Source organism: Oncorhynchus gorbuscha, linkage group LG14, assembly GCF_021184085.1.
Source record: "Oncorhynchus gorbuscha isolate QuinsamMale2020 ecotype Even-year linkage group LG14, OgorEven_v1.0, whole genome shotgun sequence".
Lineage (NCBI taxonomy): Eukaryota > Metazoa > Chordata > Actinopteri > Salmoniformes > Salmonidae > Oncorhynchus > Oncorhynchus gorbuscha.
The window spans coordinates 5,167,707-5,286,222 of NC_060186.1; the positions used below are offsets into that span (position 1 = coordinate 5,167,707).

Here is a 118,516-nt window from a genome sequence, read left to right on the forward strand (position 1 = left end):
AACACCGGAATTTACAGTTGATTTGTCAGAGGACAAACCATTCACAGAGACAAACTGATATCTTTCCGACAGATAAGATCTAAACCAGGCCAGAACTTGTCCGTGTAGACCAATTTGGGTTTCCAATCTCTCCAAAAGAATGTGGTAGAATATAGAATAATAGTGAAGACATCAAAACTATGAAATAACACATGGAATCATGTAATAACCAAAGAAGTGTTATATTTGAGATTCTTCAAATTAGCCACCCTTTGCCCAGCTTTGCACACTCTTGGCATTCTCTCAACCAGCTTCACCTGGAAATACGTGTCTACAGTGATACGGATATCACTTATTATTTGTATCTATATTGCGCATTGATGTGAATCACACTGCTGATATCTCATTTAGCTATTTGCGCCATACTGAGTGTGGTTGTTGTGGACGGCTGAGTGTGTATTTGAACTCAATAATGGTTGAATTCAAGAAGTTTAAGCTGACTATCAATCATTTGTGAACAGCCATTGTTTTTGAAACCAGTGGACAGCCAGTCAAAATGCCCTCTTGCAACAGCTGCATAGTGTGGATACCTGTCAAGGGGAAAGTCATCTAAAAGTAACAGAATGTAATCAGATTACGTTACTGAGTTTGGTTTATGCAAAAGTTACGTTACTGATTACAATTTTGGACAGGTAACTAGTAACTGTAATGGATTACATTTAGAAAGTAACCTACCCAACCCTGCCTCCACACCATCACACCCCCTCCTCCATGCTTCACGGTGGGAACCACACATGCAGAGATCATTCGTTTACCTACTCTGCGTCTCACAAAGACACACAGCAGTTGGAACCAAAAATCTCAAATTTGGACTCATCAGACCAAATTACAGATTTCCACCAGTTTAATGTCGATTGCTTATGTTTCTTGGCCGAAGCAAGTCCCTTCTTATTATTGGTGTCTTTTAGTAGTGGTTTCTTTGCAGAAATTTGACCATGAAGGCCTGATTCACGCACTCTCTGCTGAACAGTTGATGTTGAGATGTGTCTGTTACTTGAACTATGTGAAGCATTTATTTGGGCTACAATTTCTGAGGCTGGTAACTGTAATGAACTTATTCTCTGTAGCAGAGGTAACTGTAATGAAATTATCCTCTGCAGCAGAAGTAACTCTAATGAATTTATCCTCTGCAGCAGAGGTAACTCTAATGAACTTATCCTCTGCAGCAGAAGTAACTCTAATGAACTTATCCTCTGCAGCAGAGGTAACTCTAATGAACTTATCCTCTGCAGCAGAGGTAACTCTAATGAACTTATCCTCTGCAGCAGAGGTAACTAATGAACTTATCCTCTGCAGCAGAGGTAAATGTAATGAACTTATCCTCTGCAGCAGAGGTAACTCTAATGAACTTATCCTCTGCAGCAGAAGTAACTCTAATGAACTTATCCTCTGCAGCAGAGGTAACTGTAATGAACTTATCCTCTGCAGCAGAGGTAACTCTAATGAACTTATCCTCTGCAGCAGAGGTAACTCTAATGAACTTATCCTCTGCAGCAGAGGTAACTCTATGAACTTAGTCAAAAGAATCTCAAATATAAGATATATTTTGATTTGTTTAACACTGTTTTGGTTACTACATGATTCCATATGTGTTATTTCATAGTTTTGATGTCTTCACTATTATTCTACATTGTAGAAAATAGTAAAAATAAAGAAACCTTGAATGAGTGGGTGTGTCCAAACGTTTGACTGGTACTGTATGTCCACTGCGTCGAGCATGATCCTAACAATAATCCCCACTTTGTATTTCTGACCATTTGTTTTCAACATACTGGTGGGTGTGTGTGTGTGTGTGTGTGTGTGTGTGTGTGTGTGTGTGTGTGTGTGTGTGTGTGTGTGTGTGTGTGTGTGTGTGTGTGTGTGTGTGTGTGTGTGTGTGTGTGTGTGTGTGTGTGTGTGTGTGTGTGTGTGTGTGTGTGAGAGATAGAGGGTTTGTGTGTGTTACATACTGTACCCTCATTCAACCTTTCAAATGTAGCTATGACAACAGGGACACATGATATGGAGCTGCTAGTGTGCAAATAGGTGTGATGTTCTAGTGTGTGTATATGTGCGTGTGTGTGTTTTGATTCTGTTCAAATATATTTGGAGTGTGTGTACAAGTCTTTAGTCGCCAGATGATGACTCAACTGCTAGAGAAACCACTGGACCATTCATCTGCAGCTGGCTGCATTCATCACAGCCCTTCATGATCAGTGAGGATTACCACTCACTCTACTGGCAGAAGTCCTCTGTGTGTGTGTGTATGTGTGCAGCGCGTGTCCATTCTCCCATTCTGTGTCCTAGAAGGGAAGTGTAATCTCTCTTGGGGAAAGTGGATGGTGTCAGCACCATGCTCGGCTGTGCCTGTAACATAGTATTTATAGAGGATGAGGAACCAACACTCCTGCTGTACCTAATGGCTATATCCTATGGTGTCACACAGTAAGGTGCCACACCAAATGGCACCCTACTCTCTATATAGTGCACTACTTTTGACCAGGGCCCTATGGGCTCAAGGGCTTTGGTCATAAGTTGTGCACTTTCTAGGGAATGGGTCATTTGGGAGGCAGCCCAGGAAGCAAGTGCTCCAATGGTAGAGGGGTATGAGATTCCCTGTGCCCCAGTGACTCAGATGCTGTTACTATAATTCTTGGGACCGAGGAAGAGAAAGTTGCAAAATAGCAGGGTACAGTTTAGACTTGTGGGTCTCTCTTCCTCCTTTGGCATGCGTTAGGTCAGTGTCTAAAATAAGTTCTGGACGTCAAAGTCTGCCAGAGACAGCAAGCAGGCCTAGGCAACTCGGTGGCTGTTTTCAGCTTGAGCAAATGAAGTTGATCTGCCCATGAGAACGAACCTGGGTTGACTATGTAATATAATATGAACTGTTATTGTTGTGGTCAAATTTTTATGACGTCATCGGAAATGTCTCCACTCTTTGTGCAACATGAGCCAATGCTAAGGATATAGGAGGACAGTCTTAGACCTGGGACAAAACAAATATAACATACTTTCAAATACTTGAGGTGTGCTTGATTTACTTTACCCAGTACAATAGACCCAATGGAGTAGCCTCTAAAACAGTGCAAAGCTATATCAAGCACGTCCATTTGACTGATGTAGTTGAAGCATGCAGGTCTGTTGTACAGCTACAACAGTTATTGTTGTGGTCAGATGTTTATGCCAGTGGATATGGCTCTACTCCATGCCAATGCTGAAGAGATATAATGAATTGTCAGGAGATGGGATGTATGGACAGACACATCAACTGACAATGTCCTAATATGGATGCCGTACCCACCAGCACAGGTCCAGGTGTTGTTATTCTCCTGTAATTATGGCTGCATACAGTTTACTTTAGGCACTATTCTTTGTGTTCGGTTATAGAGTTACATTGATTGCAAAGTCTGCTCCCTCAGGACATTAGATTCTGCTGTCCTTCAGAATATCCCATTGAAGGTTCCTTCGAGTTCAAAGAGGCCCTCTTGCCATGCCAAATTACGCACTATTATTTCCTCAAAGAGAATTCAGAAACAGATCCCACATCTTATTAACGTGGTAGAGTTATCTATGTTATATGGAGCTTTCACTTTTCCGTCTAATTTAGCTGTGAAGTTTCTTGGTCGATTCCCTCTAATTGTGGCTTTAGGTTTTTTCTAACACCATGGGCAGTAAAAAAATATCCTTGGTTATGATGTTATTATTTTATGTTAGGAGACAGCTTTTTCATATGGGCAATGGAGATATTGCATTAAAGACGATAAAAGAGTTTCACTGCTGGCACATAGAAGAGATGTTTTTGAGAATGTACAAGTCACATTGGAATATATATATATATATATTGACCCTTTGCTAGGCCACATGCCAGAGACGGACTGGCCATAGAGCAACTCTGGCAAATGTCAAATAGGCTGGTTGAAATTGTTTGGTCTGGGGACCTAGGGGAAAATGGTCTGGTTGGGGACCTCAAGGGAAAATGGTCTGGTGTGGGGACCTCAAGGGAACAAATGGTCTGGTGTGGGGACCTCAAGGGAACAAATGGTCTGGTGAGGGGACCTCAGGGGAAAAATGACCTCAATGGTCTGGTGTGGGGCTCAAGGGAAAATGGTCTGGTGTGGGGACCTTAAGGGGAAAATGGTCTGGTGTGGGGACCTCAAGGGAACAAATGGTCTGGTGTGGGGACCTTAAGGGGAAAATGGTCTGGTGTGGGGACCTCAAGGGAACAAATGGTCTGGTGTGGGGACCTTAAGGGGAAAATGGTCTGGTGTGGGGACCTCAAGGGAACAAATGGTCTGGTGTGGGGACCTCAAGGGAACAAATGGTCTGGTGTGGGGACCTCAAGGGAACAAATGGTCTGGTGTGGGGACCTCAAGGGAACAAATGGTCTGGTGTGGGGACCTCAAGGGAACAAATGGTCTGGTGTGGGGACCTCAAGGGAACAAATGGTCTGGTGTGGGGACCTCAAGGGAACAAATGGTCTGGTGTGGGGACCTCAAGGGGAAAATGGTCTGGTGTGGGGACCTCAAGGGAAAAATGGTCTGGTGTGGGGACCTCAAGGGGAAAATGGTCTGGTGTGGGGACCTCAAGGGGAAAATGGTCTGGTGTGGGGACCTCAAGGGGAAAATGGTCTGGTGTGTTAGACAGGCCACGGTTGTTTTCTGCTCCCAGTCCACCCCTGGAACATGAGTAATAATTCAACACTTTAAATGGCAGAATGCTTTTAGAATGTAGAGTCACATGGCAAAACTGTCTCATGGACACATTACAAGAGAAAATAGGCCGAGCCATGTAGACAATACAGCAGTGCTGCCAGTCTAAACCCCTTCTGACCTTAATCTTCCATGTTCAATACTTCTCATCTCTAATAAAAACGAAATCGGATGACTTCACACAGCACTGATTGGCAGGAAATCCTGTTTGAAGGGGGAAATCAGAGTTTGGATACCGAAACATACTGTAATCCGTTTAGATACACAGCCCAGATATGGATTTCAGATTTATTTTTTTTTTTTACATGTTATCTAGAGATTTAATTATGAAACAAAAGTGAAAGTGCTTCAGTTGGTGCTTCTGGTGCTGCTGGTGCTTTATTAGGCCTAGATATTAGGCCTAGATGGTGAACAACATCCTGCCTCAATTCATGTGTTGTGTGTTCACTGTGTTCTTGGGCTGAGCTCATAGTAGGCCTTCTTCATTTCTAACAAGCTCCTGAGATGCAGGCATGCCTCGTAATAGAATGGTTGATGATACTGTACATCATCATACCTAATGGATTCTAGAAACATCCTCACTCTTTTGAGACAGCGGTTGATCTCTGCCAGGTATCCATGGTGACGGATTTGATCTTTTAATTGCTGGATTGCCTCCTTACACATTTGGTTGAGTTCCAAATGGTACCCTTTTCTCTTGGCATGTATAGTGCTTTACTTTGGACCAGGGCCCATAGGAGTCAAAAGTAGTAGACTACTGTCATGTTTTGTCTTAGATTGTCTTGTCATTTTGCTTTTCCTTCTGTTCGTTTTCCCCCTGCTGGTCTTTTTAGGTTTGTTCCCCTTTTTCTCTCTCCCTTCCTCTCTCTCTTCTCTCTATCGTTCCGTTCCTGCTCCCAGCTGTTCCTATTCCCCTAATCAATCATTTAGTCTTCCCACACCTGTTCCCTATCTTTTTCCCTGATTAGAGTCCCTATTTCTCCCCTTGTTTTCCGTTCCTGCCCTGTCGGATCCTTGTCTATTGTTCACCGTGCTGTGTCTGTGTATCGCCCTGTCGTGTCGTGTTTCCCTCAGATGCTGCGTGGTGAGCAGGTGTCTGAGTCTGCTTTAGTGCCTTCCCGAGGCAACCTGCAGTTCATGATCGAGTCTCCAGTCTGTTCTCGTCATTACGAGTGGAATTATGCTTTATGATTGTAGATTTACTTTACTGGATTAAAGATTCTGTTTTCGCCAAGTTGCTTTTGGGTCCTCATTCACCTGCATAACAGAAGGATCCGACCAAGAATGGACCCAGCGACTATGGATTCTCTCTACTCTCGAGTTCCAGGGAGCATGCTCGGCAGACACGAGCAGGAATTGTCATGCTCGGCATGCCGTTGAGACCCTGGCCGCTCAGGTCTCCGACCTCTCAGGACAGTATCAGAGTCTTACGTCTCGTGCCACCAGCTACTTCCGGGTCTTCCGAGCCTCCGGAACCTAGGGTTAATAACCCACCATGTTATTCTGGGCAGCCCAAGTGCCGCTCCTTTCTCACCCAGTGTGATTAGTGTTCTCTCTCCAACCCAACACATACTAAAGAGAGAGCTCGGATTGCCTACGTCATATCACTCCTTACTGGTCGGGCTCGGCAGTGGGGCACAGCTATCTGGGAGGCAAGCGCTGAGTGTACTAACAATTATCTGAACTTTAAAGAGGAGATGATAAGGGTTTTTGATCGTTCAGTTTTTGGGAAAGAAGCTTCCTGGTCCCTGTCTTCCCTATGTCAGGGTAATCGATCCATAACGGATTACTCTATAGAGTTTGCACTCTTGCTGCCTCCAGTAACTGGAAGAGCAGGCGTTCTCGCTCGTTTTCTGGAGGGACTCCACGCTAAGGTTAAGGATGAGATTCTCTCTCGGGAGGTTCCATCCAGCGTGGATTCTTTGATTGAACTCGCTATTCGCATTGAAAGACGGGTAGATCTTCGTCACCGAGCTCATAGAAGAGAGCTCGCGTTAACTGTGTCCCCCTCTCCCCTACACTACCATCTTTCCCCACTGACTCAGGTGTTGAGCCCATGCAGCTGGGGGTATCGCATCTCGACTAAGGAGAGGGAACGGAGAATCACCAACCGCCTCTGTCTCTATTGCGGTTCCGCTGGTCATTTTGTCATTTCATGTCCAGTTAAAGGCCAGAGCTCATCAGTAAGCGGAGGGCGACTGATAAGCGCTACTAGACGGTCCTCTCCGTCAAGTACCTGTACTACCTTACCGGTCCATCTACGCTGGACCGGATCGGCAGCTTCCTGCAGTGCATTAATAGACTCTGGGGCGGAGGGCTGTTTTATGGATGAAGCCTGGGCTCGGGAACATGACATTCCTCTCAGACAGTTAGGGAGCCCACGGTCATGTTTGCCTTGGATGGTAGTCCTCTCCCCAGTATATTATATGAAACACTACCTTTAACCCTCACTGTATCTGGTAACCATAGTGAGACCATTTCTTTTTGATTTTTTGTTCACCTTTTACACCTGTTGTTTTGGGTCATCCCTGGCTAGTGTGTCATAATCCTTCTTTTGATTGGTCTAGTAATTCTATCCTTTCCTGGAACGTTTCTTGTCATGTGAAGTGTTTAATGTCTGCTATTTCTCCTGTTTGTTCTGTCCCCTCTTCTCAGGAGGAACCTGGTGATTTGACAGGAGTGCCGGAGGAGTATCATGGTCTGCGCACGGTCTTCAGTCGGTCCAGAACCAACTCCCTTCCTCCTCACCGGTCGTATGATTGTTGTCCTGATCTCTTCAAGAAGCGTTTTGCATCCGCTCCTATCAAATGTTGCACCTGACGTCACTAAACCGTTTATTGTTGAGGTTGTCTGCGTCGGGGGTGGGCGTGGGAGCCATTCTGTCCCAGCGCTCCGATACTGACGATGGGGTCCACCCTTGTGCGTATTTTTCTCATCGCCTGTCACCGTCGGAACGTAACTATGATGTGGCTAACCACAGAACTGCTCGCCATCCGTTTAGCCCTAGGCAAATGGCGACAGTGGTTGGAGGGGGCGACCGTTCCTTTTGTCGTTTGGACTGACCAAGAGAACCTTGAGTACATCTGTTCTGCCAACGACTGAATGCGCGTCATGCTCGTTGGGCGTTGTTTTTCGCTCGTTTCGAATCGTTATTTCTTATTGCCCGGGTACTAAGAACACCAAGCCTCATGCTTTATCCCGTCTCTTTAGTTCTTCTGTGGCTTCTACCGATCCCGAGGGATCCTTCCTGTTGGGCGTGTTGTCGGGTTGACTGTCTGGGGAATTGAGAGACAGGTTAAGCAAGCACTCACGCACAACCCGCTTGCCCTAGTAACCTTCTTTTCGTTCCTGTTTCTACTGTCTGGCTGTTCTTCAGTGGGCTCACTCTGCCAAGTTAGCTGGCCATCCCGGCGTTCGGGGACGCTTGCTTCTATTCGCCAGCGGTTTTGGTGGCCTACTCAGGAGCGTGACACGCGCCGTTTCGTGGCTGCGTGTTCGGACTGCGCGCAGAAGAAGTCTGGTAATTTTTTTCTGCTTCTGCTCCTGGTCTTGCTGGGTCTCAGTCTGTTCCCTGCCATCGCATCTCTCCTGTTCTTGTTCCTGCCCTTGCTGTGTCTCAGTCTGTCCCTAGTTGTTACTCTCCTGGCCTGTTTGGTCCTGTTTGCTCTAAAGCTTTCAGTTCTCTACCCGTGTCTCATTTTTTTTTTGAAACAAAGAGTAGTACCCTAGTTTCCCTTTTTTCGTTTTTCCGTTACGGTCCTGAGGAGAGGAGTTGGGTTCTTTCTCGGGACGTGCTGGACCGTTTGTGATCTATGATTTCCTCCGTTGCCGCCAGTGTTCCTCCTCGAGAGCGCCAGGAGGCGCTCGGTGAGTGGGGGTACTGTCATGTTTTGTCTTAGATTGTCTTGTCATTTTGCTTTTCCTTCTGTTCGTTTTCCCCCTGCTGGTCTTTTAGGTTCGTTCCCCTTTTTCTCTCTCCCTTCCTCTCTCTCTTCTCTCTATCGTTCCGTTCCTGCTCCCAGCTGTTCCTATTCCCCTAATCAATCATTTAGTCTTCCCACACCTGTTCCCTATCTTTTTCCCTGATTAGAGTCCCTATTTCTCCCCTTGTTTTCCGTTCCTGCCCTGTCGGATCCTTGTCTATTGTTCACCGTGCTGTGTCTGTGTATCGCCCTGTCGTGTCGTGTTTCCCTCAGATGCTGCGTGGTGAGCTATAGGTGTCTGAGTCTGCTACGTTCAAGTGCCTTCCCGAGGCAACCTGCAGTTCATGATCGAGTCTCCAGTCTGTTCTCGTCATTACGAGTGGAATTATGCTTTATGATTGTAGATTTACTTTACTGGATTAAAGATTCTGTTTTCGCCAAGTTGCTTTTGGGTCCTCATTCACCTGCATAACAACTACAATATAGAGTGAATAGGACGCCATTTGAGATGCACCATTTGGAAACCCCTCTCTGATGTAGAATGTAATATGCTAAGGGACCCTATTCATCAACTGAGATTCAAGGATAAATCAAATCCATCCTTTCAAAAATGTACTTGACACAACAATGAATGCAGTGTTAAACGCAATTACATAATAACTCATATGTTTGGACTTAACCCGTTATTGAATATAAGAATGCCTTGTAGATGATTGCTATTATTTTGGACAAGAAAAATTAAATACAAAAAATATAATTTTGTCCAAAAGACTAGTACCCACTGAAGCGGTCCTGGGCCCCCCCTGGGTGCATGTTTTAGTTGTGCCCTACTGTAGCACTACACAGCTGATTCAAATGATCAAAGCTTGATGATGAGTTGGTTGAATCAGCTGTGTAGTGCCAGGGGGAAAATCTAAAATGTGCAACCAGGGTGGAGGGGGGATCAGTAGCGATTGTTTGACAGCTGTGAATGGCACCTTTGCAAGGTAAAGTAGTGTCATTAATCAGGTCCTGTAATTCCTTTAGGTTTAAGTACTACATAGAGATGCTAACAGACTGTAAAGCAGGGTCATTTTCCTTTCCTTCATCGACTAAACAGATCGCCTGGGCATAGAGTTGACTGTTAAAACCAGTCATTACTTAGCTCTTTAAATCATCCTCCAGCTAGACTAGAAATGTAAAAGCAGTAGACCGATGGTCGGCAGCCTTATCACGAGGCAAACCAACGTTTTGCTGAGCTACACTACTCATTGACTCAAACCCAATAAGGGTTATTTGTATCAACTTTCTATAGTGCTTGAGGATATGAAATACTCCCATCTCGCTGCCTTTGCTTTTTAAATGACTACAATTTGAATAGTGGAAGTGCACAAAGATGGCCGGTTTGACGTCATCTAGCACTCTGAACGCTGCCATTATGGCCGATTTGCCAAGATGGCCGATGTGACGGCATCTAGCACTCTGAACGCTGCCATTATTCTACCACACACCTTCACTCAATGCTTTGTTTGCTAACATCAGCAGTTGAATTTAATCCATGTATCTTAGTTTGGGATTTTGTGCCGCAGAACAAAAACGATAAGATGCACATTGTACAGATGTAGGATCTGAATTTGATCTATATTGTCACAGCAAAAATAATCCTGCAGCAACAGGATTTGAACATTTATTCCATAAGGTTGTTTGATCGGTGGTTATGCTATTAGCTGGCCAAAAGTAGGCTACATGAAAGCGCAATTATGTTAATATAACCGTGTGTTAAACAGGTTTTCAGTAAATTTATGTAAATCACAAAGCTCATCTGCATTTCCTGCGAGGCAGAAAACTTCTCAGCAACAAAAGAGTGATCAAATTAAGACCCTACACCTGTATGTGCATGATACATTGTACTGTGGCACGTGCATGGGTGCTAAATGCCTTTGTGCAAGACTTAGTATTCTTCAAGGCCAACTAAGCTTTGCCTCTCTTCAGTAGGAAATATGGAATTCAGCGGTGCCACAATCCATGCAGTTGCCATGGAAATTGCAACACTCAAAGGTTGCTGAGAAGCCTTTGTTTTATTAAATGTCTAGTAAAAAATTACAAAGAAACAAGTGGGCGTCTGGCAGGAAGGATGTTGGATTGGATTTAGATTTATTCACAGTGCAGGTGTCAAGGCATTTACTAATGAAGACAAATGGCTCCGAGTTGATGTTTGGTTAGAAGTTGTGGTTAAACACATTGGGTATGGTAGCTAGACGGATAAAAACATATTATTACTTTACCCACAAATCAGTGCCCTGTTTTCTATGGACAAAATCAACTCCATTCACAAGTTGACTTACATTGGCTGTGGTCAATTATCACTAGAAAATCTGTAGCAGTGCAAGTATGTAATTACAGATCCCAATTACCATGGAGTATTGTTTTACAAGTATTGTTGTTACAACACTGTACTTTAAAATGTAATCACACTGTAAGGACAAAGTCATGTAAATTGTTACCTAAATGACCGTTTCTGAATTAGGCTAGTATGTTCACTGTACATTTGTTTGTGTATGATGTCATCTATATGATGCATATGATGTCATCTATACTGTATTATGGATATTATGTCATCTATATGATGGATATGATGTCATTAACAGTGCATTCTGACGAGGAGGAGTAGTAGGAAGGATCGGAGGACCAATGCGCAGCGTGGTAAGTGTTCATGATATTTATTATAACTCAGAACACTAAAGAATAAAACAACAAAGAGAATGAAATGAAACGGAAACAGTTCTGTCTGATGCAGACACAAAACAGAAAATAATCACCCACGAAACACAGGTGGGAAAAGGCTACCTAAGTATGATTCTCAATCAGAGACAACTAACAACACCTGCCTCTGATTGAGAACCATACCAGGCCAAACACAGAAATATCAAATCATAGAAAACGCACATAGACTGCCCACCCCAACTCACGCCCTGACCATACTAAAACAAATACAAAACAAAGGAACTAAGGTCAGAACATGACACCCTCATAAATCTACACACAATAGCCCATAATGACAAAGTGAAAAAAATGTTTTTTAGAAATGGTAGCAAATTTATTAAAAAATAAAAAACAGAAAATCCTTATTTACAAAAGTATTCAGACCCTTTGCTATGAGACTCGAAATTGAGCTCAGGTGCATCCTGTTCACATTGATCATCCTTGAGATGTTTCTACAACTTGGATAATCATCTCTGCAGCACTACACCAATCAGGCCTTTATGGTAGAGTGGCCAAACGGAAGCCACTCCTCAGGAAAAGGCACATGACAGCCCCCTTGGAGTTTGCCATCTAGGGAAAGGTACCAAAACATTTCTGCAGCATTGGAGGTCCCCAAGAACACAGTGGCCTCCATCATTCTTAAATGGAAGAAGTTTGGAACCACCAAGACTCCTAGATCTGGCCGCCTGCCTTACTGTGCAATCGGGGGAGAAGGGCCCTCGCCAGGGAGATGACCAAGAACCCGATGTTCACTCTGACAGAGCTCCAGATTTCCTCTGTGGAGATGGGAGAACCTTCCAGAAGGACAATAATCTTTGCAGTACTCCACCAATCAGGCATTTATGGTAGAGTGGCCAGACCGAAGCTACTCCTCAGGAAAAGGCACATGGCAGCCCGCTTGGCGTTTGCCAAAAGGCACCGAAAGGACTCTCAGGCCATTAAAAACAAGATTCCCTGGTCTGATGAAACCAAGATTGAACTCTTTGGCCTGAATTACATCATGTCTGGAGGAAACCTGGCATGAACGGTGCAAAGTACAGAGAGATCCTTAATCAAAACCTGCTCCAGAGCACTCAGGATCTCAGACTGGGGCGAAGGTTAACCTTCCAACCGGACAACGACCCTAAGCACACAGCCAAGACAATGCAGGTGTGGCTTCGGGACAAGTCTCTGAATGTCCTTGAGTGGCCCAGCCAGAGCCCGGACTTGAAGCCCAATCGAACATCTCTGGAGAGACCTGAAAATATCTGTGCAGGGATGCTCCCCATCCAACCTGACAGACCTTGAAAGGATCTGCAGAGAAGAATGGGAAGAACTCCCCAAATACAGGTGTGCCAACCTTATAGCGTCATACCCAAGAAGACTTGAGGCTGTAATCACTGCCAAAGGTGCTAAGTACTGAGTAAAGGGTCTGAATAGTTATCTGATGTGATATTTCCGTTTTTTATTTTGTAATTATGGGGTATTGTGTGTAGATTGATGTGGGGAAAAATTATTTAATCAATTTTAGAAAAAGGCTGTAAAGTAACAAAATGTGGAACAAGTCAAGGGGTCTGAATACTTTCCGAATGCACTGTATAGGATGTGTATGATGTCATATATGTGTATGATGTCATCTATGTGATGTGTATGATGCCTTCTATGTAATTTGTATGATGTCATCAATGTAATGTGTATGATGCCTTCTATGTAATTTGTATGATGTCATCTATGCAGAGTTTGGGTATGAAGATCAAAACCACTCCTTATGGTGTAGAGTTCCCGCCAACCCATCCAAATCAATATGAATTATTAAACATCCTTTCATTCAAGCACATTTCTAAATATACATGCATGAATCTCTCACATAAATCATGAATGAATCTGATGTGCTCATTGGCGTAATAATACAAACAATCCTGAGCCAAGAATGGCTGAGAACTGAATCCATGAAAGTGTTTACGCCTCAGTCGGAGGATCATTCTAACGGAGAAAGGTTTATGAAAAAGGAGGGCCATATCCGTGGATGTGTCCCAAATGGCACCTTATTCCCTTTATAGAGCACTACCCATAGGACTCTGTTCAAAAGCAGTGCACTATATAGGGAATAGGGTGTCATTTGGGATGCAGTCCCTGTCTCAGAGTCATCCATTAATAAAACATGCAAGGCAAGCTTGAGAATGAGAGTTCAGAGCTGCGCTGCGTGGGGCAAAGGAGGGACACCAGCTAACTCATTAGGCCTGCCCGACTCTCTGCATATCCTGAAAAGGAGGGACACCAGCTAACTCATTAGGCCTGCCCGACTCTCTGCATATCCTGAAAAGGAGGGACACCAGCTAACTCATTAGGCCTGCCCGACTCTCTGCATATCCTGAAAAGGAGGGACACCAGCTAACTCATTAGGCCTGCCCGACTCTCTGCATATCCTGAAAAGGAGGGACACCAGCTAACTCATTAGGCCTGCCCGACTCTCTGCATATCCTGAAAAGGAGGGACACCAGCTAACTCATTAGGCCTGCCCGACTCTCTGCATATCCTGAAAAGGAGGGACACCAGCTAACTCATTAGCATATCCTGAAAAGGAGGGACACCAGCTAACTCATTAGTGGCCTGCCCGACTCTCTGCATATCCTGAAAAGGAGGGACACCAGCTAACCATTAGGCCTGCCCGACTCTCTGCATATCCTGAAAAGGAGGGACACCAGCTAACTCATTAGGCCTGCCCGACTCTCTGCATATCCTGAAAAGGAGGGACACCAGCTAACTCATTAGGCCTGCCCGACTCTCTGCATATCCTGAAAAGGAGGGACACCAGCTAACTCATTAGGCCTGCCCGACTCTCTGCATATCCTGAAAAGGAGGGACACCAGCTAACTCATTAGGCCTGCCCGACTCTCTGCATATCCTGAAAAGGAGGGACACCAGCTAACTCATTAGGCCTGCCCGACTCTCTGCATATCCTGAAAAGGAGGGACACCAGCTAACTCATTAGGCCTGCCCGACTCTCTGCATATCCTGAAAAGGAGGGACACCAGCTAACTCATTAGGCCTGCCCGACTCTCTGCATATCCTGAAAAGGAGGGACACCAGCTAACTCATTAGGCCTGCCCGACTCTCTGCATATCCTGAAAAGGAGGGACACCAGCTAACTCATTAGGCCTGCCCGACTCTCTGCATATCCTGAAAAGGAGGGACACCAGCTAACTCATTAGGCCTGCCCGACTCTCTGCATATCCTGAAAAGGAGGGACACCAGCTAACTCATTAGGCCTGCCCGACTCTCTGCATATCCTGAAAAGGAGGGACACCAGCTAACTCATTAGGCCTGCCCGACTCTCTGCATATCCTGAAAAGGAGGGACACCAGCTAACTCATTAGGCCTGCCCGACTCTCTGCATATCCTGAAAAGGAGGGACACCAGCTAACTCATTAGGCCTGCCCGACTCTCTGCATATCCTGAAAAGGAGGGACACCAGCTAACTCATTAGGCCTGCCCGACTCTCTGCATATCCTGAAAAGGAGGGACACCAGCTAACTCATTAGGCCTGCCCGACTCTCTGCATATCCTGAACGAAAATGGAAAACACCAACTTGATACAGTATATTTAGGATATATATTAAATGTATCTATAAATGGCTCACCCTGTATGGTCAATGACTAGAAATGCATTTATTTATATGCAGGCAAAATATACATTTCAGTGGTTTACGTGGGATATAGACTCATTGATGTATAACTGGCTAACACTGCATGCATGGTAAATGACTAGTCATTTATTCATCTACAATACGTACGGGAAGCTTCCTTCCGGAGAGTATTGATTGGATAAATATGACCATAATAATCAATGTCGTCCACTCCATGCCTTCTTGAAGAAAAAGAAGGTTTTAGTAAAAGACGTGTATGCTTTGGTTTGGATGGGTATCATATGATAATCCACATAGTACCGCAATGAGCAGTAACAATACATCCTTATTGGTTGAAGTATGGTGAATTTGCCCCAAGGCGCTGAATCCCACTAATGATTAAGGTTAGGATTGGGGAAGGGGAAGCTGAATCCCACTAATGATTAAGGTTAGGATTGGGGAAGGGGAAGCTGAATCCCACTAATGATTAAGGTTAGGATTGGGGAAGGGGAAGCTGAATCCCACTAATGATTAAGGTTAGGATTGGGGAAGGGGAAGCTGAATCCCACTAATGATTAAGGTTAGGATTGGGGAAGGGGAAGCTGAATCCCACTAATGATTAAGGTTAGGATTGGGGAAGGGGAAGCTGATCCCCACTAATGATTAAGGTTAGGATTGGGGAAGGGGAAGCTGATCCCCACTAATGATTAAGGTTAGGATTGGGGAAGGGGAAGCTGATCCCCACTAATGATTAAGGTTAGGATTGGGGAAGGGGAAGCTGATCCCCACTAATGATTAAGGTTAGGATTGGGGAAGGGGAAGCCGATCCCCACTAATGATTAAGGTTAGGATTGGGGAAGGGGAAGCTGATCCCCCACTAATGATTAAGGTTAGGATTGGGGAAGGGGAAGCTGATCCCCACTAATGATTAAGGTTAGGATTGGGGAAGGGGAAGCTGATCCCCACTAATGATTAAGGTTAGGATTGGGGAAGGGGAAGCTGATCTTAGAGCTTTACAATACGTACGGGAAGCTTCCTTCCGGAGAGTATTGATTGGATAAATATGACCATAATAATCAATGTCGTCCACTCCATGCCTGCTTGTTTTCAATGGTCCTGTGTGGTGTGGAATATATTTCCATCCTGCAGAGATGACTCCACTGTTGAAAAGTAAAGAAACACAGTCTATTTTAGCTTTCCCTCTTCAAATAATCCTCAGAGTAAACCACCATAAACTTGGGGTGTGTCCACCTTATTTAAACAGATGAGAGCGTTGGTAATGAATGAGGTCTCACCAAGTGGGCGGGAGAGTAGGCATCCGTATCAAAACACCAAGCCTATGTTCTCAATGGTCCCACATTCCCTAAGTAGTGCAGTACTTTCAACCAGGCCTGAAATCCCCCCTGCTCTCTCGCCTGTGTCCAGTAGGGTTGATGCATCACAATGCCCTGTTGATTTTTAATTAACTCAGCCTGCAATGGAACGAGCCGCACATCCAAACCCGGAGCACAATGCATCTCTCCCCGCCTCATCATAGCAAGGATGATGCAATTCATGCAATTTTATGATCCACTGAATGCAATTACTGGGCTGTCCCCTTACATGCTATATGTCTCTACTTGTGATAAATGTACTCTGCTGACTTTGATCTGGTCTATTCCTCACAGGATAACACATTATAGAGGATGCCTGTGATGAATATGGAAATATACAGTATATTATTTTTAATTTGACCTTTATTTAACTAGGCAAGTCAGTTAAGAACAAATTCTTATTTTCAATGACAGCCTAGGAACAGTGGGTTAACTGCCTGTTCAGGGGCAGAACGACAGATTTGTACCTTGTCAGCTCTGGGATTCGAACTTGCAGCCTTTCGGTTACTAGTCCAAAGCTTTAACCACTAGGCTACCCTGCCGGCAGGGTTCCCCAACTGGCAGCTGCGGGTGTTTTTATTTGGCCTCCCCAAGTTTTCTGAGCAAAAAATACCAGGAAGTTAGGTTTGCCAGCCAATGCTCCCTAGCATTAGCACAGTTACTGGAAGTCTATGGGTATTTGCTAGCATGCTAGTAGATACCCATAGACTTCCAGTCATTGCACTAACACAAGTTAACATCGGCTCAAGAAACTACCTCTAACGTCCTTCATACTGGACACAGAGACATAAAAATGGTATCCACATGTTTATCTGACTGTGGGGAAGTAAATAAAGGGCCTCATTGCCAAAATCGCAAAGTATCACTTTAATAATGAATTTGAAATGAAAAATGATCCACAGTATACAGCATTGGGGAAATCCATACTCCCTGCCATACAAATACACTGTGGCCATGCAGTCTCTATCCCTACTGTAAGGGTGTTGGCTGCTCATCAGTCCTGAGTTGTTGCCCCGGAAACACAGTTAGGAGGTTGCCACCGCATTTATCTAGTCCTCCTACATTATCTAGTCCTCCTTCATTATCTAGTCCTCCTACATTATCTAGTCCTCCTACATTATCTAGTCCTCCTACATTATCTAGTCCTCCTACATTATTTAGTAATTCTACTTGACCTAGTCCTCCTTCATTATCTAGTCCTCCTACATTATCTAGTCCTCCTACATTATCTAGTCCTCCTACATTATCTAGTCCTCCTACATTATTTAGTAATTCTACTTGACCTAGTCCTCCTTCATTATCTAGTCCTCCTACATTATCTAGTCCTCCTACATTATTTAGTAATTCTACTTGACCTAGTCCTCCTTCATTATCTAGTCCTCCTACATTATCTAGTCCTCCTACATTATCTAGTCCTCCTACATTATCTAGTCCTCCTACATTATTTAGTAATTCTACTTGACCTAGTCCTCCTTCATTATCTAGTCCTCCTACATTATCTAGTCCTCCTACATTATCTAGTCCTCCTACATTATCTAGTCCTCCTACATTATTTAGTCATTCTACTTGACCTAGTCCTCCTTCATTATCTAGTCCTCCTACATTATCTAGTCCTCCTACATTATTTAGTCATTCTACTTGACCTAGTCCTCCTTCATCACCTAGTCCTCCTACATTATTTAGTCATTCTACTTGACCTAGTCCTCCTTCATCACCTAGTCCTCCTACTTTATTTAGTCATTCTACATGACCTAGTCCTCCTTCATTATCTAGTCCTCCTACATTATCTAGTCCTCCTACATTATCTAGTCCGCCTACATTATCTAGTCCCCCTACATTGTCTAGTCCTCCTTCATTATCTAGTCCTCCTACATTATCTAGTCCTCCTGCATTTTATAGTCCTCCTACATTATCCAGTCCTCCTAGGAGGAGGAGGAGGAGGTACTTTCACACAATTTAAGGTGTGACCCAATTTGAAATAGCAGGGTGAGGGAGAGAGGGCCACCTCCTCCCACTGTGTCCTTCCCCAACCCCCTCACTCTGGATAAATAAACACTGGAACTGAGCTACTGGCTGGGACCACGAAGGGAGAAGGGGGAGGAGGAGTGAGAAGCGGGGAAGGAGGAGTAAGGGGAGGACAGGGATGAGGAGAGAGGAGAGGGGAGGGGAGGAGGAGTGAAGGGAGGTGGGGGGGAGGAGGAGTAAGGAGAGGGGGAGGAGGAGTGAGGAGAGGGGGAGGAGGAGTAAGGTGAGGGGGGGAGGAGGAGTGAGGAGAGGGGGAGGAGGGTGGGGAGGAGGAGTGAGGGGAAGAGTGAAGGGAGGAGGGGGAGGAGGAGTGAGAAGCGGGGAAGGAGGAGTAAGGGGAGGACAGGGATGGGAGAGGAGAGGGGGAGGAGGAGGAAGGGAGGTGGGGGAGGAGGAGTAAGGGAGGGGGAGGAGGAGTGAGGAGAGGGGGAGGAGGAGTAAGGGGAGGACAGGGATGAGGAGAGAGGAGAGAGGGGAGGGGGAGGAGGAGTGAAGGGAGGTGGGGGAGGAGGAGTAAGGAGAGGGGGAGGAGGAGTGAGGAGAGGGGGGGGAGGAGTAAGGGGAGGAAAGGGATGAGGAGAGAGGAGAGGGGGAGGAGTAAGGGGAGGACAGGGATGAGGAGAGAGGAGAGGGGGAGGAGGAGTGAATGGAGGTGGGGGAGGAGGAGTGAAGGGAGGAGGAGGAGGGGGAGGGGAGGAGGAGTGAGGGGAAGAGGAAGGGAGGAGGGGAGGAGGAGGAGAAGGGGAAGGAGGAGTAAGGGGAGGACAGGGATGAGGAGAGAGGAGAGGGGGAGGAGGAGTGAAGGGAGGGGGGGGAGGAGTAAGGAGAGGGGGAGGAGGAGTGAGGAGGGGGGGAGGAGGAGTAAGGGGAGGACAGGGATGAGGAGAGAGGAGAGGGGGAGGGGGAGGAGGAGTGAAGGGAGGTGGGGGAGGAGGAGTAAGGGAGGGGGAGGAGGAGTGAGGGGGGGGAGGAGTAAGGGGAGGACAGGGATGAGGAGAGAGGGGGGGGGAGGAGGAGTGAATGGAGGTGGGGGAGGAGGAGTGAAGGGAGGAGGAGGAGGGGTGAGGGGAGGAGGAGTGAGGGGAAGAGTGAAGGGAGGAGGGGGAGGAGGAGTGAGAAGCGGGGAAGGAGGGTAAGGGGAGGACAGGGATGAGGAGAGAGGAGAGGGGGAGGAGGAGTGAAGGGAGGTGGGGGGGGAGGAGTAAGGAGAGGGGGAGGAGGAGTGAGGAGAGGGGGAGGAGGAGTAAGGGGAGGACAGGGATGAGGAGAGAGGAGAGGGGGAGGGGGAGGAGGAGTGAAGGGAGGTGGGGGAGGAGGAGTAAGGAGGGGGGGAGGAGGAGTGAGGAGGGGGGAGGAGTAAGGGGAGGACAGGGATGAGGAGAGAGGAGAGGGGGAGGAGTAAGGGGAGGACAGGGATGAGGAGAGAGGAGAGGGGGAGGAGGAGTGAATGGAGGTGGGGGAGGAGGAGTAAGGAGAGGGGGAGGAGGAGGAGTGAGAGAGGGGGAGGAGGAGGAAGGGAGGAGGAGGAGGGGGAGGGGAGGGGGAGTGAGGGGGAGGAGTGAAGGGAGGAGGGGGAGGAGGAGTGAAGGGAGGAGGAGGAGTAAAGGGAGGAGGAGTGGGGGAGGAGGAGTGAAGGGAGGAGGAGTGAGGGGAGGAGGAGTGAGGAGAGGAGGGGGAGGAGAAGTGAAGGGAGGAGGAGTATAAGGAGGAGAGTGAAGAGAGGGTGGAGAGTGAGGAGCGGGAGGAGAGGAAGGTAGTAGTGAAGGAGTAATAGAGGAAGCTGACCCGTCCACCTGGGAAGCAGCAGGGTCCGAGAGAGGGGAGAGGAAGAGGGGGGGGGGGAGGGGGAGAGGATGGAGAAGGTGGAGAGGGGGAGGAAGAGAGGGGGAGAGGACGGAGAAGGTGGAGAGGGGGAGGAAGAGAGGGGGAGAGGAGGGGAAGGTGGAGAGGGGGAGGAAGAGAGGGGGAGAGGACGGAGAAGGTGGAGAGGGGGAGGAAGAGAGGGGGAGAGGACGGAGAAGGTGGAAAGGGGGAGGAAGAGAGGGGGAGAGGACGGAGAAGGTGGAGAGGGGGGAGGAAGAGAGGGGGGAGGAAGAGAGGGGGAGAGGACGGTGCGGTGGGGCAGCTGTCTCTACAGAAGCACTCTCTTGTTCCCACCCGTATAAGGTCTCAGTTCCTGGCAAGGCTGTTTGGTTGGCGTGGGTGGAGGGATCGGGTAACCAGGTGAGGTGAGTGGGTGCTGGTCTGTGTGTTAGGGGCTCACAGTTTTTATCTACAGCCATTAGATTAGACCGCTTCCAAGTGGTGCAGTGGTCTAAGCAATGCATGTCATGCAAGAGGCCTCACTCAATCCCTGGTTCGAATCCAGGCTGAATCACATCCGTCCGTGATTGGGAGTCAGATAGGGCGGCGCACAATTGGCCCATCGTCGTCCAGGGTAGGCCGTCATTTTAAATAAGAATTTGTTCTTAAATGACTTGCCTAGTTGGGTCAGGAGAGGGGTCAGAGCATCAGGTTACAGCGGAGGCTGTATTCTTTACTTTAAGTTAGCTTGAAGAGGTTGGCGTGGAGGGCGTACTCGGCTTACCAGGTGAGGGGCTGTTAAAGGAGGTAGTGTGTTCGCAGGTGCTATCTCTCCCTAAGCAGCCCTACTGTGAGTCAGGGGAAGAAGGTAGGACACAGGAGTGTGCATCTCAAATGGCACGCTATGAGCACTGGTCAAAAGCAGTGCACTGTAGGGAATAGGATGCCATTTGGGACGTGCCCACAGAGAGGGGTAAAATGAGGGCATTGAGTGAGAAGAGATTATGTTCATAAAAACAGAAGGGAAACTAGATAGCCAAAATGCCATTAAAGGGACATTGAGAGATTCCTGTAAACTGGTATTGAGTGATAGGGAAGGAAGTAGGTGACAGACATTAAGCTGAAGTCAGTTTATATTTGACTCTTAAAGCTGTAATATGTAACTTTTTGGGTGACCCAACCAAATGTATAGATCTGTCATTCTCATTGAAAGCAAGTCTAAGGAGCGGTAGATATGTTCTATGTGTGCTATTTCTATGCTTCCCATTCTTTTACTTTCAGTTTTGTAAACCAGCTTCAAACAGCTGAAAATACTATATTTCTGCTTACGGAAAATATATTTCACAACGGTTTAGATGGTACAATGATTCTCTATGTTACAAATGGCACCCTATTCCCCTCACTAGGGCTCTGGTCAAAAGTAGTGCACCTTAGAGGGAATATGTTGGTGCCATGTCAGACACAGGCACTGTCTGAGCTGCAGCTCTCTGCTTCTTGTGTTTACACAGCAGCTGAACAGGAGACCACAGCAGCTCAACAGGAGACCACAGCAGCTCAACAGGAGACCACAGCAGCTCAACAGGACACCACAGCAGCTCAACAGGACACCACAGCAGCTCAACAGGAGACCACAGCAGCTCAACAGGAGACCACAGCAGCTCAACAGGAGACCACAGCAGCTCAACAGGACACCACAGCAGCTCAACAGGACACCACAGCAGCTCAACAGGAGACCACAGCAGCTCAACAGGAGACCACAGCAGCTCAACAGGAGACCACAGCAGCTCAACAGGAGACCACAGCAGCTCAACAGGACACCACAGCAGCTGAACAGGAGACCACAGCAGCTCAACAGGAGACCACAGCAGCTCAACAGGAGACCACAGCAGCTCAACAGGAGACCACAGCAGCTCAACAGGAGACCACAGCAGCTCAACGGGTGTCGTGGAATTATTGTAATCAGAAGGAGAGACTTTTACATTTCCTCAAAACAAGTAACTTTATTATGTAATTACTGCAGTAATGGAGCTGGTTGGTAACCACCCCTGGAGACCACAGCAGTAAACACAAGAAGCAGAGAGCTGCAGCTCAGACAGTAATGGAGCTGGTTGGTAACCACCCCTGGAGGTGATCACAGAACTCAATGAGTGGATTTGAGCCACAGCATTTTATAGCAAAGTCCATCCCCCTGGATGTTCATAACAAACAGCAGATGTATGGAATGGGTCACAAGTTTACTAATAATTCACAGCAAACAGTATCTGCTGTAAATACTGCCCTCATTGTGTAGAAACCAGGGTCTAGCCCTGAGCCATCTCTCCCTGGTACCTTATAGAACAGAAACATTAACTCATGCTATGGAATACGATCTCTTTAGGTTTATCACCCAAAGACATCATATATCTTCTGTCAGTGTTAAATCTCCCAGAGGCCCATCTTCAGTAGAACACACAGATATGAGTGTTCTAACAACCCCTTATTCTGTTGCATAAAATAACCACCACATGCAATTACAGTATTATAACATAATCTTGCAATTTTGCTCTGCACAGGAGACTACAGCAGGTTGACAGGAAGCTACACAGCAGGTCAACAGGAAGCTACACAGCAGATCAACAGACCACAGCAGCTCAACAGGAAGCTACACAGCAGCTCAACAGGAAGCTACACAGCAGCTCAACAGGAGACTACAGCAGCTCAACAGGAGACTACAGCAGCTCAACAGGAGACTACACAGCAGATCAACAGGAGACTACAGCAGCTCAACAGGAGACTACAGCAGCTCAACAGGAAGCTACACAGCAGATCAACAGGAGACAACAGCAGCTTAACAGGAAGCTACACAGCAGATCAACAGGAAGTTACACAGCAGGTCAACAGGAAGCTACACAGCAGATCAACAGGAGACAACAGCAGCTAAACAGGAAGCTACACAGCAGATCAACAGGAGACAACAGCAGCTAAACAGGAAGCTACACAGCAGATCATCAGGACACCACAGCAGCTCAACAGGAGACCACAGCTGCTCAACTGGAGACCACAGCTGCTCAACTGGAGACCACATAATCTCAACAGGAGACCACAGCAGAACCAGGGGGTTCTGGCGATCAACATGGCTCCACCAAATACTCCACCAGCGTGTCTAAGTGTTTCTGCCTGTGTATGCATGTGCCTGTGTGTGTCTGAGTCAGTCTGTGTGTGTGTGTGTGTGTGTGTGTGTGTGTGTGCCTGTGTGTGTGTGCCTGTCTATGTCTGTGGTGGGGGAGTAGGATAACGTGCTGTGTCAACACACAGACACACACACGCACACGCACACGCACACCAACCAGACAGCCGGGGTAGAAGAATAAACACAGACACACCCTCAGGAAAACCGCCCCCTCACATCCTCATCCTCCTCCCAGATCGTGTGTCACGCTCCCCGTTCGTTGCCCTGGGTGAGGACAGAATAACTAACAGACCAAGGGTTTTGTTGTAGCTAAGACTAGCTACTGTGAAATGTGTTTTGATAGGGCCTGTGGGCAATCTGGGCATCTACAGTGAAACGTAGCCGTGGGTGGGGGAGGCATTGGAATAACATTGTTACTGCTGTCCGGTAACACTGGGCGTGCATCCCAAATGGAACTCTATTCCCATTTATACTGCATTACTTCGGGCTTTGGTCAAAAGTAGTGCACTTGATAGGAAGTAGGGTGCTATTTGGGGCGTAGCACTGGATTAGGATACCGTTAAGAAGTAGGAAAGGTTATGCTGCTGCTACTGTTTATTTTGGTGAAAGGAGAAGTCTGAGGGGAATATGAGAAAGCAGGCAGAAAGGGTGTATTCTGTAGTACATGTGAAAACTACTATAAATCTACTATAAATCTACTATAAATCTACTATAAATCTTTCCTGCACCACTATATCAAAACATGCCATCAAATGTACTTGTCTCTTTAGTTTTTCCACTGCGTCTCTTTCATTTCGTTGTAGACATACATCATGAAGTCACATGCTCTTTAACATCCTCAAGTAGAAGTGCGGAGGGGGAATGGGGGCCATGTATGAGACAGGGTCCCCCTGCCCCTCCCTGGGAGTGTAGACAGGACCTCCCCCCTCCATCCATTGTGGACCTCCCCCACACCTTCATTGTGGCCTGGTAGTCTCTCTCTCTCTCTCTCTCTCTCTCTCTCTCTCTCTCTCTCTCTCTCTCTCTCTCTCTCTCTCTCTCTCTCTCTCTCTCGCTCTCTCCTCTCTCTCTCTCTCTCTCCTCTCTCTCTCCTCTCTCTCTCTCTCTCACACACACACACACACACACACAAAAAATGAATCTTAATCTGGGAAACTGTCTGTTGATGTTTGCTTTCCATTTGGTCTCTTTGAGGAGAAGCAGTCTGATGGGTTGAAGAATTTGGTCACTGTCTACAGGAAGTTTAAATATTACACGTGAGCTGTAGCTCAGAGCATCAGAGGTTAATCTAACTCTGTAACTGCAGAGAGTAAGAGAAAGATTCAACACTCTGTTTAGCTGGTCATACCAGAAAATGGACAGTATGTTGACAGTATGAGCTTTGTCAAGAATCAAACCTTTGTACCTGAATACAGCAGCACCAAGCTACAAGTCTAACATGTAGTGCAGGCAAATTCAAATCTGGACCTGGAAGCCACAGTTCCACTGCTGATTTTCATTGCTCCCTTCTAATCAAGGACTCATTTAGACCTGGGACACCAGGTGGGTGCCATTCATTATCAGGTAGAACAGGTAAAACAACCAGGCTGGAAAACCAGCAGTACTCCGGACCTCCAGGCTCAGATTGGAACATGCCTGCTGAAGTGTATCGAGTTAATGCTAGAAATAGTTAGCATTAGGAATAGTTCCTGAGGGAAATAGTTAGCATTAGGAATAGTTCCTGAGGGAAATAGTTAGCATTAGGAATAGTTCCTGAGGGAAATAGCTAGCATTAGGAATAGTTCCTGAGGGAAATAGTTAGCATTAGGAATAGTTCCTGAGGGAAATAGCTAGCATTAGGAATAGTTCCTGAGGGAAATAGTTAGCATTAGGAATAGTTCCTGAGGGAAATAGTTAGCATTAGGAATAGTTCCTGAGGGAAATAGCTAGCATTAGGAATAGTTCCTGAGGGAAATAGCTAGCATTAGGAATAGTTCCTGAGGGAAATAGCTAGCATTAGGAATAGTTCCTGAGGGAAATAGCTAGCATTAGGAATAGTTCCTGAGGGAAATAGCTAGCATTAGGAATAGTTCCTGAGGGAAATAGCTAGCATTAGGAATAGTTCCTGAGGGAAATAGCTAGCATTAGGAATAGTTCCTGAGGGAAATAGCTAGCATTAGGAATAGTTCCTGAGGGAAATAGTTAGTATTAGTAGTGGTACCTGAGGGAAATAGTTGGCATTAGTAGTGGTACCTGAGGGAAATAGTTGGCAGACAAGCTGTGGGCTTGTTATGGTAGCTTCAAAGCCTCAAAGCCAGACTATAAAGAATGGAAGGTGGCTGCAGTTCGGTCCAAAGTACAATGTGACTGGTATGTCTCTCAGGGTGTTCGACACGAAGGCAAGGCACTCATTCAGGATACATTGGCTGAGTCAGAGCTCATTTACTCACTGTATCCACACATTTTGTAATTAACAACCTTGGTTACATCAAATGTGACTGATAATGACTTAATTGAACCTGAACTGGCAGTTTAGGGTATGTCTAATTGCGTTTTGGGAAATGTAATGTGTGTTAAGTTCCACTACGCCTTACGGTAAGTGGCCCCGATGGGTTAAGATTATTTGCGTTTGGCTCGGTTTACCAGTCTAAATAGGTGTTTTGTGTGCATGTAGATAGGAGAATAAAAAGAGGTTGCTCTCAGGCAGAGTGAAGGGAAATGAACACATTACAACAGTAATGTTAATGTTGATAGCAATAGTGTTGATAGTTAGTATTATTGATTTACATTTACATTTAAGTCATTTAGCAGACGCTCTTATCCAGAGCGACTTACAAATTGGTGCATTCACCTTATGACATCCAGTGGAACAGTCACTTTAAAATAGTGCATCTAAATCTTAAGGGGGGGGTGAGAGGGATTACTTATCCTATCCTAGGTATTCCTTAAAGAGGTGGGGTTTCAGGTGTCTCCGGAAGGTGGTGATTGACTCCGCTGTCCTGGCTAGCTATTGATGTTGATGATTTTCTTGTTCATAATGACTAGTCACTGATATTCTTAATCTCGTCTCTCCCATCGTCCTATGTGTTCCTGAGGTTGATAATAGTCTGAACAGGCACACTATTCCCTAACTGGCACACTCTTCCACACTATTCCCCTATAGGAAATAGGGTGCCATTTTGTATACAATTATAGTGTGTAAACCATTCTGTAGCTTGTCCTAGGGGCAAGGGTGGTCCCAACTAGCATGGTACAAACCATCCTGATCTCCTGAGCTGTAGAGAAATAGAATGTAAGATCGAGAGATCAGGATGGTTTGGACGAGGCGAACAAATTCAAAGTCACCTATGGATTTCATATAGGATTTGTTATTGGTCTCTTAATCTCAATTCTCAGCCACAAATTGAGCAAATACATTCAAGATCGAGTCTGAACCCAAGTGCAAAACTTTACATTTTAGTAAACACTTTCATTCAGAGCAATTTACAGGAGCGATTAGGGCACATTGACAGATTTTTCACCCAGTCGGCTTGAGGATTCGAACCAGGCAACTTTCGTTTATTGGCTCAACACTCTTAACTGCTAGGCTACCTGCCACCCTGAATTTATGTAGGGTTTATGTTTCACTGATACACTCTCCTTTTGGGAGAATAACATGACTGTGGAGATGGAGCGCCGGAGGCTAATGATATGTGTTGACAGATTGTGCTGTCTATCGCTCCTGTGTCATTTTCATATCATCTGGAGGAAGACGCCTTAGTGGTTCGGAAGAGGGTGACCGGATTAGAATTCCATGCAGCTCTGAGAGTGTCTCCACATAATTATTCCACATAAAGGGAGAACAGCACTTTAATTGAAGGCCCATGAAAGCGACAGCCTGTGGGGCTGAGTCTGATAAGCTACAGAGTTAACTCAAGGAAGAGAGTAATGCCCCCCACTGTTTCCCCTCCAGGCCCATGAATATTCCCAACACAGCTGAACCTGTCCCCTATGTCCTGCCCTCCGCCCAGCATGTCGGGCCGCTGGCCGTTAGCCTCTCTGCAGGCCGCTGGCCGTTAGCCTCTCTGCAGGCCGCTGGCCGTAGCCTCTCTGCAGGCCGCTGGCCGTTAGCCTCTCTGCAGGCCGCTGGCCGTTAGCCTCTCTGCAGGCCGCTGGCCGTTAGCCGTTAGCCTCTCTGCAGGCCGCTGGCCGTTAGCCGTTAGCCTCTCTGCAGGCCGCTGGCCGTTAGCCTCTATGCAGGCCGCTGGCCGTTAGCCTCTCTGCAGGCCGCTGGCCGTTAGCCTCTCTGCAGGCCGCTGGCCGTTAGCCTCTCTGCAGGCCGCTGGCCGTTAGCCTCTCTGCCCTCTAGTTTAATTAGCCGCTAATGGCAGTTGACAGAACATCACTAATCAACGGTGATGGTAAAGCCCTGATGGAGAGATCTTTGTCCCGCCCCCTATCCCCCCCCCCCCCCCCCCCCCACACACACACACACACACACTTCCTCCCCCCACCACCCTCCATTCTACCAGCGGTGTGACACGAGGGAAGCTGTCATTAGCGTTAGTGCATGTCTCCCTGGTGAAGAGGACCTTTGGGCCTCCCCTCTGGCTGAGAGCTTGTGCAGCGCATGCTAGCATCACAACAGCAACACAAATTAATTACAGGGCCAAACAAATCATTGATCCACCCCCCCTCTCCTCCAGGACGAGTATGCATAGCTACACTTTTATTTCCATGCTATGAAATCAATATGCCTATACACAGAGTTATATGTTTGGGTTATTCTCTTTCACTATTCACATTACATTACTGCATTAGTGTAGCATTAGCATGGTGGATATTTTGTGGGCAGAGACCAGGGAGCTGTCAGTGCAGAGTCTAACAAACCCCAGCTTTGTTTTCATTGGCCACTGAGAAGAGTCCTCGGATATATGTGTGTAATTCTGTATGTTTGCTCACAGCAAAATAAAAGGTAACTTCCCTCTTACAATACGGAAGGATCAGTGGCTTGGGATGAGGTTTTACTGACCTCACTGAAATCCAGGTTGGGAAACAGATGTTTCTTTGTGTTTGTTTGCCGGTTGTATTATACAAACAAACTGAATGAACTGTGGTTTACAATGTCACAATAGACCTGACATGATGCTATGTCACTGGAAGAGTTGACTGTACACAAAGCAATGTTAAACTATTTGAATCTACTGTTTTCCACATTTTCTATTTCCCTCCTAAATCTGCTGGATAGACAGAATTATGTGTTGGACAAATTGCTAATTGCACAATCACTTTTGAAGTTGCACTCTGGAGCTCTGGAGACCAATGCAATTCTAGCACAAAACCTTTGGAGAATAGGGTACAACTATGCGACTCAGCGGAACCTGGTCCTAGGGCCTTCCGAAAATAGCCATTTACATTCACGTTGTTTCCGTATTACAAAGTAATAAAAGCTGATCAACTGAATTTCTCAATTTTAATTGCCACTTGAATGGGAATTTATGCCTGCAGGACCTCTGAGCCAGTGTCCCTATGGAGAGGGTGACATTGAGGGAGGCTGGAATATGGACTACAGTATCCACTACAGTACCCACTACATTACCCAATAGAGTACCCGCTACAGTATCAACCACAGTACCCAATAGAGTACATGCTACAGTACCCGCTAGAGTAACCACTATAGTACCCGCTACAGTACCCGCTACAGTACCCAATAGAGTACCTGCTAGAGTACCCACTACAGTACCCGCTACAGTACCTGCTACAATACCCAATAGAGTACCCACTACAGTACCCAATAGAGCACCCACTACAGTACCCAATAGAGTACCCGCTACAGTACCCACCGCAGTACCTGCTACAGTACTCAATAGAGTACCCACTACAGTACCCACTACAGTGCCCACTACAGTACCCACTACAGTACCCAATAGAGTACCCGCTACAGTACCCAATAGAGTACACACTACAGTACCCGCGACAGTACCCACTACAGTACCCAATAGGTTACCCGCTACAGTACCCAATAGAGTACCCGCTACAGTACCCAATAGAGTACCCGCTACAGTACCCAATAGAGTACCGGCTATAGTACCCAATAGAGTACACGCTACAGTACCCGCTTCAGTACCCGCTACAGTACCCACTACAGTACCCAATAGATTACCCGTTACAGTACCCACTACAGTACCCAATAGAGTACCTGCTACAGTACCCACTACAGTACCCGCTGGCAGAATCATGTTGTGGGGGTGCTTCGCTGCAGTAGGGAATGCTGCACTTCACAAAATATATGGTGTCATGAGGAAGGAAAATTATGTGGATATATTGAAGCAACCTCTCAAGACATCAGTCAGGAAGTTAAAGCTTGGTCGCAAATGGGTCTTCCAAATGGACAATGACCCCAAGCATACTTCCAAAGTTGTGGCAAAATGGCTTAAGGACAACAAAGTCAAGGTATTGGAGTGGCCATCACAAAGCCATGACCTCAATCCTATAGAAAATATGTGGGCAGAACTGAAAAAGCGTGTGCGAGCAAGGAGGCCTACAAACCTGACTCAGTTACACCAGCTCTGTCAGGAGGAATGGGCCAAAATTCACCCAACTTATTAAGGGAAGCTTGTGGAAGGCTACTCGAAACGTTTGACCCAAGTGAAACAATTTAAAGGCAATGCTACCAAATACTAATTGAGTGTATGTAAACTTCTGACCCACTGGGAACGTGATGAATGAAGTAAAAGCTGAAATAACTAATTCTCTCTACTATTATTCTGATATTTCACATTCTTAAAATAAAGTGGTGATCCTAACTGACCTAAGACAGGGAATCTTTACTCGGATTAAATGTCAGGAATTGTGAAAAACTGAGTTTAAATGTATTTGGCTGAGGTGTTCCGACTTCAACTGCACATGCAGACTCCATGGTGTTGCTGCAGTACCCCTCAATTCAACTCATAATAACACACATCTCTTACGTACTTATCTTATCTGCGTTCACAATGACCCATTGGTAGCTATTTTGAGTCCAAACGTCTTCAGAAATGAAATGTATCAAAGACTGTTATTTGAGTACCAAAGAGAGGAATAATATCTGCTCATTTTCAGACAAGACAGGACTTTGTACTCCCTGGTACATGCCCCCAGCACACAAGACAAAACAATGTTCTCTTATTGAGATGTAAGACAACAGCTGGACTTTAGCCAGAACACGAAAACAGCAATTCAAAGGATTTCGGCCCAAATGGCACCCTATTCTCTATATAGTGCACTACTTTTGACCAGGACCCATAGGGCTTTGATCAAAAGTTGTGCACTATGTAGGGAATAGGGTGCCATTTGGAAAACAAGTCAACTTTTACACAGAGCTCTAGAGACAACTGCTAGGGGCTTTTCTGACTCATTTTGAATTCGCAACGACAAGAGGACTAATTTCATCTCCACTCACAGTTGCCCTTGAGACTTCAACACGTTGAGGCAATTTCAGAGGATGAATACTGGTTGGGTTGAGGCCTCTTATTCCATCAGCTGCCTCTGATGACATAGGAGTCAATCAGTCAAAATGTAATATTCAAAAAAATGTGATCCTCTGTATCCTTTTCCTCCCTATCTAATTGTAACTAATTGTAATCGCTTGTCTGATTGTCACACAGCTGCCTGATGTAATCAGAAAAACTTTAAAATCACAGTATGTGTTTGTGGGATTTTACATAGTGTCCCATTTTTAATTACAAGTAAAAAATTGATATATATTTTTAAACTAATTTCTGCATTCAAGGTCTCCACCGTCAACAACAACAGCACTTCACACTTCTGCATCCTGGCTGGCTGCATGGCCGATGTGCAGAGCGGAGCTGTCATCTGATTTTTAATTGCCGCCATCGTGGCAATAATCAGATATTTTTGGAATGCATCCATGCAAAGCCTCTGCTCGCAAAGAGTGCCAGAGATAATTTAGATCCTAGTGACAATCAGCCACTGACTCAGGCCATTCCCTCATTATAAGTGGATGAGGTGGATAGTCTCTCTGAGTTTTCTCGTCCTCACTGATGATCATAAGATTTGGAAAGAGAGAGAGAGAGAACCCCAGTCAGGAACTAACCATTAGTGTGGTGCTCCGATTAGCTGCCATTGATTGTACATCCAGCCATCTCTGATCACTCAATCGATGGCAATGTAATGCAGTTCATGTTGGTATTGGACAACTGTGTAAGGGCAGGGGAACATCCAGTAGAGCTCAGTGTTAATGAGGTTGATATGCAGTTCATGTTGGTATTGGACAACTGTGGTGCAGTTCATGTTGGTATTGGACAACTGTGTAAGGGCAGGGGAACATCCAGTAGAGCTCAGTGTTAATGAGGTTGATATGCAGTTCATGTTGGCATTGGACAACTGTGTAAGGGGAACATCCAGTAGAGCTCAGTGTTAATGAGGTTGATATGCAGTTCATGTTGGTATTGGACAACTGTGTAAGGGCAGGGGAACATCCAGTAGAGCTCAGTGTTAATGAGGTTGATATGCAGTTCATGTTGGTATTGGACAACTGTGTAAGGGCAGGGGAACATCCAGTAGAGCTCAGTGTTAATGAGGTTGATATGCAGTTCATGTTGGTATTGGACAACTGTGTAAGGGCAGGGGAACATCCAGTAAAGCTCAGTGTTAATGAGGTTGATATGCAGTTCATGTTGGTATTGGACAACTGTGTAAGGACAGGGGAACATCCAGTAGAGCTCAGTGTTAATGAGGTTGATATGCAGTTCATGTTGGTATTGGACAACTTGTAAGGGCAGGGAACATCCAGTAGAGCTCAGTGTTAATGAGGTTGATATGCAGTCATGTTGGTATTGGACAACTGTGTAAGGACAGGAGAACATGTAAAGTCAGTGTTAATGAGGTTGATATGCAGTTCATGTTGGTATTGGACAATAAGGGCACACATGCAAAGTGTTAATGAGGTTGATATGTGTCAGTGTTAATGAGGTTGATATGCAGTTCATGTTGGTACAGTTGTACAGGCAGTGTGTGTATGTGTATGTCTGTGCTTATGTGTGAGTGTGTCCTGGCGTGTGTGTGTTTACATGCACACATGCAAGTGGGTGTGTGTGTGTGTGTGGCATAGGCTGGCACTGTAGAGGGAAAAGGTCAGAGACTGCAGTGAGTTTGGCATCTAGAAGAGAGGACACCATAAGAGAGAGGAATATAGGGACACATCACAGTGGCCTCCGTTGACATTGAGAGCCATGTACTCCAGGACTGCTCCCCAAATGGCACCTGATTCCCTACATAGTGCACTACTTTTAACCAGGGCCCATGCACCGTAAAGGGAATAGGGTTCCATTTGGGACAGAACCATGTGCTCCAGATATGCAGTGTAAATACACTGAATCAGTGTAGTGGCTGAATGCTAGCGACGCGGTGGGTAAACTCCACAACAGGGGGAAAGTGACGTTGAAATACAGAGCCACAACATCATGCCTGAAAAAATGTATTGCATTTCCCCTCGGCTTATTTCCATATATATTACAATTCAATGATAGAATACCATGTCCTCAGAGCTTCATACCCACCATCCGGGTGGTGGTGAATACAGGTCAAGATGACATATATTACAGGTGAATTAATCATTTTATGCCTGCTATCTTATAGTGGATTATGGTTAGGATAAAATGAGTAGTCTGAGGCTCTGTGAAGTTTCCCCAAGGAACAGATCTAGGACCAATCCTCAATCCTAACTTTAATTTGGGGCGGCAGGGTAGCCTAGTGGTTAGAGCGTTGGACTAGTAACCAAAAGGTTGCAAGTTCAAATCCTCAAATCTGTCATTCTGCCCCTGAACAGGCAGTTAACCCACTGTTCCTAGGCAGTCATTGAAAATAAGAATTTGTTCTTAACAGACTTGCCTAGTTAAATAAAGGTTAAAAAAATACATTTAAAAACGAAATCATTAGTGGGGGAAATGCAAAACTGACCCATGAACCATCTAGGGGCAAATTCACCCTACACCACTATTGAAAATGCATTGTAATCTGTAGCCCTGCTGTTTAACAAGGAAGTAGACATGTTCAAGATGAAATTACCCACATGACCTCAGTTGCCTTTAGGGCCATTTTGAGATTCTAGATAACCTTTTCTATTGATCTGGACTTACTGCTGTGAAATCAATACTTTATGTTATGCCCCTGTGAGCATGTGGGTTGGTAGGAAGGGAGAGAAAGAGCCAGAGAGAAGAGGGGGATGGAAAGAGAGCTAGAGAGAAGAGGGGGATGGAAAGAGAGCTAGAGAGAAGAGGGGGATGGAAAGAGAGAGCTAGAGAGAAGAGGGGGATGGAAAGAGGGCTAGAGAGAAGAGGGGGATGGAAAGAGGGCTAGAGAGAAGAGGGGGATGGAAAGAGAGCTAGAGAGAAGAGGGGGATGGAAAGAGAGAGCTAGAGAGAAGGGGGAACGAGTAAGCTAGGGAGACCTACTAGATTTCAATCAGTATGTATGTTTTCAGGTCGTTCTGACCCAGCATGCATCTGAATGACCAATCTACCATGTGCACCCTACATGGTGCTCAACCCAATGGCCATGCTTTTTTATGAAGATAACAGAGTATTTCTCACAGATTTATTTGTCATAGAAAAGAACATTATCCAAAATGATTCACATGTACAGCGACAGTGGGGTATTCATGTAGGAGTTCTCAAGTATGTAGCCAACAAATCACTGCACAATCACATCAAATGAAGCAGCTGGGGACGAGAAATGGTTAGAAAACTAAAAACATGCAAATCCTTCCAAAGTAGATACACAGATACGTTTCATATGTCAGGGGAGAGAAGGATGACTGCACCTCCCCCTCCCCCTCGTCGCCTCCCCTCCCCCTCGTCCGCCCCCTCGCCCCCCCTCCCCCGTCGCCCCCTCCCCCTCCCCCTCGTCGCCTCCCCCTCCCCTCGTCGCCCCCCCCTCCCCTCGTCGCCTCCCCCTCCTCCCCCTCTCGCCTCCCCTCCCCTCGTCCCTCCCCCTCCCCTCGTCGCCCCTCCTCCTACAGAAGTGCTTCACAAATCATCTCTAATGTGTACAGGGTGACAACCATTCCGACTGTAGGGTGAATTGCCAAATGTGACATAACACTCTATGTATACATACATAACCAATAACAACACCATTGCCCGCCCCATGCCCACCCCTATGTCCTAATAGATGCCCAGCTTGTCCCAGAAGTCACAGATATGGTCCCTGGTGCCCACCTGGGCATGGGAGCGGACAGTGAAGTTCATGACCAACCAAGAGCTGGTGTCAGAGTAGCGGGGCCAGGCCGGCAGGCGCTGCTGTCTACAGAAGCCGCTCTGTTGCATCCGTGAGGCCGGGTCCCCGGTGTGGGCGAATGTCCCCCAGTAACACAACATCCGATTGGACAGCAGCCTCTCGGGTGGGGCCAGCGTGAAGTTAGCCATGGAGGCAGTGTTGAAGAGGAAGGGCAGCTCAGCACCGTGACACACGTGCTCGTAGCAGAAGGACAGACCGGACCACACACTGTGGTCCGATATCACATGGTCGAAGACGTACATCCACACGGCGCTGCCCACTTTGGTGCCTGCCCGGGCTGTCTTGCGGGAGGGGCAAAGGAAGACGTAGTCTGTCACAATCTGGAGGTAAGTAGAGAGGTCATTGAGTTCAATAGAATCTGGTTTAAACAGAGGTCATTGAGGTCAATACAATCTGGGAGTAAACAGAGAGGTCATTGAGGTCGATGCAATCTGGGGGTAAACAGAGAGTTCGTTGAGTTCAACAAAGAGAAAAGAGTCCCTAGTGTGTGTGCTACAGAACTGCCGCTCAAAGCCTTTTGTCTCGCTTGTTACCTGGAAACTATACTCAGGAAAACACTCAGTGCAGCCGCCTACGCGGCACAGAATCATCTAGAACACCTGTACCCCTCAGTGTCCTCAAAGGATTTACACTGAACAAAAATATAAAATACAACAATTTCAAAGATTTTACTGAGTTGCAGTTCATAAGGAAATCAGTCAATTGAAATAGATTCGTTAGGCCCTAATCTATGGATTTCACAGGAATGGGAATAAAGATATGCATTTGTTGGTCAGATACCTCCCCTTCGCTTGCTCAACAGCTCACTTCATCTCCCCAGTTCACTTTCTCTCCCGCCCTCTTCCCCTTTACCTCTCCTTCTCCCCCTCCCAGGCTGAGCCATGTGGCCTCAGTGCAATAGCTGACATTTGTCATGACCCTCCCCTCCCCTGGGACCTGTCCTTTAGGAAAGGGGGGGGGGGTCCTTCCTCCTATTCTGCTCCTCTTCACTGGGCACACAGACAGTGAACTGTCGAATACTAAACAGGTATGGGAGTGTCACCTCCTGCCCCTCTCAGCACACTCATCTCTCACTTTAGATTCAAAACCTCCACAGAAGGTACCTGAGGCTATTTACCATCCGAGCTCTGTTTCACATTTTGGATGTGGACTTGGAAATGAGAGCGTTTCCCTCACTACAGTGAATGCATGTATTCTACTGATGCAGTTTATGTATTCATTGTCTGTTGTTGTCTCTAGTGTGGTTGGTGTCAGTTTATCCTGTAATCCACACTGAACATCATCTAGCCTGAGCTGGTAGTGAAATAGCCTGGGCTGCATACTGAATATGGCTCGGATGTCAACTCTCTGGCTGACTGGGTGAAGTTGCCCCTAGACACTGATCTTTGGTCAGTTTTGCATTTCCCCCAATACTGGTTAAGGTTAGGATGGGGGGGAAGGGAAGCTGATCCTAGATCTGTAGCTTGGGGAAACTGATTGGGTAGTCTTCCTCTGTGTCTCTTATTTCCTAAAGATCTGCTTCCACTGTGTGGTATACATCTCAAAGAGACAATGGCACTCTGCTCCAGACAGCACCACTAATGATTCTGAGGAGGATGGCCATGGGAGGAGCCTAAACAGAAATTAGTATTTTAGCACCCTCTGCTGGTAATAATGTGGAGTTGCACTATGAAGAACCAAACTATCAGATGTAACCCATCTCTACACAGATTGAAATCAGAAAATGTAAAGCGTTTACCTCTAAAATAATTCAGGCAGTTAGAAACCTAGCTCTCTGGGTTATTGTGATTGGTTAATCAAAAAAAAGAATCGGAACCTAACTAATACAAATTTGGTAGCCTATAATTATAATGATTAAGTCAGTCCTTATTTTTTTGATGAATTGGACAGATCATTCCCACAGAGAATTGAGTAAGAGATTTCCAGCATGGGGAGTAGGGTGAAGGTACCGCTAGAGTAAACACTTATCTTGGGTCAGTTTAGCATTTTTTTGTAGGTTAGGATTGGGGGAGGGGGAGCTGATCCTAGGTCTGTACCTACTGAAACCTTCTCCCCAGAGCTCAACAAGGCTCATCTAGATACGGTGAGACGAAGCGAGGAGATGGGCAGATGTGTCCTCATCACGCTCCGAGGTCTCTCTCTACAGTCCACTGGCTGCAGACGTGACAGTCTAGCCCTTACAACCACTGATCTGGAGCCTGACAATGAACATTGCCAAAACTTTTGTTGACTTTAATGTAAAACATTACTTTTTGGGATGATTAATTGATGTCCTTTTTACATTCGATTAGTCTTTTTTTAATCTAACATGTTTGCATGGACAACACTGATTTTCTCCCTGGCTACGCCCCAATGATCTCGTCTTCCTGATGTCTGGAGCCGTTCACTACTCATTTAAAAGCATTGGATTGGTGTAGGCATGGGCTGGAGTTTCCATACCAGTCATTTCCTGCCAAATCCATTAAGGGAAGTGAACAAGTGCACACTTGGAGAAAGGAGAGATTATTGGGACGCACCCTTTGTGAAAGTCATATTTTACCTGAGCCAGCATGTCCCGTCGGTCAATGTCCTTGTACAGGGGCAGGTACTTGTGTAGGATCCTGAGGGCGTGCTGTTTGAAGATGGCCGCGGTGTAGACGGTGCACTCCACCGCAGACACAGGCTTGGTGAAGACCCCGTACACAAATATCACCCCCTCCTCTGAAGTGGTCCCTGCAAGGTTGTTGTACGTCAACAGCATGCCTTCAAAATGTTGGTCCAAACATTCTGGTATAATCTGGGTTGTGTTCATTAGGCACCAAACAGAAGCAATCGGGATGAAACAGGGAGGGAGGGACCATTTACATTTTCTATAGAATGTTTTAAACATTTGCGAGCCCTAATGAACACAACCCTGGTATGAATATAACCATGGATCCTGTAGAAGGGAAGGACACAGAACACATCAGGGACGAAGAATCTCTCCTACAGATGTGTTATGTCGAGTGGCCAGCTGAGAGGGAACCAGTTGCACTTCACCATCTCACATTCAACTACTCAGTCTAATGAAGTCACACCCTTAGCCAGCTTAGCCAAAGCACAGGCATTGACTTGGGGAGCCAATGCAACTCTTCAGGTCTCTGGCAATGGTTACTCGTCATCACACATGCACCGAACCATCTCTGTAACCTTAAGTGTGTAACAGATGTCTTCACTAGTACAGAGTACCTACTTTTAATATACTGTAAGTTGCTCTTTGAGTGTCCTGAAAGACATTTGCCAAATTACATGTATTATTAAGTGTTATGGGGCCAGCCGTTAAAAGCTGTTCTGGTTAAATGTGAGTGTATTCCAAGTGGTCCATACCAAGGAGGACTGGTTTCTCCTTCTGCCAGTGGCCCTTCTGGAAGGCAGTCACAGCCTGCTCCTTGATCAGCTCTCCATCCACATAGGGCCCCCAGATCTCAAAGATCTCCAGGAACCTGAAGGGATTCACCACTTTGGAACCTGAGACAGAGAGAGAAGAGGAAGAAAGAGAGAGTCAGAGAGAACAACAATTAGCTACTTACCAAAATACACCCTGCAAATATACATAAAATGACTCCACTCAAAATGCTAAACAACTAGCTCTGTAATTAAACACACTTAAGCAACTCTGAGATGTTGATTTGGTCATGAATAAGGGCCAACTTAGATAGGTAGAGGGTCAACATTTGTTGTGTCCCAAATTGTTCCTTACTTTGACCCAAGCCCTATGGGGACAGGGGTCCATTTGGGTCACAACTCGGTCTAAAAACGGTCAGTCAGAGACAGACAGATAGACAGAGACACAGAAGTAGACTGGTCTCCTACTTGACTTCATCTCGGCAGCGAGGACAGCCTGAGGACTGAGGGACAGCAGGCACACGAGGTCACTCACAGAGCAGTTGGCCTGTCTGGCAAAGTCCCTCCCCAGCTTCAGGGCATCATGTCTGGAACAAAGAAAACAGACCACAGATAGTCTCTTTCTGCTCAATGGGAACATTAGGTAGTGCCACATCTCTTCCAGGAGAGTAAGGACAGCTGGTGAAGGAATGACTGTTTTACTAGGACATGGACTGGAACTTAAAAAGGTACCTCGTCTTCTTGGATGCATTAGCATGTCTAAACTGTAACCCTGAGGGGAGAAATAACATTGAATTTAATGGATTGAATTCAATTTTATTGAATTAATCCCATTTATTCCCTGTAGCTTGTCAGGCCATATAACAAAACACTTATCAGGAAGGTCGGCGATTCACTTTTGTAGTCAATTTCACATATGGCAAGGATTACTCATTCAAAATGTGGGAAGGATAAGTTGATCTATATAGATGAAGCAAAGTGAGGGTCTCCTTCTTTAAACCTGAAATCCTGAATGGTGAAACCGCCACGTCTGTTTGGGATATTATAACAACGAAGAAGTTACTGGAAACAATGAACACTGTATTTTTCACTTTGCCATCATCACACGTGCGATAGAACAGTAGAATACGTACTGACATTTATTTTGTTGCGTTGCACGACGCTCAGCTTCGTCAACAAAAACAACCGCGGCAGTGGGGCGGACAGTGGCACCGTTTCCACTACGGCAGATTTCATCTTTTAAGGAGTTAGCGATCAAAACCACCAGCTGAGTCATGTGTACATTCGGCCAACGGAAGGAAACGGACTGAAACAGGAAGATAAATGTGGATCTGTCCAATGAGAAATGCTTGTTTTTGCTGCAGTGTGCCCTAATGAACACTACCCAGATGTTAGGAGTTAGAGGTCACCGACCTGGTCTTGAGAGGGATGGAGAAGGGTAGGCTCTGGAACACAGCCTGTTTGAACAGGGGCTTACTGCTCTGGACCATCAGATGGAGGCTCACTGACTGGGCTCCTGCACTCTCCCCAAATATGGTCACCTGTTTAGGATGTTAATGAGCCATAATCAGGTTTGTGTTGTATATCCACAGACAGACAATAACAACGTACACAAACACATAATCCTGATGGTTTTATGCCTCATTTAGATATAACGCAGGATGATAAAGCTGTTTCTCTTTGTTTGATGGAGTTGGGATACAGAACTGAAATGCTTTCAACATCACTTTTACTGAAACAACTAGCGTGTGATACTAGCTGTTTCTCTTTCTGCATGATCCAACGAATGTGTTTGTGTTGGGTCTGCAGTAGGACACAACTAGGGCTTTTTTTATTGAAAGTTCCTGGGATTTTGCAACTCTGCAGCATAGCCCAATCTCCAGACAGCATCTTTCCCCACTCGATAACCTGCAACTCTACTCTGCAGCATAGCCCCATCTCCAGACAGCATCTTTCCCCACTCGATAACCTGCAACTCTACTCTGCAGCATAGCCCCATCTCCAGACAGCATCTTTCCCCACTCGATAACCTGCAACCCCACTCTGCAGCATAGCCCCATCTCCAGACAGCATCTTTCCCCACTCGATAACCACTCAGAGAAATGTCATCAGGGCTGGAGGAGCTCTTCGCTGTGCCTCACAGAGGCTGTTATTCTCCCAGTGGTGTGGCCTCACTACAAATCAGTCACGACAGCACCACGGGATATATAGAGGTCATTCAACAACAACCACTGCTGAAATACAACCAACAAGGTATTTCTATACATGGTCAGAATGTGAATATCTAGGTCAGTGTATCTGGAGTTTCCTGACCAGAGTTGGGATCAATTTCATTTCACTTCAGTCCATTCAGGAAGTAGACAGAAATTCAAATTCACTGTTCAATGACAACAATTGGAATTTAAATGTACATTTACTTCCCGAATTGACTGAATTTAAATGGAATTGACCCCAACCCTGCACCTGAGCCCCAACCCTGCACCTGAGCCCCAACCCTGCACCTGAGCCCCAACCCTGCACCTGACCCCCAACCCTGCACCTGACCCCCAACCCTGCACCTGACCCCCAACCCTGCACAAAAAGAAGTGACCCCCAACTCTACACCTGATCCCAAACTCTGGACAAAAAAGAAGTGACCCCCAACTCTGCACCAAAACAAAAAGAGGAGTTTAAGTCCGTTGAGATTATCAAGGACTTGAGGTGGTGGAAGAAAATCAGATGTCATTTTGTCTGACTGTGTGACTGTGGATCATTAGGTGTTAAATAGATAAAAAAACAGACATAAACAGGCAGGGACTACGTGGGCTAGTCTAAGAAACACTCAAATTCGTTTTCCATTGCGAAACCTTTGTAAATATTTTCCCTTGCCTGCTCTAATGAACACAACCCAGGATAAGGTGTACGTGCTTGCCTTGCTGGGGTCGCCTCCGAACAGAGCAATGTTTTGTTGAACCCAGAGAAGAGCAACCTGCTGATCCAGGATCCCATAATTCCCAGTTGCTGAGGTTTTGGGGTCTTTTCCCGAGACGAGGAAACCAAACGCCCCTGCAATGATACAGCAAGTTCCTTGGACCATGAAAAACTATACACAAAACAACACACTTCTTAGAGGAGACTGGTGGGCAGAGATATAGGAGGACTGGCTAATCATAACATCTGAAGTGGAATTGATGGAACGGATTCAAACACATCAACACATGGCGTTTTGATATGGTTCTATTTATGCCATTCCAGCCATTACAATTAACCCATCCTCCCATCTCTGCCCTCTAGCCTCGTCTGACAGCCACAAAGATAATTGCATTTTCTCAATGGTCTCACATACCCACATTGATCAGGCCACCACAGGGTCGCAACTCGCTACACCCACCAAATGGTATTTATTGAGGAGAGGATGGTAGAAGTCCACTTGAGAAAAGTATATTACATATACAGCAAGCGAAATCAGACAAGCTCTCTGTTCAGAAATGTTTGAAATCACCATCCTAGTTTTGGGACTGTGTAGGATAATGTAATCAGCAAACACACTAATGAATCACAAGCTCTCTGTTCAGAAATGTTTGAAATCACCATCATAGTTTTGGGACTGTGTAGGATAATGTAATCAGCAAACACACTAATGAATCATAAGGTCTCTGGACGGTCTCTGCCCTGTTCCAGGTCTCTTATGAAAAAAACGATTTGATCTCATGAAAACTAGCCTGGATAACTAGATAAAGGTTGTATAGTGAAGAGGTGTAGGGTGACGTTCCCTTGAAATACGGACCCTGGTCAGTTTGGCATTTTCCCCACTAATGGTTAAGGTTAGGTTTAGGGAAACTGATCCTCGATATGTACCTAGAGAAACTCCACCCTGGAGCTAAAGAACACCTGTCTTACCTAGCCGATACGCCATGCTCACCACCACAGTGTGAGTGAAGTTACTGATGAACCTCCCATCGTACAGGGGCTTGGAGGCTGAGCCAGCAATGAAATCTCCCCCGTGGATCCACACCATCACTGGCAGGGTTGTCAGTAAAGGGGAACTGAAGTTCACATCCAGAGGTACAAATATGTTGAGGTAGAGGCAGTTCTCACTCACCTATGGGAAGACATTTCATTTCAGAAACCAAATATTCACATTTCAGACACCAAATATTCACATTTCAGACACCATTTCACACGCCAAATAAAATACTCACATTATTGATGATTCAAAGACATTCCTGGATGTTATCGGGAGATTATTCAGGACTTTGTTAATTTCATGTTTCACTGGCAACACATGACATACACATACATTGTGCTAAATCATAACATAATTATCGAGCCCAACTGTGTTAGTCCCCTACCTTCTGAGGGCACTTGTCAGATATGGGGCCACTGCAGCCTTGCATACACGCGTTCCTTGGGTACGTGGCATCGTGGACCCCCGGCCACGGGGTGACCGGTCTGGGGGGGCTTCCAGCGGTGCGTGGCCACAGGTGGGTCCGCGTACGGGATCCCATAAAATATGTGGGACTTTTCCACTGTGAGTCCCTTGATCAACCCATTGTTGGTCAACACTATGGGGCCATAGTCAGGAATATCAGGGATGGTCGTCCCGGTGTTGAGTGTATTCTGGATGACTGGTTCCTCATCAGTCCAGATGGGAATGGAATCCTCTGGATCTCCAAGCTCCTCCAGTGAGTTTGTTTCAAAGCGAAGGTCTCTGTTGATAGCCAGAGGCTGATCCCTGACCAGTAGTCCAGAGGAAGAAATCCTTCTAATAAACTCTGTAAGGTCGATCTCATTCTCAAACATTGCCTCCTCTGCAAAAGACAGCGCAAAGACCAGTGAGCAAAGCAGCAAGAAACAGTGACAGCTCTCCATCTTTCCTGAATGAATTATTAGAAAGTATTAGCCAGGGTCTCTCAGTCAGGTCAGATCATTCTCCAGTTGCGTCCTAGCTGGGGCAGAAAATTGAAGCCTAAACTCCTACACAGATGAATAAGGGGGAAATGCTTATTCCTTTTCAGGCTTTCCTTTCATACCATATTTGGTAAGGAGAGGAAGTCCAGTGGCAGGTCAGAGGGACTATATCAATCAAGACAAAGACAAAGAGAGTAGGCGTTCCCTAACAGAAATATGCAAATGAACACTAATATGCACCAATAATATATTTCTAGTTCGCACTTGGCTCTGCCCACCTGCTTGATTGAGTGTTCACAGTGTGAAAATGATTCCCATGTAAAAGCCCCATGTGAACGATCTTGGGTTTAACAATAAGAATCTTTGGTTCTTACAGTGGCCTGTGTGGATACTCGTGACACTAATTTGGCCAATTGGAGAATCATGGACAGTTCTCAGACAGAACTTCCCTTGTCAGACAACTGTGGATTAGGACTCATGACTGATATACTTGGGATAGCCAGGACCATGTGATGCACTTCCAGTAATGGGAGGCAGGTGGTCTTTGCTTTACCTAACGAGATAATAGGTTCCCATGATGTGAAGCTCAGCTCATTCTTGGGTGGTCACAATATTGCTCTGTGTGACGTTTCCCCTAGATACAGATCTAGGATCAGATTCCCCTCCCCCCAATCCATGTCTGTCACATTAGTTAAACATCATAATATATGATATTGTGCAAACAATTTGTGATCAAACCTGCACCAAGACAGTGGGCCCAATCAGATTGACCTGCACCTGTTAGTCATTATTAGTCGATGACGTCAGGTCAGTCGTTTGTTTTCGTCAACTCAATCACGCTTACTCTTACCTGAGTGAAAAATAACAGCCGCAAGAAACATGTAGGCTAAACATATACTTAATTTCGTTCTTGTATTATTAATTTAATGGTGAATTAAGGTGGCCATGATTATTGATAAAGAACACCGACTTTCCTTTTGCAGGACCTGTTTCGCGTTTCCATGTATATTGTTCATTCTTGTACCTCACACGATATCTCTCGGTAAGTAGCCTTTATACTGCGTGGCTATGCTGTTTCCACATCAATTATGAGTTACACACAAACATATATTTAGGTTCATTTCCTCCCGGGACGCGGGGTTTGGTTGATTTTTCATGAGTTAGTTGTGGCATGTAACGTTAGATTCTTACAATCTGCAGGAAGCTGCAGTAGTTTTACTTTCTCCATATGTTGGAAAATCAGCAACAATTCCTTGTTTGGCAGGTAAATAAGTCCAGTATTTCATAAACACATAATCATGCCAAACTTCTGAACCATGCACTTGGCACTAACTTACACCTATGTGTCTTGTTCACTTTGATTCTCTACAGTTGGCCAGAAGGCCATTTATGGTTGAACACCACCAAATTGAAATCCATTTGGAGTGAGGACACATTTTCATCTTTGACAGTTGCCACTACTGTGGAACACAAATTGACTCTTCATTATGGTGTCATGGTTCGGAAGTGGATATTCTCCATCTTCCCAGGTAAGTATAGGTCTTCCACACTTCCACTCATTGACTTTATTGAAGTACAAACACTGTCCTGTATCCATTGATCTAAACAAATTAGGCAATATTTTAGTTCTGGGATTCTGAGATTACCATTGGTGTTCATTAGATACAGTATATATATATTTTTTTCTTCACTTGAAGGTTCACATTCCATTGAGTTCAGAAGTATACATAAACCTGACCAACAGCCCATCAATAGCACTCTGGTGGGTAGACCTGTAATATAAGTGATGACATTCTCCTCTTATCTGGTGTCACCATAATGTCCCTTTTGAATGAAAGATTCATGTTTGTCCATTCTCATGTTATTGCTCTTAGGAAGCCCTGGAGTTGTTCTCCACCAATGAGGTGTTTGCGTGTGAAAACAGCACTCTGTACCTCTATCAGGACCCAAACTTCATCCTCATGCTTGGTAACGTTGTTACGTCTTTGTTCGAGAGAGAGGGGGACCGAGAGAGTCACAAAGGGAGAGGGATAAATAAATGGAGGGAGGGAGATGGAAGGAGAGAGATGAAGGTAGGTAGATGGAAACAGATGGATTGTCAGAAAGGCAGACAGACATGAGACTCAAGGGAGTGAGAGCAAAAGTGAAATCAAGATGGAGACAGAATTCGGGTGATCTGGGAATCTGCCCACTATACCACTGGTGTGCAGGTCATAAATGTAGTCATCACTCCCATCTCTCCTAGGTCACACTGTGCGCTACCCCTTGAAGCTGGAGTCCAGGAGTACCTCCATGTTATTGGTGTCCTGGAAAGAGAAGATGCAGCCCCCGGCTGCCCCTGTCCCCGTCCACTCTGTGTCCCTATACCACTCTGAGATGAAGGCCTACGCTGCCCTTAGTGTGGACAGTACCCACTCTAACCACTACCGCTTCACAGCCCTGGAATCCTGCAGTTCCTATGCTGCCTGTGTGGAGGTGGCAGGCAGCCACTCGCTTACCTGTCTCTCCACTATCACAGGTACAGTTGGGGTGTATTCATTAGTGCATAATGTAGCAAAACTAATACACTAGTTCCTAGTGAATACACTCTTGGTAGCTCTAGTCGTTGTCACCCTGTGTAATCGCACCAATCTTAGAGGTTCAAACTCTTATTTACAGGCCTTTTTGATGATATAAAAGAATAAAGTATAGATTTTTGAGGAATATAACTTATGTCCTGTCCCATGAGCTCGGTACTGATATGAGCAGCACTGTGTTGTATTGATATTTATGAAGTAATTACTTTGTTACATATTGCTGTATAATTGCTATTCATATCCAGACCCAGAAGTCCCCAGACATTTCCAGGTGACGACGTGGAACAGCAGCAGTGTCACAGTGTCCTGGGACTGTCCCGACAACCGCAAGTTCTCCTTCTTCCTTGTCACGGTCCTCTACCTCAATGGCACCAACCATGTCCTGGAGGAGAGGTCCTTCAGGCACACACTGGACACCTTTGTGTTCTCTCAATCTGACCTGCCGCCCTGTAGCAGGGTGAAGTTTGGCCTGCAGACGGTGTGCCAGGCGGGCACGGAGGCTCGCCACAGCAGAATGGTCCTCATCAAAGGGAATACTGGTAAGATCCACCGAGTTGATGCTATGCTAGGCTGTGTGTCAATAGCCTTAAGTTTCATCCCCTCGTCTCCTTCCCTTTTATATGCGCAAATCTGAGGTAGGACGGGGTGTTCTGAGGAGGTAGGACGGGGTGTTCTGAGGAGGTAGGACGGGGTGTTCTGAGGTAGGACGGGGTGTTCTGAGGTAGGACGGGGTGTTCTGAGGTAGGACGGGGTGTTCTGAGGTAGGACGGGGTGTTCTGAGGAGGTAGGACGGGGTGTTCTGAGGAGGTAGGACGGGGTGTTCTGAGGAGGTAGGGGGTGTTCTGAGGAGGTAGGACGGGGTGTTCTGAGGAGGTAGGGGGTGTTCTGAGGAGGTAGGACGGGGTGTTCTGAGGAGGTAGGACGGGGTGTTCTGAGGAGGTAGGAGGGGGTGTTCTGAGGAGGTAGGACGGGGTGTTCTGAGGAGGTAGGACGGGGTGTTCTGAGGAGGTAGGACGGGGTGTTCTGAGGAGGTAGGACGGGGTGTTCTGAGGAGGTAGGACGGGGTGTTCTGAGGAGGTAGGACGGGGTGTTCTGAGGAGGTAGGACGGGGTGTTCTGAGGAGGTAGGACGGGGTGTTCTGAGGAGGTAGGACGGGGTGTTCTGAGGTAGGGACGGGGTGGAGGTAGGACGGGGTGTTCTGAGGAGGTAGGACGGGGTGTTCGGACGGGGTGTTCTGAGGAGGTAGGACGGGGTGTTCTGAGGAGGTAGGACGGGGTGTTCTGAGGAGGTAGGACGGGGTGTTCTGAGGAGGTAGGACGGGGTGTTCTGAGGAGGTAGGACGGGGTGTTCTGAGGAGGTAGGACGGGGTGTTCTGAGGAGGTAGGACGGGGTGTTCTGAGGAGGTAGGGGGTGTTCTGAGGAGGTAGGACGGGGTGTTCTGAGGAGGTAGGACGGGGGTGTTCTGAGGAGGTAGGACGGGGTGTTCTGAGGAGGTAGGACGGGGTGTTCTGTAGGACGGGGTGGAGGTAGGACGGGGTGTTCTGACGGGGTGTTCTGAGGTAGGACGGGGTGTTCTGAGGAGGTAGGGGTGTTCTGAGGAGGTAGGACGGGGTGTTCTGAGGGGTGTTCTGAGGAGGTAGGACGGGGTGTTCTGAGGAGGTAGGACGGGGTGTTCTGAGGAGGTAGGACGGGGTGTTCGGGGTGTTCTGAGGAGGTAGGACGGGGTGTTCTGAGGAGGTAGGACGGGGTGTTCTGAGGGGGTGTTCTGAGGAGGTAGGACGGGGTGTTCTGAGGAGGGAGGACGGGGTGTTCTGAGGAGGTAGGACGGGGTGTTCTGAGGAGGTAGGACGGGGTGTTTTCACCTATTCTAACAGAGTTCTCTGATCACTGCAAATGAGTGGAAGGAGAAAAGAGGAAATTACTTCTATTGACATGCAGCCAAAGTAAACCCATAACATCTGTTCATCCAAATGAGTGGAAGGAGAAAAAGGCACTGTTTTTAAACCCATAACATCTGTTCATCCAAGGCACTGTTTTTACACAGTCTTGAATTGCCTTTCTCCTACTTTGCTTACTATCGGCCCTCTCTTTAGTCCACTCAGAAATCAAGAACCTGTGGCAGACCTCCTCGGGGCCGGACAACTACACCCTGAGCTGGGTGGTGAGGAACACTTCTTCTATCTCCATGTTCAGGATCTACCACCAGGGGGTGCTCCACTACACCACCCTGCTCACCAGCCACACGGTGGCCAGCCTTCTGCCCTGCAGCCAGTACTTGGCTAGAGTAGAGGCACTGTGTGGGGACAGCGTGGTCATGAGCGCCAAGACCGTACTCGCTCGCACAGGTAAACTGGCGCCAAACTGGGCTCATGTTGAGCGGTTGCGTGATCGATGTTTGGGCAGCTCATGTCTATTTTTGACTAGGTTAGAGATTAATTTAGGGGGGATTGAATGGATAAAATGAATAACGATAACCTGATGATTTAATCAGCTTGATTTGTGATTAAATAAAGTGCGATCACATGCTTTTATGTACATGCTTTTGTTCCAATCCAACACCTGATTCAAGTGATTGATGATGAGTTCAGTAGACCGTATGTATGGCAGCAGTACTGGGCTGGAACACAAACCTGCCCACCCTGTAGAGACTACAGGACCAGTATTTAATACCACTACAGTATTGCAGACCTGTATCTGCTATGTTGGGCGGGTCTTTGCTTTCTCCTCTCTGCTCAGGGGTGATGTTTCCCCTAGGTACAGATCTAGGATCACATTCCCTTCCCCCAATAATTTTTTTTGTGTGAATTTTTACTCTTTCTCCCCAATTTCGTGGTATCCAATTGTTTTTTTAGTAGCTACTATCTTGGGTCAACTGCACCCTACCCCATTCTTCTCTTTCCTAGGACCCAGAGGTGTTTCAGAACTGCGCTACCGTCCTGAGGACTCTACAGCGCTGTGGATTGGTGGGACCGGACAGGGCGTGGCCTTTCAGTACCAGCTGTCTTATGACAATGGCTCGATCATCCAGCAAGGCCGGCTGATGGAGCCTTTTCTCCCCCTCCTGGGGCTCATTGAGGGTGCGCTCTATGCCCTGGACGTATGGGAAGAGTGTGACGGCGAGTGGAGCGCCGAACCGGCCCTGGTGTGTTTCGATGGAGTCAACGTTTCCGTCAACGCCCTCGTGCTGCCGGTGGCGTCCACCCTGAGGCCGAATGAAGACCAAGGTTGGTGTCATCTGGGCTGTGTTCAGTAGGGCACAACGTTGTGGAATTAGCATATATACAGTACCACTCAAAGGTTGGGACACACCTACTCATTCAAGGGTTTTTCTTTATTTTTACAATTTTCTACATTGTAGAATAATAAAGACATCAAAACTATGAAATGACACATGGAATTATGTAGTAACCAAAAAGTGTTAAACAAAATATATTTTCTATTCTTCAATGTAGCCACCCTTTGCCTTAATGACAGCTTTGCACTCTTTGCATTCTCTCAACCAACTTCATGAGGTAGTCACATTGGAATGCTTTTCCAACAGTCTTCATACATATGCTGAGCACTTGTTGGCTGCTTTTCCTTCACTCTGCGGTCCAATTATCCCAAACCACCTAATTTGGGTTATGGTCAGTGATTGTGGACCCAGGTCATCTGATGCAGCACTCCACCACGCTCCTTCTTGGTCAAATAGCCCTTATGTAGGTGTTTTGGGTCATTGCCCTGTTGAAAAACAAATGATAGTCCCACTAAGCGCAAACCAGATGGCTACCACAGCATTCTGCAGTGATACACCTTCCCATGCTGGTTAAGTGTGCCTTGAATTCTAAATAAATAAATAAGTGTCACCAGCAAAGCACCATCACACCACCTACATGCTTCACCTAGTCTGCCTCTCACAAAGACACGGCGGTTGGAACCAAAAATCTTGGATTTGGACTCATCAGAAGCAAGGACAGATTTGCACCAGTTTAATGTCCATTGCTTGTGTTTCTTGGCCCATGCAAGTCTCTTCTTATTATTGGTGTCCTTTAGTAGTGGTTTCTTTGTAGCAATTCAACCATGAAGGCATGATTCACGCAATCTCCTCTGAACAGTTGATGTCTGTTACTTGAACTCTGAAGCATTTATTTGGGATGCAATTTCTGAGGCTGGTAACTATAATGAACTTATCCTCTGCAGCAGAGAACTCTAGGTATTCCTCTCCTGTGGCGGTCCTCGTGAGAGCTAGTTTCATCATAGCACTTGACGGTTTTTGCGACTGCACTTGAAGAAACTTTCAAAGTTCTTCACATTTTCTGTAATGATTGACCTTCATGTCTTAAAGTAATGATGTGCTGTCATTTGAGCTGTTCTTGACATAGTATGGACTTGGTCTTTTACCAAATAGGGCTGTCTATACCAACCCTACACTGTCACGACACAAATGATTGGCTCAAACGCATTAAGAAATTTCACTTAAGGCACACCTGTTAATTGATATGCATTCCAGGTGACAACTTCATGAAGCTGGTTGAGAGAATGCCAATAGTGTGTAAAGCTGTCAAGGCAAAGGGTGGCTACTTTGAATAATCTCAAATATATGTTGACATGTTTAACACTTGTTTGGTTACTACATGATTCCAGATGTGTTATTTCATAGTTCTGATGTCATCACTATTATAAAATGTAGAAAATAGTAAAAATAAAGAATAACCCTTGAATGAGTAGGTGTGTCCAAACCTTTGACTGGTATTGTATAGGCATGTGCAAACGTGCCTCTGCGTAGAGTAAGGAAGCACATAATCTCTATTCACGTCATTTTGATCGCGTGTTCATGACGTTTGTCTACTGAACGTACGCCAGATGTTTATATTGTGGGGTGGGTTTAGGAGGGGTAGAAATGGATGTTTATATTGTGGGGTGGGTTTAGGAGAGGTAGAAATGGATGTTTATATTGTGGGGTGGGTTTAGGAGAGGTAGAAATGGATGTTTATATTGTGGGGTGGGTTTAGGAGAGGTAGAAATGGATGTTTATATTGTTGGGTGGGTTTAGGAGAGGTAGAAATGGATGTTTATATTGTTGGGTGGGTTTAGGAGAGGTAGAAATGGATGTTTATATTGTTGGGTGGGTTTAGCAGAGGAAGAAATGGATGTTTATATTGTTGGGTGGGTTTAGGAGAGGTAGAAATGGATGTTTATATTGTTGGGTGGGTTTAGGAGAGGTAGAAATTGATGTGGCAGGAACATATTTGCTTTTCTACATGCACTTGATATGATCAGTTGAAGCGTTTTCTTTAAACGAGTGCTTTGTTGTCTTCTCGTGCATTTTTATGCTATTACTTATGAAATTAAACTGCTTTGGCTTATATACTCAGACATTCCATATACACAATTTTTATGGCTTTGTTTCGCTGTAGGGTTGATGTTTTGTTTTCTCAGTTCTAGCCTTTATTGTGCCTTGGTTAATGGTGTTGGACCCAAAGACTGAGCCCTGGGCTGAGCTGAAGCGCATCTACGAAAAACTAGTGAGTGTCTTTGGGCACCAAATGGAATAAAACTGACTGAAACCGAGAGGGACTACTTGGACTTGACAAACGTTAATTTAAATTTTTTGTAATATGTTGAAGTTTTCTGTCGTGTGGTCTTATGAACAGTACCCTGGCCTCCCTCTCACTGACATTTACTCATGCCCATAGCTGGAGGAGCTTTTAAAAGAGTACCCAATTAAGACCAGGGTGGAGTTGGTTGCATTCAAGGAGCTGGAAGGCGAATCCAAAACTAAGATTACCTTTCAAGGCTTTGACGCTTCCATAACCGACGTAGACTTACCGCTACCACCTGCCGAGCAGCTGGACCATATCCAGTCCCTCCAGCCGCCCAATATCACAGTCAAGGACGGGATCATCTACTGGGATGGTAAGAGAACCACCAACAGCATCACATGGAGTATTGTCACATTTCTTTTAACATTTCATGTCTTTTAAACTTGTGTGATGCGTTCAAACTATTAGTCTTGCTTACCTAGGCGGTTACTTGTCCCAAATGTGGGGTTTGTAATGTTGCTTGGCACACTATCACTGAAATAATGGAACCTCTGTGCATTACACAGAATGCTGCTGCTGTTTTTTTATGGTCCATGGTCAGCTTCCCCTCTCCCAATTCTAACCTTAACCATTAGTGGGGGAAATGAGAAACTGACCCAAAAGCAGCGCCTAGGGGTAACTTTACCCTCCCTTTTGGACAGACCCAGATGAGTGTGCGACGCCTGACCTGAACAGGTGTGACGCCAACTCTTTTTGTGTCAACACTCTGAACTCCTACACCTGTGTGTGTCAACATGGCTTCTATGACGTCGGGCCTGCCTTCGTTCCCCCTCCTACCCCTGCCTCACATCCAGTCTGTTATGGTCAGTTAGCTTCTTGTTATCGTGCAATATGTCTGGTGTACTTTTTTTTTTTTTTTTTGTATTCAATACTACACCACCCCTGTTTACTGATGGGTCATGTTCAATAGGGCACACAACGGAAAATGTTTTGTTTTAAACGTGTTGCAATGGAAAACAAGCATTTTTATTGAAGTTCAGGAAGTCCCTCCTTGTTTCAGTCTGGTTTCTTCCGTTCTGTGCCTAATGAATACAACGCTGATTCCTTTTGGGGGTAAAGAAAGTTAATTAATTCCAACAGAAAAAGGGATGTTCACCCAGTGCCTGACGAGATCGATGGCCGGAGGTATCGCCAAAGCCTTCCTGATTGGCTACTTCGGTGGCGACGTGACGGTTGTCTTGAATGAAGGCCGTTGCACCATGGAGGAGAGCGATACGCTCTACCACTTCCACGTGTTGCGCAAACCCTCGCAGTGTGGAACGATACGGCTGGTGAGTGACCATGCATTCAGATATGCAAAGGGATTATAATGGAATCTATACAACCGGTCACACTGGATACCTGCCAAGCACTACTGTAATGTAATTATGCCATTGTGCACAGCACTGCGGATGAAATGGGATTGTATGTTTGTGCATGCGTATGCTTGTGCGAATGTGTCTGTGTTTACATGCTTGTGTGTGTCCAGGTGAACAGAACACACATCGAGTTCCGGAACACTCTGACAGTGACCTTGAGCAGAGAGAGGACCATCACACGAAGAGATCTCAAGGTTATCTGGAAGTGCATCTACCCCCGGAACTATGTCCGCAACACCCAGATAAATGTAGATCTGGAGTGGTAAGAAAAGATAGATCGGAGTAATTCTGGGGCCAGGAGATGTTACTGATTATGTGACCTACAATGAAAAACTGGTCCTGTAGCCTGGCAAGGCTTGCAAATGGAGGGAATATTACCGGTACCTTTTGAAATGTACAAGTAATCTTTTGATTCATACAATGGATCAGAATCATGAAACTGTGTTTTGACCAATCCCCTCTACCCCCTCCAGGATCACGTCCCACTCTGTGGTGGAGTACAACTCCTCCCATCAGCTGGGGCTGGCCATGACCATGTACAGCGACAACTCCTTCTCCTACGGCTATAGAGACTCAATCGCCCTCCACCTCAGCGATGTACTCTTCTTCGAGGTGGCCCTCCTGACAAACAACACGTTTGCCTCTGAGGTCCTGCTAGAAGTGATTTCCTGCTGGGCCACAGAGAGCCCGGATCCACAGGACGAAACCAAGGGCTTCTTTCTCCTAGATGGGTGGGTTACTGTCCTGGGTCATATTCATTTGTGCACACAAAAAACAAGAGTTTGTTATTGGAGAAGTTCAGGTAGCCTCGCCTGTTTTAGTCAATTTTCTTCTGTTTGATTTCTAGTGAATATGACCCTGGTGTGAAATATGGTATTCTAAACTCTGGGCTGCATTCAATCGAGCAATATAACATGTAATGTAGAGGCATTATGTGATGGGGGGCATAGGTTATTAGAGTATAGGGTTCTTTTGTTGAGGTATAAAACATTATTTGTTTTTGGACAAGATAGTACCTCCATGTTTTCAAACATTATCTTCTGTTTCAAACCTACTGGGCAATACCCTGGATTTTCAAGACTTCAAAAAAACAATCAGTTTGCATCATTCCCTATTCTCTTGTCCTCAGCTGCCCTGTTGACAGCACCTTCCATTGGCTCTCTGTGAACGGTGTGTCACAGAGGAGCAGATTCTCCATTCAGATGTTCACTATGCCCAAGGAGTTACCCATCTACATGCACTGCCTGGCCCGGATATGCAGTCACGATGAGGACTGTACTACGGTACATTTCTTAACAAGTTCAAGTCTATTTGCCATTATAAATATATTAAATCTTAGTAGATAAAGTTGTTCAATTTAAAAATGGTAAGAATGATTAGGACATGTATTAGACCTTACAAATAAGTTATAGAGCAGTCATTTTAATTGAAAGTAAGTCTAAGAAGTGGTAGATCTTTCTATATGAGCTATTTCTATGCTTTCCATTCATAAGTTCAGTTTTTGTCTAGTTTTTGAACACCAGCTTCCAAAGGCTGAAAAATAAAATATTTTTGGTTGTGGAAAATATATTTCACAGCGGTTTAGATGGTATAATGATTATTACACTAACTTGTTTCGTCACAAACTGAAATAAGGCAAACATAGCATTTTAGCAACCAGGAAATGGTGGTCATTTCTGCATAGTGCATCTTTTTAAGCTGATATTCACCTTTGCTCAACAAACATCTGTATTGATCGGACAAACAGCACACTTATTAGTAATGACTTGGTCATTATTTTTTAAAACCCATTTTCCTATGATTCTCTGTAGAACTGTACCACCCAGAGACTTTCAAAGAGATCAACAGCTAGATGGGATCCATACATCAATGTAGCTGTGGTCGTGTCTGCAGGACCACTGATGGTCACCCCCGAGGAGGCACCAGAGACCAAACTCTCCAACTGTGAGTTGCTGTGATGTGAAACGTTTTGAGCGTTGCCGATATCGTTTTAATCTATACATTTATTTCTGAAACGTTCTTGAACAGGCCTGTGGTACCTGGGGATGCTCCAAATGATGTCTTGGATACTAATCCAGTTTGTAACAGTGATATGTGAATGCTTCCATGCAGCTGTTACACCTTAACTCGTGTAAAGCACCAGCAGCAATTTTTCAACAAACTGTTACATGGCAATACTTCCATAATTGGAACTTACCGGTGTCTTCTCAACTGCCGTCGTGGAGCGTTGGAACTTAGAAAATGCTCCGTTTTATGAAATGAAATGCATTATTGCTCAATGAGGTGATCTTAACAATGTGTACGCCACCATATTGTCTGTTTCCGATCTTCCAGATCGATCGAGACACTTAGGTGTCCACGTCAAAGTGTTCCATGTCATGACCGCAACTCAGAAATCAAGTGTCAATTTTTTTTCTTCATATTTATTTAACAAGGTAGGCCAGTTGAGAACAAGTTCTCATTTACAACTGCGACCTGGCCAAGATAAAGCAAAGCAGTGCGACACAAACAAGTTTTTATTCCATGTGTAAAACGTACAGTCAATCACACAATAGAAAAAGTCTATATACAGTGTGTGCAAATGGCGTAAGGCAATAAATAGGCCATAGTAGCGACGTAATTACAATTTAGCAAATTAACACTGGAGTGATGGATGTGCAGATGATGATGCGCAAGTAGAAATACTGGTGTGCAAAGGAGCAAAAAAAGTAAATAAAAACAATATGGGGGTAAGGTAGGTAGTTGGATGGGCTTTTTACAGATGGTCTGTGTACAGCTGCAGCGATCGGTAAGCTGCTCGGATAGCTGATGCTTAAAGTTAGTGAGGGAGACATGTCTCCAACTTCAGCGATATTTGCAGTTCGTTCCAGTCATTGGCAGCAGAGAACTAGAAGGAAATGTGGCCAAAGGTGTTGGCTTTGGGGATGACCAGTGAGATATACCTGCTGGAGCGTGTGCTACGGGTGGGTGTTATGGTGACCTGTGCGCTGAGAAGGAGGAGCTTTACCTAGCAAAGACTTATAGATGACCTGGAGCCAGTGGGTCTAGTGACGAATATGTTGCGATTAAAAAAATGGCTGCCTCTGCCTTAGGCTAGCTTAAGGTGTGACGGCTGTATGGAAGCATACACATCACCCTTACAGAGTGCAGCTATAATTCTATGTGTCTGTTTCCTTGCAGGGGATGAGGCTTTGACAATGATCTACGTCGTGGGAGGAACCATGGGCGTCTTGATGTTGACGATGCTTGGTGTGAGCGCAACAAAGGCTATAATGAATTATTATGAGAGAGCAAGGCCTCAATAAAATCATGGAACCACATCTCCTTTTCCTCTTTTGTCCTGAGTATTATCAGGGATTCATTCAATATGTTTTGTACAGATGTCTTCACTAAGTAAATATTGCCCAAATGAACGATTAACATTAAATGCCACCAGTAGGTGTACGGTGGCTTCTAATGCTATTGGTGGTAGGCTACCTCAGTCGACAAATTGTGACGGGCACACCCAAACCACTTGCCAATATATCAAATGACTTAACTACACTGAACCAAAATATAAATGCAACATGTAAAGTGTTGGTTTCATGAGGAGAAAAAAAAAATCACAAATAGTCCATATACACACAGCTTATTTCTCTCCAATGCTGTGTACAAATGTATGTCCCTGTTAGTGAGCATTTCTCCATTGCCAAGATAATTCATCCACCTGAATGGTGTGGTCGTGGAAAAAGTACCTAATTGTCAAACTTGAGTTTTTGATAGAAAATGACAAGTGAAAGTCACCCAGTGAGATACTACTTGAGTAAAAGTATTTGCTTTTAAATATACTTAAGTATCAAAAGTAGATGTAATTGCTAAAATGTACAAGTATAAATAATTAAAATTACTTAACCAAATGGCACAATATTTAACGGATAGCCAGAGGCACACTGCAACACTCAGACATCAAATCAAACTGTTTGTCACATGCACTGAATAAAAGTGTAGACCTTACCTGGCTTGGAAGTATTTCTGTCTGTAATAAGGCCTGTGTGTGGAAAAACTCATGATTGGCTGGGCCTATGCCCTCCAATGCCCACCCGCCCACCCATGGCTGCACCTAGCATTCTAGCTATTCCCATATACTTCTAAGCATAAGCGCAATGCATTGACATCTATGGTAGCAGCTAACATGCTAGCTATTCCCATAGACTTCCAGGCAATGTGCTAACGCTAGTTACAATTAATAGCCAAAATATTGCACAAAGACACTTAAGATGGCGGCGTATAAATTGTTGCAAATGTAACAGTATGACTTTAGACCGTCCCTTCGCCCATACCAGGGACCCTCTGCACACATCAGCCACCCACGAAGCATCGTTACCCATCGCTCCACAAAAACCACGGCACTTGCAGAGCAAGGGGAACCACTACTTCAAGGTCTCAGGGCAAGTGACGTCACGATCGAACCGCTATTTTGCGCGCACCACCGCTGACTAGCTAGCCGTTTCACATCGTTACACAAAACTGTATTTAATAATGGAGCATTTTCTATAGGTATTTCAATGCAACTAGCTACAGAAGTTCTGAAGACACCAGTGACTTCCGAAATGAGAACGAAGAAGGTATAGCCAGGTTGGTCGAACATCTGCTGATTATGGCTAAACAGCAGCTAATTAGCCAACAAAGCGAAGTTACCACCTGAACATGAAATACACTGTCAGAAATGGTTATTTATATAATATAGTGATAGGGGTGTTATTATAAATTGTTTTTAATTTAACTAGGCAAGTCAGCTAAGAACAAGTTATTATTTACAACGACGGTCTATGAACAGTGGGTTAACTGACTTGTACAGGGGCAGATCGACAGATGTTTACCTTGTCAGCTCTGGGATTCGATCTTTCGGTTACTGGCCCAACGCTCTAGGCTACCTGCCGCTCCAATAATGTAGTGATAGGAACGACAAATCAATATGAAGGATAGATCAATAATAGCAAATATTGTAAGGATCGAAAAGGTTGTTGTGGCACAATTTTGCAAAGACTCTTACACATTGGGATATAGTTTCATTGAACGGTCTTGGCACGTAATGCAACGCAGCAATTTTGAATGCAACCCTCATCTTAGTTCCAAACCACGCAGTTCCGGTCTGTATTTCCGGCATAACAAAAATGGCGTCCTCCACTAACGAAGGAAGCGTGAATGAAACGCGGTCGGGGAAGAAGTCGAAAAAGAATACAAACCAAGGTATTACAACGGTATTGTCTAGTATCAGAAACAAATGTATTATTTCTTAATAATAGTCCACGTTTCTGGATACCTGTATCTGAGCAGAAGCCTGATTTCCCTTGATTTGTGTACCTCGCGCCCGGTCTCATGCTTATTTATGGTGCTAGTATGAGCACTGCTTGAAAACTGCTACCAATTTGTTCTCAGTGAAAGAACGTTTATTCTATGGGAAAACGTGCATGCAATTTACCTACCTAGTTATGGAGCTGACTATAACGTTAGGTGTGTTATATCCTAGCTTCTAATCTTGTATTTTCAGTGGATGAATCTCAACTCTTCACTGTTCCCGATGGATGGAAGGAGCCAGCATTCACAAAAGATGACAACCCCAAAGGTCTACTGGAGGAGAGCAGTTTCGCCACTCTCTTTCCGAAGTATAGAGAGGCATACCTGAAAGAATGCTGGCCACTGGTGCAAAAAGCATTAGGCGATTCAGTAAGTTATGCCAATTAAAAGTGAAATATGCAGTTGAAATAATAACAAAGCGTCCATTCTGATACGGGTTTGGTTAAAAGTTGAGGGACGTTGCTGAAGAAATGTAGCCACTCAAATTCATAGACAGAGCTATGAAAGCAAGGATTTAACGATCCATGAGATGAAGTTATAGCTTTAACAATGTCTCGAGGCTATAGTGTCTCCATTGTTTATTGGATTATAAAAGCCTATTTTGTGCTCTGAGGGGCAGTTGAACTAAGCCCACGAGGCAGTTATGTGGTCTATTCCAGAGTCAATGGCCATATATAATTAAAACCTTTTAAAAATGATGTAGGAATAGTAGAAAATTAGCAGAATGTCGGCCAAAATCCATCTCACTCCATTGTCTCACACTGTGGGCTTCCTCTCATCACCATATTTGGTAGTGAGTAGCAATATGGCCAAAATATTATATTACGGTATTTAAATTTAAAAAATGGTGTGACAGTCTTTTAAAGTTTTGAATAATAAAAGTTCTACATTTGCTTTGAGTAGTGAATGATCCTAGGGTGGCAACACATACATTGTAAGTGATTTCGATGAGTCTCCATTCTGATTGTTTTATACTGTTCAATTCAACTTCAACCAAAACAAATTTCAGCACTTATTATTTCTGCATTTCCTGCACTCAATTGCAGTGGTAGAAAAAGTACCCAATTGTTATACATTAGTGAAAGTATAGATGCGTTTGCGTTAATAGAAAATGACTCGAGTAAAAGTGTCACCCAGTAAAATACTACTTGAGTAAAAGTCTAAAAGTATTTGGTTTTAAATATACTTAAGTATCAAAGGAAATGTAATTGATATAATGTACTTAATTATCAAAAATAAAAGTATAAATAATTTCTAATTCCTTATATTAAACAAACCAGATGGCACCATTTTCTTGTATGTATGGATAGCCAGGGGCACACTCCAATACTCAGACATAATTTACAAACAAAGCATTTGTGTTTAGTGAGTCCTCAAGATCCGAGGCAGTGGATGACCAGGGATGTTCTCTTGAAAAGTGCGTGAATTGGACCATTTTTCTGTCCTGCTAAGCATTCAAAATGTAACGAGTACTTTTAGGTGTCAGGGATAATGTATGGCGTAAAAAGTACATTATTTTGTTTAGGAATGTGGTAAAGTAAATGTTGTCTAAAATCAAATAAAAACAGTATAGGACAGATACAAAAAAACTACTTAACTAGTACTTGAAAGTATGTTTTACTTAAGTACTTTAAATAATTTTTGCTTGGGTACTTTACACCACTGCTCAATTGAGAATTTCCACACTGCCACATAGGGCTGCACGATATGGGCAAATAAGGATGGACCCTATAAGCTTTGGCTACATTTCATGTGTTCTCTTAGCTACTTGATGTAGCTAACATATTCTTGCTTTGCATATTCCTCTTTGATTTAGAAGATACTGTTGCACAAACAACATGCTGATTTAGGTCTACACCATCACTAGTATTATCAGGCTGTATTAGGTAGCTATGTTTGCTCATACTCAGTATCTTTATTAGCTAGCTATTAGCATTAGTGGCTAACAATTACTGTCTCAAGATTTAGAGCAACTTGCTAAGAAAAAACAGACTAGCTGTTTGCTGATGTAAGAAACACAAACTAATAGTGTCATTATAGAACGCTAGTGGATTATTAAGAAGCAAAGTGAAAAGCATTGTTGTTATCAACATTGCTGCATTGACCATGCAGACTGAAGGCAAGTGTCTCGTGGTTGAGGAACATCAAGTGCGCTCCTTGAGTGACATGGCAAGGTCTGTGTGGAAAGTGGCACGGAGAGAAAGTGGAGCGAGATGACTCGAGTAGCGAAGTGAATTAAAAAAATTGACATTACACATGGTGTATCATATTTAACAAACCAAACATTCGGTATAGAAGGTAAAGTAAAAACCCAAACCGGTCCCTGCATCAATACCAGTATATCATGAAATATGGTATACCGCCCAGCCCTAGTAGCAACGCCAACCGGATGCTTCACATTTACACATCTGGTGAAATATCTGTCTGTGGTGTCACTGTCTGGACCAGCCCCTATGTTATTGTTTTTGTTTTGTGGATGAAACAGAGGAGCGGTGTTAAGAAATGGCAGTACGTATTCTGCTGTTCTATAGCGTGTGCAACACAGGAGGTTGGTGGCACCTTCATTGGGGAGAATGGGCTTGTGTTAATGGCTGGATTGGAGTAGTATCAAACACATGGTTTCCATGTGTGATGCCATTCCATTCACTCTGTTCCAGCCATTATGAGCTGTCCTCCCATCTGCAGCCTCCACTGGACCGTGCAATGATGTCTCAGGGGGACATTTTTGTTTGCAGTAACTTCTTTGTTGTAAGATCACAATGTGACGATGTAGTTTCACCATTAAGGGTTCCAGCTTTAAGAATAATGTTACATGTTGACAAGAGTTGATCCATTCTTATCAACCCGTGTATAGGTGTCTGTGAACATGCAGATATGTAGCCATGTGAGGATGAATGATCCTCTCCTAGATTTAGGCACACAGCCTTTAAATTGTCCAAAACATTGATGTTCTGCTTTTCTTCCTCATCAACAGCACATCAAGGCCACCCTGGATTTGATCGAGGGCAGCATCACGGTTTGCACCACCAAAAAGACCTTTGACCCATATGCCGTTGTAAGGGCACGGGACCTCATCAAGCTGTTGGCCAGAAGTGTGCCTTTTGAGCAGGTAGGCATGCTCTCTTGTTCATCAATTCATAGTTGAACTTCCAACAATGATCCTGATAATGTGGAAGAATAGTCAACTCTATACTTACCCCAAAGAAAGAAACCAGTACAAGCATCTTCATTTGGTTGATGTTTTCTTCTGTCTTCCACCTTTAGGCCGTGCGTATTTTGGAGGATGACATGGCGTGTGACATCATCAAAATTGGCACGCTGGTCAGAACCAGAGAACGGTTTGTGAAGAGGAGGCAGAGACTCATCGGACCTAAAGGATCTACACTCAAGGTGCGTCTTGTTCAACCGTGCAGCCAGGGAGAGCGTTCAATGGGATACATAGTAGTTTTGTGTTTAGATGTTAGCATCACTAGGTGGCAGCATAGTGTTATTAACACCTCCCAACGTTTCAGAATCAGTCAGCTCATCAAATCAAATTTAATTTGTCATATGCACAGGGTGTATACATTTACTTGCAAGCTCTCCTCTCAACAGTGCTACAACAACAAAAATATTGAATTCAAATAAGTAGAAGGAAAAAATGAGGACAGTATATAGCTGGAGAGAATGTGCACAATAAATCTAAAAGTAAAAGCACTTATTCAAAGTAAGTATATTTACTCTTGTAGGGGATATGGAGATGGAATTATTCTGTGCAGTAAGAAGCACTGTGCTGTAAGAAGTTTAAAGTTTTGTTGGTCTTCTGTACAGGATACACATGGTATACAGCACAGGATACACATGGTATACAGCACAGGATACACATGGTATACAGCACAGGATACACATGGTACACGCGGTACCTGTCGGCGGTCGTAGTAGCGGTACCTGTCGGCGGTTGTAGTAGCGGTACTATCGGCGGATGGAGATTGCTCTCCGTGGAACACATTCAAACCTCCCTCTTACAGGCATTTATCTAACCTGCTTCCCCCTCAGGCATTGGAGCTGCTCACCAATTGCTACGTCATGGTGCAGGGGAACACTGTGTCAGCCCTGGGACCCTTCAACGGCCTCAAAGAGGTAAGCGCTGATTTCCTCAATCAGGACCATGTTCAGTAGGGTACACCATAGCAAAACATTTTGTAAGGCAAATATGCGTTTTTAGGTAGTACCTCTCCATTTCATTACGTTTCTAAATGCTTTCTCCCTACTGAGCACTATGCTGCTCTCTCCCTTAACCACGCACTGGAATCACTGAAATAAGCCTGTTGAATTCATCAGTTGCCTATTTCTGCTATGGCAACAAATCATTTATTGAATTGGTTTAGATCCCCCCCATAGGGAGATTAGGCCGTGATGGTAATGAATCCCTTTCAGGTGCATACTATCGCTATTGCCTCAGAAGCTAAGCAGGGTTGTTCCTGGTCGGTCCCTGGATGGGAGACCAGATTCTGCTGGAAGTGGTGTTGGAAGGCCAGTAGGATGCACTCTTTTCTCTAGTTTACATTGTTTTTTATCCCAATGCCCCAGGGCAGTGATTGGGGACATTGCCCTGTGTAGGGTGCCGTCTTTTGGATTGGGACATAAAAAGGGTGTCCTGACTCTCTGTGGTCACTAAAGATCCCATGGCAGTTATCATGAGAGTAAGGGTGAACCCCGGTGTCCTGGCTAAATTCCCAATCTGGCCCTCATAGCATCATGGTCACCTAATCATCTCCAGCCTCTAATTGACTAATTTCTCTCCCCTGTTGCTATTCCGCAGGTTGTTGCTGTAAATGAGAATGTGGCCCAGCGTCGTCCGGCTTGGGGAGGGTTTCCTTTTCCCGTTGTGCTCTAGCAACTCCTTGTGGCGGGCCGGTCGCCTGCAAGCTTGACTCCGGTCGCCTGCAAGCTTGACTCCGGTCGCCTGCAAGCTTGACTCCGGTCGCCTGCAAGCTTGACTCCGGTCGCCTGCAAGCTTGACTCCGGTCGCCTGCAAGCTTGACTCCGGTCGCCTGCAAGCTTGACTCCGGTCGCCTGCAAGCTTGACTCCGGTCGCCTGCAAGCTTGACTCCGGTCGCCTGCAAGCTGACTCCGGTCGCCTGCAAGCTGACTCCGGTCGCCTGCAAGCTGACTCCGGTCGCCTGCAAGCTGACTCCGGTCGCCTGCAAGCTGACTCCGGTCGCCTGCAAGCTGACTCCGGTCGCCTGCAAGCTGACTCCGGTCGCCTGCAAGCTGACTCCGGTCGCCTGCAAGCTGACTCCGGTCGCCTGCAAGCTGACTCCGGTCGCCTGCAAGCTGACTCCGGTCGCCTGCAAGCTGACTCCGGTCGCCTGCAAGCTGACTCCGGTCGCCTGCAAGCTGACTCCGGTCGCCTGCAAGCTGACTCCGGTCGCCTGCAAGCTGACTCCGGTCGCCTGCAAGCTGACTCCTCGCCTGCAAGCTGACTCGTCGCCTGCAAGCTGACTCCGGTCGCCTGCAAGCTGACTCCGGTCGCCTGCAAGCTGACTCCGGTCGCCTGCAAGCTGACTCCGGTCGCCCTGCAAGCTGACTCCGGTCGCCTGCAAGCTGACTGACTGCAAGCTGACTCCGGTCGCCTGCAAGCTGACTCCGGTCGCCTGCAAGCTGACTCCGGTCGCCTGCAAGCTGACTCCGGTCGCCTGCAAGCTGACTCCGGTCGCCTGCAAGCTGACTCCGGTCGCCTGCAAGCTGACTCCGGTCGCCTGCAAGCTGACTCCGGTCGCCTGCAAGCTGACTCCGGTCGCCTGCAAGCTGACTCCGGTCGCCTGCTGTACTGTGTTTCTTCTGACACATTGGTGCGGCTGGCATCCGGGATTAAGCGAGCAGTGTGTCAAGAAGCAGTGTGGCTTGGCAGAGTCGTGTTTCGTAGGATGCATGGCTCTCGGCCTTCGCCTCTCCCGAGTCCATAGGGGAGTTGCAGCGATGGGACAAGACTAACTACCAATTTAATATCAAGAAATTGGGGGTGGGGGGTGTATTAAACTTCCCTGGAGTGAGCAACAATTGTATTTTTCTTGTGCTTTGAGTGATTCAATTATTATCTGCTAAAATATTATTTTTCATATGTAGGTACGGAAAGTGGTGTTGGATACCATGAAGAACATCCACCCCATCTACAACATCAAGGTAATTGATACCTTTCTCCTCCACATCCAATGAGGAGAAAGGTGTTCTATGTGGTACTTTGTCATGGTTCGTGGTAAACTTAAAGCAACCGACACTGTTCTATGTAAGAGGATGTGGGGTTTTTGTTGACGCCACAGAGGAAGTCCAAAACAAACTGGAGTCCTTTAGAATAGATGACTTGAACTTACCATGATCCCAAAAGGGGAAGTTTGAAGTTCCTTGACAGCTGAGAACAACATGCTTCAGACCGACTTATTCTATCCGTCATAACTTATTTTGAAGTTTTTTATCGTGTTTACAAATTCCTTTATTCCGATTGGCTCTCGCACACGAGGTTGTCAACAATAACCAAAATCTTAGCAAAACAAAACATTTTTTTTTAATATGGTCAGGGAGGAAGCCATACTTAAGCTATTTTAGGCGTTTCTAAGCAGGCAAAGAAATCAAATATGTGAGGTGTTGCTTCTTTAATGCTGTGGCTCAAGGGACTTAAAGGAGCAATCCTTTAAATCCCATGAGGGATGGATGGGCCTTTGAGAAATGTAACCACTCAAATTCATAGACTGCTATGGATGCAAGGACTGATCCAAGATATCAAAATTATAGTTTAAAGATTTTTGTTGAAGCTACACCGTGTTTGTTTACAATGACATTGTTTGTAAACAATCATATATTTTGGGTTCTGCCGAATTATACTCTTCACGAATCAATGCGTGTGTATTATATATATTTAATTTAAAAGTACAAAAATGGATGTAGCAATTGCAGATTGCCCCTTGAACTACTGCATCCTTTCTGGAGCTTTGCCATGTAGTTACCAGCATGTCATCTGACTTCAACCGCCCTCAGTTTCAATAATCCAAGTTAATTCTTCCAACACGTTTCTCCCTCTTTCCTCTTGCGACCGTTCGATTGGGGTCGACCGCAGACGCTCATGATCAAGCGCGAGCTGTCCAAGGACCCCGAGCTGCGGCTGCAGAGCTGGGAGCGATTCCTACCCAACTTCCGACACAAGAACCTGACCAAGCGCAAGGAGCCTAAGAAAAAGACGACAAAGAAGGAGTACACGCCTTTCCCCCCGCAGCAGCCTGAGAGCCAGGTTAGTGGGTCAGAACCGCCTCCCCCCGAAGCAGCCTGAGAGCCAGGTTAATGGGTCAGGACCGCCTCCCCCTGAAGCAGCCTGAGAGCCAGGTTAGTGGGTCAGAACCGCCTCCCCCCGCAGCAGCCTGAGAGCCAGGTTAGTGGGTCAGAACAGCCCCCCCCCGCGCAGCCTGAGAGCCAGGTTAGTGGGTCAGAACCACCTCCCCACGCAGCAGCCTGAGAGCCAGGTTAGTGGGTCAGAACAACCCCCCTCCCCGCAGCAGCCTGAGAGCCAGGTTAGTGTGTTAGAACAGCCCCCCCGCAGCAGCATGAGAGACAGGTTAGTGGGTCAGAACCACCACCCCCGCAGCAGCCTGAGAGCCAGGTTAGTGGGTCAGAACCACCACCCCCGCAGCAGCCTGAGAGCCAGGTTAGTGGGTCAGAACCACCACCCCCGCAGCAGCCTGAGAGCCAGGTTAGTGGGTCAGAACCACTACCCCCCGCAGCAGCATGAGAGACAGGTTAGTGGGTCAGAACCACCACCCCCGCAGCAGCCTGAGAGCCAGGTTAGTGGGTCAGAACCACCACCCCCGCAGCAGCCTGAGAGCCAGGTTAGTGGGTCAGAACCACCACCCCCCGCAGCAGCCTGAGAGCCAGGTTAGTGGGTCAGAACCACCACCCCCCGCAGCAGCCTGAGAGCCAGGTTAGTGGGTCAGAACCACTATGCAGGCATGATGTATTTATTTGTATCGGTTCCTGTGTCATACAACATGTCAGCCCAGTATACTAATCTTCATGTAGATGGCACGTCAAACGTAGCATACAAAGTGCAAGCACAGTACAATAATTTCTTAAAATATTTTTAAAGTTCAGTTTCAAGATAACACAGGACATTGACAAGTCCTCTTCCACATACTGTAACAGGGGTGTGTAATGGCTTTGGTTCCAGGCCCACATTGGGATTTCAAAATTAAGCGGAGGGCACAGATTTTTTTCAAACTGATTTGTAAGTCAAAAGCAATTTGCGAGCTGGAAAAAGGGCACTTATATGTATATTTTTTTATTAGTTCATTATTTATACATAATTTTGATTTAGTTTTAGAAGTTCAAGAGTGGCCTGGAAATTATTACTCCAAGCCTGGAAATTATTACTCCAGACCACTCTTGAATGTCTTATGAATATATTTTAAACCGCCTCTTTTCCGGCCCGCAAATTGCTTAGAAGTTCCCAATCTTCTTTTTGAATCATCCTTGTACTATAACATACAACAGCCATAGAGCCTAACATCAACAGATGACTTGGTCTACATCTACTACAACTCCATCCATCACTAAACCTATCACTAAGCTTGTTCAAACCCATGTTCCTGGATTCACTGTGTTGTGTTTCCTGGTTGTCCAGATTGACAAGGAACTGGCAACGGGAGAGTTCTTCCTTCGAGAGAGTGTTAAGAAGAGGAAGAAGATGGAGGAGATAAAGGTAACCATGGATATCACTTGGCTGTTATCACTTGGCTGTTATCACGTGGCACTTGATAGCTATGCACCAGTTACTGTTTGTATAGCATTGCATGAGAAACTAATGACCTTCAAAACACACACAACAGGATTTATTGTGCCAAATCCATTTGTCCTATGCCTGATTGTGTCTGTGTTTCCAAGGTGAAACAAGCCGAGGTGTTGTCTAAGAGGCAAGAGGAGCGAAACAGGGCCTTTATTCCTCCTAAGGAGAAACCTGTTATGAAGAAGACCAACAAAGGTACAGTGAATCATTTGAATAATTATGTTCTTAACTACCTTCTCTCCACCTGACCTTTGCACCCACTTCCTTCAAGCCTTGCCAGAGGTGTTCAGAAACATTCGATTCTCAATTATAATAAAATGATTTTATGCACTTTGAAATTATTCTTCTAGAATGAAAATCACTTAACAAATGTAATTATTATCATTAACTAACTGGTTAAATGAAGCATTGCCTGAGCACATACTCCCACACAGCCACACCAAGCTGTTTAATATGTTATTTTTCTTTTACCATGTTTTTTTCTAGCTCCCTCAGAAGCCAAAATCAACATTGAGGCCATCAAGGCTAAGGTAAGGAAAGCCAAGACCAAGAAGCTAGGAGCCCCCTCTGTTAACCCTGTCCCACAGACCAAACCCGCCTATGACAAGAAGAAAAAGAACAAGGGCTAACCTTGGAAAAGCTTGGACAATGGACAATATTCACTATTGCTGCATTCAAACGAGGTATGCAGATCACTAGCGTGAAGGACGTCAGGTTTGTCAGGTCATTGGTTTGTCTAAAGATGTATTTGGGATATTAATATAATATCCCCAATTCCTCAGAGATGAATCTTCCTCATAGTTTTGATGAAATGAATATGGAATGCCTCTGTCCTCAGTAGAGGAGACATTATACAGTAAAGGTGCCTCCCTATATGTGACACCCAATGCCTCAGTGTTACCTAGTTAGCCTGTGACCGAGGCCCGTTCTTCAATATTGTTTAGCAACTGTTTGTAAGATGTGCACAGAATGTGGTTCACCTGGTTTATCCCGACGCCACAGATTTCTCCTCTTGTCCCAATCCTCAGAACAACTTGTACTGCTTTCCACCAACACCTGTCCATGTTAATATTTACAGTAAGCACTCTACTTTATGAAGAGTGCGAGTATAATGGCTTATGATGCAGTTAATACATTGGAAGGCTAGTAATGTTTCATACTCATTTAAAAAAAACATGCATACTATTAAAAGCCTTTTTATAGTCCTTATAAATTATTAACAAGGTATTAAGCTATATACCTGCAGGCTTTGAGAAAAGGCACTAAAAGTTTTAGTTCATGATTAAATTAACATTGTTGTCGTGTGCTGCTACAGGCGTCAAGTGTTGCAGAAATGGGCCTAGAGGACTGCTGAACAGTGACATAGCATTGTGATGTTTAGGAGAACTGTGTGTTGGGCTGCATTCTTTGTAATTTGGTGTTGCTACTTCTAAAAACTCAATAAAACAAGTATATGATAATCTCTTATTCTGTATTTGTAGAATTGATTTTCCTGTTAGGCCAAATGAGATGATTTTAGACACCGCTCTTCAACCTTCATAAGCTCTTGTGTTATGAGTTCTGCTGTCAGTGGTTGGTGAGCCTGGTCCCAGACTTCTTTGTGCTTTTGCCAACACTATTGCTCATTGTTAAGCAAACATGATTTTGGGGGATAAACAGTTATTTTCAAAAATGTAACTTAACAGAAACACAGATTGTGACATTTTATGTATGCGCTATTTGAGACCTATTTTTCCTGTTCTTATTTTAGCAATTGTTTACTTTAGAGGGCTCGCCGTATAGTTTGTATTAAAGACTGCTGCATAACTCCTTGAGGTTAGTCAATCAACTTTTGGTTACATTTTGGGGTAAACTTTCCCTTTAACACATTAATGGAAGCAGCAAAAGCAGCATATACATTTTAGTAGTAGTTCACTTTATTGTACCACAATGGGAGTTTGGTTTGAGGCTCTGCAGGAATTTAAAAAAGACAGGACCACATTGAGAAAGCCATGACAACAATGAACAGTGCAGGTCAATTAATCTAAACCTCTCAGCTATTCGTAAAAAAATATGCTTGGGTACAGTCTGTGTACTCCAAATGAGGCGACAAAGGTGAGGAGAAGGGCCAGGGGTCGGATGGCCAATATGGCCATGCAGCAGGGGCCACAGGTGGCCAGGGTGGGGTCCCAGTCGGGGGTCCATCTGTAACCTGTACACAGGTGTGAAAAGTAATGGCAAATGTTGGTCACAAAGAACACATTCTGGCATTGTGGTTTAGGAAGTTCATTTAAATGAAGGGTTGCGTATTCAAAACATACTTTTCTGTTCATCTCGTTTTGGATTGTCTGTAAAGTGAGAAGACAAGGCAGCTTTATGTCACAAGTAGAAAATGGTATTGGTTGTTGAATGTGTAGCATGTACAAGGGAAAGAGTATTGGGTGTTGAACATGTAGCATGTATAAGGGAAAGAGTATTGGGTGTTGAACATGTAGCATGTACAAGGGAAAGAGTATTGGGGGTGTTGTGGAGGAATATGTTGAAGATTCAGACCATCACAGGGTTGTCCTGCATCTTATTTTATTGGGTGTGGGAAATGGTAGCTGACAGACTCACGGCAGAGCTTGGCCTGGCATTGATTGTTTGCACCCTCACAAGAGCTGCATTCTTCCAACCCGTTCTGGTATGGTAACATCTCAACCACATTTCCCCTGGACAAAGCAATGCACATCCTTTTAATTGATCTAAAATTGATTTCTAAAATCAGAGCATCTTAGACTTTTTTTTACCGAAAGGAAAGTACAATGTGTGCAAGGTTGCATAATTCCAATAGCCTTTCAAAAATCCCCAGGTGTTCCAGAAATGATTCATTTTGCATCATATGATGCACAACGCAGATTTTTTTTGATGCAAAATGCATCATACCGGCTGCATTTCTGTATTTTGAATGTTATATACAGTTGATGTCAGATGTTTACATACACTTAGGTTGGAGTCATTAACTCGTTTTTCAACCACTCCACACATTTCTTGTTAACAAACTACAGTTTTGGCAAGTCGGCTAGAACATCTACTTTGTGCATGACACAAGTGATTTTTCCAAAAAATTGTTTACAGATAGATTATTTCACTTATAATTCACTGTATCACAATTCCAGTGGGTCAGACGTTTACATACAATAAGTTGACTGCCTTTAAACAGCTTGGAAAATTCCATAAAACGATGTCATGGCTTTAAAAGCTTCTGATTGGCTAATTGACATCATTTGAGTCAATTGGAGGTGTACCTGTGGATGTATTTCAAGTCCTACCTTCAAACTCAGTGCCTGTTTGCTTGACATCATGGGAAAATCCAAATAAATCAGCCAAGACCAAATTGTAGACCACAAGTCTGGTTAATCCTTGGGAGAAATGTCCAAATGCCTGAAGGTACCAAGTTCATCTGTACAAACAATAGTACGCAAGTATAAACACCATGGGACCACACAGCCGCCATACCGCTCAGGAAGGGGATGCGTTCTGTCTCCTAGAGACGAGCATACTTTGGTGTGAAAAGTGCAAATCAAAAAGGACCTTTGCAAAAGCAAAGGACCTTGTGAAGATGGCGTGAATAGGTACAAAAGTATCTATATCCACAGTAAAACGAGTCCTATGTCGACATAACCTGAATGGCCGTTCAGCAAGGAAGAAGCCACTGCTCCAAAACTGCCATGAAAATGCCAGACTATGGTTTGCAACTGCACATGGGGACAAAGATTGTACTTTTTGGAGAAATGTCCTCTGGTCTGATGAAGCAAAATTAGAACAGTTTGGCCATAATGACCATCGTTTGGAAGAAAAAGGGGGAGGCTTGCAGGCCGAAGAACACCATCCCAACCGTGAAGCACAGGGGTGGCAGCAGCATGTTTTGGTGGTGCTTTGCTGCAGGAGGGATTGGTGCACTTGAGGTAAGAAAATTATGTGAAATATATTGAAACAACATCTCAAGACATCAGACAGGAAGTTAAAGCTTGGTCGCAAATGGGTCTTCCAAATGGACAATGACCCCAAACATACTTCCAAAGTTGTGGCAAAATGGCTTAAGGACAACAATGTCAAGGTATTGGAGTGGCCATCACAAAGCCCTGACCTCATTCCCAGATAAAATGTGTGGGCAGAACTGAAAAAGCGTGTGCGAGCAAGGAGGCCTACAAACCTGACTCAGTTACACCAGCTCTGTCAGGAGGAATGGGCCAAAATTCACCAAACTTATTGTGGGAAGCTTGTGGGAGGCTATCCGAAACGTTTGACCCAAGTGAATCAATTTAAAGGCAATGCTACCAAATACTAATTGAGTGTATGTAAACTTCTGACCCACAGGGAATGTGATGAAATAAATAAAAGCTGAAATAAATAATTATCTCTACTATTATTCTGACATTTCGAATTCTTAAAATAAATTGGTGATCCTAACTGACCCAAGACAGGGTATTTTTACTAGGTTAAAAGTCAGGAATTGTGAAAAACTAGATTTAAATGTATTTGGCTAAGGTGTATGTAAACTTCTGACTGTATCTTAATTGCTGACATGTAACACTTGTTGGGACTATATATACAATGGACTAATGAAACAAATACCAAAATAGTTTTGGGGTGGAATTTTCCTTTCAGTGTACATGAATTTTTAGATATTACTGCACTGTTGGAGCTAGGAACACACGCATTTCTTTACACCTGCAATAACATCTTCTAAATATGTGTATGTGACCAATACAATTAGATTTCATTCGGTATATCTGTGTATTCAGTCTGCCTTACGCTTTGTGAATGTAATATGTGCATTCAGTCTGACTTACGCTTCGGCATAGTTACAAACAAATATGGCTCCCTCTTTATCAGAAAACAAAGTCCTGTCGACGCCATTTGGGCATATTTGGACGGCGCAACCAACCTTGTAGCTCGTCGCCCAAACAACCTGGGAATGAAAGCAAGCATACAGTCTGCAAAGATGAGGAAATATTGAGTTCCCCTTTTATACCAATGTTTTTTACGATAGGTCAAATAGAGGGTGCTTATATTTCTTCTGTTTCACACATGTACAAGTGTGCAACCTGTGTGGTGTGAAATAGGTGTTTTTTGCATATCCCATGCTTCCTGAGACAGCTTCGGAGAGTGTGGTCAAGGCCAGGCATCAACTGTTATTGATGGTGCCCCTGGTGCAATTAGGGTTAAGTGCCGTGCTCAAGGACAGATCAGTAAATGTTTCACCTAGTTGGCTCGGGATTTGAACTAGCAATCTTTTGGTTATTGGCCCAACGCTAAAACGGCATTTTGTCGTTTTGATGGTTTTTAGCAGTGATGCTGTTCTATTCAGTAGAGGACACGTACCTGTGTGTAGTGGCCACACATTTTTCCTGGTTTACACGCATTTCTTTGGTATGAGTAATCGTTCACTTCTTTGACCCATAAATCCATGGCCCGCATGACTGAGAACGTGGAGGGCGGGTATCCTGCCCAGATGTTCTCTCCCACGGAGGAGAAGACAGGGTGGACCCGTCTGACCTCTTTCAGGTAGATGTTGTGCTGGAAATCAGTGTCTTGCCCAGGCCCTTGCAGTGACAGCCAAGCCCTCATCCCACGTCTTGAAGGAAAAAAATGCAACCAAATTAGTGAGTGTCTAAAAAAATGACAGTATCTGTGATATGAAACTGATTACACGCCTCTATGGATCTGATTGGCTTGTCCTCCTTTCATTCCATCATTGTTTTACAGGGCTCTACAGTGCGACCATTTTACTTGCCTATGCGGCTACATATTTTGTCTTCGACCTGGAATTTTAATTTAGGTGCACCAGTGCGCCTCGAAAAATGTAGGATTCTAGCTTTATTACTTTACCTCAAATGTTTCATTGTGCTCCTACATTTCTTTGTGTGCGCCTACAGTTTTCAACTTAGGCGTTACACGTTCTTGTAAAAAAGGACAGTGTAGAGCCCTGTCTTATTCAACTATAGCTTACTCACAAGGCAATGTTTATATGCATTGTTGTTGCTTTAGGAAACGTTTAAGCGCTATTCACGTGTTGCATATTCGTAATTGTCACTTTTCCAACTGCAAAAGCAATCCAATTCTGAATAATTTACATGGAAGCAGTATTAGCTATATTATGGTTTTGACTTGGGAATACAGTGTTGCATGCTCTCATTTTTTAAACCTTTATTTAACTAGACAAGTCAGTTAAGAACAAATTCTTATTTTCAATGACGGCCTTGGAACAGTGGGTTAACTGCCTGTTCAGGGGCAGAACGACAGATTTGTACCTTGTCAGTTCCGGTTACTAGTCCAACGTTCTAACCACTAGGCTACCCTGCCACCCCGTCTCATTGCCTCACTGCTTACCATGTAGAGCATATTTCTGGCTGGTGGATTCACAGAGGATCGGTTGTCGTTGTGTATCCTCACACAGTCGTCGATGAACTTCTTATCGGTGATGCCAGGAAATGGGTTGTACTCTGAGGACTCGATATTAGGGACAGATGAGCCCAGGAAAATCACAGCCCACAGCAATCCCTGCATCAGTAGCTGCCCCATGCTTCAGGTACAGAGGATGGAACCAGGACAGGTCACAAACGTCTCACATCACATCTCCTTTCTCGGTAAAGCAGCTTGTTTCACACAGGAACTGAGAGGTCTGCATGTTTTACTGCTGGATGGTGAGGAGGAAGGAAGTCGATGTGAAATGCTGTGAACTAGTGAGTCCATGTAGTAGTGTAATAAACTGGCAAAAGATGGAGGTAACCTACTGGGCAGAAAATGGTTGAATAAATGTTGTTTCCACGTCATTTCAACCGGAAAGAAATCCATGTGATGTCGTAGAATCAACCTGAAAAACTGATAGGATTTGCAAGAAGTCAACATAAGCACATTATCTTTTTTCCACCCAACTTTTAACCTAAATCCAATGAAATTGTGACATTTGTTGATTTCGCGTTGAATTGACAGTTGACAACTCAAACGTAAAGGAAAAGTAGACGTTGAATTGACATCTGTGGACAGTGGGAAAGCCTTGGTGATGGTGGCATCCAACTCATAAAGGACATTAGGGTCATTTCATGTCATTGTTGAAGAGTGAGAGACAGAGAGGAAGATACAGGGAGAGACTTATCTAGAGCGATAGCTAGAGAGAGTTACGGTCTCTCTAGGATCCTGTAAGGCTGTAAGTGTGGTGTTGTGCTTAGCTTAACTTCCCTTATTCATGTGTGTGAACGAGAGAATTCAGCAGTTCTGTTTGAATCTACTGGAGTGTGTGTATGCGTGACTTCAACAAGGCTGTGCTTTTCTGAACTTCTATTGAGTCAATTCTGTGAACATCTCACTCTTCAGGCAGACAGTAACTCTGGGTAGCTTTGTCACCGTATCTTACATGTCTATCAATCAATGTAACAGATAAAGTATTTTTGTTTTTAAATAATTTCTGGAGGATTGAGTTACTTCTGAGAAGCTATACATTCCATGTATCGGGCCCTACTCATAACTTAGAATAACTCGATTTCTCCCAGAGGAACTTCATTGGTTGTCAGGTACATTGAAATCACACAGTTCATAACATTAAGTTGACAAATTCTAGTTCAGCCACAGTGCACAGCAGCTTAATACAATAGACTTATAACTGTACATTCATAAATGACTAAGCTGATTTCTCTGACCAGCATCCTATTCACAGCCTTACTAGCCAAAATTGGCTTCTTAACCCTAACATTAACCCAAACCTATTTTTATTTTTGTTATGAAAAAAGAAAAACTAAATTATGTTCAATGAATAGATATTGGACGAGTAACAATTGCATTGTCAGCACACTTCCAAAATCATATAATCAATAATACACATGATAATCAATGATAAAGTTTATTTATATTCTACATGTTAGTCATTTAGCAGATGCTCTTACCAGAGCGACATAGTAGTGAGTGCATATATTATCCTACTTTTTAGTACTAGTCCCCTACATACAGACCTGCCAAGCAACAATAGATGCTGTTAACAGATTTCACCATTACATGAAAAAAAACAATTAGAAAATGAACCCTAAATGAACCAATTCAGAAATTAAATCTTGTCAGCCACGTCCCTTTTTCCCCGTTTCAGTTGCACAGGGAGGTTGGTGGTGCCTACAGTGACAGGGAGGTTGGTGGTGCCTACAGTGACAGGGAGGTTGGTGGTGCCTACAGTGACAGGGAGGTTGGTGGTGCCTACAGTGACAGGGAGAGCAGCTCTTTTTATTCATTATTGGATACAGGCATAAAGCTTGGTTCTCATGAGACAGTACAGTCTGCTTTTTCTAAGACAATGTAGAAGCAGAGACACTTTCTGTTTGGATTCCCTGGGGTTCAGCAGACCTGTGGTGTGATGGCACCTGCTGCAGGAACAAGTCCCAGTCCGGCCCGGTGACTGGCAACTCTGTCTGGAAGTGGTTCCAGAACCTGGACAAATAACCAAGACAGGTACAATATTTAGGGTCCCAACCCACCAGTTGAGAATCGTTGCTCTAATGTACAGCAACGCAATACAATAAACTTTATAACAGTACGAGAGCTTACTGGTAGCGGTAGACGCCTGGGTCTGGTAAGTTAGGAAAGGAGGGAAGGTGAGGAGATGAGGTCTTACTGGTTGTGGTAGACGTCTAGTAAGGGAGGAAGGAAGGTGAGGAGACGAGGACTTACCGGTGGTGGTAGACGTCTAGTAAGGGAGGAAGGAAGCAAAGGAGGGGAGGTGAGGAAACGAGGGCTTATTAGTGGTGGTAGATGTCTGGTAAGGGAGGAAGGAAGCAAAGGAGGGAAGGTGAGGAGACGAGGTCTTACCGGTGGTGGTAGACGTCTGGCTCTCTGCTCAGACGGTTCTGGAAGCCGATATACAGGTCGTCCCAAAGAAGGCCATTCTTCACCACGTGCCTCATGACTCCGATCCTGTTCTTGATCTTTACAGAAGAGAAAGTAGTACACCGTCTATCTCTCAGTCCAATCAAGTTACATCAAATGGAAAACAAACGAATGATCCACTTGCAGATAAATGGCGGTTCCTTACAAAGCATGTTGGCATTTAAGCAGGGCAGGACTACAGAATTTGGGGCCCCGGGGCCCCTACCACCAGCTAAACAGCTAACTTCTTGCATTTCAACACATTTTGCCATGGGGCAGAGAGAAAAATGTGCTGTTTTATAGTTCAATTTATGCTATTCTACACATATGACAGAACATTTTTCCATGTTAAATCGAATGTATTGCTATTCTACACATTTTGCCCTGTGTGCCCGTTCCGTAATCCGGAATTTACACTTAAGGCAGTAGTGAGAACTGAGCCAGTAACAATTATCTTCAACTGAAAACAGCTTGGCATCAGAGTTTCATCTGCCAACCACAACACATTCAAAACCCTAAAGTTTTGCAGTAGCCTGCCATCTCGGTGTGTCTGTGCCTCGTACAGCGTTCACCTCTTATGAGAATGACATGAGTCCAGGGAAATGTTATTCTTATGACAGATTTGTATCATGGTATGTTTCTGCCCCAGTTGTATTTTGTATTGATCCTTCTCATAAGTGGATTGCAGTGTAAAGTGCCTTCAGAAAGTATTCACACCCCTGGACTTTTCCCACATTTTGTTGTGTTACAGCCTGAATTACACATGGATTACATTTAGTTTGTGTCACTGATCTACACACAATACCCCATAATGTCAAAGTGGAATTATGTTTTCAGAAATGTTTACAAATGAATTACAAATAATTAATCAATAAGTATTCAACCCCTTTGTTATTGCAAGCCTAAATAAGTTCAGGAGTAAATATGTGCTTAACAAGTCACAAGTTGCATTGACTCACTGTGTGCAATAATATTATTTAACATTATTTTAAATGACGACCCCATCTCAGTAACTTAAATCAGCTTGAAAATCTATGGCATGGCTGTCTAGAAATGATCAACAACCAATTTGACAGAGCTTGACGAATTACAAAATAATGGGCAAATATTGTACAATCCAGGTGTGCAAAGCTCTGAGACTAATTCGAAACCCAAACCCGGCTGCACGCGTGCGCCATCGTGCATAAATGTATATTGTCCCCCCACACCACATGTGATCACGACACGCAGGTTAAAATATCAAAACAAACTCTGAACCAATTCTATTAATTTGGGGACAGGTCAAACAGCGTTAAACATTTATGGCAATTTAGCTAGCTAGCTTGCTGTTCCTAGCTAATTTGTCATATGTAGCTAGCTTGCTGTTCCTAGCTAATTTGTCATATTTAGCTAGCTTGCTGTTCCTAGCTAATTTGTCATATTTAGCTAGCTTGCTGTTCCTAGCTAATTTGTCATATTTAGCTAGCTTGCTGTTCCTAGCTAATTTGTCATATTTAGCTAGCTTGCTGTTCCTAGCTAATTTGTCCTGGGATATAAACATTGATGTTATTTTACCTGAAATGTACAAGGTCCTCTACTCCACCAATTAATTCACACATAAAATGGTCAACTGAATTGTTTCTAGTCTTCTCTCATCCTTCCAGGCTTTTTCTTCTCTTGACTTGATATTGTGATTGGCAACTTTCATAAATTAGGTGCATTACCGCCACTGACCTCATTCGTCTTCAGTTACCCACGTCGGTATAACCAATGAGGAGATGGCACGTGTGTACCTGCTTCTATAAACCAATGAGGAGAAGGGAGAGGCAGGCCTTGCGATCTGCATCAGAAATAGAACTGACTTCTATTTTAGCCCTTGGCAAAGCAGACGCTCGTTGGCGCGTGTGAGCAGTGCGGGTGCAATTGAATAATAGATTCCTAAATTTATTTTGCAACGATCGCGCCCGTGACGCCAGCGGTGTGGTCAGCCTGTTACCGATGTGCCGTGAAGAAGTATTTGCCCCCTTTCTGATTCTCTATTTTTGCATATTTTTGATTCTGAATGTTATCAGATCTTCAACCAAACCTAATATTAGATAAAGGAAAGCTAAATACCAAAAAGGTATTTATTTTATTTATTTAATTAACAAAGTTATGCAACACCTAATTCCCCTGTGCAAAAAGTAATTGCCCTGTTACACTCAATAACTGGTTGTGCCACCTTTAGCTGCAATGACAGCTCACATCGCTGTGGAGGAACTTTTGCCCACTCTCGCATGTAGAACTGCTTTAACTCAGAAACATTTGTGGGTTTTCAAGCATGAACTGCTCGTTTCAAGTCTTGCTGCAACATTTCAATTGTGATTAGGTCTGGACTTTGACTAGGCCATTCCAAAACTTCAAATTTGTTGCTTTTTAGCCATTTTCATGTAGACTTGATTGTGTTTTGTATCATTGTCTTGCTGTATGACCCAGCTGTACTTCAGCTTCAGCTCACAGACGGATGTCCTGACTTTCTACTGTAGAATTCTCTGATAAAGAGCAGAATTCATGGTTCCTTCTATTAAGGCAAGTTGTCCAGGTCCCGAGCCAGCAAAGCATCCCCAAACCAATACTGAAGGCACTGTACTTATCAAGCACTGCATTTAATCCAGCAACAATTATCTTCAACTGAAAACAGGTTTGCATCAGATTTGCATCTGCCAACAACACATTCAAACCCCTGAAGTTATGCATAGCAGCCTGCCATCTCTGTGTCTGAACAGCGTTCACCTCATGAGAATGACATGAATAAAGGGAAAAGTTTATTCTTATTTACAATTTTACCAGACGCTCTTATCCAGAGCGACTTACAGTAGCAATTAGGGTTACAGCGCATTCAGAAAGTATTCACACCCCTTGACATTTTCCACATTTTGTTACGTTACAGACTTATTCTAATATAGATTTTTTTAAAACTCTCATCTACACACAATACCCCATAATGACAAAGCAAAAAAAGCTTTTTTAGAAATGTTTGTAAATGTATTGCATTTAAAAATATATATATCACATTTACATGAGTATTCAGACCCTTTACTTTATTGAAGCACCTTTGGCAGCGATTACAGCCTTGATTCTTCTTGGACATGATACGACGAGCTTGGCACACCTGTATTTGGGGAGTTTCTCCCATTCTTCTCTGCAGATCCTCTCAAGCTCTGTCAGGTTGGATGGGGAGCGAAGCTGCACAGCTGTTTTCAGGCCTCTCCAGAGATGTTCGATTGGGTTTAAGTCCGGGCTTTGGCTGGGCCACTCAAGGACATTCAGAGATTTGTCCCAAAGCCAGGTTTCCTCCAGACGTGACGCTTGGCATTCAGGCCAAAGAGTTCAATCTTGGTTTCATCAGACCAGAGAATCCTGTTTGTCATGGTCTGAGAGTCCTTTAGGTGCCTTTTGGCATGTGCGTTTTACTGAGGAGTGGCTTCCGTCTGGCCACGTTACAATAAAGGCCTGATTTGTGGAGTGCTGCCGAGATGGCTGTCTTTCTGGAAGGTTCTCCCATCTCCACAGAGGAACTCTGGAGTTCTGTCAGAGTGACCATCGGGTTCTAGGTCACCTCCCTGACCAAGGCCCTTCTCCCCTGAATCCTCAGTTTAGCCAGGCGGCCAGCTCTAGGTAGAGTCTTGGTGGTTCCAAATGTCTTCCATTTAAGAATGAGGGAGGCCACTGTGTTCTAGGATAACTTCAATGGTGCAGATCATTTTTGGTATCCATCTCCAGATCTGTGCCTCGACATAATCCTGTCTCGGAGCTCTGTGGACAATTCCTTCAACCTCATGGCTTGGTTTGACATGTACTGTCAACAGTGGGACCTTATATAGACAGGTCTGTGCCTTTCCAAATCATGTCCAATCAATTGAATTTACAACCGGTGGACTCCAGTCAAGTTGGAGAAACATCTCAAGGATAATGAATGGAAACAGGGTGATGCACCTGAGCTTTATTTCGAGTCTCATAGCAAATGGTCTGAATATTTATGTAAAAAAGGTATTTTATAATTTCTTTACATTTGCAAAAATAAATCTAAAAACCTATTTTTGCTTTGTCAATATGGGATATTGTGTAGACTGATGAGGATGCACTATAAGTGCCTTGCTCAAGGGAACATCAAAATATTTTTCACATAGTAAGCTCAGGGATTTGAACCAGCAACCTTTCGATAACTGGCCCAGTGATCTTAACTGTTAGGCTACCAGCCACCCTTATGACAGATTTGTAACATGCTATGTTCCTGCCCTACAATGATTGTTTTGATTCTTCTCAAGTTGAGTGCAGTGTACATAATAGTATATAGGTGAGCAGGTGTTGTAGCCATGCTCACCTCCTCATAAGGGTGCTCTCTAGTGGGCCTCTGAGTAGGGAAGGACAGATCCATGAAGTCCACCAGATAGTTGTAGCCATTGTCTATCGGAATGAAGTCCTCATCTGTCTCTATGACCTTAAATACATATTACAAACAGTTAGGCTATGTTTAGTTGGAATTCAAACAATTTGCGTTATTCACTGACCCGCAGTTATGATAAATACCAGATAACTAGAATATGAATAACCAGAATAACCATAATCAATAAACAGAATCTAAAGAATTACCAGAATCTTAAAAGAAAGTAGCAAAAGAATGAGAAGAATTGGAAAATATTTGTTCTAATTACAACCCTCGAACCCACTAGATTTGGGTTAAAAATGTATTTTTATTTTTCAAATTGATTGAACATGCCTGGCACAATGGAACCAAGGGTCATAGTCCCTAAAGTGTCAAGCCTGCCCTTCTGGCTATCCAAGCAGCCAAAATCAGCTGTTCCAAGGACAGTTTACTGGACATAAATTAAGCCTAGTCCTGGAACCCCCAAAAAATTTGATAAATATTCTCCATTGAGCTTTTCATTTTTAAAAATTCAGGAATAGGCTTAGTCTGTGTCCGTGAGAGCATCCGTTTTAAACATTCCAGAACTCTGCAGAGAGAGGAAGTGAATGGAAGGGTTCGCGTTCAGTCGGTACAAAACCTAGAAACGTTTTAAAATGGAGATTGTCCAATAATATTTAAAATTTTCCTTGCATGTTTTACTGCCTACTGAATGCGAGTCAGGAGTAACCAGGAGTGTATTCCTAAATTGCAGACTGTTGCAAAAAAGTTTAATCCAAACAAAAAACATTTTGCAGTGAAAACAAGTTTCTATTGGACAAATTCAGGCTTCCGTTTGGTTCCAAGAGTAAACAGTAATCGGTTTCTGTTGAAAAACGTTTTGCAACAGTCTGCGACTAATGAATCCACCCCAGGAGTCAGCTTGTAGATGTGGAGTAGAGCACTAAGAGCTGTGAGGACTTTTATATGGACTGCAATATTTACCCGGACAACTAGATTGTAGTTTTTAAACCCTGCCCAGATGTAATAAAATTGGATCCAGCTTTTATGTTTAAATATCTCAGCGGTGATGGCCCTGTTCAGTTCATCCACGTACAAATCAAAGTCCCAACTGTCCTTATAGATGTTTGTCCCGGATGGAGGGTCGGTGATGGCTTTCCTGTGGTTATAGTCAAATCATACATGATTTAAAGTGCATTTTACCTGGGTTACAACATTAAAAAGGAATTAAATGGAAAAAACACAATGTAGGGAAGTGAGATAATAATGGCAGACAATGTAGGGAAGTGAGATAATAATGGCAGACAATGTAGGGAAGTGAGGTAAAAATGGCAGACAATGTAGGGAAGTGAGATAATAATGGCAGACAATGTAGGGAAGTGAGATAATAATGGCAGACAATGTAGGGAAGTGATGCAATAATGGTAGATAATGTAGGGAAGTGATGCAATAATGGTAGATAATGTAGGAAAGTGATGTAATAGTGATTAACAATGTACGGAAGTGAGGTAATAATGGTATTGACAACAGAGGGATTCAAACACCAAAATGTGATTTGTAAATATTGATCATTGTTGGCATTTCTATGGAGTATGGACTGATATGACAGACATGGACACACACACGATTTGCTGATTGATGAGCAATCCTACCGGCTGGGGCTCATCAGAGCCAGGGCCAGATCGAGCACAGCGCCTGGCTTGGGTGTCCATGTTGTTATGCCTGGAGCGCTCTTCTTGATCAGGGCATTGAGCTCCTCCGCTTTGTTTTTCGTGTTAGTTTCCTTAATGTACCTGTCAGTTAACTTATGTCAGTTGTCAATGTCAATTTGGGATGCAACTTATATTGAGTGACTGCAATTGAAGCAATAAGAGGGGTCAAAACCTAACCTGAACCTAGAATGGAATTTGTACACAAAATAGTAAACATTTTGTAATACCTGTCTGAGGGATGTGCTTCGACAAAGTAACCGGCAAACGGGCAGTAGATTTTGGGCTGCAAGGATTTTACCAGCTGGACCTTGTAGTTCATGAGCTTCTTCCTTTCATTCTTGATGAAATCGGCTTTCCAGCTCTCTGCAGGGTGAAATCGACACTAGTCAATGAGTGAACCTCAGTTGTGTTTCCTTGATTCCTTGCTTCCTCTCCCCTTGCCTCTTCCTCAAAATGCATTGGAGGAGAACATCCGAGGGAAGTAACCTCATATCTGTTCCGATGTGCTTTGAGGAGGAGATAAAGAGAGAGGAAATACAATTGAGATTCATCTGCAGTCAATAGCCAGGAAAACCCAAGGGAGCAATTCATTTCTCTGTTATTTGTCCGGCTATACATTTGGATGCTGTATACCGGTCCACCTCACCTGTGTATTTTCCTCCACTGAAGGTCATGGGGAAGCCAGACGCCCCTCCAGCAAAGTCGCTCATCATCAGGTCTACATTGTGGGGCAGTCGGCCGTAGTTTGGCCTGGTGCAGTCCACCGTGTTGAGGATCATATGACCTGGGTGGGAGAACCAGGATCAGATGCACCCGTCAAATGGGATAAGGTTGAGAGAAGGCTTTAAGGTGCATCGTATGCCTACCAGGTGGCACTGGCATGTACTTTTACTACTGAACTGACAAGGACCTGAATCAGACAGGATGTGCATGTTCAATAAAATAATGAGTCTTAATTATCCTGATGGAGCCCATCTTTATATGGATGTATAATCTGTAGGTGGATAAAGTGGGATGAAAGTCAGAATGTGTGACCTGCTTGTGCTTGTACACTGACTGGACAAAACATTAGGAAAACATGCTCTTTCCGTGAAATAGACTGACCAGGTGAATCCATGTGAAGGGTATGATCACTTATTTAAATCCACTCCAATCAGTGTAGATGAAGGGGAGGAGACAGGTTAAAGGAAGATTTTTAACCCTTGAGACATGGATTGTGTATGCGTGTCATTCAGAGGGTGAATGGGCAAGACAAAATATTTAAGTGCCTTGGAAGGGGGTATGGTAGTAGGTACCAGGCACACCGGTTTGAGTGTGTCAAGAACTGCAGCGCTGCTGGGTTTTTCATGCTCAACAGTGTCCCGTGTGTATCAAGAATGGTTCACCACCCAAAAGAAAGCCATCTAACTTGACACAACTGTGGGAAGCTTTGGAGTCAACATGGGCCAGCATCCCTGTGGAACACTTTCAATACCTTGTAGAGTCCATGCCAATAGAGTCCAATTGAGGTTGGTCTGACGGCAAAGGGGGGTGCAATTCAATATTAGGAAGGTGTTCCTAATGTTTCGTACACTCTGTGTAAACACCACCTAGCAGACCCTTTTATGAAAAGTGACTTCCTGTGACTGCAGGAATTGAACCCAGGGCTCTGGTGAAGCTAGCACCATGTGCTCTTACAAAGGACATGATGACTACCTTTATATTCAACAATGATACAGGTGTCCAATTCAGGGTGCACTTCATCCTTCAGAATCATGAATCTGAGGTGCTCATCAATCTGACGGACATAACAGGAGAAGGGCATTAAAGAAGAGCCTTTTGACAGAGGTTCCTTTATCGTATAAACTGTTCATGCAAAGTGAGCTGTTTATGCTTACGTTTTGCCAAATGCCAAAGGGAACGACGTTGATATTTGTCAGCTGCACCTGCCTTTTCTCCAGCATCCTGTAACATGATTCAAATGAGGACAGCATAAACCCATAAAGGTGACACCCTCATTTGTTTTATAGTTGTAAAACCATGTTAATGAGTGACATATAAAGTTGAAGTTGGAAGTTCACATACACCTTAGCCAAATACATTTAAACTCAGTTTTTCCACAATTCCTGACATTTAATCCCAGTAAAAAAATCCTTGTTTTAGGTCAGTTCGGATCACCACTTTATTTTAAGAATGTGAAATGTCAGAATAATAGTAGAGAGAATGATTTAAGCTTTTATTTATTTTGTCACATTCCCAGTGGGTCAGATGTTTACATACACTCAATTAGTATTTGGTAGCACTACCTTCAAATTGTTTAATAACTTGGGTCTGTCATGATCGTTGTCTAAATAAGTGGACCAAGGCGCAGCGTGAGTAGAGTTCCACATTTTATTAGTTAAACTTCCAAAAAAACGAACGTGAAATGTGTAGCTCACAATGGCTCTCAAACACAACAATATCCCCCAACGCAGGTGGGAAAAGGGACACTAAGTATGATCCCCAATTAGAGGCAACGATATTCAGCTGCCTCCAATTGGGAACCATACTCACACACCAACATAGAACTATAATAACTAGAAAACCCCCCCAGTCATGCTGTGACCTATTACCCCATAGAGAACCGATGGCTCTCTATGGTCAGGGTGTGGCAGGGTCAAACATGTCAGGTAGCCTTCCACAAGCTTCCCACAATAAGTTGGGTGAATATTTGGTCCATTCCTCCTGACAGAGCTGGTGTAACTGAGTCAGGTTTGCAGGCCTCCTTGCTCGCTTTTTCAGTTCTGCCCACACATTTCCTATAGGATTGAGGTCAGGGCTTTGTGATGGCCACTCCAATAACTTTACTTTGTTGTCCTTAAGCCATTTTGCCACAACTTTGGAAGTATTGTCCATTTGGAAGACCGATTTGCAACCAAGCTTTAACATGGCTTGAGATGCTGCTTCAAAATAATTTCCCTTCTCATGATGCCATCTATTTTGTAAAGTGCATCAGTCCCTCCTGCAGCAAAGCACCCCCCCCCCCCACATGATGTTGCCACCCCCATTCATCACGGTTGGGATGGTGTTCTTCAGCTTGCAAGCCTCCCCCTTTTTCCTCCAAAAATAACGATGGTCATTATGGCCAAACAGTTCCATTTTTGTTCCATCAGATCATAGGACATTTCACCCAAAAAGTATGATCTTTGTCCCAATGTGCAGTTGCAAACCGTAGTCTGGCTTTTGGCGGTTTTGGAGCAGTGGCTTCTTACCTGCTGAGAGGCCTTTCAACTCATGTTGATATAGGACTCGTTTAACTGTGGATACAGATACTTTTGTACCCGTTTCCTCCAACATCTTCACAAGGTCCTTTGCTTTTGTTCTAGGATTGAGACAAAATGCTTCTCCTTCCTGAGCGGTATGACGGCTGCGTGGTCCCATGGTGTTTATAATTGCGTAATATTGTTTGTACAGATGAACATGGTACCTTCAGGCGTTTGGAAATTGCTCCCAGGTATGAACCTAACTTGAGGTCTATAATTTTTTTTCTGAGGTCTTGGCTGATTTCTTTTGATTTTCCCATGATGCCAAGCAAAAAGGCACTGAGTTTGAAGGTAGGCCTTGAAATACATCCACAGGTACACCTACAATTGACTCAAATTATGTCAATTAGCCTATCAGAAGCTTCTAAAGCCATGCCATCATTTTCTGGAATTTTCCAAGCCGTTTAAAGGCACAGTCAACTTAGTGTATATAAACTTCTGACCCACTGGAATTGTGATACAGTGAGCTATAAGTGAAATAATCTGTCTGTAAACAATTGCTGGAAAAATTACTTCTGTCATGCAAAGTAGATGTCCTAACTGACTTGCCAAAACTATAGTTTAAAAAGAAATTTGTGGAGTGGTTGAAAAACTAGTTTTAATGACTTCCGAGTTCAATTGTATATAGATAACCCTTACCAGAACACTGGCCTTGATGTGTCGCCAACATAAATAGGAACATCGGGTCTCGTCGCAGAGAGGGATTTTAAGGTAGGGTAGCTGAAAATACATTTTTCAGGAATTGAAATCAACATTTCTGCTTGCTTCCGTAATTGAAATTAGGGTCCCACTTTAAACTAAGTACAACTTATAAAGGCTCAATATAGCTTACATAAATGCTTCACATATCTCATACTCTATAAATGGTGTATAAACATACCTAGTTTATACACCATTTATACACCACCCTTTATAGAATATGACACACACACTTATAGACTATCTGTGAAGCATTTGCGTAGTGCTTCAGAAAATTCATGCATGCTATAAAATGCCTTTATACTTCGTTAAAGTGGGACTGAAATTATAAATACATTGAAATCAGTTGTGGCTGGTGGGTGGAGATTGCAGAGGATGGGCTCATACCATCTCTACATATCTGTACCATACAGGTGCCAACTCTGCATACCTGTACCATACAGGTACCATCTCTACATACAGGTACCATCTCTACATACCTGTACCATACAGGTACCATCTCTACATACCTGTACCATACAGGTACCATCTCTACATGCCTGTACCATACAGATACCATCTCTACATGCCTGTACCATCTCTACATGCCTGTACCATCTCTACATATCTGTACCATACTCCATACAGGTACCATCTCTACATACCTGTACCATACTCCATACAGGTACCATCTCTACATACCTGTACCATACTCCATCCAGGTACCATCTCTACATATCTGTACCATACTCCATACAGGTACCATCTCTACATACCTGTACCATACTCCATACAGGTACCATCTCTACATACCTGTACCATCTCTACATATCTGTACCATACTCTATACAGGTACCATCTCTACATACCTGTACCATACAGGTACCATCTCTACATACCTGTACCATACTCCATACAGGTACCATCTCTACATACCTGTACCATACTCCATTCAGGTACCATCTCTACATATCTGTACCATACTCTATACAGGTACCATCTCTACATACCTGTACCATACAGGTACCATCTCTACATACCTGTACCATACTCCATACAGGTACCATCTCTACATACCTGTACCATACTCCATTCAGGTACCATCTCTACATATCTGTACCATACTCCATTCAGGTACCATCTCTACATGCCTGTACCATACAGGTACCATCTCTACATGTCTGTACCATCTCTACATATCTGTACCATACTCTATACAGGTACCATCTCTACATATCTGTACCATACTCCATCCAGGTACCATCTCTACATATCTGTACCATACTCCATCCAGGTACCATCTCTACATATCTGTACCATACTCCATACAGGTACCATCTCTACATGCCTGTACCATACAGGTACCATCTCTACATACAGGTACCATCTCTACATACAGGTACCATACTCCATTCAGGTACCATCTCTACATATCTGTACCATACTCCATACAGGTACCATCTCTACATATCTGTACCATCTCTACATACCTGTACCATCTCTACATACCTGTACCATACTCCATACAGGTACCATCTCTACATACCTGTACCATACTCCATTCAGGTACCATCTCTACATATCTGTACCATACTCCATACAGGTACCATCTCTACATGCCTGTACCATACAGGTACCATCTCTACATACAGGTACCATCTCTACATACCTGTACCATACTCCATTCAGGTACCATCTCTACATATCTGTACCATACTCCATACAGGTACCATCTCTACATGCCTGTACCATACAGGTACCATCTCTACATACAGGTACCATCTCTACATACCTGTACCATACTCCATTCAGGTACCATCTCTACATATCTGTACCATACTCCATACAGGTACCATCTCTACATATCTGTACCATCTCTACATACCTGTACCATCTCTACATATCTGTACCATACTCTATACAGGTACCATCTCTGAATACCTGAGGTGGTCGGAGTGCATGTGGCTGATGTAGATGAGGTCGGCCATGCACAGCCTCTCCATGGAGTCAGCAGGGGGCTCATGGAGCAGCCACCAGCCCCTGGCAAAGGCCGGACCCGTCAGCCAGGGGTCGAATATCATCTTCTTCCCCCCTAGCTGGAGCTCCATACATGCATGGGTGAGGTAGGTCACCTGGGGGAACATGAAGGTCGAGTTTGGAGCGGAGAATCTTGTCGCCCGACGTGCTCTTTTTAGATTTGCGTGCGGCGCGGTTGACCAATCACATTGATATAAATAGCCTGTCGGCCATATGGGGAAAATCTCAGAGGTGTCGGTGTTGGGACTGTCGTTTGTGTCTCTGGAATTTAAATGAACACAAGGGAGATGGTCAAAAAGTCATCTGTGACCAACTGTCACTGAGAGTCCCAGCAATGTGTCCTGCACGGTTGTTGGGCACGGCTGTGATCGGAGGTCTATCCCGATACGTCATCTAGAATCTTGGTGATATCTTTCAACCTTTGCCCATCTCCCTTGTGTCCCAGGCTTAAGTTTGGCACTGAAGCCTTTTAGGTGAGAACACACCCTCAGATCTCACGTTATAAAAGTGGTCTACCCAGATGAGTAGAAGATTGTGTAGACAACTCTCGGTTATTATTTTAAGGCTCATATTTATTCACTCCGGGTAATTACTAACTAGCCTTGGATCATAGCTAGTGTTTGTGTTCTTGTCACCAATTTGTGACTAAACAACATGGGAATGTGTTCCAGATTAGTTTCAACCAGCCTGGTGAAGACCTATTTTTCATGACAAGACCAAGATCACAACTAGATCAAGACATGTTTTTCTGACCTTAACAAAACGTCTTTATACAACCAGTATACATCCTGACCATGACGTCATGTAAGATGTCATAATGTAATTGCAACCAGTTTTGCCCACTGGGAAAGGCCTCAGATCTGTCCAGCCGTGGGTGTGTGTGACGAGCTGTACTCACAGTCACCTCTCCCTCCTGCAGTTCCTGTGGATCCTGGGGGTCTGCCAACCAGGGGTCCCAGACGATCACCTCCACGAGCTGAAGACCACCCTCGTCTGTCATCACGACGTCTGCGTTAGCAAAATCAAGCCTCTTGGGATTAATCATTTCATTACTTTTATTTGATTATCTTAAGTTGAAGTCGAAAGTTTACATACATTTAAACTCAGTTTCACAATTCCTGACATTTAATATTCTCTGTTTTAGGTCAGTTAGGATCACCACTTTATTTTAAGAATGTGAAATGTCTGAATAATAGTAGAGAGAATTATTTATTTTGGCTTTTATTTCTTTCGTCACATTCCCAGTGGGTCAGAAGTTTACATACACTGTCACACCCTGACCATAGAAAGCCTTTTTATTCTATGTTGGTTAGGTCGGGGTGTGACTATGGTGGGTAATCTAGGTAGTTTTTTTCTGTTGGCCTGGTATGGTTCCCAATCAGAGGCAGCTGTTTATTGTTGTCTCTGATTGGGGATCATATTTAGGCAGCCATTTCCCCACTGTGTTTTGTGGGATCTTGTTTCTGTGTAGTTGCCTGTGAGCACTGCTTGAGCTTCACGTCTCATTTATTCTTTGTTTTTTTTTGTTCGGCTCTCTGATAATTAAGAGATGTCGAACCGATTCCATGCTGCGCTTTGGTCTGAGTATGATTACAACGATGATCGTGACATACACTCAATTAGTATTTGGTAGCATTGCCTTTAAATGGTTTAACTTGGGTCAAACATGTCGGCATAGCCTTCCACAAGCTTCCCACAATAAGTTGGGTGAATTTTGGTCCATTTCTCCTGACACAGTTGGTGTAACTGAGTCAGGTTTGTAGGCCTCCTTGCTCGCACATGCTTTTTCAGTTCTGCCCACATATTTTCTGTAGGATTGAGGTCAGGGCTTTATGATGGCCACTCAAACAACTTGACTTTGTTGTCCTTAAGCCATTTTGCCACAACTTTGGAAGTATGCTTGGGGTCATTGTCCATTTGCAAGACCCATTTGCGACCAAGCTTAACTTCCTGACTGATGTCTTGAGAAGTAGCTTCAATATATCCACATAATTGTCCTCCCTCATGATGCCATCTATTTGTGAAGTGCACCAGTCTCTCCTGCAGCAACACACCCACACAACTTGATGCTGCCACCTGTGCTTCTGTAACGGTTTTCATGTGGTGAAGTTGAGTCGGACCAAACTGCAGCGTGCAGATTGCGATCCATGTTTAGTAAAACGTAACACGAATCAAAACACAAACTCAACAAAACAATAAACGTAATGAAAACCGAAACAGCCTAAACTGGTGCAAGCTAACACAGAATAAGGACATCAAAACACTAAGGACAGTCACCCACAACACAACCAAAGAATATGGCTGCCTAAATATGGTTCCCAATCAGAGACAACGATAAACACCTGCCTCGGATTGAGAACCACTTCAGACAGCCATAGACTTACCTAGAACACCCCACTAAGCTACAATCCCACTACATACACACCACATACAAAAACCCATGACACACCCTGGCCTGACCAAATAGATGAAGATAAACACAAAATACTTTGACCAGGGTGTGACAGCTTCACGGTTGGGATGGTGTTCTTCGTCTTGCTAGCCTCCCCCTTTTTCCTCCAAACATAACGATGGTCATTATGGCCAAACAGTTCTATTTTTGTATCAGACAAGAGGACATGTCTCCAAAAAGTACGATATTTTGTCCCCATGTGCAGTTGCAAACCGTAGTCTGGCTTTTTTTATGGCAGTTTTGGAGCAGTGGCTTCTTCCTTGACGAGCAGCCTTTCAGGTTGTTGATATTGGACTCGTTTTACTGTGGATATAGATCATTTTCCTGAGCAGTATGACGGCTGCATGGTACCATGGTGTTTATACTTGCGAACTATTATTTGTACAGATGAACGTGGTACCTTCAGGCGTTAGGAAATTGCTCCCAAGGATGAACCAGACTTGTGGAGGTCTATAAAAAAATGGTTTTGAGTTCTTGGCTGATTTTTTTGATTTTCCCATGATGTCAAGCAACAAGGCACTGAGTTTGAAGGTAGGCCTTGAAATACATCCACAGGTGCACCTCCAATTGACTCAAATGATGTCAATTAGCCTATCAGTAGCTTCTAAAGCCATGACATCATTTTCTGCAATTTTCCAAGCTGTTTAAAGGCACAGTCAACTTAGTGTATGTAAACGTCTGACCCACTGGAATTGTGATACAGTGAATTATAAGTGAAATAATCTGTCCGTAAACAATTGTTGGAAAGATTACATGTGTCATGCACAAGGTAGATGTCCTAATTGACTTGCCAAAACTATAGTTTGTTAACAAGAAATTTGTGGATGGTTGAAAAACAAGTTCTAATTACTCCACTCTAAGTATATGTAAACCTCCAACTTCAACTGTACATATAGACATATTAAACATCTGACTTATTATTTACATTGTGTTCCTCATGTCATTTTTAGATGGCCAAAGGACAGGACAGCTGGAGCTGGGCACTCAACCCACGGGACGCTGAACAGCTTGTACCTCCAAGTCATAAGACTGCTAAACAGTTAGACCAGGTAGCTATTGGCTAACTATCTGCATTGACCCTTTTTGGACTAACTCTGTTGACTCATCACATATGCTGCTGTTACTGTTTATTATCTATCCTGTTCCCTAGTCACTTTATCTCACCTATATGAACATATCTAGCTCATACCCAGGAACATCTACTCCATACTGGTACCTCGTAACGTTATATAGCCAAGTTATCGTTACTCTGTGGATTTATTCCTTGTGTTATTATTTTTTTCTCTCTGCATTGTTGGGAAGGCCTGTAAGTAAGCATTTCACTGTTAGTCTACATCTGTTGTTTACGAAGCATGTGACATAACATTTGATTTAATGATCAGTATCACACAATGTGTACAAATGTACACAAGTTGTCAGAGAACACAAAAGATTAGACATACCGTTTCATATGACCCAAAATGGCAAATAGACTTAAAATGCCATTCAATAACCTTTCAGGTTGAGAAAATGGCAGCTCAACTTACCCAGCTCATCCTGTGTGAAGCTGTCAGGAGGGTTCACATACTGCATAGTTGAGACGTTCAGCTTCCAGTAGTGTTTTGTACACCGGACCGTCCTGCATCAGAAAAACCTTTCAGTCCCATGGACTAGATATGTTTTATCTAAGCCTCGGTATTAAGGAAGAAGTTCAGGATTTTACCACTTGATGTTAAGTGGTTCCTCAGCCTGAAAGTAGTCTATGGGCCAGGAGAAACTGTAATCCAAGGTTCGGTATTCTCTAAACAGCCGCTACTAACTCCAACTATCTTTAGTTGTAAAGTACTGAACTTCCCCTTGAAGTCTACTTACCTTCCATCTAAGTCCTCTATGTCTTTGATGAACAGGCCTCCTTGGTGTTTGCATTGGTTCTTGCAGGCCTTCAGCTCTCCATTTTCTTTGTATATGATGTAGCACTTGCCATCATCTGGGCTCTTCTTAAAGTTGATGCCATCTTTGAGTGAGAACACCGCCTCAGAGTCCAGGGACAACACTGTCTTTGAAGACTGGGCTGTCATTTGAGTGGTGGAATTGAAGTGCTGATGAGAAAAGTAGAGGAGTATAAGTGGATGGTACTCGTAAGAAGAATTTACAGGTGAACCGAACAGACGTCATCAATAAAGGCAATAAAAAATCTATTCAGTTTATTACAAGTTGCAACAGGGAGATACTTCCAGCACAGAACCAGAGAAAATGTCTAACTGGCCTTATATCCTAATCAGCAGACAACTGTTCTGTAAACATCAGTCCCAGAGGCAAGTGGGAAGTCCAAACAAGTAAGTGACATTGCTACAGAATCACAGTGTTCAGACAATACAATAATAATCAGTGTGTCCTCGGTCCTTGTATCTCCAGTCTGGCATCAAACACCATCACCAGATGTGAGTTTAATCCATAACATACAGCATCGAGGCTAGTGACCATCAACTCATATCACAAACAAAAGACTGGAAATCGTGTATTACAGAAAGGGGAAATACATGAATATGAGGTAACAATTTACTTCACACCTAGTGTCATAACACATTATGACACAGTCATAGCCATGTCATTCATTGTCATAACAGCTGACATAACCTGTCATAATATGCTCATAATACTGTTACATATGTTTAGACCTGTTGTGACATATATTATGATATTTTATGGGTGTTTATGACACATACGAGTTTCAAAACCCACAAAACTGACCACACAAGGCAAAACATTCCATTACACCATAGCCTACGTATCAACAGTATTTTTTTTCATTGACTATTTTAAATTATCATTGTAATTGCGCACAAAATGATGTCAGACTTGCACTTACCCCAATGCTCTGTTTCTGATGACTGGGATGAATGCAAGAGCAGGAGCAGGACAAGACACCCTCTTTTTGACAGATGACTGGTATAAGGGCATGTATGTGATTGGCCTATCTGGCTTATATGATTATGATGGTCATAATGCTTCTTGACAGTGTCAAAGTGTATTTTCTTAGTCCAAGTAAAGTGACACAGGATGGTCATAATTCTTTATGACAGTGTCATAAAGTGTATTTTCTACAAGTTGTTTAAAATATGAGAGAAAGAGCGAGAGACCTGAACCTACATTTTAGACAATAGCACAGATTCAAAGAATGAAACATTATATTTACATGTTCATGGTTAGTTCAAATGAGTAATATCTAGATTCAAACAAATGTCAGTTCCTCATAGAGTACTGTGACACTTTGGGAACTAAATTTTACATTGAGATGTATGGAATTACCAGGAGCAGACCTGGGTACAAATACATGCGTATTTAGATTTGAAATACTGATCTTGTGTGAATATGAGTATTATGTGGTCAAAATCCGCTACCTCATAACATTTCCTACAAATAGCCTACTATCTGAACTATTGTATCCAAACACATTCTTCCAAATACCCTCGGAACAAACAGAAAGTGCGTTCAAATGCATAGAGTATTTAAATATTTTATATTTATTGAAATACCCCACATTTGAACATGGGTCTGATTCTGAGACTTTTTGGTTGTAAGAACAATCATCCTCAATTCATATTTTTTTCAGCTCATATGACTGAAATTCATCCAAAGTTAACTTGAAATTCAATTTACAATTTAAGTTTCAGCAAACCCTTTATTTAACCTTGTTGGGATATGGGGCAGCATTTTCACTTTTGGATGAATAGCGTGCCCAGAGTGAACTGCCTCCTACTCTGTCCCAGATGCTAATATATGCATAGTATTATTATTAGTATTGGATAGAAAACTCTGAAGTTTCTAGAACTGTTTGAATGATGTCTGTGAGTAACAACTCATATGGCAGGCGAAAACCTGAGAAAAATCCAACCAGGAAGCGGGAAATCTGAAGTTTGTAGTTTTTCAAAGCTTGGCCTACCAAATACACATTGAGATATGGATGAGGTTGCACTTCCTAGGACTTCCACTAGATGTCAACCGTCTTTAGAAACTGGTTTGAGGATTCTACTATAAAGGAGGGGCTCATGAGACCTCTTTGAGTCAGTGGTCTGGAAGAGAGCCTGGTCTCATGACGCGCACTCCCGACAGAATTACTTCTCGTTCCATTGCTTTTCTGAAGACAAAGGAATTCTCCGGTTGGAAAATGATTGATGTTTTATGTTAAACACATCCTAAAGATTGATTCCATACATCATTTGACATGTTTCTAAAGGACTGTAAAGGAACTTTCAGTTTGTCTGGATGAAGTGCCTGTGTCTAATGAAGATGGATTACTGGGCTGAACACGCTAACAAGTGGCTATTTGGACATAAATGGAACAAATCAGTCATTTATTGTCGAACTGGGATTCCTGGGAGTGCCTTCTGATGAAGATCAAAGGTAAGTGAATATTTATGGTGTTGTTTCTAACTTTGTTGATTCCCAAATGGCGGATATTCCTCTGGCTGTTTTGGGTTCTGAGCGCCGTTCTCAGATTGTTTTTTCCGTAAAGTGTTTTTGAAATCTGACAGCGGTTGCATTAAAGGAGTCGCTTTAAATCTGTGAATAACACTTGTATCTTTTATCAATGTTTATTATGAGGATTTCTGCAAAATCACCGGATGTTTTGGAATCAAAACAATACTACACGTAAGGCCCCAATTTAAACTGAGATTTTTGGATACAAATATGCACATCGAACAAAACATATATGCATTGTATAACATGAAGTCCTGTGAGTGTCATCCGATGAAGATCAAAGGTTAGTTGTTAATTTTATCTATATTTCTGCTTTTTGTGACTCCTATCTTTTGCTGGAAAAATGGCTGTGCGTTTGTGACCTTACAATCGTAAAGCATTTTTTAAATCGGACACGATGGGTAGATTATTCTGCACAAACAAGATGTTTCTTTCATTTGCTGTATTGGACTTGTTAATGTGTTAAAGTTACATATTTCAAAAACATATTTTTGAATTTCGCGCGCTGCCCTTTCAGCGGAATGTTGTCGAGCTTGCGCTAGAAAGGTTAAGGACCAGTGTAGAGTGATGTTTGGTATGGTCAGTGATATCTGGGACCCTTGGGACGTCCCTACCATAACTCCTAACCTCGACCCTATTCCTTAACCTGAACTTCTATGGGGTAAGGAAGTCCCAAGGATCCCGGATAACACAAATATTTGGTGTCCAGTACACCGATATAGACAGAAAGTGGTAAATATGATTCAAGGACAGAGAAGTAAAGCACAAAAGAATGTTTCAGTCAATTTTGTTCTACATTCATCTTTTGAACTGTCATTAATCTTTTGAAAGTTCAGAGCTTAATTTATGTAAACTACCATGAGCAAAATATATACATTAGCTAAATGTTTGAATGCTATTAAGTGCTATCCTCTGAAAATACAGTGAGATGTACATTGTATGTTTGTAGCTAAATAAATTCAATATTATAATGTATGTATCTGTTAACTTATAGGGCTGAAATCCCATTAATGGGATGAATATGACAGCCAGTGAAAGTGCAGGGCGCCAAATTTAAAACAGAAATCTCAATTAAAATTCCTCAAACGTACATGTATTTTATACCATTTTAAAGGTAATCTTGTTAATCCCATCAGTGTCCGATTTCAAATAGGCTTTACAGCAAAAGCACCACAAACGATTATGTTAGGTCAGACCCAAGTCACAAAAACACAGCCATTTTTCCAGCCAAAGAGTGGAGACACAAAAAGCATAAATAGAGAGAGAATGAATCACTAACCTTTGAAGATCATCTGATGACACTCATAGGACTTCATGTATGTTTTGTTCAGTAAAGTTCATATTTATATTAAAATATCTCATTATACATTGGGCGTGTTATGTTCAATAGTTCCAAAAACATCCGGTCAATTTGCAGAGAGCCACAAGCCACAGAAATACTCATCATAAATGTTGATGAAAATACAAGTGTTATACATGGAATTAAAGATATACTTCTCCTTAACTTTTTATGGCTGCAGGGGCAGTATTGAGTAGCTTGGATGAAAATGTGCCCATATCAAACAGCCTGCTCCTCAGTCACAGTTGCTAATATTTGCATATTATTGTTAGTATTGAACAGAAAACATTGAAGTTTAAAACTGTTTGAATGATGTCTGAGTATAACAGAACTCATATTGGCAGGCAAAATCCTGAGTTGAAATCAAAACAGGAAGTCAGAAATCTGAGTTTGTATGTATTCAGAGTCCCCAATGAAATCCCCTTGAGATATGAATGATGTTGCACTGACTAGGGGTTCCACTAGATGTCAACCATCAATAGAAATTATAATGAGGCTTCTATGTTGTGGGAGTGAATGAGAGCAGAATATATCAGCTGTCCATCAAACAGCCATTTTGTGATGACACTTTTTCCTCATGGTAGTCACTTGTGTTCCATTGCTCACAAAGACAAGAATACTCCGGTTGGAGCTTTATTGATGCTATATTTTCAAAACATCCTAATGATTGATTCTGTACTTAGTTTGAAATGTTTCTTCGACCGGTAATATCACTTTGAAGTTTTTGTCAGATTTTAACGCTGACCAGAATTAGGGTTTGGATATGTTTACCACAAACAAAAGAAGGTGTTTGGACATTAATGGACATTTTTGAACAAAACAAACATTTGTTGTGGACCTGGGATTCCTGAAGTGCTTTCTGATGTAGATCAAAGGTAAGAGAATATTTATCATGTAATTTCTTGTTTATGTTGATGCCATCCTTGTGGCTGTGGTGTTTTTAAAATTGAGCGCCATCTCAGATTATTGCATGCATTTATTTTTCTGTAAAGTTTTTTAAAAATCTGACACAGCGGTTGCATTAGAGGTATATCTATAATTCCATGTGTATAACTATATTATCATCTACATGTATGATGAGTATTTCTGTTGAATGATGTGGCTATGCAAAATCACTTTGTTTTTGGAACTAGTGAACTTTATCAAACAAAACATGCATGTATTGTGTAACATGAAGTCCTATGAGTGTCATCTCATGAAGATAATTCAAGGTTAGTGATTAATTTGATCTTTATTTCTGGTTTTTGTGAAGGCTATATTTTGCTGGAAAATGGCTGTGCTTATTGTGGTTTGGTGGAGACCTAACATAAGTTTGTAGTGCTTTCGCTGAAAAGCTTATTTGAAATCTGACACATTAACAACGAAAATAGATTTAAAATTATATAAGACATGTATGTTTTAGAAATTGTAATTATGAGATTTCTGTGGTTTGAATTTTTCGCGCCCTCTATTTTCACTGGTAGTTGTCATATCGATCCCGGTATCGGGATTGCAGCCATAAGTTTAATACAACCACTGTCAGATTTCAAAAAAGATTTACGGAAAAAGCAAACTATGCTATAATCTGAGAACGGCGCTCAGAGAACAAATACATATCCGCTATGTTGGAGTCACCAGAAGTCAGAAATAACATTATAAATACTCACTTACCTTTGATCAGAATGCACTCCCAGGAATCCCAGTTCCACAATAAATGTTTGATTTGTTAGATAATGTCCATCATTTATGTCCAGATAGCTACTTTTGTTAGAGCGTTTGGTAAACAAATCAAAACTCACGGAGCGCGTTCACTAGATGCTGTCAAAAAGTTCTGTTATAGACCGTAGAAACTTGTCAAACGATGTATGGAATCAATCTTTAGGATGTTTTAAACATAAATCTTCAATAATATTCCAACCGGAGAATTCCTTTGTCTTCAGAAAAGCAAAGGAACGGGAGATACCTCTCATGTGACTGCTGCCAGACCTCTGACTCAAACAGCTCTCATTCGGCCCCACTTCACAGTAGAAGCATCAAACAGGTTTTTAAAGATGGTTGACATCTTGTGGAAGCCTTAGGAAGTGCAAGATGACCAATATCCCACTGTATCTTCTATAGGGGCTGAGTTGAAAATCGACCAACCTCAGATTTCCCACTTCTTGGTTGTTCTGTTTTACTAACAGACATCATTCAAACAGTTTTAGAAACTTCAGAGTGTTCTATCCAAATACACTAATAATATGCATATATTAGCATCTGGGACTGAGGAGCAGGCAGTTTACTCTGAGCACCTTATTCATCTAAGCTACTCAATACTGCCCCCCAGCCATAAGTTTTAAACAACTTTTGTCTGTCACCTTTAAACAATGTACATTTCTTAGTCACAACATAGCAAATATTAAGAGAGAAGCATAAATAATAAAGAGCATTACCTTGAGCAGACTTATGTTGACTTGACACTTTGGAATGTGAAGTTTAGACAGAGATCAGTCTTTGTGCATTTGCATTGAGCAGTGAACTAATTGCTGGTGCTTATTAACAAGAAAAATCAAGTGTTTGCCTCAGGAAATCCACAAGAGAAAAGGTACAGAGGTGAAAAAAATAGAAAAAAGGTGAGATGACTGTACAAGGATAAGGGGCGACAGATCATGTTACAGGGAGACTCCAGTACAAGGATAAGGGGCAACAGATCATGTTACAGGGAGACTCCAGTACAAGGACAAGGGGCAACAGATCATGTTACAGGGAGACTCCAGTACAAGGACAAGGTGCAACAGATAATGTCACAGGGAGAGTGCCTGGATGAGCTTTAAGAATATGGCAAATGCCCCCTTCAAAGCGAGGCAACGTATTTATCCCTGCCCAGATGAGGGTGTGCCTCTCTATAGTCAATTATTAAACAAGTTCTTCACCCGCTTTGAAGCAGGGGGTGGCCCCGCTCCCCCTGCCTGTGTGAAGGAGGATGTCATGTCAACCGAGAGCGCGCTTGTCATCAATGAGGACGTTGTAGGGGGTGGGTCCCAAAGACCCTCCCCATTATTAAGGGGACCTTAAGATTCATGTTTTGCTGCAGGCCTTATAATAATATACTGTTGCTATGTGTCTAAAAACTCTGCCACAATATGTTGCACAAGCTATCTATATTAGTCTTTGTGGTTAAGCCCTGGCTGTTGTGAGAGTGGGTTTGCAGGTTGGTGAGTCACCGAAACTAGATAAAAAGTAACCACTGTCTGGTTTTGACATTTTGATCTTGTGTGACAAGAGGACAATTCTAAGAAATTCAGAGAAGCTACTGTACTAGGTTGCCTTATAAAGTAACCTCAGCTTATTGATGCATACATACATTGACGTAGGTGATCATACCACTAGGGAGTGATCACATGTATAAAATCAGCTGTGCCCTTAGGTGGGATGCAGAACTTACTCAGATAATCAACAAATGAACACGACAAAATACAAAAATAATAAAGTGAAATAACAAACCGAACCAGTTCCGTGTGGAAGACAGAAAATAACCACCCATGAAACACAATAGAACACAGGCTACCTAAATATGGTTCTCAATCAGGGACAACGATAGACAGCTGCCTCTGATTGAGAACCATATCAGGCCAAACACAGAAATAGAACATATAGAAAAACGAACATAGACTGCCCACACCAACTCACGCCCTGACCATACTAAAATAAAGACAAAACAAAGGAATAAAGGTCAGAACGTGACACTTGGTGTTTTCTTCAGGAAGGCAGTGAGTTGCTGCGCAACAGCTTTTTCCAAAATTTTGAGAGGAATGGAAGATTCTATATAGGCCGATAGTTTTTTATATTTTCTGGGTGAAGGTTTGGCTTTTTTAAGAGAGGCTTTATTACCACCACTTTTAGTGAGTTTGGTACACATCCGGTGGATAGAGAGCCGTTTATTATGTTCAACATAGGAGGGCCAAGCACAGGAAGCAGCTCTTTCAGCAGTTTTGTTGGAATAGGGTCCAGTATACAGCTTGAAGGTTTAGAGGCCATGATTATTTTCATCATTGTTTCAAGAGATATAGTACTAAAACACTTGAGTGTCGCTCTTGATCCTTGGTCCTGGCAGAGTTGTGCGGAACCAGGACAACTGAGCTTTGGAGGAAAACGCAGATTTAAAGAGGAGTCCGTAATTTGCTTTCTAATAATCATGATCTTTTCCTCAAAGAAGTTCATGAATGTATTATTGCTGAAGTGAAAGCCATCCTCACTTGGGGAATGCTGCTTTTTAGTTAGGTTTGCGACAGTATCCCCCAATTTTTTTCTCGTATTTTTCTTATTTTCCTCAATTAAGTTGGAAAAATAGGATGATCGAGCAGTAGTGAGGGCTCTTCGATACTGCACGGTTCTGTCTTTCCAAGCTAGTTGGAAGACTTCCAGTTTGGTGTGGCGCCATTTCCATTCCAATTTTCTGGACGCTTGCTTTAGAGCTCTGGTATTTTCTGTATACCAGGGAGCTAGTTTCTTATGACAAATGTTTTTAGTTTTTAGGGGTGCAATAGTATTGCGCAAGGTTAAATTGAGTTCCTCAGTTAGGTGTTTAACTGATTGTTGTCCTCTGACTTCCTTGGGTAGGCAGAGTGAGTCTGGAAGGGCATGAAGGAATCTTTGTGTTGTCTGAGAATTTTTAACACGACTTTTGATGCTCCTTGGTTACATTTACATTACATTTAAGTCAGTTAGGAGACGCTCTTATCCAGAGCGTCTGCTAAATGGTTGAGGTCTGAGCAGATTATTTGTTGTGATTGCAAACGTAATGAACTGGTGGTCCGATAGTCCAGGATTATGAGGAAAAACATTAAGATCCACAACATTTATTCCATGGGACAAAACTAGGTCCAGAGTATGACTGTGACAGTGAGTAGGTCCAGAGACATGTTTGATAAAACGCACTGAGTCAATGATGACTCCGAAAGCCTTTTGGAGTGGGTCTGTGGACTTTTCCATGTGAATATTAAAATAATCAAAAATGTGAATATTATCTGCTATGACTACAAGGTCCGATAGGAATTCAGGGAACTCAGTGAGGAACGCTGTATATGGCCCAGGAGGCCTGTAAACAGTAGTTATAAAAAGTGATTGAGTAGGCTGCATAGATTTCATGACTAGAAGCTCAAATGATGAAAACTCAAATTTTATTTCGTAAGCAACACCTCCGCCTTTGCAGGATGCGCGGGGTATATGGTCACTAGTGTAACCAGGATGTGAGGCCTCATTTAACACAGTAAATTCATCAGGCTTAAGCCATGTTTCAGTCAGGCCAGTCACATCAAGATTATGATCAGTTCATTGACTATAACTGCCTTGGAAGTGAGGGATCTAACATTAAGTAGCCCTATTTTGAGATGTGATGTGTCACGATCTCTTTCAATAATGGCACGAATGGAGGAGGTCTTTATTCTAGTGAGATTGCTAAGGCGAACACCGCCATGTTTAGTTTTTCCCAACCTAGGTCGAGGCACAGACACAGTCTCAATGGGGATAGCTGAGCTAACTACACTGACTGTGCTAGTGGCAGACTCACATCCCAGAAAGCCCCTCAATCCCTAACAGGTACCATATACCCACACATGTATAAATGAGTAATGTACAGCAAACTTGTACACATTGTAAAATAGAAAACAGTATTCAGAACGTGACCTACCCCTTGCATCACATTTTCATACTGTGGAGACCTGACATTCAAGATCTCCCTCTATTTGCAAGCGGGCCAATCACAACACGCCTTATTGTCATCAGAGTTGAACCAACCAATAAGAATGCTTGAACATTAAATACACCTTTTTTTAGAGGCAAGTGGAAACATAACCAACCCTGTTACGTAGGCAAACCTGGACAAGGTGTTTGGGCTTCCCTGAGCAAATCATCAGTAACAGGGCCATCGGGGCAGCCCAGGAATGTGTACTGGACAAATAATTGTTGATGGACCTCTGCTTGACTCTGACATGGTGCTGTCCATTGATGGTTCTGCAAATATAGATCAAAGTACAGGTAAAAAAAACATGTAGGATTTGCTGTAGTAGATGTGGAAAATGATATTGAGATTATACAGCCCCTACCAGAACATTTATTAGCACAACAAGCAGATTTATTAGCTCTGAAAACAGCTTGTGAACTGGGGGAAGGGAAGACGCTTACTGTTTATTCAGACTCAGCATATACTGTTGGGGTTTGTTTGTCATGGTGTGGGGTTTTGGAGAACAAGAGGGTTTACTGACACCACAGGAACACCTATTAACTTCTTTGGGGTAGGGGGCAGTATTTTCACATCCGGATGAAAAGCGTGCCCAGAGTAAACTGCCTGCTACTCAGGCCCAGATGCTAGGATATGCATATTATTGGTAGCTTTGGATAGAAAACTCACTGAAGTTTCTAAAACTGTTTGAATTATGTCTGTTAGCATAACAAAACTCATATGGCAGGCAAAAACTTGAGGAATAGTCCAACAAGGAAGTGAGAAATCTGAAGTTTGTTGTTTTTCAAGTCTTAGCCTATCGAATATACAGTGTCTGTGGGGTCATATTGCACTTCCTAAGGCTTCCACTACATGTCAACAATGTTTAGAACCTTGTTCGATGCTTCTACTATAAAGGAGGGGGTAATGGGAGCTGAATGAGTCAGTGGTCTGCCATAGTGCCATGAGCTGGTGACGCGCTTTCACATGAAAGTTAGCTTGCATTCGATTGCAATTCTACAGACAAAGGAATTCTCCGGTTGGAACATTATTATAAGATTTATGATAAAAACATCATAAAGATTGATTCTATACATCGTCTCACATGTTTCTACGAACTGTAATATTACTTTTCTTCTGAACTTTCGCCTGGACCTGCCTGCGTGTCGTGAGTTTGGATTTGTGAACTGAACGTCCTAACAAAAGGAGTTATTTGGACATAAATGAGGGACTTTATGGAACAAATCAAACATTTATTGTGGAGCTGAGATTCCTGGGAGTGCATTCTGATGAAGATCATCAAAGGGAAGTGAATATTTATAATGCTATTTCTGACTTCTGTTGACTCCAACATGGCAGATATCTGCAGGGCTCTTGATTTGTTATTTGAACGCTGTACTCAGATTATTGTATGGTTTGCTTTTTCCGTGAAGTTTTTTAAAAATCTGACACAGCGGTTGCATGTGTCACATATGCTAGTATTGGTAACAGCATAGCTGATGAGGCAGCCAAACTGGCTGCTTTCCGTTGTCACACGCATGCATTCTATTTGTGTCATCTGAAACTAATGATCTTGAGAAACAACAGCAGGCTGATATTCTCAATCACCAAGTGTGGAGGGAGAGAGGGTGTGCTCTTTGTCCTAGGTCTGGCTTATGGCTGCATCTTTTGTCTGACATGCCCTGTTTACCATCAACCATGATCTGTACTATTTGCCGATTGGCTCATGGAGTGGGCCATTCGTCAAGGGGGGATATGAAGGAGAAGATTTCGGCCCAATGGTCTTGCCCGGATTTGAATCAGCACGTAAAACAGTTAATTTACCGTTGCGCGACATGTTTGTTATATAACAGACAAGGAACTCCACTACAACCAGGGAAGTTCCCCACTCCAAAAGGACCTTTTGTCCACCTTGCTATGAATTTCATAGACATGGTAGAGTGAAAACAAAGAAAGAGATACTGCCTGGTGATAATTGACAGGTTCACCAGGTGGGTGGAAACATTTCTCACTACCAATTGTGTTGCGAGAACAGTTGCAAAATTGCTAGTCAGGGAAATCATAACCAGGTTCGGAGTGCTTGAGGTTTTGTCTGCAGACAATAGCACCCATCTCATAGGAGATGTGGTTGCCCAAGTGGCCAAAATGATGGGTGTTGACCAGAAGTTCGTGTCCATCTATCAACCGGGGAGTAACAGGAGTTACTGAGAGGGCTAATCAGACCAAGAAAGGTCTCTTTGCCAAACTATTCCATTCCACAGGAATTGTCCTTATGAAAATGCTTAACAAAGGTATTGGGTGTACACCTTATGAAATGTAAACAAGACGACCAATGAACACCCCAGGGGTGAGACCTATCACTGACCGACAGACATAACTGAGGCACAGTGTGATCACATTGAGTACATGAAAGAATGAACTTATATTGTCAGTTTTCTCCACTCTCACACTAGGAAAGCAGCAGAACCAATCTCAGGTAAAGGATCCAGATGCTCTGACCATCTGCGTAGGAGACTGGGTGGAACTACGAGTCCATAAAATAAAATGGAACCAGCCAAGATGGATGGGACCCTTCCAGGTGACCATGGCAACACCGACTTCAATCCGGGTAGCAGAGAAGTCCTGCTGGCATCATCTCTCCCACTGCAAGCATCTCCCAAAGTGGAAGCCATGGATGAGCGACTGGACAAAAGCAGAGGGCCCAGACCAAAAGGCCGGAAAGAAAGATGAAAAAGAAGGCTCTAGCCAAAGTGCAGAAGAAGGAGACATCATTTCACACTCACACTGAGGTTCTGTAACTAGGAGGCAGACTATACCGGGTCTGGTGGTTTGTTTTCCTCATCGTCCTTTCCATGGGTCTCCTTGTTGGCGCAGCCACTGGTCCCCCTGGGTGATCTGAGGAAAACATCTCCCTCCTCTGGCTCTGAGACTGAGCCCATGCAGCTGGGAGGGATTCGCACAAATGGATACAAATGGTGAGAAAAATTGGAAATCAGAGTAAGAGGCCAGGAACCCAGGTTTTTAGTGTTTAGAAAGCCTACATCAACCACTGAACTGTTCGGGAGTCAGGTTGAGCCTATGAGAAGGACAGAGTTTGAATGTGGGTTTTTATACTTTATGCAGAGAGGTAATGAGAAACAACCTACTAGGTGAAGGAAGACCACAGGACTGTCCTTTGGGAGAAGAACTGAGAGGTTAGCCGGGGAACATGGGACACATGTATGTTGGGGTTGTCACAAGAAGGGAGCAAACTTAACTAATGTGGTAGAAGGAAGCAGGCAGATCCCTCTATGGCCTAGAACTCGAGAGGTGAGTCAGTCTTCATGGTAAGAACTACCCACTCTGTAAAGTGTAATTATCCCAGCAGGCACCCGTGGATAGAATTGTTAGGAAATGGATGCTTGAGCATCAATCCCATACTGACCTCCCTAAGCCTGAAATCAACCCCTGCTCTGTGTCTTTGTTCCAGGGTGTGTTGAGGGATGCTGTCCGTCCTCCCAGGCCATAGTTTCACCAGCAGATAGGGTCAAAGTAGTGGAATGGGGCAGTGTGTTTTTAATGAGTGTAGGAGGTGGTGTCTAGGGCTATATTTCACATTCTTAGAGGAAGAGGACTACTGAAGGTAATAATATGGGCGTGTTGTCGGGTTTTTTAAATAACAACGCACCGTGCAATGATTTCCAAGATTTTACTGAGTTACAGTTCATTTAAGGAAATCAGTCAATTGAAATAAATAAATGAGGCCCTAATCTATGGATTTCACATGACTGGGGATACAGACATGCATCTGTTGGTCACAGATACCTTTTCTTTAAATCCATGGGGGTGGATCAGAGAACCAGTCAGTATCTGTTGTGTGGTTATAGTTGAAAGAGAATAAATGGTATCAAAAAGCTGTATGCAAGCAACCTATTCCAGAGATGTCTGTCACCAGTCTGTAGCCCTGATTATCTATCACCTTCTCCGAAGGGCCCGTGGGTTCGATGATAAAGAGTCAGGTTACAGTCAAATTCATTTCTGTAGTTTAATCTTTCCAAGTAGCAGCTATCAGAATATCTTGTATTTATTTTCTATTGTGAGTTGGCCAAGTAGTGCAGGGGAACATCTTGACTGGATTTGTATTTGGGTGAATTTCAATATTATTAAATCATTCTGTTAAAATGTTGTAAGATATCATAATTAAAGAATGTGCAGTCTAGGACTATAGTTAACAAAGAAGTGGATGCACTAGCTTTGTCTCCTTGTTTTGTTTGTGTGTGTTCCTTGTGTGTGTGTGTTTGTGTGTGTGTGTGTGTTTCAGATGCTCGTGGTGAGCAGGTGTCTGTGTCTGTTTGGTGTGTGGCAACCTGCTGTTCACCTGCTGTTCAAGAGTGTTCCAGTTTACGTCATTTGTGTGTTGTGCGTGTTTTGATTGTAACTGTGACTGTGTTTTCACTCCAAGTCAATGGGTCCTAGTAACATACACTAGACCACTCAACTACAGTAATGAAAACCAGCCAATAAATGGGACATTCTCAATCAAGTGAAGTCACACAATAAGAGCTGTTAATCTTGCGTTTATGGTCATGTCGCAGCAGTGTGTAGGAAGGAGGTGAGTAGTAGATTTGTGCAGCACAGAGGGATAGGCCAACTAGTGATTTATGCTTCAGTAAGGTTGGCTTCTTACAAAGTGAGAAAAATTGGTAAGAGGCCAGGAACCCAGGTTTTTAGTGTTTATCAATGGTTATCAACTGTACCACAGAAATGAAACTTAAATCACAGAAATTAGATGTTGTGGTGGCAGCTGCAGAGATGTATTTGGCTATACGAAATTTGACTTCAGAAGATTTCCAGGGTGTGTTGAGGGGTGGTGTCCCATCCTCCCAGGCCGTTTGCATAGTGCACTAGCAGATAGGGTCAAAGTAGTGGAATGGGGCAGTTGTGTTTTTAATGAGTGTAGGAGGTGGTGTCTCGGGCTATATTTCACTTTCTTAGAGGAAGAGGACTACTGAAGGTAATAATATTTTTTAAATAACAACGCACCGTGCAATGATTTCCAAGATTTTACTGAGTTACAGTTCCTATAAGGAAATCAGTCAATTGAAATAAATAAATGAGGCCCTAATCTATGGATTTCACATGACTGGGGATACAGACATGCATCTGTTGGTCACAGATACCTTTTCTTTAAATCCATGGGGGTGGATCAGAGAACCAATCTGTTGTGACCACAATTTGCCTCATGCAGCACAACACATCTCATTTGCATGGAGTTGATCAGGATGTTGATTGTGGCCTGTGGAATGTTGTCCAACTCCTCTTCAATGGCTGTGTGAAGTTCAGCTTCCAGGAATTGTGTACTGATCCCTGTGATATGGGTCCGTGCAGTGTGATGATGAGGTGATGGCAGCAGATGAATGGCATGTTAATACACTGGTGGAAAACCTAGTCCCAATTGACATACTTGAGTAAAAGTAAAGATACCTTAATAGCCAAAATGACTCAAGTTAGAGTGAGTCACCCAGAAATGAAAAAATACTACTTGAGTAAAAGTTTTTTAAAGTATTTGGTTTTAAATATACTTAAGAATCCAAAGTTTTTAAATGTAATTGCTAAAATATACTTAATTATCAAAAGTAAAAGTACAAATGATTTCAAATTTTATAATAAGCATACGGCACCGTAAATAGTGCCCTAATCTATGGATTTTATACAGACATTGTACCTTTTCTTTTCCTGGATGCAGCACAACACATCTCAGCATGGAGTTGATCAGGATGTTGATTGTGGCCTGTGGAACTCAGACATCATTTACCTATAGGCAACACTCAGACATCCTCTTCAATGGCTACCTATAGCCAGATCCAACACTCAGACATCATTTACCTATAGTCAGGGGAACACACTCAGACATCTATTTACCTATAGCCAGGGGCACACTCCAACACTCAGACTCAGACATCATTTACATCATTTACCTAAAGATATTTAGCCAGTCACCCAGTAAAATACTACTTGAGAAATTTTTTACCTATTTGGTTTTAAAGGGGCACACTCCAACACTCAGACATAATTTAAAATATCATTTACATCATTTACCTATAGTCAGGGCACACTCAGACATCATTTACCACCGTTAGACATCATTTACCTATAGCCAGGGGCACACTCAGACATCATTTACCTATAGCCAGGGGCACACTCCAACACTCAGACATCATTTACCTATAGCCAGGGGCACACTCCAACACTCAGACATCATTTACCTATAGTCCAACACTCAGACATCATTTACCTATAGCCAGGGGCACACTCCAACACTCAGACATCATTTACCTATAGCCAGGGGCACACTCCAACACTCAGACATCATTTACCTATAGCCAGGGGCACACTCCAACACTCAGACATCATTTTTACACTCCAACACTCAGACATCATTTACCTATAGCCAGGGGCACACTCCAACACTCAGACATCATTTACCTATAGCCAGGGGCACACTCCAACACTCAGACATCATTTACCTATAGCCAGGGGCACACTCCAACACTCAGACATCATTTACCTATAGCCAGGGGCACACTCCAACACTCAGACATCATTTACAAATGAAGTGTGTTTAGTAAGTCCGCCATATCAGAGCAGTAGGGATGACTAGGGAGGTTCTCTTGATAAGCGTGTGAATTGGACCCCTTTCCTGTCCTGCTAAGCATTCAAAATGTAAAGAGTACTTTTGGGTGTCAGGGAAAATGTATGGAGTAAAAAGTACATTTCTTTAGAATGTAGTTAAGTAAAAATATAAATAGTAACGTACAGATACCCCCCCCAAAACTACTTAAGTAATACTTTAAAGTACTTTACACCAGTGCGACAATGGGCCTCAGGATCTCGTCACGGTACCTCTGTGCATCAAAATTGCAATCGATAAAATGCCATTGCTTAAGCTTAAGCCTGTCCATACCTTAACCCCACCTTCACCATGGTGCACATTGTTAACAACATCCACAAACCCCTCACCCACACGACGCCATACACATGTTCTGCAGTTGTGAGGCCGGTTGGACATACTGACAAATTCTCTAAAACGATGTTGGAGGCGACTTATGGTAGAGAAATTAACTTTCAATTATCTGGCAACATCTCGGGTGGACATTCTCGCAGTCAGCATGCCAATTGCACACTCCCTCAAATCTTGAGACATTTGTGGCATGTTTTGTGTGACAAAACTGCACATTTTAGAGTGGCCTTTTATTTTCCCCAGCACAAGGTGCACTAGTGTGTTGATCATGTTGTTTAATCAGCTTACTGATATGCCATACCTGTCCGGTGGATGGATTATCTTGGCAAAGGAGAAACCCCTCTGTTCACGAACAGAGTTTTAAACAAATGTGTGCACAAAATTTGAGAAACTTTTTGTTCTTATGGAACATTTCTGGGATCTTTTATTTCAGCTCATGAAACATGGGACGAACACTTTACATGTTGCATATATATTTGTATCCGAATAGATAGACCGTGACTGGCCTCACACTCCAGTACAATAGGTGGCGGTGTATAGAGCTAGAAGTTGGATGCGATCCGTCAACCAAATCCTGAAGAAGATGACGAGGAAGAAAAAGAAGAAGCAGCTGTTTATCCTCAGTCGGCACGGTTCATATTTACCTCAATAGTCAGCACACGATTTACGTGGTTTTCAGCTTGAAATGGCAATGAGTCAGTTTCCCTTCTGCGTAATAGCCTAGAAACGCTACAGATTCGGTGTTGCACGTCTGGACCAAAGGCTCCGGTTGTTTTCGTCGCTGTTCTGGTGCTTTACGGTGCAGGAGGATATGGTTTTCTCATCGTCCCAGCAAGTGGTGGTCGCATTTACGGCGGTGTTGTTTGCGTTTGTGGTGTTCCCTAGAATGTTCGGCGTAGGATCCGGAGCGAAGGAAACAAGAGGTTTTGATGCACGCTACAACAGAAAAGGTAGCATGAATTTTAAAATAGTTTTTGAATTGGCAATGGGACTGCACCGTCATATTGTGTAGGCCTAGCCTATGCAATGTTTTGCTCCTGCCATGGTATATTTGTTTAGTAGCCTAACGTTTTACTATGTTCAAAATTGTCAAACGTATTTAAAACAAGATATGTCTATTTGCAAAAGTGTGCAATATAGTAGCCTCTTAAGGATTTCGCAATAATACAAATGTCATGAATAGGCCTGTTCATCAAGGCCTGTTCATCATCATAATCATCACAATCGTCTTCTAATTCTCTCATGTTATTTCTCAGCGGGTCCGGGACCAGGACCAGGTGCAGTGAGAGGGCAGCCGGTCAACAAGAACACTGCTGGCTCCATGAGCAAAGCACAGACCCTGGAGAACATGCAGCAGATGAAGGTGATGATGGAGCAGGAGATGAAGGGTGACCAATACAAAACCAACAGCAACAAGGGCTACGTGTTCACACTGATGCCGCTCTACGCCATTGGAGTCGGCCTCTTTGCAGCGTACAAATTCCTGAAGGTATAGGCTGGAGCAGGAATTCCACCACTGAAAAATATTGTAGCAGTGATGATTGTGATGGGGTTGCTTGGGGATATCTAAACAGGCATGTGTGCACACGCCTACACAGACAGACAGACAGACAGAGAGAGAGAGCTGGATTGGAGTAGATTGCTGATCAGAGCAAACGTGATTGTGGTGAACTATGGTAATACTGTCAGTCTGAGCCTGAGTGGACTAAACACACATACGACTCAGACTTCTGATATCTCCCTTCTCTCTAAGATCAAGTCTGCAGATGACTCCCAAGCCCAAAAGAACAAGGATGCCAAAGGTCCCAAGAAGTCTGAGGAGACAGGTGTGTTGTGTCCATGTGGTGTTGCCACAAGGGTCTGTTTGCATACCTATGTTCATCTTACTCATCATGCAGATGCTTTTTTACATGGTTTTACGTGGTGGCTTTCACTTTCCATAGAAAATCAGCTGTTTGTTTTACATGGTGGCTGTGTCTCTCTCCACAGAAAATCAGCTGTTTGTTTTACGTGGTGGCTGTGTCTCTCTCCATAGAGAATCAGCTGTTTGTTTTACAGCTGTTTGTTTTACATGGTGTCCATAGAGAATCAGCTGTTTGTGGCTGTGTCTCTCTCCATAGAGAATCAGCTGTTTGTTTTACGTGGTGGCTGTGTCTCTCTCCATAGAGAATCAGCTGTTTGTTTTACATGGTGGCTGTGTCTCTCTCCATAGAGAATCAGCTGTTTGTTTTACATGGTGGCTGTGTCTCTCTCCATAGAGAATCAGCTGTTTGTTTTTGGTGGCTGTGTCTCTCTCCATAGAGAATCAGCTGTTTGCTGTGTCTCTCTCCATAGAGAATCAGCTGTTTGTTTTCAGCATGGTGGCTGTGTCTCTCTCCATAGAGAATCAGCTGTTTGTCTCTTTAGAGAATCAGCATGGTGGCTGTGTCTCTCTCCATAGAGAATCAGCTGTTTGTTTTACATGGTGGCTGTGTCTCTCTCCATAGAGAATCAGCTGTTTGTTTTACATGGTGGCTGTGTCTCTCTCCATAGAGAATCAGCTGTTTGTTTTACATGGTGGCTGTGTCTCTCTCCATAGAGAATCAGCTGTTTGTTTTACATGGTGGCTGTGTCTCTCCATAGAGAATCAGCTGTTTTTTTACGTGGTTTTAGAGAATCAGCTGTTTGGTGGCTGTGTCTCTCTCCATAGAGAATCAGCTGTTTGTTTTACATGGTGGCTGTGTCTCTCTCCATAGAGAATCAGCTGTTTGTTTTACATGGTGGCTGTGTCTCTCTCCATAGAGAATCAGCTGTTTGTTTTACATGGTGGCTGTGTCTCTCTCCATAGAGAATCAGCTTACAGAGCTGGAGCAGCGGCTAGCACAAACAGAGAAGATGCTCAACTCCATTCTGACCCAACTGGACCCATTGACAAGTTGGTAAGTAAGCCAACTGACCCATAAACCACGGAGCTCCGGTTTGTCTTCTGTTTCTGTGGAATATTGCTCTGTAAATAACACCCCATGTAATTAAATACATGTCTGTTGTGATTAAGACCAGTTTATCCTGACCGGGTAGTAATAGCAGTTATTAGGGGACGTTGCATGGTCTTGATAAACTGTTGACACTTGACCCTGCTGAATCTAAGAGCGTTTATGGTAATGGGACTCTGGGGTGTGTTGACCAGGCACCAAATGGCAGAAAGTGTCTTACCGACGCACATTTCTGTATCAACTGGGTGTTGGGTGAAGTGGCCCCTAGGGCCTAGACGTCCATTTTTGAGTCTGTTTCGCATTTCCCCGACTAATGGTTAAGGTTAGGATTGGGGAAGCTGATCCTAGATCTGTACCTAGAGAAACTTCACCCCGGAGCTATGAACTGAACCTACGAAGGGCAACCGGTCAGGGACTGCGTTTCCCAGAGTTCTGTCCTCAGTGACCCCGCTCTCTCCTGGCCATTTCGCTCCTCTCCAGTGTCAAGTCTGTGGCCCAGGAACAGAAGAACGAGATCATGTCCCAACTCCAGTCCATCCGCCACCTGATGAAGAAGAGAGGCATGGACTGTCCACCCCTCAACATTGAAGGTATGTGGCCCCACCTCCTGCTGGGACATGTTCATTAGGCACCAAATGGAAGAATCTAGACAAATAGGGACTACTTTGGGTTTCATTTATCAAAGGTTTGTAAAAAAGAACACACAAAAAAAGACTAAACCTTATGTTCTACAAGTTTTTCCGCTATGGTTGGAATTTACATATTTGACCTCGACAGGAAAGTGTGTGTATCTCCACAAACATCTCAGACTCTGCCTCCACACAACTTCTTGTGGTTGAAGAATTGTATTGCAAGCAAATATTGTAATTTTGTGGAAGCTTCGTTGCTTGGTGACACCGGAATTACTGTAATTACTAACAATGCTGATAAACACAAAGCGTGATGATAAAACAGATTTTCCGTTGGTAAGGAGATCACTGGGCTTGTATGTTTATTATGCAAATCAATCATATTGCAGGACATCTGTCCTTTTCTGACATGAATGGTTTATTCCTGCTACTATACGACAAATATTTACCATTCAATAGGTCAAGCTTCCTGACAGGAAATAGACCAGCAGCCTAGACTATTTCAAGTATTTAACAGTAGGCTATGGAGTATTACCGTGCAGGAGTGTGACCTCATAACATATTTAATCTCTGAGCCTATACCAAGGCAGGAGATATTGATGAACAAAATATTGAACAGTTGGTCTTTTGTGTTGAAGCAGTGTGGGCTCTAAGCACTTAGTTTAACATTTCTCAAATAGCCAGTCAATCTTGCGGAAATCGAGGCCAGAGTTTTGTTCTCGCCTGTTTAGTTTGAAAAAGTCACTGTAAAAAGATTAAAACATTCTGCCAACACCTCCACAATTTGTTGCGTATGCAAATTCTAGGATATCCACTATTTTGTTTTCCGTTGCAAAAAAAAAGACCAATTTTAAATGTTTTCTGTCGTGTTCCCTATTTTATATCACTCTGGTTTTCTTGGTATGGTATCTAAAAATGGGCTAGGTTGGAGCACCGCTCTCTCCTGAATGGTTTGCCATTCAGCTCCAAAAAGTAACTTTCTGACTCTTTAAATTTTTTATTTATTTTATTTTATTTTTTATTTTTTTTTTCATTACAGTGAACAAATGTGTATGTAAAGTTTTTTTGGGGTGCAAAATTAACTTTATTTGTCTTGGGGGAAATGAGTTGGGCAAGCAAGAGTCACACACCCAATCATACATGATCCACATGAGCAGTATTGACATCATGACTCAAACACACCCATCCTGAAATGGGGTGACTATGGCGTATGGTCACAACATTTCCCTTTTCCGTCTTTCAGAGCCACAGTGCGAGAGGAACCTGGATGACCTCATCGAGTCTCTGGCAGCCCATGCCGACACCTCACTAGAGGTGGTTGCTCCTGCGGAAGACGATCAAAGTGGTGTGGAGAAAGAGGAGGAGCCAGTCCACCAGCAGCACCACCCTGAATCCAAGGGTGGGCACTCAGTGACCGACGCTCAGGAGGAGGACATGCCCTCCTTGGAGGATTCTTGTGAGACAAACATTGAGGACATAGGCCTAGCCCAGAACATTCCAGAAGAAATGCCTACAACTGGGCTCAGACGCCGCAACAGGCTGGAATGAACAGAAAAAAGGTTGTTTTAAACTACATGAATAAAGCCATACATGTATTTTCTCATTCTTAATGGCACTACTGCAGTCTGTTCAGTAATGCTCTTGCTTTTGGCTCGTAGTTGAATAAGAAAGGGCAGCTATCATTGTGAAATAATTTTGTCCAAGGTTGTGTGTGATGGAGGTGATTTTTCTGTTCCATCCCTTAAAGCATAGCAGATCCCTGGCTAAGCCAATGTGTAGGGTTAGGACTTACTCCTGACAAATAAAAGCCCCAGAAGCCTAACTCCATATAATTAGACTTATTTCTGGAGCTTTTCCTTGTAAGGCCCCAAGTATGAGGCCTGAGTTTTCCATCCTTGAACCAAATGGTAGTGAGTATGTAAGGTGCCTGTAAATGTGTTTTCATCACGTGATGCTGCTTGGAAACCCTGTACATCATTATATGCTGCCATCTTTTAGAAGCAATCATTTCGGCCCTAACTATCAAGACCTCAAAGTGTGTTATGCAATCTTGCAACTGCCATCCGTATGTCATAGAATAGTCAAAATAATAAAAAATGTCAAACATAGTTAATTATAAATAGCTACATTTTGTTTTTCTACTACGTACTCGAGTCTACAAACTACAAGTGCAAGCTTGTGACGTTTGGCTTGTGGTATGATTTGCTTGTTTTCAGACATCTTATGCATGTGTTTTTCTCTGCAACTGATCTTGAATGTCCTGGTGGATAAAACTGCATGAGTTCTCTTACTAGAGGGAGATGCAGGACAATCATGAATGTATTGATGACATCATGCTAAATCATACCTCTCCAACCCTGTTCCTGGAGAGCTACTGTCCAGTGGGTTTCTCTATAACCCTGTTCCTGGAGAGCTACTGTCCAGTGGGTTTCTCTATAACCCTGTTCCTGGAGAGCTACTGTCCAGTGGGTTTCTCTATAACCCTGTTCCTGGAGAGCTACTGTCCAGTGGGTTTCTCTATAACCCTGTTCCTGGAGAGCTACTGTCCAGTGGGTTTCTCTATAACCCTGTTCCTGGAGAGCTACTGTCCAGTGGGTTTCTCTATAACCCTGTTCCTGGAGAGCTACTGTCCAGTGGGTTTCTCTATAACCCTGTTCCTGGAGAGCTACTGTCCAGTGGGTTTCTCTATAACCCTGTTCCTGGAGAACTACTGTCCAGTGGGTTTCTCTATAACCCTGTTCCCGGAGAGCTACTGTCCAGTGGGTTTCTCTCCAACCCTAATCTAGCACGCGTGATCCTAATAATTAGCTGGTTGATAAGGGGAATCCAGTTAGTTATACGGGGTTTGTGGGAACCTACCGGAGGGTAGCTCTTCAGGAGCAGAGTTGGAGAGCCCTGGTCTGAATTAATTTGCATTTGTCCAGTTATGTAGTTCAGATTAAGCACGATATGTGTATTTAGCAACACAAACATGCAATCTGCTCTGTTTTATATTTGTTTAAGTATTTTATGTGATCTATCGTTGACTGTAGTTAACACAAGTTAGCCTCTGGTAAGAAGCAACCCAGTGAAACTACAGGATAGAACAGAAATCAAATGATCTCATTGGTTTTGTCTTAAATTGCACCCTACCTATTCCCTATATAGTAGGCCTCTGGTCAAAAGTAGGGAATATGGTGACATGATCTGTGTAGTAATACTGTACCAGCAATCAAATAATCACGTTTGTGTAGAAATGCTGTACCACAAGACTTTTCAAAACACTGACAAATATCTTGTCTTGTGATAACTATAGCTTTGGAGCAAATGTTTAGCGAACACACAATTCATATATCTGGAAACTATAGAAACACTGCGATGTTTGTCTCCTGTTTGAGAGGTCATTTGTCGGCTAACTCTATTTATTTTGTGTAGCTGTGCTCTTGGGCATAACTGAGGAACGTTGAAAGAGATGGGAGAAAATGTTCCACTCCTTACTAGAAAATAAAGGCAACCCTTTTTTTGTGTGAATATTTACTCCATTTCATGAATCTATTTGATGGATTGATTTGATTTTTAAAAAATTAAAAGGTAACATGCACATTGTTAGCAGATGTTAATGTGAGTGTAGCGAAATGCTTGTGCTTCTAGTTCCGACAATGCAGTAATAAGCAACGAGTAACCTAACAATTCCACAACTACTACCTTATACACACAAGTGTAAAGGGATAAAGAATATGTACATAAAGATATATGAATGAGTGATGGTACAGAACGGCAGAGGCAAGATGCAGTAGATGGTATAGAGTACAGTATATACATATGAGATGAGTAATGTAGGGTATGTAAACATAAAAGTGGCATAGTTTAAAGTGGCTAGTGATACATGTATTACATACAGATGGCAAGATGTAGTAGATGATATTGAGTACAGTATATACATATGAGATGAGTCATGTAGGGTATGTAAACATGATATTAAGTGGCATTGTTTAAAGTTGCTAGTGATACATTTTTTACATCAATTTCCATTATTAAAGTGAGCTGGAGTTGAGTCAGTATGTTGGCAGCAGCCCCTCAATGTTAGTGGTGGCTGTTTTAACAGTCTGATGGCCTTGAGATAGAAGCTTTTTTTCAGTCTCTCGGTCCCTGCTTTGATGCACCTGTACTGACCTCGCCTTCTGGATGATAGCTGGGGTGAACAGGCAGTGGCTCGGGTGGTTGTTGTCCTTGATCTTTATGGCCTTCCTTTGACATCGGGTGGTGTTGGTGTCCTGGAGGGCAGGTAGTTTGCACCCGGTGATGCATTGTGCAGACCTCACTACCCTCTGGAGAGCCTTGCGGTTGTGGGCGGAGCAGTTGCCGTACCAGGCGGTGATACAGCACGACAGGATGCTCTCGATTGTGCATCTGTAGAAGTTTGTGAGTGCTTTTGGTGACAAGACAAATTTCTTCAACCTCCTGAGGTTGCAGAGGTGCTGCTGCGCCTTATTCACAACTCTGCCTGTGTGGGTGGACCAATTCAGTTTGTCCGTTATGTGTTCGCAGAGGAACTTAAAACGTACCTCCCTCTCCACTACTGTCCCGTCGATGTGGATAGGGGGGTGCTCCCTCTGCTGTTTCCTGAAGTCCACAATCATCTCCTTTGTTTTGTTGGCGTTGAGTGTGAGGTTATTTTCCTGACACCACACTCCTAGCGACCTCACCTACTCCCTGTAGGCCGTCTCGTTGTTGTTGGTAATCAAGCCTACTACTGTTGTGTCGTCTGCAAACTTGATGATTGAGTTGGAGGCAGGCATGGCCATGCAGTCGTGGGTGAACAGGGAGTACAGGAGAGGGCTCAGAACGCACCCTTGTGGGGCCCCAGTGTTGAGGATCAGCGGGGTGGAGTTGTTGTTGCCTACCCTCACCACCTGGGGGCGGCCCGTCAGGAAGTCCAGTACCCAGTTGCACAGGGCGGGGTTGAGACCCAGGGTCTCGAGCTTGATGACGAGTTTGGAGGGTACTATGGTGTTAAATGCTGAGCTGAAGTCGATGAACAGCATTCTCACAGGTATTCCTCTTGTCCAGATGGGTTAGGGCAGTGTGCAGTGTGATTGCGTCGTCTGTGGACCTATTGGGGCGGTAAGCAAATTGGAGTGGGTCTAGGGTGTCAGGTAGTGTGGAGGTGATATGGTCCTTGACGAGTCAATCAAAGAACTTCATGATGACGGAAGTGAGTGCTACGGGGCAGTAGTCGTTTAGCTCAGTTACCTTAGCTTTCTTGGGAACAAGGACAATGGTGGCCCTCTTGAAGCATGTGGGAACAGCAGACTGGGATAAGAATTGATTAAATATGTCCGTAAACACACCAGCCAGCTGGTCTGCGCATGCTCTGAGGATGCGGCTGGGAATGCCGTCTGGGCCTGCAGCCTTGCGAGGGTTAACACGTTTAAATGATTTGCAGTATCATTCATACCTCAGGCGGACTTGTGGTTGAATGAGCTCAGCACAATAGAGCTTTAAGTAAAACACCAACCCACAGCAGGCAGTGGATATCTACTGCTATAATTACACTGAGAAAAGAGCTGTCAGACTGCACTGTGTGTGATGTTCCTCTGTATACAGAAGATGGCGGTAGAGGAACACAATACTTCAACGCAATTCCCCAGCAGAATCTTATTGACGCTCAATACTTTTAGACCTGCTTCTATCTGAGCAAAATCAAAATGTCAGTTCAAATGTAAAACATCAAAAATAGTCTGACCGTTGCCTTTATATAACAGTATATGCCTCTAACCAGACACTGTTATCCAAAGCACCGTACACTATGTGTATGTGATTCCCTGCAGGAATTGAACCCACAACCTAATCCTGGATGTTGCTTCCTTCATGCTCTTACCAACTGAGCTGTATAGCAGTCAGAACCACCTTGACTGAATGTCAGACAAACACTTCAAAAATAATTGACCAGATGTTTCAGCAAGAGGGAAGACATTTTTTAAGAAACGTTAAAATCCCTAAGTAATATCCTGAAGCTATATTAGCTAGACATGTACTGTATACTTGTAGCTTAACTGTGAAGGTTCACAGTCATTCACCACAAATTAATATGCCTCTTTTAATTAGCCGAACGCACCTCAGTTTCCATCTAATCAGGTCAAAATTTACCCCAGAGATTCAACCGACTTTCACTGCAATACCCGAGCTTGTCAATTAGTTAAATAAACTTAAATGACACTCAGTGTTTCACATGTAAGCAGTGCTATGATACCAGGGTCGTGTTCATCAGGCACCAAGTGTTTTGAGTTACATGTCGTATTGAACACAACCCTGCGGTTCTGCTTGTTGTGGTCCTCTTTTCCACACCCACTAAACCCTGTTAAGGAAACTACAGGTTAATAGTGCCACTGACGTCATTTGAAATGTAGGGTTCAAATCACTTTCCAAACTTGAATAATGCATATGAATATGCTGTTTAGCCTAAGGCTGTGTTTACACAGCCACCCTAAGAACCCCAAACTGAT

At 43.8% G+C, this 118,516-nt stretch overlaps 7 protein-coding genes across 11 annotated transcripts; 4 read left to right on the plus strand and 3 right to left on the minus strand.

Moving 5' to 3' along the window:
• The first annotated feature begins 11,303 nt into the window (after positions 1-11,303).
• On the plus strand, positions 11,304-24,327 carry LOC123995776 (protein transport protein SEC31-like). 2 transcript variants are annotated; one of them, XM_046299449.1, is made up of 3 exons: positions 11,304-11,332; positions 21,707-22,325; positions 22,751-24,327. In XM_046299449.1, exons 1-2 carry the CDS (start codon positions 11,321-11,323, stop codon positions 22,235-22,237), a joined length of 543 nt encoding a protein of 180 aa, XP_046155405.1. In that variant the 5' UTR covers positions 11,304-11,320; the 3' UTR covers positions 22,238-22,325; positions 22,751-24,327. The 2 variants fall into 2 exon arrangements, 1 of the variants encoding a protein (XP_046155405.1); XR_006831890.1 differs by lacking the exon at positions 11,304-11,332 and adding an exon at positions 20,494-20,623.
• Positions 24,328-34,316: 9,989 nt separating this feature from the next.
• Positions 34,317-42,962, minus strand: LOC123994775 (crystal protein). Its single transcript, XM_046297766.1, has 8 exons — positions 42,318-42,962; positions 41,866-42,067; positions 40,898-41,031; positions 39,400-39,527; positions 38,455-38,573; positions 37,969-38,109; positions 37,163-37,335; positions 34,317-34,943 (listed from the first exon to the last, which is right to left on the minus strand). The coding sequence occupies exons 1-8, from the start codon at positions 42,471-42,473 to the stop codon at positions 34,491-34,493; spliced, it is 1,506 nt and encodes a 501-aa protein (XP_046153722.1). The 5' UTR covers positions 42,474-42,962; the 3' UTR covers positions 34,317-34,490.
• A 620-nt stretch (positions 42,963-43,582) lies between these two features.
• On the plus strand, positions 43,583-55,712 carry LOC123995793. Of its 2 annotated transcripts, XM_046299466.1 has the most exons (19): positions 43,583-43,757; positions 43,860-43,918; positions 44,077-44,140; positions 44,248-44,405; positions 44,574-44,638; positions 44,751-44,844; positions 45,122-45,394; positions 45,698-45,991; positions 47,546-47,797; positions 48,356-48,676; positions 50,871-50,956; positions 51,128-51,347; positions 51,676-51,837; positions 52,115-52,305; positions 52,503-52,654; positions 52,866-53,123; positions 53,522-53,675; positions 54,204-54,336; positions 55,573-55,712. In XM_046299466.1, coding segments are annotated over exons 1-19 (3,063 nt in total). In that variant the 5' UTR covers positions 43,583-43,755; the 3' UTR covers positions 55,698-55,712. The 2 variants fall into 2 exon arrangements, with proteins under 2 accessions (XP_046155422.1, XP_046155421.1); XM_046299465.1 differs by lacking the exon at positions 43,583-43,757 and having other exon boundaries at positions 43,767-43,918.
• A 1,754-nt stretch (positions 55,713-57,466) lies between these two features.
• Positions 57,467-68,005, plus strand: krr1 (KRR1 small subunit processome component homolog). Its single transcript, XM_046296810.1, has 10 exons — positions 57,467-57,621; positions 57,923-58,098; positions 60,704-60,838; positions 60,994-61,119; positions 61,765-61,848; positions 63,838-63,894; positions 64,823-64,993; positions 66,377-66,454; positions 66,637-66,733; positions 67,025-68,005. The coding sequence occupies exons 1-10, from the start codon at positions 57,546-57,548 to the stop codon at positions 67,165-67,167; spliced, it is 1,143 nt and encodes a 380-aa protein (XP_046152766.1). The 5' UTR covers positions 57,467-57,545; the 3' UTR covers positions 67,168-68,005.
• Positions 68,006-68,432: 427 nt separating this feature from the next.
• glipr1a (GLI pathogenesis-related 1a) lies at positions 68,433-73,207 on the minus strand. Its single transcript, XM_046296811.1, is given in 7 exon segments — positions 68,433-68,729; positions 68,839-68,865; positions 69,134-69,228; positions 71,353-71,471; positions 71,885-72,089; positions 72,091-72,137; positions 72,893-73,207. Coding segments are annotated over 7 exon segments (840 nt in total). The 5' UTR covers positions 73,085-73,207; the 3' UTR covers positions 68,433-68,574.
• A 1,178-nt stretch (positions 73,208-74,385) lies between these two features.
• Positions 74,386-99,247, minus strand: cmah (cytidine monophospho-N-acetylneuraminic acid hydroxylase). Of its 3 annotated transcripts, XM_046297172.1 has the most exons (16): positions 99,157-99,226; positions 98,165-98,191; positions 91,805-92,031; positions 91,480-91,571; positions 88,400-88,509; positions 87,406-87,596; positions 85,426-85,506; positions 83,383-83,449; positions 83,201-83,282; positions 82,152-82,289; positions 81,733-81,868; positions 81,446-81,586; positions 80,778-80,952; positions 79,752-79,868; positions 75,353-75,468; positions 74,386-74,974 (listed from the first exon to the last, which is right to left on the minus strand). In XM_046297172.1, the coding sequence occupies exons 3-16, from the start codon at positions 92,008-92,010 to the stop codon at positions 74,833-74,835; spliced, it is 1,794 nt and encodes a 597-aa protein (XP_046153128.1). In that variant the 5' UTR covers positions 92,011-92,031; positions 98,165-98,191; positions 99,157-99,226; the 3' UTR covers positions 74,386-74,832. The 3 variants fall into 3 exon arrangements, with proteins under 3 accessions (XP_046153128.1, XP_046153126.1, XP_046153127.1); XM_046297170.1 differs by lacking the exon at positions 98,165-98,191 and having other exon boundaries at positions 99,216-99,247; XM_046297171.1 differs by lacking the exons at positions 98,165-98,191; positions 99,157-99,226 and adding an exon at positions 92,802-92,945.
• Positions 99,248-108,996: 9,749 nt separating this feature from the next.
• Positions 108,997-114,503, plus strand: ccdc107 (coiled-coil domain containing 107). Its single transcript, XM_046296812.1, has 6 exons — positions 108,997-109,380; positions 109,687-109,919; positions 110,184-110,256; positions 111,258-111,348; positions 111,883-111,992; positions 113,275-114,503. The coding sequence occupies exons 1-6, from the start codon at positions 109,242-109,244 to the stop codon at positions 113,577-113,579; spliced, it is 951 nt and encodes a 316-aa protein (XP_046152768.1). The 5' UTR covers positions 108,997-109,241; the 3' UTR covers positions 113,580-114,503.
• The last annotated feature ends 4,013 nt before the right edge of the window (positions 114,504-118,516 follow it).

Coding starts and splice junctions, on each gene's coding strand:
- LOC123994775 (XM_046297766.1), bottom strand. CDS start 42,473: ATGGGATCCCGTACGCGGACCCACCTGTGGCCACGCACCGCTGGAAGC. Junction 42,068..42,317: donor CTGACAAGTGCCCTCAGAAG/GTAGGGGACTAA, acceptor GTCTTCCCATAG/GTGAGTGAGAACTGCCTCTA. Junction 41,032..41,865: donor GAGCATGGCGTATCGGCTAG/GTAAGACAGGTG, acceptor GTATCATTGCAG/GGGCGTTTGGTTTCCTCGTC.
- LOC123995793 (XM_046299465.1), top strand. CDS start 43,822: ATGATTATTGATAAAGAACACCGACTTTCCTTTTGCAGGACCTGTTTC. Junction 44,639..44,750: donor AGCCCATCAATAGCACTCTG/GTGGGTAGACCT, acceptor TATTGCTCTTAG/GAAGCCCTGGAGTTGTTCTC. Junction 45,992..47,545: donor CCTCATCAAAGGGAATACTG/GTAAGATCCACC, acceptor CCCTCTCTTTAG/TCCACTCAGAAATCAAGAAC.
- krr1 (XM_046296810.1), top strand. CDS start 57,546: ATGGCGTCCTCCACTAACGAAGGAAGCGTGAATGAAACGCGGTCGGGG. Junction 63,895..64,822: donor ACCCCATCTACAACATCAAG/GTAATTGATACC, acceptor GGTCGACCGCAG/ACGCTCATGATCAAGCGCGA. Junction 66,455..66,636: donor AGAAGATGGAGGAGATAAAG/GTAACCATGGAT, acceptor TGTGTTTCCAAG/GTGAAACAAGCCGAGGTGTT.
- cmah (XM_046297170.1), bottom strand. CDS start 92,010: ATGACAGCCCAGTCTTCAAAGACAGTGTTGTCCCTGGACTCTGAGGCG. Junction 83,450..85,425: donor ACATCAAGGCCAGTGTTCTG/GTAAGGGTTATC, acceptor ATCATGTTACAG/GATGCTGGAGAAAAGGCAGG. Junction 75,469..79,751: donor GAGAGCACCCTTATGAGGAG/GTGAGCATGGCT, acceptor TCTTCTGTAAAG/ATCAAGAACAGGATCGGAGT.
- ccdc107 (XM_046296812.1), top strand. CDS start 109,242: ATGGTTTTCTCATCGTCCCAGCAAGTGGTGGTCGCATTTACGGCGGTG. Junction 110,257..111,257: donor CAAGAAGTCTGAGGAGACAG/GTGTGTTGTGTC, acceptor CTCTCTCCATAG/AGAATCAGCTTACAGAGCTG. Junction 111,349..111,882: donor CTGGACCCATTGACAAGTTG/GTAAGTAAGCCA, acceptor GCTCCTCTCCAG/TGTCAAGTCTGTGGCCCAGG.